We start from the raw sequence: 121,896 nt of genomic DNA, 5'->3' as shown, positions 1-121,896 counted from the left end.
ATCTCTCCTGGATCATTGCTGTAGTATCTATCGTGAATTGACCAAGCCCACGGGTTCACAACTGGGTTCAATTTTGCTGGAGATCTCAGGAATCTCCAGTAATGAGTGGTAGGTGAGCAAACCTTGCTACGAGGGATGTTGAGACAATGCAGGCAGGTCTCAGATGGAATTCTACTCTGTGGACCATCATTTATTAGCCAGTAGGTCCTCAATAGTTATATAACCTGCTCTGTGAGCTCAGTGAAGGCCCAAATTCCTGTCCTTTTGAGTGTTCCAACAAGCTTCCCTCTCTGAAGATTTAGTCCGAGGCAGAAGCAACAATATTTGAGGAATGAGATTTGAACAGCCTTCAATTTGGGATCAGGTGACTGTGTCCTCACTCAGTGGCTTGAACCTGAGACCAGAAGGACTCCTAAGACCTAGAGCCCACTGGAGCTCGCTAGATTCTCATGCTCTGTCCGTGCAAGGGTAGAGGCACATGGAGAGTACTTCACACATCTAGAACACTACTTGTTTGACCAATGGACAATTATTTTGGCCATTCATTTTGCTAATGAACAAATCCTCTGCTGCTGGAATGGCATTAATACCATTGAAGCACTGAGGGAGGTGGCTCTGGAGTGTGTGCTTCTGGTAAAGTCCCTGTCACCTCTAGGACAGCAGTTCTCAAAGTGGTCCCTGGGACCTTTTCTGAGGGTCTGTGAGTTCAGCACTATTATTATTTTCATAATAATACTGAGATATTATTTGCTTTTTTCACTGTCATTTTCTCACAAGTGTAGAGTGGAATTTTCCATAAGTTACATGTGTAGAATTGCAATAGGTTGAATGAAGAGGCAGATTTGAGAATCCAGCTATCTTCTATTAAGCCAGGCTTTAAAGACATTTGCAAACATATAAAACAACGCCACTCTTCTCACTAAATATTTTTTGTCTTCAAAAACAATTTTCATAAAAATATGTTAACTAAGCTAACATATATAGTGAGTTTATTGTTATTTTTAAATTATTTAATACTATTTTAAAAATACCTATGGGGTCATGTGCAATTTTAATTTCTAATGTGGTAAATATTAAAGATATAATCTCAGGGCCGGCCCGGTGGCATAGTGGTTAAGTTCATGGACTCTGCTTCAGCGGACCAGGGTTTAAACGTTTGGATCCGGGGCACAGACCTACGCACCGCTCATCAAGCCGTGCTGTGGCGGTGTCCCGTATACAAAATAGAGGAAGACGGGCACAGATGTTAGCCCAGGGCCAATCTTCCTCACCAAAAAGATATAATTTATTAACAAAATTTGAGCCCTCAATTTTTACAAGTGAAAAATAGTCCTGAGACCAAAATATTTGAGAATCATTCTATGGGTCAACAAACTTTTTCTGTTAAGGGCCAGATGGGAAATATTTCAGGCTTTGCAGGCCATACAGTCACTGTCTCTGCTACATCTACTCACCTCTGCTGTGAGAGCAGCCATATGAAACAAATGGGCACAGCTGTGTTCCAATAAAACTTAACTTATTGACACTGCAATTTGAATGTCATATAATTTTCAGGTGTCACAAAGTATTATTATTTTGATTTTTGTCAACCGTTTAAAAATGTAAAAACAACTGTTAGTTTGTGGGCTGTCCAAAAACAGGTGGTGGCCCGCTGTAATTTCCAACCCTGTTCTGGGGGGTTTGAACCAGTAACACACATATATACATCAGATTATTTAAACTTAAATGTTTAAAGACAATGTAACAGTTTTCTAATTGTTTCTGCACGTGGCGTCTACAGGCTATTTTCAACACAGCAGCCAGACTGATGGCCACGTCTTGTCACTCTCTGCTCTAAAGCCTCCAGCGACTTATCTCATTCAACGTAGAAGCCGAAGTCCCTACCATGGCCTGTGACAATTTATGTAATCTGCTGCCCGTCGCTCTGATGCAACTCCTACTCTTCTCTTCATTCTGCTCTAGCCTGTTCCTTGAAAAAGCCAAGCCTATTCCTTCCTCAGGGCCTTTGCACTTGCTGTTCCCTCTGTCTGGAATGTCCTTCCCCCAAATATCCACTTAGCTCACTCAAATGTTTCCTCAAATATTTCTTCTCAGTGAACCCTTTCCCTTTCTTTTAAATAAGTTTTATTGAGATATGATTCATATACTGTACAATTCACCCATTTGAAGTATACAAGTCAGTGGTTTTTAGTATATTTACAGAGTTGAGCAACCCTCTCCATGATCAATTATAGAAAATTTTTCATCACCCGAAAAAGAAACCCCATACCCGCTAGCAGTCACTCCTCATTTCTGCCTAACCTCCTCAACCCTCCCCACCGATCTACTTTCTGTCTCTATGTACTCGCTTATTCTGGACATTTCATGTAAATGGAATCAGACAATGTGCTCTTTTGTGGCTGCTTTCACTTAGCATAATGTTTTCAAGATTCATCCATGTTGTAGCATGTTCCAGAACTTTGTTCCTTTTTATGGTTGAATAATATTCCATTGTATGGATATACTGCAATTTATTTATCCATTCATCGATTAATGGACATTTGGAGTGTTTCACTTCTTGGCTATTAGCAATAATGCTGCTATGTACATTCATGTATAAGTTTTTGTGTGGACATGTGCTTTCATTTCTCTTGGGTATATATCTAGGAAGGAATTGCTGGGTCATATAGTAACTCTATATTTAACCTTTTGAAGAAATGCCTAACTTTTTTCCAAAGTGGCTGCACCATTTTACATTCCCACCAGCAGTGTATGAGGGTTCCAATTTCTCCATGTCCTCTCCAACACTTGCTATTATCTGTCTTTTTGATTACAGCGGTCCTAGAGTGGGTGAAGGGTATCTCATAGTGGTTTTGATTTGCATTTTCCTGAAGGCTGGTGTGAGTAAAGCCTTTCTTGACCATTCTATTTTAAATGGCAACCCCTCTTCCCTGCTTCATTTTTCTATAGCACTTATCACCCCCTGACATACCATGTATATTTCACTTGTTTGTTTGTCTATTGTCTGTCTCCTTTCCCAGGGGGTAAATTCCAGAAGGGCACATATTTTTGTCTGTTCTGTGCTGTGTTGTATTCTCAGTGCCTATAGAAGCTCTGTCCAATGGAAATACAATGTGAGACATGTATGTAATGTTAAAGTTTCTAGCAGCCACATTTAAAAAAGTAAAAAAAAAAAAAAGGAGAAGAAAAAACCAGGTGAAGTTAATTTTAATAATATTTTTATTTAACCAGATATATTCAAAACATTGTCATTTCATCAAGTAATCAATATAAAAAATTACGAAAGGTGATAGTTTATCTTCTTTTGTTCAGACTAAGTCTTCGGAATCCAGTGTACATTTTACATGTCGCACATCTCCATTTGAACTAGCCACCTTTTAAGTGCTCACTAGCCACACATGGCTAGTGGCTTCGGCACTGAACAACATAAGCCTAGAACATTCATTTGGTGACTGTATGAATGACTCCTTCTTAGAGACAGTTTGATTGGTGACTGCCCTTGGGACTTTCATAAACATATTTACGTGTGGTCTTGCCTGTGAGTGGAAAGCCTGGGCTTGGATTTCCAATCCTGACTTGCCCACTGTGACAATGTTCCTCTCTCAGCATCAGTTTCTTCAGCTGTGAAATAACCTTTATGGCCCCTCCCAAGCCGTCAGAATCAGAGAGGAAGATGGGGGTAGAACGGGGTAAAAATGGCACCCCAAATGCCCTAGATCTCCATAATTTTTAAGAGCAGGCTGCTTTCACTATCACTGAGAGGAACTCTTAATTACACAGAAAGATTGTTCTGGAAGACCTCTTGGACAGTCTCAGTGAGCTGGGGGTTTCTGTGGCTGTAGAGAGGCTCTGGGGTCATGATTTACACTAAAAGAACAAAGGAATCTATCTAAGAACCCCTCACCCCTCCCAAGTCCCATCGTCCCATCCTGGGAGACATGAACTGTCTCTCAGAACTATCTGTGTAGCTGACTGACTGGGCCTTCCTCAAAGTCTGGCCTCAAATGATCAAATATTCGTTTCTGTGTTTGAAGGATTGTTTGGAAGTCTGTGTAGGGAGGATTCTGGTTTAGTTCATTTCCCTGCATCTTTCTGATTAACACAGGAGAATGGGGGATTCAACAGGTCTTTTGCCAATATATTAGCTTTTACTTGCTAAAGCATTTTTTAGGGTGTTATAAGGTGTCACATTAATCAGAGAATCTTCCCTCTGTGGGGTGAGAATGGGGACTCAGGTTTGCCTAAGGATCTTTCTCTATTGCCCTGGTACCTTCACTGAGAGAGGACATTGTCCCTTTGAAAGTGGCCATGAGTTCCTCTGTCCACCCCAGGGACTGTGGGAATGGGCTTTCAAGAGTTCAGTTCGTTAACCTTGAAGCCCACAGGCTGGGCTTCTCTAGGAGGAGTGCTGGGCTGAGCTGGGAGTCAATATCTGCTTTCAGGGAAGCTTTATCACTGTTTATATAGCTTCTCTGAACTTGATCTGTGGACTTGGGTAGACAAAGCAAAACCAGGTCCCACTGTGTAAGCAAATGGGAGATAAGGCAGGTCAATTTGATTTGATCAACACTCCTGGGTTGCATTTCCAGGCCTTACTTCTGGGCTGGCTCCAGGAATACTATTCCCAAAATGGGCCTCAGGGGAACAAATCTTTTGCCCAGAGTTTATTAAGCAAGATAATGCACTTATGAGTAAAACACATAGTATGTCAGATGGCCCCCCATTACCTCCCCAGGACAGAGTTCAAGCTGCTTCCCATGACAGGCGTGTGAGCGTCTGGACCTTGCCTCTTCCTCCAGCCTCTTCCTTCCTGGCCCTTTGAGCTCTAGCCCTTGTATTTCTCCACATACCACGTGGATTATCATCCATCTCCAGGCCTTTGCTGATGTTGTCCCTTCTGCCTGGAGCTCCTTCTCCTTCCTTTCTTTCTGTCTGGAAAATTGGCCTCCCTTAAGTCTTGTCTGCTTGTGGCAATCTCTGTCTGCTTCAAACCCCGTGATCTTTGTCTCTTCTCCCCTAATTCCTGAGGTACCCCAGGCTTGGAGCACCCACAGACCCTAGAATCCATGTTACAGCACACATTACACTGGGTTAGGATCAACTGTTTGAATATTGGCCCTCTAGACCAGTGTTCTTAGTGGAATTCCTGCTCCCCAAGGAAGGCTTCAAACTGTATGGGGTGTTCGGTGGATGCAATGACAGCAGGGTGCTGCTTCCATTTAGTGGATGGAGTTGGGCATGCTCGATGTCCTGCAATGCTGGGACAATTTTGCCCTGCAGAGAATGTCCCATGTCCCATGCGACTTGGAGAAGTCCCACCAGATACTCCTGTAGGTAACATACCTGTTTGTGATGATCTGAGCTTGGAAACTAACTCTATTTTACACATAAACTCAGTATTTTTTTTTGGCATGGTTTTGACATATGCTGAATTTTCCAGGAATGCAACTACTATGTAAATCAAAGGAAGACTAAACTTTGCTTTGTTCAGAACTTTAACAAGGATTGATGACCATTTTGGAAGATCACATCAGTGATGGCAACTGGACTTATGATTGAGAAAGAAGAATTTACCCCCGACACCTGCTGGTGCGCTAAATGTTTGAGAATTTTGCTTGACCATGGTGAGTCCCCATACGGCACACGGGTATTCATCTGCATTTGTTGATGTTGCCATCACCGTGATCCATGGTATATAAAAATCTACTTTTTTAGCTCTTGTTTTCAAATACCAAAAATAAAGTGTTGCTTGAATAGTATCTTACCTGTCTTGAATCCAAACTTCTTTGTTATAAGTAGGTGCCAGCATGTGACCGCTTCGTTATGTCTTCTAGTGTATTAGGCTAGAGCATTTACAGATTGAAACATGTATTATTTTATTAGAATGCTCCTTTTATTTACCTTTTATATTAGCTATATTTTATTGATTTTGTTTTTTCATTACATGTATAAGTAGGTTATGTTATCCATGAGTTTCATTTCAGAATGGTAAAGAAGATATTCAAAACATTTGATATAAAAATGGGGCATCATATCTGGCAGTGTTGAGAGCCACACCAAGGTCCCAGAGGGCAGGCACTTCACCTCCCTTGTGTCACTGCTTCCTCCCCTGTGCCTAGCAATGGGCATGGAATATAGTAGATGTGCAGAGAATCTTTTTTGAATGAGTGATGAAGGAGTTGAGGCTGATCCCCTAGTTTAGGTTTGGGCAACCAACTAGGTAAGTGATGGGTCCTTTGCTGAGATGGGGAACATGGGAGAGAAGGCAGTTTAGGGGCGAGAAACTGAAAGTTTGGAGAGCCCTGGGACTTCCAAGTGGAGGTGCCAAGGGGCAGTGGCTCTGCAGCCTGGATTGCTCTCCAAATGCCACTGAAGTATCAATTCATCTGTTTGACCAGTAAACATTGCCGAGTGTCTCCGTGTGGGATGAACAGACCAGCAAGGGCTGCCTGGGAGAGGCTCACAGTTCTGGTGTGTGTCTCCTCCTGTGGCGATCTGTGTAGTTGCCCAGATCCTCAGAGGGTGGGGGCTCCTCCGAGGTTGGGGATGGGACTCCATCTCTAGACCCCACAGCTTCCACCCTGCCCTGCAATCAGCAATGAGTGCCGGAGGGACCCACACAGCAGAACCCGACTGTGGAAACAAGAGGATTCAGGGCAAACTCCTATGACCTGAAGTCATTGCAGTGGAGGAAGTAGGAGTAAGTTTGCCTGAAGCCCAGCTCCTTCCCACTAGGCTCTGCTGTGCCTCTTGCGGCAAGCCCCAGGTGGTCTCCTGTTTACTAGGAGGGAGGTATGACAAAGGGAGAAATCGCTGGATCAAAGACTTATCCAGACCTACTGCACACAGGCATCTTTTCACTCCTCCAGGAAAGGGAACAATTCCAGGCTTTCATGCCACATGGTGTGTGTTGTTTGTGTGCTTTAGGCAACATACTACTAGAAGGTCAATGTATGAGGATGTTTTGGAACACAGAATTTTTATTGCACAAGTAACATTTCAGGAGCAATAAAGGAAATCAAAGGAAAGCGGATGCTCTTAGCAGCATTATCCATAATAGCCAAAAGGTGGAAAAAACTGAAAGGTCCATCAGCCGATGAATGAATAAGTGTAATGCGGTATATCCACACAATGGAATATAACTTGGCAATAATGAGGAATGAAGTACTGATACAGGCTATGACATGGTATGAGATAATAGAAAATATATATTGGTCTCTGTCCTTGGTTCCTGACACAAGGCTCCTGAAACCCTTATAAATTCCAAAGTGATAAAAACACTAGGAGCATCTTTTGTTCTAATATTTGGTCTTTGATCCCAGTTCCTGATATAGAACTCCTGAAACCCTTGTAATTTCCTGGGTGGTAGGAGTCTCTTTTGTTCTAATGAGGTGATTTTGGGTGGGCTCCTGGATGGGGGATGGTCACTGGAAAGAATAAGCCATGATTACATCTTGGGGTTCTTAGCCCTGCCCGCCATTCTTTTGGGAAGGGAGAAGGGCTGGAATGGAGTTAATGATCAATCATGCCTATGGGATGAAGCCGCCATAAAAATCCCAAAAGTGTGGAGTTCAGAGAGCTTCCACATTGGTGAACACATCCACGTACCAGGAGGGTGACACACCCCAACTCCCCAGGGACAGAAGCTCCTGTGCTTGGGACCCTCCCAGACCTCGCCCTATGTATCTCTTCTCCTTGCTGTTCATCCGTATCCTTTATTATATACTTTAATAAACTGGTAAATGTAAGTAGGTGTTTCCCTGAGTTCTGTGAGCGCTCTAGCACATTAATCGAACCTGAGGAGGAGGTCGTGGGAACCTCAGATTTATAGCCGATTGGTCAGAAGCCCAGGTGACAACTTGGACTTGTGACTGTTGTCTTAACTGTGGGAGGGAACAGTCTAGTGAGACTAAACTTTTAACCTGTGGGATCTGATGCTATCTCCAGGTAGATAGTGTCAGAATTGAGTTAAATTGTAGGACACCCAGCTGGTGTCACAGAGACTTGCTCGGTGGGGAGAAACCTCCACGCATTTGGTGACCAGACATGTTGTGAGTGTGGCAGTAGTGTGAGAATAAAGGAGAGACACAGGATGAAAAGAACTGAGGTTTTTCCAACACACATAGATAAGTCTTGAAAACATTATTTAATTTTTAAGTGAAAGAAGCCAGTCACAAAAGAGCACAAATTGTATGATTCCATTTGTATGAAATGCCCTGTGTAGGCAAATATATAGAGACATAAAGTAGATTGGTGGGGGCCGGGGACTGGGGTGGGGAGTGGGGACAAGGAGTGGCTGAGGGAGCAAGCCATTTGGAAGAGCGTTCTAGGCTTTGGGAACAGCAAGGGTAAAGGCCCTGAGGTGGGAGGAAGTGTGGCCTGATCAAAGAACAGCAAGCAGGCTGGTGTACCTAGAAGAGAGTGATGAGGGGGACCATGGTAGGCGATGAGGAAAGAGGAGGGGTAGCAAGACCAGACTATTTAGGGCCTTAAGGGCCACTGTCAGAGCGTTGGCTTTTACTTGGAGAGAGCTAGGATGTCACTGGCTGTTTTGGGCAGAGGAGGGTGTATTTGTCTTATGCTTTAACAGGATCCCTAAGGTAGGAGATGGGTGGAAGGGGGCAAGAGTGGAAGCAGGGAGACCAGTTTGGAGGCTACTGCATTGGTTCAGGCAAGATACAACTCTGGTGTGCACCAGGGTGGGAGCAGTGGAAGTGAGGAGAAGTGTGCAATTCTGGATCTGTTTTGAAAAATAGAGCTGACCTTCAAGTCTTTTGGCCTGAGCAACTGGGAGATTGGAGTTGGATTTTACTGAGTGAAAGGAGACTGTGTGAGAGCGCAGGTTTCCTCCTAGTCTTTGCTCACATGTAGAAAGAAGTGACAGCAGAGCATAGAAGATATATTTTTTTATTTTGTGAGGCAAATCAGCCCTGAGCTAACATCCATGCCAATCCTCCTCTTTTTGCTGAGGAAGACTGGCCCTGAGCTAACATCTGTGCCCATCTTCCTCCACTTTATGTGAGACACCACCACAGCATGGCCTGACAAGCGGGGCATCAGTGCGCGCCCGGGATCCGAACCCGGGCCGCCAGCAGTGGAGCGCGCGCACTTAACCGCTATGCCACGGGGCCTGGCCGAAGATATTTTAAATTTTTGTATTTCTTTCGTACATTTACAAAGATACTAGAGTCTTCATAATGATCACTTTTAAGGGCTGTGTGGTTTTCCATTCAATTCATTTTCCCTAAATTACATAAGCATTTCCTTGGTTAATAATCTAAACTGCTTTTGTTTTAATTTAAAAAATTATAGAGGGCCAGCCCCTTGGCTTAGCAGTTAAGTGCGCATTCTCCGCTGCTGGCAGCCGGGTTCGGATCCCGGGCGTGCACCGATGCACCACTTCTCCCGCCATGCTGAGGCCGTGTCCCACATACGGCAACTGGAAGGATATGCAACTATGACATACAACTATCTACTGGGGCTTTGGGGGAAAAATAAATAAGTAAATAAAATTATAAAAAAAAAATTATAGATAATCCTAGAAAGAATATCTTTGTGCTGATGGCTTTGTCTTTGTGGATTTTTTCAAGAGATTAATTCCCAGGAATGGATTTACTAGAGCAAGAACACAGTAGCTCTTGAGACATGTTGCTAAACTGTTTTCCAAAAAGATTGTGGCAACTTATAAGGCCAGCCAAAACTTAGAGTGTGGCAATTTTACCATAAATTAGATAGTATAGGCCATTAGCATTTTATTAATACTTTCTAATAAAAGGGGTAAAAAAGTTTCTAATTTTTAAAATTTTTGCATGTACTTGATTATGGTTAAGGTTGGACATTTTTAAAGTTTCTTTATTTCTTTAAAGTTTCTTTATTTAAGTCTTTCTTTGGCTGTGAACTAGTTGTTCAGGTCCTTTGCCCATTTATTTACTAAAGACCTAATGTTTAGGAAAATACCAGGGAAACTCTGTTGAAATAAATTTGTGTTCCTTTTGTAAACAATAAAAAGAAGCATTTGGTATGTGAATAATTATATCCTATTTTGCTGAGTTATTAATTTAAAAATTGCCATCTTGATTAAAAAATTTTCTTAGAGTGAAGCACGCCTGGATTGGGTCCTGCTGTAGTCACAAATAAGGGCACACCTTCTAGAGCCTTCTCCTGAGTGGCAAAGTATTCCCATCATCTGGTCCAAACATACCTTGCTGACAGTATCTGTGGACAATACAAAGTGCAAGGGACAGGACAAAGGGGCTTGTCCAGAGGAGAGTGATGTGCATGTTGGAGGAACTCTGGAACATGTATGAGGAGTAGTGACGGCGCGTTCTGGAGCCTGAGGACTGACCCAGGGAACAAGTCCCAGCTGAGAGCAAGGTGGCTTTCCGTCTCTCTGACATCCCTCCAGTTGCTTGGGAGGCAGGGAGCACCTTATTGTGAGAGTTGGACTGGGAAACTTCTGAGGTCCCTTTCACTCTCCAGAACCTGAGCTTCTGAGGGTTAGACACTTTCCTGCCTGGAAGTCTTTGCTGGCACTGTTCGAGATGATACTGGACTGGGTGGGACCGGGGTCCTGGGTGAGACCTGGCCCTTAGTGTGGGTTCTTGACCTCGAGCATGAAGGAGTTCAAGAGTGGGTCAAGAGAGATTATGCAAGTTTATTAAAAGGCAAAAGCCAGGCTGATTAGAGAAAAGCTGAGGAAGGAAAGCAGGCCGGGCTGACCAGGTGGAAACTGACTGACCAGCCCCGAGTCGGGGTCTGGGGTACTGATTTATAGTGGTTGAAGTGGGCAGCTGGGAATTGGTCAATTTGAAATGGGGAGTCGGGCTGGCCACTGGGGACTGGCCAGTTTGAAGTAGGAGTCAGGTGGGCCTCTGGGGACCAGTCAGTTTGAAGTGGGGATGTTTAGGCGAGGGGCGGGGGATGCTTAGGGAGACGGAGGGGGATGCTGGCAGCCTGTGGAGTTCCTGGAACTTGTGGGTCGCAGGCCGATGGTTAATCCCAGATGCTGCGTGACAGCTGCATCCTGCTGCTGCTCAAGAGACAGTTTTGGTTCTGCTTTGTTCCCTGTCTCACCGTCTCATGGCCTCAACTCAGGCTGCTGACATTCACCTCTTCAAGGACGGATCCGAATGCCATCTCCATAGGGGGATCTTCTCTAGTCAACCTCCTCCCTCCAAACCGTTAGAGCACCTGTCACTATCTGAATCTCTTCCGCGTTTCTCCCTCACTGGACTTAAAGGGCAGGGCTGGAGCTTATTCATTTCTTTGTTCTCACAGTGCATCTGGTAGGGACTGTCCTTGGGAAGACTTTGTTGAACTGGATGGCCCCTCAGAGGAAACTTAGCCATTAGAAGAACTGCCTTAATAATTAGGAGGCTTCCTAGTACAATGCCAGCATCGTTGCTTACTAGCTGTATCTCAGTTTCCTCATAGAGTTATTGTGAAGATTAAATGGAGATTCGAGAAAGCCATTCTACTTTTGTTTTATAATCACCGAGCAGCAAGTACTCTTGATGTGCTAGTCTCTATTCCAGAAACAAAGACATAAGAGATGGTCTCTGGGCTTGAGGAAGATCTTCTCAAAGTACACAGCAGGAAAGAACATGATAAGGTTCCCAGGAGAGGTGGGAACCAAGTGCTAGGGAGCTCTGAGTAGGGACAAGGGAGATGTGAGTAGGTCTTGGGGGATTCCCAAAGGAACCAGCATCTGAGCTGAGTCTTGACAAGTGGCTGGAATTTCAACAGGTGGAAATGGGGCAAAAGGGCATTCAGGCAGAGGGAATGGCACAAGCATAGGGCGGGGAAAATATGGGAAGCATTTGGGGGCTGGCCAGCGTCCTACTTGGCTGGCACTCCAGGACTTTGGGGATGGAAGGAGTGACAGGAAATATGGCTGAAAAAAGAGAGTGGTGAGAGGTGAATGAAAGGGAGAGCCAGGAGATTTCAGAGCCAGGGTGGACCTGGTTAGAGCTGTGCCTGAAGGAGAGGACTGTGGGGAGGAAGGACTGGAAGGGGCAGGTCGGCAGGTGAGGAGGCTGTTGCAATAGGCTGGGCACGAGATGGTCAGGCCTGGCGGAGGGCAGGGGTGGTGGTGGGGAAGAAGGGGAACGGGACTGTGGAGAACACTTCAAGATGAGACTCCAGGGAGAAGTGGAGAAGGCCAAAGTGAAGGGGTTGATGAGATTCCTCTATCCTGACAAAGCCACAGACTTAGTTGCAGTTTATTATTTTATCTCACGAAAGCCTTTGGCATCGTTTTTCCACCTAATTCATCACCTTTCCGGGTGGATTAGTAGCTCCTCTCTGGATAGAACCCTTTCCAGGTTGGGTGGGGGAAGACTTGATCTAAACCACCCTAATTCTCCTGGCACCCAGCTAGGGGCCCGAGATCAGTAGGGCTTCAGGATTGTGGTTGATGAGGAGAGGACAAAGAGGAAGGTGAGTATGGGCGTTATTTCCTCAGGGAAGCCTGCTCTGGCCTCTCTGTTAGATTTGAATCAGGTCCTTGATTTTGCCTTCTTGTAGCTCCTTGCACTTTTGCTTCTTGACACTTATCACAGTTTTTTTTTTTTTTTGTGCTGAGGAAGACCGGCCCTGGGCTAATATCCGTGCCCATCTTCCTCCACTTTATATGGGATGCCGCCACAGCATGGCTTGACAAGCGGTGTGGCGGTGTGAGCACCCAGGATCCGAACCTGGGAATTCCGGCCAGCGAAGCAGAGGGCGCTCACTTAACCGCTGTGCCACCGGGCTGGCCCCTGTCGCAGTTTTAAATTACATATTTGTGCGAATAATGATTCCTGTCTTTCCTACTGGACTGTAAACTCCAGCACTTAGAACAGTGCCTGGTATCTAGTTGGCGCTCAAAAATATTTGTAGAGCTCTAAAGACAAAAAGCAGATCAGTGGCTGCCTGGGACCTGGAATGGGACCCGGGATTGAATGCAAATAGAGACAAGGAACATTTCCATATGTTCAAAAACTGGATTGTGGTGATTTGTGCAACTGTTTACATATACTAAAAATCATCGAACTTACAATGAGTGAATTTTATGGTATATAAATTATACCTCAATTAAGCTGTTAAAAAATAAAAATTCGTGGAATGAGTAAAATATCTATCTCCCTCCATGAGACTGTAAACTCCGTGAGAGAAGCTACATCCCCCAAATCTAGAAGAGTGACTGGCTCTGGCAGGCGCAGAACAAACTTCCTATCTAAGCAGTCAATCAATGAATGAAGGCAGAGAGGGAGGAGTCTTCCCGGAGATCCGGGCCAGGCAGCTTCCGGGTCGCCGCTCCACGCTCGGCTCCGTACGCCACCGCGAGACGAGCCCGGCCATAGGCCCGCGGGGAAGGCCGGGCATCCAGGGCTGGGGCAGGGAGCGAGCGCGGGGAATCCCCGAGGCGGGCCCGCGGGGGCGGGGCTTCCAGGGGGCGGGGTCAGGCGGGGGGCGGGCTCCGGGCGCCGGCTGCGCGGCTGCGCACTAGAGCCGCCGCTGTCGCCGCGGTGAGAGGAGGGGAAGCGATGGCTGGGCCCGCGTGGATCTCCAAGGTGAGCGCCGGGCAGGCCGGCGTGTGGCAGGCGGGCGGGCCGCGTGCTGGGCCGGGGCGGGCCCCGATGGGGAGGCGGCGGCGCGCCGCCGGCCGGGGACAGTTTGGTCGCCTGTCCTGGTCGCCGGTGCGCCTTGCCTGGTGGCCCGCGTGCGGTGTGTGGGCAGCCTGCTCCGGACAGTCGCGCCTGAGGGGGGGACGGCGTCAAGGTCAAGGCGGGGGGCACCGGGCCTGCTCCCGGCGAGACCGGGTGCCACCGCCCGCATCCGTCCGTCCGGGCCGGAGCCCAGGCCTCGCGCTGAGCCCAGAAGGTCACGGGAGCCACCGCCCCGGCTCCGCCATCCCTGCCGCTCCCCAGGCTGCGGCTCTGCTGCCGTGCTGTTCGCGCGGAGGGTCCCCCCGGCTCGGCCCGGGCCTCCCCCGGTGCCTGCTCGGGCCCTGGCCGGCTAACCTCACGGGCCGCGGCGCGGGCGTTGGGCTTGCGAGGTTCTACCGGATGAGGGAATCCCGAGGCGGTGCTCCTGGCACGTGCTCCCGGGTTGTGGAATCAGTTTCCCATCTTGGAGCTCTTCCCAGGCTGCTCTTGTAGCTGTTTCCCCTTCAGAGGACGCGAGGCACCTTACGCCTTGGAATTTCCATCTGCACCCTCGGAGAGGGAGACCAGCAGCGCCTTCCTTTCACCTTAATTGGTGAGAATCTTGCGATCTGAAGAGCTTTAGCTCTCCTTGACAGCTCGGATGCCGGAGCTGGAAGGGGTTTCAGATCATCTCTGCAGCTCCTTAGTTCCTCAGTGGAGCTAACCTGTGTCTGAAGACGTAGTTGCTCAAGGTCACACAGGAAGTCAGTGTCAGAACTGGGAGAGGAACCCAGGTGTCTTGGTTCCCAGTCCCATTCAGCCTGCTCTGGGGCCAAGATGACACCACACATTATAGGCACAGGGAAAAATAGGCCCTCAGGTCTCCTGTTGCTCTTAAAGAATGGCCCCTTAGAAATCTACCCTAAGCAATTAAATTTTTTTTCTATAAAATTTGATACTATTTTTCTTCTTTGTGTTGAGTTTAAAGAGAGGTCCAGATACACTGTTATTTAGTGAAAAGAGCTCTACACTGGAATTTAGGAGTCTCAAGTTTAAATCCTGGCAGTGCCACAGATTGGCTGTGTGACCCTGAGCAAATTACTTAACATCTCTGAGCCTTATATGCCCATCTGTAAAATAGCTATACTTGCCTCACGGAGTTGTTCAAGGATTGAATAAAATAATGTGAAAGCACCTAGTACCTGCAGAAGGAACACAAAAATCTGAAGCTTTCCTTGCTATCAATATATTTATCTTGCAGTCACCAAGCAGACACTGGTTCTTGGGCATCAATAACTGAGTTTTATTCAGTAACTGGGTTCTGCTTTGTTGCTCCCTTCAGACCTGGATTTGTGTGTGATGGTAACTGTTATGTCACATTTGTTCCTGAAGGTAAAGCAACTTCTGTGTCACTGTCTAAACAGAAATCAATCCTTTAATCACTGAGCTTACTGAACACCTAATTCATCTTTGGAAGGTACATTAAGCCTTCACAATGAGGGACCAAAGCAGCACTGTTGCTAATGAATCTGCTGGTAAATTTGCTTTGCCTTTAGTGTGGTCTACAAGAAAAAATCCACATAGTCAGTGTTCAGAAAGTGTTGGGTTGTGGAACCAGAAGACGAGGTTCTCCTTTGGCGTGGACTCCCTGTGAGACCTTTCGCAGTCATTTGACCTCGGTAGGGGCAGTTTCTCCCTTTAGGGACTGGAGCAGAAGGTGCCTCAGAAACTTGATGCCCCAGGATGTTGGGGATACTGAGCTGGATGTGGGTTTCAATCACAACAGTTCCTCTATTTTTTTTTTGAAAAAAGTTTTTAATGGAAAAAAGGGATCTGCAGCTTAAAATTTTTTTTTTCCTAAAAAGCTTTATTTAGAGAAAATAGTGGGTTTCTAAAGACCTTTCTGGCTCTAAAATGCTGTAATTGTAACGAGCCAATTCCCCATCAGCAAGCATTTATTGAGTGAGTACCGCCGCACACCCAACGCTGTTTTACGTGTTTTTCAGTTGGAGTATGAAGGTAAAAAGGGAAATGAGGAGCTATGGATTAAGATGGCTCAGAACCTGAACTCAGAAGTTCAGTCTGGGCCCTGTGAGCCTGGCTTTAGTCTTATCTGAAAAGGACCACTAATACCTATCTCTTCAGGTTTTATAGAAATAAAATAATGTAATATATATGTACAAGTATATTGTAAAGTAGATGACAGTGTATGCTTTAAAAAATATTATTTTACTTAAAGTTCTGGTCATTTTAATGACTTAGATGTAGTACTGCCTATTCTAAGATCACGTAGGAGAGATGACAAACGTGGAAATGACTGGTGTTAGAGAAAATCATTGCAAGTGTTAAAGCTGTTTGCTGGGGTGGGAACTTGTCAGATAGAGAGATGATTGAGGCTGGCCTGAGTTTTTCCAAAAAAATACTTATTGAGCACCTACTATGAGCCAGACACTATTCTAGGCATGGAGATACAACAGTGAGCAAAACATAAAAATCTTTGCACTTGTGGATTTACATTTTAAATCAGTTGTTGGCTGGGTCTTTTGTCACAAAGACATGGGCCTGTTTTGTGTTAATGTCTTTACCCTCTTTTTGGGGATGGGGAGAAGGACACATGCAAATTTTATAACGTTGCTTGTCACAGAGTAGCATTTTTTTTTTTAATTTTTAAAAATTATTAAGGTCACATTGGTTTATAACATTGTGTAAATTTCAGGTGTACGTTATTATATTTCAGCTTCTGTATAGACTGCATTGTGTTCACCACCAAAAGTCTAGTTTCTATCTGTCACCATACACATGTGACCCTTTACCCCTTTCACCGTCCCCACACTCCTTTCCCCTCTGGTAACCACAAATCTGTTCTCCTTCTCTATGTGTTTGTTTGTTTATCTTCCGCATATGAGTGAAATCATACAGTATTTGTCTTTCTCTGTCTGACTTATTTTGCTTAGCATAATACCCTCAAAGTCCATCCATGTTGTCATAAATGGCATGATTCCGTCTTTTATGGCTGAGTAGTATTCCGTTGTGTATATATACCACATCTTCTTTATCCATTCATCCATTGATGGGCACTTAGGTTGCTAACACATCTTGGCTATTGTGAATAATGCTGCGATGAACATAGGGGTGCATGTATCTTTTTGAATTGTTGATTTCAGGTTCTTTGGATAAATACCCAGAAATGGAATAGCTGGATCATATGGTAGTTCTTTTTTAATTTCTTGAGAAACCTCTGTACTGTTTTCCATAGTAGCTACACCAATTTGCATTCCTACCAGCAGTATATTAAGGTCCTCTCTTCTCCACATCCTCTCCAATACTTGTTATTTCTTGTCTTTTTAATAGTAGCCATTCTGATGGATGTGAGGTGGTATCTCATTGTAGTTCAGAGTAGCCTTTAAATGGCCTCTCTTCCAACCAACTGCTGGTGGATGAATCATGTTCTAGGATTAAGATTTTTGCCTGTGGTTTTGGCATAGAATGTTCTTTTGGGTCTTGCCCTATCTTTTATTTTCACTCTGGAGAGATGACTGTAGACGCCAGGTTAGAGAATATAGTTAATTCGTACCTTCTTGACTGATGGTTGGTGTCTTGTTAGTAGATGCCATTATTACAACAAAGGTTCAGGCCTTATAAGAACAGTCCCCAAAAAGGAAGACTAATACAGGATATAACAAATGTATCTTTGCTCATGTATCTAATATTAAAAAAAGTTACCTTTAAAATTTTTAATAAATTTTAATACTTTAGATCTATGTACCCAATTTCTTTGATTCTATTATGTTTCTTTTAATGTAATATGACTTTGTACCAGTTTTCAAAGTTATTTGTACCAGTTATTAAAGTTTAAAATAACCTTTTAAAATTTGTATTTCTGGGGGGCTGGCCCTGTGGCCTAGTGCTTAAGTTTGGCGCACTCTGCTTCGGTGGCCTAGGTTTGGTTCCCAGGTGTGGACCTACACCACTTGTCAGCAGCCATGCTGTGGCGGCAACCCACATACAAAATAGAGGAAGATTGGCACAGACGTTAGCTCAGGCCGAATCCTCCTCAAGCAAAAAGAGGAGGATTGGCAACAGATGTTAGTTCAGGGCCAATCTTCTTCAGAAAAAAAAAAATGTATTTCTGATGTGTAATAATATTAAGTGGAAAAAAATGTACAGTGGTATCATCTTAGGGTAGTGGGGTTACTAGGTGATTTTTATTTTCTCTTTTTGTATCTTTCCCCTGTCCCAGCGATTAACAATAATGACCACCGTACCTATATTATCAGAAGAAATAATTTGTTTAAAATCTTCATTCTGTATGATACAGATGTTAAAATGGCATTAAATAAACTTATCTAGATTTCATTTTGAAGTGTAATTTCTTGATATTCGTGGCAGAAGAATAGGTGTAATGTGTAATTGAAGGAGCACTGGACCAGGAGTCAGGAGACCTGGATTCTGGTCTCTGTGGTCACTCTTGAACTTAGGTAAATCCTTACTTTTTGGACCCAGTGTTACCACCTGTATAATGAGTGAGTAGGGGTCTGAGATTTATGAGGACCCTTTTGGCTCTAAAATTAGTGATAGTTTTCTTAGAGTATGTGTACCCCCAAATTGACCCAATGGTCAAGAACGTTGACATAAAACCTTCCAGATCATCTGAGAAAAATCCAGTGTTTGAGCTAAAAAGGTATAGTTTCATTCTACCTTCAACATCTTTTGACAACATATGTCCATAAAATCGACTAAAAAGTATATAGTACTTAAATTCTCAAAGCAAAGGTAAACTGAATATTTAGGTTTTCAAATCTGAGATAGCTTGCCACATTGAGCTAATATATGGGAAGAATATTCCTCAAAAGTTCCTGAATATGTCTGTGCAAAGTTGCAGCATTGTCAGCCATCAGAAATGGCTTCATCTCTACCTTTTACTGTATGTGGGTTAATTCTGTGCATGACATTTCTTTGTTGATATTAATGTAGGTCTCTCGGCTGCTGGGGGCCTTCCACAACCAAAAACAGGTGACCAGAGGTTTTGCTGGTGGTGTGAGTATAATTACGTCTTTTATTTTTTCCTTTTAGAAGTTTCTCAAGAAAGATGCTCTAACACATTTATTATATAGCATTTTATCTCCATTTATTTAAAAGTAGGGAAAATTGGCCATACTTCCATTGTGTATTTAAATTATTGGCTAACATGCATAAATCTATTAAGTCACTTGCACATTTAAAAGAATTATGTTACAGCTGGCTATGTAAGCCTGTCACATTAATATCTTGAAAGAGCCTTGTTAAAAATAGATAGAAATTACCCTTGGGCCTGTTACTTTATTTCACAATCTCATTTTGGTAAGACAGTTTTTTTTAAAAACTAGTACAAGTTGAGAGAAAATTGTTGAGAAGCTTCAAAATCTGCTTTGCATTTTTATTTTGTGAGCTTCCCTAAAAACAGTAGATTGGTTGCCAATTAGGAATGCCTCAAACATCTGTAAGATAAGCCCAGTAGGCTTACACTTTCCTCATGAAGTCTTTATAGACTATCATGTTAGTGGATCGTCTATTTCTCATTAAATCTGCTGCTTTTAGAATTCCCAGCATTAGAGTTCTGTGCTTTAAAAGCTGATACCACATTTTTAGAGCATTCTAAGACTGTGGGTCAGTGACTTCCTATACGTTTTTATTTTACCCCCTTCTTATGGAATCTGATTTGGATTTCATAATTCCTATACTCCCATATAACAGCTTATTCTATGAGGGATTTATAAGACCACAGAACATTTTTTTCCCATTTACTTTCTGTGCCATGGAAGGAAAGTAGATTTTTCTGGTGGCCTGATGGCATTTATTATTACATGTTGGGAGAACAGGAAGAAGAAGCCAAAGGGTTCTTTTGGCTCTGCTTATGCGAAAGATGCAGAATGTGTCTTGCGCTTCAAGCTCAAGGATAGCTAAGCTAGCATTTCAAATGCATTCTGAAAGCTAATGAGATTATCATTGCTTTCTGCTATTATTTAGCTTTCAGGCTATCCATTTTTAAAAAATATGGCCTGGTGGGGAGGGGGTTATACTTGAAAGAAATAAGAAAAGAAACTAATTTTGAAAAGGATTTCTTCAGTTGTACAGAAAAATTCAGAATTAATTAATTCAGCTGCTCAGGGATTATCCCTGGGAGGCAAAAGACCAGGGAAACCTGAATCAGTGATTTTAAAAAAATGTAGTGCAGGCAACTGGGACTGAAAAAGGCTGGGGACCATTGTCTGGCCAAGCATCTAGGTAGGGGAAAGTCCCCAAATAATGATATGTGTAGGTTCCGAATGAAGAGAGAAGGTCTGAATATTATCCTAACTCATTTAAATCCTCTCATCATTTCCCTTTACACATTTTTATTTCCATGTTTGAAATGCTGGCTTCATTTTGTTTGAAGCCTTTGAAATAAATCATTGATGTTACATTATAAATACACTTGTCATTCTAAGTGTAACTCAGACTTTGTGGGTATGATCACTTATGCTGTTCTTATTGGTTACAAATAAACTTTGCTGAACTTATTTAGATTACGTTTGTCATTAAGGAGGCAGTTTTATAGAGGAACTCAGAAAAATAGAGACCTTCTCTTGATGTGAAATCTGATTTTCTCTGAGTGCCAAAACAGACCTCAGTGGTATTCTGGAAATGTGTCTGAAAGTGTTTTGTAAGACTCAACAAGTTATGTGAGAAACTAAACTTTCCAGGGTTCCAATGGAGAAGAAACCACTTGCCTTCGTGAGAAACCCTCTAAATTTTAGTGAGAAAGTATTGTTGAAATTTTTTGTTCTCTTTGGTTTTACAGACTTGAATTCATTGGTCTCTTTCTAGCTTGTCTGAAAAGAAACATCAATTGGGATGTCTATGTGGTAGTTTATTTTTGTTTTATCTAAAGGGCATCACCTAAGTTCTTTTTGAAACCTCTGAACTCAGGTAAAGAGTAGAATTGTGGGGTCTCTTGATTCTTGCCTCCACTTTGACGAGCCCTTGGGAGGTAGGTCTGTTTTCCTAAAGGCATTTGGGTCTTCTTGAGACGCCCCCCCCCCCCCCATAAACTGGATTTCTTTGTCAATGTTTTCTTTTTAAAACCTTCAAAAATCAATTCTTACTATCTTCTTTGATGATCTCTTATATTCAGGTTCAGACAGTAACTTTAATTCCAGGAGATGGTATTGGCCCAGAAATTTCAGCTGCAGTTATGAAGATTTTTGATGCTGCCAAAGTAAGTGGGCTTAAAAAATAGCTTTAATAATAATTTGTAGAAAAGTTTTCTTAGCCAGTTGGAGTCTGTAAACTCTTAGGATGAATTATTCCCATTTGTATGAAGTTGGTAAGGTCTGTTGTTTGTCTTCACAGATTTTAACTTTAGCAGTGTTGTTTGTGGCTGTCATTGTTGATAGTTTAAGCTACTGCATTGGCGTCGGTTATGTATAAAGTAATCAAAGTAGTACTGCCATATTTGGGGATCTTTGAACCCTGCCTGGGTTTAAGGTCTTTAAGCCCTACCAAGTCGCTGGTCTACCTCATTCTGCCTTCCAGCCAAAAAGAAGAAATGAATTGATATTTCAAAAAATGATGTAAGAGATTTTGAAAAACTTTTTAAAAAAAAATTTCTGATGTGGTATTATCACCAAGTGTGAGGTATTATTATTCTAACAGCCAAGCCTTCAATGCAGGTAGATATTTTAAAATACTTTTGTTTTGGGAATTTAGGAAACTTGGACATTGTTTGACATGATGCTTTATGATTGCTGTTTATAGCTGCTGGGTGAAATAATGTGTAAAATTAAAATGGTGGTGGTTAGGGCCGGCCCCGTGGCTTAGCGGTTAAGTGCGTGCGCTCCGCTGCTGGCGGCCTGGGTTCGGATCCTGGGCCCGCACCGATGCACCACTTCTCCGGCCATGCTGAGGCCGCGTCCCACATACAGCAACTAGAAGGATGTACAGCTATGACATACAACTATCTACTGGGGCTTTGGGGGAAAATAAATAAATAAATAAAATCTTTAAAACAAACAAACAAACAAAAACAGTGGTGGTTATGATATCGACAGCTGTTAAGTCAAGGAATGTAATTTATTTAAACTATACAAACATTGTTTTTCTACATGAGCTTCTAATTACAACTCCTACAGAGGAAATGATGCTTATACAGTAGCAAATTCCCCAATTGAGCTGAAATATGATCGCTCACTCAGTTGTAAGCTCCTTGTGAACAGCACCATGTCTTACTCTGTTCCTGTTCCTAGTGCATGCTCAGTCAGTGTGCTGGCTGGCAGATGTGTGTGTACACATTGAAGGATGTGGGTGGAAAGAAAGGATGACACTGGTTTGTACCTTAAAACTGGTGCCTTCACAGGTTGTGTAATAGATCTTGTTTTTTGTGTTTTTTTTAACAGCTTTATTGAGTTATAATTCACATATCATACAATTCACCCATTTAAAGTATATAATTCAATTCAATGTTTTTTAGTATAGTCATAGAGTTGTGCAACCATCACCACAATCTAATTTTAGAACATTTTCACCACCCAAAAAGAAACCCCATACTCATTAGCAGTCACTCCTCATTCTTTCTCTCTCTTTCACCCTACCGCCTCCCATCACCAGTCCTAGGTAACTACTGATCTACTTTCTGCCTATAGATTTGCCTATTCTGGACATTTCATATAAATAGAATCTTCTAATATATGGTCTTGTATGATTGGCTTCTTTCACTTAGCATAATGTTTTCAAGGGTCATCCATGTATCAGTACTATGTAATGTTTCTGCGAACCGTACTTCTCCACTCCTTATGATATTCTAATTATAGCCACATTAAGAGTTGTTGTGAAAGAAAGAAGTGGAGTTGGCAGCTGGGAGTGATGACTGGGGCAAGGGTAATGTGGAGAAGCCCTCTGGGCATGCTAGAGAATGACATCTCTTCTTGCATGCCGGGCACTTTCTGGACCTTTATCTTATGTATTTTCACCAGTTGCATCCAAAGTGGAAGAAGTTTGTTTGTAATTGTGGTGTGAATGTCAGGATGTTTAAGTCCTTCCAGTTCACGGTGCTCTGTGGTGTGGCATCTAGGCGCCTATTCAGTGGGAGGAGCGGAATGTCACTGCCATTCAAGGACCAGGAGGAAAGTGGATGATCCCTCCAGAAGCCAAGGAGTCCATGGATAAGAACAAGATGGGCTTGAAAGGTAGCATTGAAATGGATATGATGGCTATTACTGATTTCTGCTACAGGTGCTATATTTTTGAAAGTTCATGCATTTAAGCTAAATAAGGCCTAACTATTAAAATAAAGCTATGCTTTTATGAAGGAACTTACTCATAGTAAGATGCTTTGTTTTTAATTTGGGGACATATTTTTCCCCAGTAAAAACATTAAAGTATTATTGGCCAATGTCAAATGAAATTATATATTTATCTTCACTTAGATTTATCTTTTGCATAATTTTTACATTTTTATTATTTTAATTAGTTCATGCTTAAGGTCATGATTCAAAATATACTAGCATGTGACCGATTTGAATTCAGCACAGGCTTTAAATCCGAACAGATCCAAGTTTGAATCTCATCTCTGCCACTTACTGGCTGGGAGGCTTGGGCTAATTTCTTACTCTTGGTTTTGTTGTTGTTGTTGTTGTTTTTTGAGGAAGATTAGCCTTGAGCTAACATCTGTTACCAATTCTCCTCTTTTTTTTTTTTTTGCTGAGGAGCATTGGCCCTGGACTAACGTCTGTGCCCATCTTCCTCGACGTTGTATGGGACACTGCCACAGCATGGCTTAGTAAGCGGTGTGTAGGTCTGTGCCTGGGGTTCTGAACCTGCGAACCCCAGGCCGCCGAAGTGGAACGTGCAAACTTAACCGCTACACCACCAGGCCAGCCCCTGTTGTTGTTTTTTTTCCTTTACTACTTTCAAATGACAGTAATAGAGTTGATACCTCATGGGGTGGTGGTGAGGATTAGATAATGTCAAGCACCTGATACAGTGCTTGGTCCTCGGTCGTTGGTGCTCAGTATTATCAGGGAATGGAGTTAATGTTCCAGAAAGCTTCCATGAGGAAATTTTCTTCCTCCATTTGAATCTGAGGGAGAGGGTAAAGTTAGAGGCAGAACACATTTTACAGGGTGGCCCAGGTGGGCTAGTAGGTGACACTGGGAGTGGGCACTGAGTGATTGCCTGAGGGTGACCAGCCATGGGTGGACTCATTCCCGATGAAGAGAACATCACACCTGGAAACACAGCGTCTGTCTGTGCTTTCAGAGGACTCTTGCTTGGTTTGTAAGCACACGTGTTAGACGTGACACAGCTACTTCACGTCCAAAGAAAGGATATTAAACAGAGCTCTGGTGGAAAAGTGAAAAAAAATTGAAATTTCAAATAAACATTATGTACTTGAGTTTATAAAGAAGAAGAAGAAAAAAGATTAGAATGTATCCTATTGTCATCTGGGTATTCTTCGTTGTTACAGGCCCGTTAAAGACCCCCATAGCAGCCGGTCACCCATCTATGAATTTATTGCTGCGTAAAACATTTGACCTTTATGCAAATGTGCGGCCATGTGTCTCAATCGAAGGCTATAAAACCCCTTACACCGATGTAAATATCGTCACCATTCGAGAGAACACAGAAGGAGAATACAGTGGGATTGAGCATGTGGTATGTTGATTTCAGATACTTTTTTATTTTTAGTTAGGTTGCTTTCTGTGCACTTGGGACAGTTGTTGAAATGCCCAGTTGAAAATATCTCCCAGAGACAGTTCACAGTTTCACAACACCTCTGTGAGGTGTTGGCGTTTGTCTTGGTCTTGGGTTGTTGGCTGACAGTGCTCAGATGGATGCCAGGAGGAGCAGGGCACGGTGGTTGGGAATATGCCCTCTGTTTGAATTTTGAATCCTCAACTTCCCAGCTATGCTCTCGGGCAGGTGACCATCTCTACACCTCAGTTTTCCTCATCTGTGCCGTGGGGCTTATAATACCTCCCTCCTAGGGCTGGAGTTAATACTATTAACCCGCTGACATGCCATGTGCATAATGCTAGCCGTGGTAGCTGGCATGGTGCGAGCATGTCGCAAATGCTGTTGTCTACACACCACCAGCTGTCTAGCATCGAGTTGTTGCCACACTCTTCCCAGTGAGGCAGGACGTCCTCTCTTTCAGATCGTGGATGGAGTTGTGCAGAGCATCAAGCTCATCACCGAGGAGGCGAGCAAGCGCATTGCTGAGTTTGCCTTTGAGTACGCCCGGAACAATCACCGGAGCAACGTCACAGCCGTGCACAAAGCCAACATCATGTGAGTCCCTGAGGGGCCAGCGCTCCATCTTGCTTTGTCGGGGGAGAGCAGTGACAGGGCTTTCCTTTCTTCTCTCCAGCTTGCTCACTGATTCCTAATATCTCTGAAAAATAACCTTGTAACCAATCAGGGGGTCAGGCATTTCTCTTTTGTAATCGCCTCTTGAATGTGCCTCACTGGGTGAATGGAGCAAATCTGGAGGGGGCAGGAATTCAGGTCCTGGAAGGTTAAGGAGGGATTGAGAATTTTTAGAGAAAGAAGCTGGAGATTCTGGATCCCCAGATGTTGTGTCCAGTTAGCTAAGACCACATAGGTGAAAGGGCAAGATCATTTATGTTTTAGAAGTGGAATAGTGGGAGTATTTCTGAAATGGCCACATGCTCAGGGGCTTAAAATAGTCAGTGCTAATAGTGCTAACACTATCTGATGTATTATTCTAGCAGTTTAAATTCTCCCATCCCTGGTCTATTAAAGGCCAACTCTGATTGTATAAAGAAATAAGTTTCCTAACCTAAGAAAAGTGTTGAGCATGTAAAATAGTAAAACCATTTAAATAACCGAATAAGTTAACCTTTTAAAGTAATTTTAACACTTTTCTTTTTTTTTTTAATTTTACTTATTTCTTTTTTCCCCCAAAACCCCAGTAGATAGTTGTATGTCATAGCTGCACATCCCTCTAGCTGCTGTATGTGGGACACAGCCTCAGCATGGCCAGAGAAGCATTGCGTCGGTGCGCGCCTGGTATCCGAATCTGGGCCGCCAGCAGCGGAGCGTGCGCACTTAACTGCCAATCCACGGGGCTGGCCCATAACACTTTCTTATTAACAGATTTTTCTTAATTCTTGCTGGACAACACTATAAAAATATAGTCTTCTTTATTATGATCAAACTATTTTATATTTTTACATTTTTGTGCTTTCAGAAGTATCCCAAAACATTTTCAATTTGCATTTTATTAACTGCCTACAAAATAATTTGACTGTAATTGAAATCAGACATCTTGGCTTCTGGAACTTAAATGTCTTGAACTTACTTAACTTCTCTGATTTGATTCTTTTCTTTCTGCAAGTCTTTGCTTTCAACAATTTTTATTTGATTAAATACAGGCGAATGTCAGATGGGCTTTTTCTGCAAAAATGCAGAGAAGTTGCAGAAAACTGTAAAGATATTAAATTTAATGAGATGTACCTTGATACAGTATGTTTGAATGTAAGTATATATTCATACTTACCTGCGACTTTTTGTGGTGTATAGTGTGTATGTGTGGTGTGCAGTTTTTGATTGCTAAACACACAAATGCATTCCTTGTAGATGGTCCAAGATCCGTCCCAATTTGATGTTCTTGTTATGCCAAATTTGTATGGAGACATCCTTAGGTGAGTCTAGCTCTACCCTTTTAGCCTGTATTTATTTATAAACATCCTAGGACAAATTGTGGCTTAAAAATTTCAATCAAGTATTATAAAATATAGCATTTGTTGTAAGATATGAGTTGAATTCTAACAATTCAGACGGTGATATCAACGATTACAAGTTGGCTGGGTTATTCTTTCATTTATTTGCGAAATCAGCTCAGCTGTTTGCTCCTTACTCATTAGTTCCCTCTTCCCATTTTCCAGATGTTTTATTGGTTGGTTGATTTCAATGTTTTCTTTTGTATAGCTAAGTAGGTGGGTGGTCATTTTTACAAATTTTTTTGTAGCTTTTGACATAATTTCAGACTTACAGAAAAGTTGCAAGAATGGTACAAAGAATTACTATGTACTCAGGACCCACATGCCCCAAATGTTAACATGTTACCACGCTTACTTTATTACTCCTTCTCTCTTTCTCTCTGTCCCTCCCATTCCCTCCTTCCTCCTCCTCCTCCTTCTTTTTCTTCTTCCTCTCTCTCCCCGCAAACACACAATGCTGGCCAAATGGTGATTTTCTAAGTGCATTATTCCTTCTACATTTATTAGTTGGCATTCTACTGTAAGGATAAGTTTTTTCTTTTCTCTTATTTGTTTGTCTACCTCTTTACGTATATCACTTTGGCTCATGGTCTCTATTTTATTCAATGCTTATATTCATCACTATCATCATTTATATCGATACTTAGGTTGTCCCGACTTGGCCAGTGGGAGTCCCTTTGAACTGTCTCCTGTGTCCTCTTGATTTAACCCATCATTAGCTTTCTGGCACAATAAGACGCTTTAGCCTAATCCTGTATTTTCCTAACTATAGTCCTGGAATCAGCCATTTCTCCAAGGTGCCCTGCTTCCTTTTAGTGGAGAATGCTATTGAAAAACTAAAGTCTAAATGCTAGGTAAGATGCTTTATTTTTCAAAATGTCCTTTGAAATACTTTTCTGCCCCCAGTGACCTGTGTGCAGGATTGATTGGAGGCCTTGGTGTGACACCAAGTGGCAATATTGGAGCTAATGGGGTCGCCATCTTCGAGTCGGTAAGGACCCTGGTGACACCTGAAGCAGAATGCAAGTCAGAATGGCATGAGAACCCAGGAGGGGTTATCTGCATAAATATATATATATGTATATATATTTTTTTGGTGGGTAAGATTGGCCCTGAGCTAACATCCGTTGCCAATCTTCCTTTTTTGCTGAAGAAGATTAGCAATAAGCTAACATCTGTGCCCGTCTTCCTCTATTTTGTATATGGAATGCCGCCACAGCATGGTTTGATAAGTGGTGTATAGGTCCACGCCTGGGACCTGAGCCTGCGAACCCTGGGCCACCGAAGCAAAGTGTACGAACTTAACCACTACGCCACCGGGCTGGCCCTTGCATATATTTTAACTCTTGAGTTTTTCTGGTTGTTGAAAGAAAATGATACTTTGTTTAGGTTTTTTATATAAGCTTGGTTTATTCATTCATTTCTCTATGATTTATTTTGTATCCTTATTCTTTATTATGTATCCTTCGTCAGTTAAAATATTTTACCAAAAGTTGATTGGAAAAGATTGTTGGTCTAGTTTTCTGCACTTTTTAAAAAAAATTACTTTAGCTCTTTATTTTTCTGAGGCTTTGTTTCTAAGACCTTTGTCTGATGAGTTGGGCACAGTAGCTATTCAGTAACTGTTTTCCATTGGTGAGGAAAGATGATTAAGATGCCAGCTTCCCCAAAAGAGGGCTGTTTGTTCTTGTCTCCGCCCTGATTGTGCTACTTTTCTCCATGAGTAGGTTCACGGGACTGCCCCGGACATTGCAGGCAAGGACATGGCCAATCCCACCGCCCTCCTGCTCAGTGCTGTGATGATGCTGCGCCATATGGGACTTTTTGACCACGCTGCAAGAATTGAGGCTGCATGTTTTGCTACAATTAAGGATGGAAAGGTATCAGTCATCTTGCCATGCTTGTGCTGAATAAGGTGCATTTCTTCCATGTATTTTAGCTTTGTGAAGGGAACAGGTGATAGTTCTCAAGAGGGCCGAAGGATTTGATGTTGAACAGGCATTCTTACTGTGGGCTCCCTGAGTGAACTCAGAGTTTGTGTGCATACGTGTGTGCATTTTCTGAAGGGAGGATCCATGTGTTTCATCAGAAGAGGGTTGAGGAGCACTGAGATAGAGACATCAGTGTGCAGTGGGAAGAGCTGTGGTTTGGGAGTCAGAGCCAGTTCCAGCCTAGTTAGCCTGTTGTTAGCCGTGTGATCCTGGCCACATCCGTGAACTCTAGGCGGCTTTTTCCTCCTCCCCACAAACATCTATTGTGTACACTATAAGGTATGAAGAATGTAATAAAATGAAGAATAAGCTAAGGTCTCAGGCCTCAGGGAGATCAGAACCTAGCAGTAGATAGAGGTGCAGATGTGTCTATAATACAGTGGTGTTATATGTTATACTCTGTGCTCTATAATACAGAAGTAATACAGAAGTTTAAAAAAGTAATAATAGTGGCTAATATTAATTGAATACTTACATGATTTTATGTTTTTTATGTGTATCATCTCAGAAAATTTTCTCTACTACTCTGTGAAGTGGGTATTGTAATTAATCCCATTTTATAGATGAGGGAAGTGAGGCACAGAGAGATTAAGTAATTTGTCCAAAGTCTGACAGCTTCTAAATGGCAAAGTTGGGTTCACACTCAGTCTGGTTCTTACTCAACAAGCTTCACTGTTTCCCTAAGCAGTTGTGGCCCACAGAAGGAGTGTGATGGATTATTCTGAAAATAGGAGGAGAATGGAGGGGGTCATGGCTTCACAAGGCTGAACCTTAAAGGTTGATTCCAAATCTGAGGTCTCTCTCTCTTTTTTTAATTGTGGTAAAATATACATAATATAACATTGACCATTTTAATAATTTTGGAGTGCACAGTCCAGTGGTGTTAAGTACTTTCACATTGTTGTGCAACCATCACCACCATCCGTCTTCAGATTTTTTCATTTTCCTAAACTGCAGCTCTGTTTCCATTAAACAGTAGCTCCCTATTTCTTGCCCTTCCCCCAGCACCTGGCACCCACCATTCTACTTTCTGTCTCCATGAATTTGACTACTCTAGGTACCTCATATAAGTGGAATCATATAATATTTGTCCTTTTGTGACTGGCTCATTTCATTCAGCATAATATTTTCAAGGTTGGCTATTTCTTTTTAAAAAATTCTATAATTTGAAATTACTTCTTATGGCCAAAATACAAGAAATCCAAGCTTGTTTTTAACAGCCTGATAGTCATATTGAAGGGCATATGACTTTGTGTTTTATTCTGATGGTACATTTGAGAATCTGCACTACAGAGCACAGCAGAAAGATGCCTAAATTACATAGTAGACCCTTTTAATTGTGTAGGATGCAGTGAGACAGGAGAATTAAATACATTGAGATCTGTTGGGGAGTAAAGAGAGGATAAGCTGGAGAAAACAGAGTGGCTGTATGGGAGAATTTCTTTCCTGAAGAGAGGAGTTTAAGAGTTAGTGATTTAGGGGGCCGGCTGCGTGGCTTAGCGGTTAAGTGGGCACACTCTGCTACTGGTGGCCTGGGTTCGGATCCAGGCGCGCACCGATGCACCGCTTGTCTGGCCATGCTGAGGCAGTGTCCCACATACAGCAACTAATAATGATGTGCAACTATGACATACAACTATCTACTGGGGCTTTGGGGAGAAAAAGAGAAAAAAAGGAGGAGGATTGGCAATAGATGTTAGCTCAGGGCCGGTCTTCCTCAGCAAAAAGAGGAGGATTGGCATGGATGTTAGCTCAGGGCTTATCTTCCTCACCAAAAAAAAAAAAAAAAAGAGTTAGTGATTTAAATATTGCTTTAGTATTTGTTTCCCAGCCTCCAAAAATAGGTGAAAATATGTCTTAAGTTTTTTTTTTTTTTTTTTTTTTTTAAAGATTTTATTTATTTATTTTTTCCCCCCAAAGCCCCAGTAGATAGTTGTATGTCATAGCTGCACATCCTTCTAGTTGCTGTATGTGGGACTCGGCCTCCGGATGGACGGAGAAGTGGTGCCTCGGTGCGCGCCCGGGATCCGAACCCGGGCCACCAGCATCGGAGCGCGGGCACTTAACCACCAAGCCACGGGGCCGGCCCTGTCTTAAGTTTTTTAAACTTTAAAAATTCCTTAAGGGATTTATAAAACCTCTTGTTTAGATTTGTGTTCATTTAAAAGTCCATAATCAGATGTTTCTTAGGTCTATTATATGGACAAAGGGACAGTTTTGGAAGCCTCCCTGCTTCCCTTTGTAGTGAGAACATCTTGTTCTCTTCAGAGGGTTTTGTGTACACTGTCTAATTGGATGTTCTGAGGCCTCCTGGGCTTGGTGGATGGTGGTGGGGTGGGGCCTCACTTGGAAATGAGGAACTAATTGAAAGACAGAGCAGCCAGGTGACTTGCTCAGCTGGTATCTCACAGAAGGCTTTAAATATGTTTTTTTTTTGCTTTTTCCTTTTTCCTTTTCTCAGAGCTTAACAAAAGATTTGGGAGGCAGTGCAAAATGCTCAGACTTCACAGAAGAAATCTGTCGCCGAGTAAAAGATTTAGATTAAGGCTCCTACAAATGGTGTTTGCATCAGTCACTCCTAATGGACACAACATAAACCTATATTAGAATACCTCCCATTATGTATGCATTTGTTTTGCTTGTTTCTTGACAGTACATTTTTAGATCTGGCCTTTTCTTAACAAAATATGTGCAAAGGATGCGGGTAATGTACCTACGCCTGCTTTAAAGGACTTTTTCAAGTGCTTGTTTTATTTATTAAATGTCTATCTTTCCAATTTTTGTAAACTCTAAGTGGACTGTATCATTTGCCATTGTTAACCATTTTACACTTCAGTTAAAACAGTTTTTCCTCAGCTGTAAATATCATGATACAGAATTAATAAGAGAAAACATCTAACTTTTTAAAGAAAAACCCTGTTTCCCTTGGTTTATGAAAAATATAATAGAAATAAAAGAGAATATTGACATAATAGCACAAGATGACTTTCTTATAAAACTAAACAGGCACAAGAGAAATTTCCTGGGAAAGTTCACATCAGAAATAGTGAATATGGTATATTTCTTAGTGATAGGGAAAATTAAGACAGATTTCTCGTTTATATGAATTACTATGAATAAAGACTTCAGATCTAAGAAATATACAATGAGAGATATAACTTTTGTTAATAAGATATAGGTAATATATTTGGTACAAAGACACAAAGGCATTGTGTATTCAACTATTTTGTTATCTTGAGATTTACTATTCTTTGTGAGAGCTTTTAATGAAGTGAAGGGGTGGTACTTCCTTTTCATTGGACACACTAAGCATCACAGCGTTTGAGCCCCTGGACTGACACTCTCGAGTGGGACGTGGGAGCTACCACTGTGTGCGAATACTCTTCTGCAACACGCATGTCACTGTCTGGAAATGGACCACACTCCAGCTGATACTGCTGAAAGGCCTGCCCACATTATAATTTTATATTTCAGTGGCTGCCTTTCCCCTTCCTCAAAGCACCAAATCACTGCCCTCCGCCTCAACACCACCAGTAAGAGATGAGATTGCAGAGACTGGAGCAGACTGAGCCTGAGTTGATTCATAAAATTGTGCCACACTGGGGCTTGGGCTCAGTTTTTGACCTTCAGGCGTCTCCCTTACCCCCTCCACTCCCTGCCCCCAGCATGATTTTTCTTAATCTTTGGACAGTAAGTCACTATTTTCATCAACGGTTAGCCTTGGCCCCATACAAAATGCAGCTCTTGCCCTCCCTTGCCCCTTGTGTTACATTGCAAACCTGTGGCTTTGCATAATGTACCCAGGTCACAAGGCGATTTCTTAACAGCAGATATCTCTGCCTGGGTCCTTTTCTAGGCTTGTAACCAGACTTACAATCTAATATGTATTTTATTTTGTTTAAGCTCCTGCTTCCTCTGTTTTATTGGATTGTGCTAATTGTCAGTGATTCTTGGGTTCCCACAAATAAAGAATTCCCAAACTGCTTGAGATGTATGCTTTCTCTACCTGTTTCCCGTTTAGATGCCTTCGTCATTTTGGCTCAGTTTGCTGCTAAGAATGGCTGCTTAAGGTATTCAGAGTGGAACGGGTGACGGCTAGTCAGAGGGACAGACTAGCACGAGTCGGCACTTTTACTAGAATGCTCCACTTGACCCCCTCCTGCACGTTTGCTTCTTCCAGGGCACTTGTGGTCACTCATATGTTAGATACCCACTACTCTGGACTGCTCTCCCCTGCTCAATTGACAGAAAAATTGGATACTTGTTGGCAGTTCTGTTAAAAAGTTTAATGTTCGAATTACACATTAAATACAATCAAATGGGCAGCAGCAGTTGTATTAGGCATCAGGTCAGTTGGCGTGTGTGTGGTGTGGCAGTGTCTGGTAATGGAACGATAGGGTCGGCAGCGTCCACCGAGATGCCAGAGTAAGGCCGTTAGGTACGTTATAATTGTTGGCTTTCCCCGCAGCACACACTAGTAATAGGAGCCATCTTCCCCTTCCTCCCTCCCCAACACACAGCCTGCCGCCGGCTAGCCTGTTACATGAGCTAGCAGCCTGTTAAATCTACCTGGAACTAAGGCCAAAAACTGTCAGCCCTTAGTTCTGAAAGGAGAGCCGATCTCACTTGTCACCTGAACAAAGAGCAATACTTAAACAGAATTAAACTATGCACACGTGAAGCTTCTCGGAATTGTCAGCTGTTGTTGGCATAAGACCTGGCAAATGTAGACATCACTGCTGTATCCTGACCCGGAGACCTAACAGACTTGCCAGAAGTCCGTGCGCCCAGACTGAAGAGGACCTGGAACTCAGGAAAACACTTCGGAAGACCTGCCACCTTCAGTAGAAACTGGAAGGACAGCCCCTGGTTACTTTTTTTGCTCTTGGTAAAAGGAATCGATGATATCTTTGTACTTCTCCAGAACTATGAGCCGTTTCAGTTTCATTGTGGGACCTACAAGAGAAATTGGAAGAAATGAGTGAGGCCTAGGCTCTGAGAAATCTGAGAAGGTGCATGGTAAAGATCCAGACCCAATGAGGCACATAACTCTGGAGACAAATGAGTAGCCAGCCTCTAAGATGGCCCTCGGTGATCCCTGCTCCTGGCAGTCACCCCCTGGTGTAGTCCCCTTGCACCTTATACCAGGGCTGGTCTCAGTGGTCAGTAGAACACAGAGGAAGTTATGGTATGTCGCTTATGAGAGTGGTTATGAAAGATTGTACTTTCAGATATAAAGTGGTGTAAAAGCCACGTCCACCTTATCCTTGACCTGCACCCATTTCTGATCCTCAGTGCATTTTCTATTCTGTCCCTTGAATGAAAAATGATTCAAGCAATCAAAAAAAAAAAAAAAAAAAGACTACAATTTCTGTCTTGATCTGTCTCTCGAATCATTCTTTCTGGGGCAAGCTGGCTGCTAAGTTGTGAGGGCACAAATGCAGGCAGCCTATGGAGAGGTCCACTGGTAAAGAACTGAGGTCTCTGGCCAATAGCCAGTGAGGAATTGAGGTCTGCCCACAACCACATGATTGAGCAAGGCAGTTGACCCTCCGAGCTCCGGAGGACTGCCGCCCAGCCAACATTTCGACTGTCACCTCTTGAGAGACCCTGAGCCAGAACCACCCAGCTAAGCTGTCCTGGATTCCTGATCCACAGAAACATTAAGATAATAAGTGTTTATGTTTTTAAGATGTTAAATTTTGGAGTAATTTGTTACATAGCAATAGATAACTAATACACAACTCATCTCTGCATTTCAGTGAAAGTTCAACCAATGTTGGGTATTATGCTTCGATTGCTTGTGATGGGCTAGGGGAAAGCCCTAGCTGGGGAGGCCCGCTGCCACGGTCTGCATGAGAGGTCTTCCCAAATTCACTTTTCTTGGCTGGGGTCCCCCCTCTGAAGGTTGAAAGGGCCCTCATTTGAGGTCCTGGGTAGTTTAAAGTCCTTTTTGTGCTAACTCACACTTGGCTGTGTGACTGGAGACTTCAAAATCAAATTCATTTATATAAACTGCTTAGAGAAGACATCTTCTGTCTGGTTGACCTTGCATTCAACTTCTTAGCACCAGACAGCCAGATAAGCTGAAAGGCCTCTGATTGCAGCTCAGCATTACTGTGGACAGCTGCATCTGGGTTCAGCCTTGATGGGTTGGAGGGAATCTCACTGAAGAAGCCATTTCTACTTCCCCCTGTGCCATGAACACCCCAAGATGCTACAGCCAAGAGCAACTTCGTCCATCCAACTGAGGCCATACCCGAGGCGTTTTCTGGTTCTGTGGACTGTTATCCAAGAAGGCTTCATCCTTTTACCTGAACTGACTTTTCAGAAGGTGGTCTCACCCCCTAGAGCCAGGTGACTCCAGCCCAGACACTAATAGGGCCTTGGTGTCTGCCTAGTGGTCACTTTGTGATTTCAGGGGAAAATGGTCCCATAGTCAAAGCAAAGTTAAATGCTGTATGTTCAAATTAATAAGTTCCAGCACATATCTTATACATTTAGCAGGCTCTACACAACCACAAGCCCATGCACTGAGCAATCAGTGTCCTCCCAGGGGAAGGAGGTGGGTATCCTCTAAAGTGCTGACAGTGACCTTCTGCTTGCCATGGCTGCTTCCTAACAGGCACTTCCCAGGCTCTGTCATGGCCTCTGCCCTCCCACACAGTGCCTGGAATAGCGAAAACAAAAAAACCTACCCAACTCTCCGCCTGAAATGGAGAAGTCCCTCTCGAGAATGGCCCACTTCTGGATGTAGTAGGGTCGGGCAGCTGCATTCTTGTTGACCCTCTGTATCCCCTCTTCAATGGCCTGATACACGGCCTCATCCTTCCTCCCCACGATCTCAGGTACAGTGGTAGCTTTGCTGCCCACTCTCCGGCAGAACTCCACAGCTTGTTCGCTCAGATTATCAGTTGGGTCAGAGGTGTCTGGGTCCAGAGTACACTGAAAAGCCAGAGACCAGATCAGGACCGAGCCTTACTCCACAAGACGTAAGTCCTGGTCTTGGAGGGGGTCTTACTGCTGATGTCAAGGATATGGATCACTGTGAGCTGTTTCAAAGAGTCGGTTCTAGAATGAGTAGGATGCTACCCTGACTGTGTTGAGCCCCGTGGGGTGGTGGAAGGAGCAGTGGTCTGAGAGAAGATGTCAACCAATGAAGTCATAACCTAAAGCAGGGACCATAACTCCTGCCCCATCTACCATCCTGGGAGACTGAGTATCTGCTGAGGAGAATGAGGGCTGCAGCACTTTGTAAAGTGGACTGTACTGGAACATGTTAAGGATCATCACAGCAGCATATTATTAATTGTACCATTGGGGACAGAAGGAATTTCCACGTGCTACAGCTTTCCCTTAGTGCAGGCAGCACTGACTAGTTACTCCAGAATAAAGTCGTGAGATCCAGATGTGTCCTGGCTAAACATGGCTTTTGCCTGGGCCCGACCCACAGACTACCCATTAGCTGCTCCTCCAGAGCCAGAACCCCCAGACACACCTTCAAGGTGAGCAGCATGGACAGGAACTTCCTCTGGTCTCCGATCAGCATGGCGTTGCTGATGATGGGCAGCTCTGTCTTCACGGCTTCCTCGATGGGCAGAGGAGGAACATTCTCCCCACCGGCTGTGATGATTAATTCTGGGGAAGCAAGGCCAGGCCCCCGGCACAGGCTTTAATACAAGTGCCCCGGCTGATCCAAGACCCAAGCCTTGGCCATGGCTGGGGAGGCCAGAGCAGCAGGGATCTTTGTTGGAGACTAGGGGAGGCTCAGAGATGCCCCATCTCTGGCAGTCAAGAAGCAAAGCCCTCACAAGCACCTCACACCTGCTGGGGGATGGTGGCAGTTCCCAGAGGACAAACGCTCACCCAGGGCTCCCACTCCCCTGCTCATTACCCAAGACTCTGCCTGCTCACTCTTCTCATCCACCTCCCCCTTCTGCCAGACCCAGTTCCTCAGTGGACCTCTCAACTCACCCCGAATAACCATGTCATTCCCCTCCCTGCCTTTCCTTAATAACCACCACCCATCACTTATGAGGCACTCTCCATGTGCCAGGCACTGTGCAAAATACTCACCGTATAGTAACTCATTTAATCCTCACATTAGGCCTATAAAGAAGCAGGCATTCTCCCCACTCTCACCACTCTTATTCAACATAGTACTGGAGATTTTGGCCAGAGCAATTAGGCAAGAGAAAGGAATAAAAGGGATCCAAATAGGCAACAAAGAAGTGAAACTCTCATTATTTGCAGACGACATGATTTTATATATAGAAAACCCTAAAGAATCCATCGGAAAACTACTCGAAATAATCAACAACCACGGCAAAGTTGCAGGGTACAAAATCAACTTACAAAAATCAGTTGCATTTCTATACTCTAATAATGAACTAACGGAAAGAGAACTCATGCTGGTGGCCCGGGTTCAGATCCCGGGCGCACACCGATGCACCACTTGTCAGGCCATGCTGTGGTGGCATCCCATATAAAGTGGAGGAAGATGGGCACAGACATTAGCCCAGGGCCAGTCTTCCTCAGCAAAAAGAAGAGGATTGGCATGGATGTTAGCTCAGGGCTGATCATCCTCACCAAAAAAAAAAAAACAAAACAAAACTCAAAAAGATAATCCCATTTACAATCACAACAAAAAGAATGAAATATCTAGGAATAAATTTAACCAAGGAGGTGAAAGACCTATACAATGAAAACTATGACATTATTGAAAGAAATCGATGATGACATAAAGAAATGGAAAAATATCCCATGCACACAGATTGGAAGAATAAACATAAAAATGTTTATATTGCCCATATTACCTAAAGCAATCTACAGATTCAATGCAATCCCAATCAGAACCCCAATGACATTCTTCACAGAAATAGAACAAAGAATACTAATATTCACATGGGGCAACAAAAGACCCTGAATAGATAAGACAATCCTGAGAAAAAAGAACAAAGCGGGAGGCATCACAACCCCTGACTTCAAAATATACTACAAAGCTATAGTAATCAAAACAGCATGGTACTGGCACAAAAACAGACACATAGATCAATGGAACAGAATTGAAATCCCAGAAATAAAACCACACATCTACGGACAGCTAATCTTCGACAAAGGAGCTAAGAACATACAGTGGAGAAAGGAAAGTCTCTTCAATGAATGGTGTTGGGAAAACTGGACAGCCACATGCAAAACAATGAAAGTAGACCATCTTCTTTCGCCACACACAAAAATTAACTCAAAATAGATCAAAGACCTGAAGGTGAGACCTGAAACTATAAAACTCATGGAAGAAAATATAGGCAGTACACTATTTGATATCAGTCATAAAGGGATCTTTTTGAATTCCGTCTACTCAGACAAGGGAAACAGAGGAAAAAATAAACAAGTGGGACTTCGTCAGATTAAAGAGTTTCTACAAGGCAAGTGAAACCAGGATGAAAATGAATAGACGACCCACCAGCTGGGAGAAAATAGTTGCAAATCATATATTCCACAAGGGGTTAATCTCCATAATATATAGAGAACTCACACAACTGAACAATAAAAAAACAAAAAACCTGATCAAAAAAGGGGCAGAGGATATGAACAGATACTTTCCCAAGGAAGATATACAGATGGCCAATAGGCACATGAAAAGGTGTTCAACATCACTAATCATCAGGGAAATGCAAATCAAAACCACACTAAGATATCACCTTATACCCATTAGAATGGTTATAATCATCAAGATAAAAAACAACAAATGTTGGAGAGGTTGTGGAGAAACGGAACCCTAATTCACTGCTGGTGGGAATGCAAACTGGTCCAGCCACTGTGGAAAATAGTATGGAGAGTCCTCAAAAAATTAAAAATAGAAATATGTTATGATCCAGCTATCCCACTACTGGGTATCTACCCAATGAACCTGAAATCAACAATCCAAAGAAGCTTATGCACCCCTATGTTCATTGCAGCATTATTCACTATAGTCAAGAAGTGGAAGCAACCCAAATGTCCCCCGACTGATGATTGGATCAAGAAGTTGTGGTATATGTGTATAATGGAATACTACTCAGCCATAAAAAAAGACAAAATCGTCCCATTTGCAACAACATGGATGGACCTGGAGGATATTGTGTTAAGCGAAATAAGCCAGAGAGAGAAAGACAAACACTGCATGATTTCACTCATATGTGGAAGACAAACTAATGGACAGACAGAGAGAACTGTTTGGTGGTTACCAGGAGCAAGCAGGTTGGGGGGTTGGGCACAAGGGGTGAAGGGAGGCATTTATACGGTGACTGAAAAACAATAATGTACAACTAAAATTTCACAATGTTATAAACTATTAAGACATCAATAAAAAAAAAGAAGCAGGCATTCTCATTTTACAGTTGAGGAAACTGAGGCACAGAGAGGTTAACTAACTTGTCCAAGGTCACGTGGCAGAGCTAAGATTTAAGTGCAGTGCATTTCCAGAGCCCCTGCTCTTACCCACCCTGCTCTGGTCCCTCTCACCCTGCTTACACCTTTCCAACTGAATGCCCCCTCCCCTTCTCTCCATCTGCCCCACAGACTGCCTATTCTTCAAGGACCAGCTCAGTGGCCTCCTTCAGGAAGCCCTCTCCAACTCTTCCAGTCCACACTAACTCCTTTCTCTGAGCTTTTCTCATAGTGTCTGTCCACTCATCCACTGGTTCATTCTTTTATTCAAATATTTTTTGTCTCTGTGTGCAAGGCCAGGGACCAGGAACGCAATGCACTGGTCTTCTGTTCTCTGAATGATGGCTTACTTCCAGGCTAGATGGTAATAAATGGGCATTTAAATACACCTTGACTCATTTTAGCTACTAGATTGTACTCCTGTTCCCTGAGTTCTATCTAATTCAACAAAGATAAGTTGGTCACATTTCTGTGCATAAGTCCTGTGGTGACATCAGGCACCGAATAGAACGAGACAGCCCCTGGCTGCAAGGAACTCACAGTGCGGTGGGGCAGTGGATATTAAGCATGAATTGGGGCTTGACAGGCAGAGGGTGCACATATGCAGAAGCACACACGCCTTTAGGAAGCTGCAGGTAATACAAGGAGGCAAAGGCTGGAGAGGGAGCAGAGTCAATCACAGAGGCCTCCAATGCCACTGAGGAGCTGGCCTGCGCAGGTGGGAATCACTGAATGGCTAGGAATCAAAGTTTTAGGACACTCTGGTGACTGTGGTGAAGAGTGGTTATTAAGGGGGCGAGATGGCCAGAGAGGAAACCATGACAAAAGTCCAGACGATCAGGGTTTGTTTAGGGCAGCAGGAGTGGGGCAGAGAGGAAAAGATAGACCCTGGCAATGTGCGGCAAGGCAGAATCCAGCCTCTCACACATACACTCATCATTGTTCCCTCGTTCTTGTTCTTTTATCACCCCCCAATACTTACCAGCATCAATTACTATTACTAAATCATAAAAACCCTTAGAAAAATAAGTATAGAAAGGAACTTCCTTAATCTGATAAAGAATATCTACAAAAAATCCACATGAAACATACTTAATGATAAAATATCGAGAGCTTTCCCCTGAGATCAGGAACAAAATAAGAATGAGCACTATCACCACTTCTATTCACCATTGTTCTGGAGGTCGTAACCATTGCAATAATGCAAGAAAAAAAAGTTCATATGGAATGGAAGGGAAGAAATAAAACTCATTATTTGAAGACGATCTGATTCTGTCCATTGAAAATTTGAAAGAAGGTACAAACTACTAGAATTCATATCTGAACTCATCAAGGTCTTTTGACACACGGCCAACATGCAAAAAGCAATCCTATTTCTATATACCAGCAACAAACAAATAGAAAGCAAAAAATTTTAAACGATGCTATTTACAAAAGCATCAAAAAAATACTTAGGAGTAAATCTAAGGAAAGATGTACAAAAATCTCTACATTGAAAACTACAAAAATTGTTGAGAGAAAGACCTAAGCAAATGGAGAGACATACCATGTTTTTTTTTTTTTTTAAACCATCTGTTTCTTCCTGGGACCCTGATTAATACAATATGAGTTGCAAATATTTTTACCTAGTGTCATTTGTCTTTGCTCCTAGTGATTTGACTACATAGAAGTTTGTTTGTTTGTTTTGTTTTTAATGTAGTAAAATTTCACTAGTTACTTTTTGTGGCTCTTGTATTTTGAGTCATAGTTAGAAAGAACTTCCTCATTCCAGTGTTATAAAGGATTTCTCTAATGTTTTCTTCTAGCGGTTATATGGTTTCAATTCTTTATATGTAAATATTTTATCCTTTTTATTGCTAATGTAAATGGACTAATTTCTTCTATTATATCTTCTAAACCCGTTATTTGTACAAATGGAAGCTACTGATTCTCTACAAAATTCTCTTGGTTTTTCTATATACGTGATTTTACTACACATAAATAATGATAGCTTTAACTCCTCCTTTCTAATTTTTACAACTCTAATTTCTTTCCTTATAATTATATTGGCTGGTACTTCAAATACTGTTAAATAATAGTGGTGATAGTGGGCATCATTGTCTTGTTCCTTACTTTAGAGGGACTGAGTCTATGTTTCTTATGACTGATGCTGACTTTTGGTTTAGGAGTGATACATTTTATTACGTTAAGGAAGTATTCATCCATTTCTATTTTTTTTTTTTTTTGGTGAGGAAGATTAGCCTGAGCTAACATCTGTTGCCAATCCTCCTCTTTTTGCTGAGGAAGATTGGCCCTGGGCTAACATCCGTGCCCATCTTCCTCTACTTTATGTGGGATGCCACCACAGCATTGCTTGATAAGTGGTGTGTAGGTCCGCACCTGGGATCCAAACCTGTGAACCCCGGGCCGCCGAATTGGAGCTAGCGAACTTTACCGCTATGCCACCAGGCCAGCCCCCATTTTTATTTTTATTGAGTGCTTTTTCCCATGAATGGATATTAATTTTTGTCAAAATTAATCTCTTGGCACCCCCATGCAGCACTACAGTTTGGGCAGGGATCACCCAGGACCTCTCTGCCTTATGCGAGAGTACCGGCCAGGACTCACTGGCCTGCACACCCCGAGACCCAAACACCAGGACGTCCTGTCCCTCCCAAGGCTCAGGCCAAGCGCACCCAGACTCTGCCCTGAAAGCCGACCCTCTGTGGCCAGCAGAACCCGGGCTCGATTGCACGCCGGCCTGCGTGATATCCAGAAAGTTGTTTACCCACTCACTGACCTTCAGTTTCCCGTGGGAAACTGGGGCGGGGGTGTGGGATGGGGATGGGAGTGGGGGATTCCCACATGGATGCTTCGACATTACATCCGCTTGCTCATTCAAAGTCAGCAAAGCACCCTTTCCATGGAGGAGGCCTCAACTTACTTTCCTGGGAGAGCCAAAATTCTTCATGGGAAATTTCTTTGAAGTCTCATGTTTTATTTTAAATATTATGTCCAATTTGTGTTCTACTCTACATCATATCCGTGTTTGCATATAAAAATACACAATATTTATGCCCTCGAATCTTCTGGAAATACTTGCCTTGTTTCTCTAGGGAGTTTGAATGCCAGCTCCACTATTTACTAGCTGGGTGACCTTGGGCAAGTTACTTAACCTCTCTGGGTGTCCTCATTAATAACTGGGGGTAATAATAGTATCTGCCCCACAGGAGACAATAGTAAGTAAAATCAGGTCAGTCAAAGTGCGGGGCACTTAGTAAGGGCTCAGTAGTAGTAGTGAGTATAAATAGTGGTGGCAGTCTCATTCCTCCCGCCCCCCACTGCAGCCTCGAACCCGCCGGCGCTCACCTTTGAGACGCCCGGTGATGTAGAGGAAGCCGTCGGCATCCAGGTGTCCGGCGTCGCCCGTGTGTAGCCAGCCATCGGCATCTATGGCCTCACACGTCTTGTCCTCCATGTTCAGGTAGCCCATGAAGATGGTGCGGCCCCACAGGCAGATCTCGCCGATGCCCTCTGCATCCTGGTTCAGCAGCTTCACTCGGCAGCCTGGCACCACCTTGCCGGAGCTGGGGGTGGAGGGGCCAGGAGGGTAGTCAGAGGGAGCCGGTTCCTCCAAGCCCTGGATCAGCTCCCACCCAGGGGCCCTGGGGTCCCCAATCTCTCAGTCTTCACTGATGGCTAGAAGATGTCCCCTCCCAGGATATTTGTGTTTTAATAGGGGATTTAGAGCTGAGAGGTAGGCCAGATTACAAGTTTGTAGGTGAATGAATGAATGAATGAATGAGTAAAATCCTAATGGGACAACTTCAAGCCATGTGACAACTTCAAGCACGGCCTTCAAGCAGGCCGTGAGGGGAGGTATTGAAGCACAACAGATGATCCTTCAACTCACTGCCCAGAACTGACTGCCCTCTTTGCCCAGTGGAGGGCTGGCCCCGTCCCCCCGGCTGCCACCTCAAATGGAGCCTGGGCCATCAGCGATGCTGGGACACTCTAACATACCCCACCGTACTGGAGGGAGGGAACAAAGGGAAATTCCTCCATGAGAACCCTGTTCAGGGGGGCCCTGGGCTATAAGACTGTTTTGAACTACAGACCCGTGTGACACTGTGGCAGAGACCACATCCTTGAGACTGAGGCCTGGCCAAGGGACTTGGCCCAAGATGGAACTGTTGGCACTTGGGGACCCCACAGTCCAGAGGCCCAGGCTCTGGGTCCCCATCAGCAGGGCGTCACTGAGGGGTGTCAGCAAGGGCGTGTGGACATGTGTATGTGCTGCGATCCGGGCCACACCTGTAGAGCCGGTAGTTGTAGGGGCTGGACATGAAGTGGGGGCCTGAGGTCTCACTGAGGCCATAGCCTGCATATAAGCGGATGTTGAGGCCCAGGAAGAAGCGCTGGGTCTCCGCGGTCATGGGGGCTGCTCCATAGAAGTTCTTCTGACACCTGGCAAAGCCCAGTGCCTGGCGGACCTTGGCTAGCACCAGGTAATCTGCCAGTCTGGTTGTGAAGGGCTTCAGATCGCTGGTAGGAGAGCAAGAATGGTCCACAGAAGAAAACACACACACACTTGCGTTAAAAGGGTGGGTAAGCAGTGGGTACACACTGGCCTGGCCATTCCAGTTATCCGTTCTGATTGGTTAGCGCCAAGGCCAAACCATTGCTAAATATTTTTAATCTTGGCCTTGCCTATGAACATGCATGCACACATTGTGCATGTAGTTGTGTGCAAATATGTTGAGCCAGGAAATCAGACAAGCAGATTCAGTTGTGTATAGGTGCACAGGCAATAACCCAGATGCACGAAAGTTTGCACACACAGGAATACACATGTGCAGAGACTTAAAGTATATATGCATGGACACGCATGTACAAACGTGTATGATCCCATTTGAAGCCCATGAATGGGTCATTCATGCATATTCACTTTTCATGTCTGTGTCAATGAAGCTGTAGGTGCACAGACACAGGTACATGTCTCATGAGACGTGATACACTTTCACAGACACAGTAGTAATGAAAAATATTTCTAAATTGGAACAGGCCAGATTTATGCCATTGACCCTCCCACAGCACTGTGTGGGAATTTAAAAAGCAATCAAAAGGCTGTGGGGGAGAGACTCGAGTGGTTAGCAGGTTCCATCACTGTGGCCCCTTCTCTAGCCACCGCTACTGAGGTCAAGAGACTGTGTCAGGAGCTGTACCCAGAGGTGAATGCCACCTTGGAAGGAGCATGTCAGTCCTCCCACTCAGAACCCAAAGATGGGGTGACTGTCTCCTATGGGATCTGGGAAGAGGACAGGGGCTCCAGCCAAGCCATTGACGGGGCCTCTGCACAGGGATCCCCAGAGCTGACAGGCCAGTGGGGCCAGGACAAGCCTGGCCTATCAGATCCTTAGTTGTATACTGGGATTATGACCCAGCCCCGCTGCCTCCCCAGGCGTCCAGTCCCCCAGCCCTCTCTACCTCCAAGGGCAGGTGAGGTTCTGCTCCAAGGTCACCGACATGGCCCACAGCAGCATCTTGCGCCAGATGAAGCCAGACTGAGCTGCCACCTCCTGGATCCGCTCCATGATCTTCTCCCACACCCGAGGCACCCCCATGTGGGATGTGGGCTCCACCTCCCGCAGCGTGTTCACCAGGCTCCCCTGTTCACCGCCAGAGAGAGACAGGTCTGCTGGTTCAGGGCCAGCGGGGGCCAGGAGGACCCTAGCACCAAAGTCAGCGTGCACATACCTCACAGGCATCCTGCAAACAGATGCTCATACATGTGCATACACACATCTTCACACAACTTGTGTCACATACTGTTGGCTGCGACTCAACAGCCACCCCCTCACTGCCCTTCTTTGCTAACAGAACTCTGATGTTGTTCAGGTATCAGGGTGGCCAGATGCTTTGGAAGTACCTCAGTCCCCTCCCAGTCTGGGGGCAGTGAGTCTTTATTAGTCTCACTCAGACATGATAATCCCATTCCCCTAAGCAGCGGTTGGTCTAGGATTGAACATGTGACACCATTCGGGCCAACGAGATGCAGGGTGCAGGGAAGTCTGCTGGGGGCTTCTGGGACACTTCTCCTCATGGTTAAAATAAGGATCCAAAGAATAAGTGTAGTTTATGAGATTGGATGCAGGGCAGTGCTGTGGCCATCTGTGACCATCTTGTGACCTTACTCTGAGGATGGCCTATCCTTGATGGCATGGTGGACCCTCCGATCTACTCTGACTCCACTTTCCTTTACATAATATCATCCGTTTCCCTTCTTGTTTGGTCATTTGAGTCAGGCTGTGCTAATTGTAGCTGAAAGAATTCTGACTGGTAAGTGCACAGGGAACCTATGCACTCATGAATGAACACACAGGGCCCACAGACACGAGTATTCACTTGGGTATGCCCTTACACACATACGCGGGCACCTACACAGGCAGAGAGGCAGACTGACCTTCAGAGCATCAGGCTCGGCAAAGCAGACCTGGGCCCCCCACTGGATGCCTGTCCACAAGTCATAGATCTGGGCAGCAATGTGGCTGAGGGGCAGGTAGCTGACCACCACCTCCTGTTGGACTTCCGCTGGCTGGATGTCACCGGCCTGGCTGCCGTACCGTGCTGTCCACGTGATCTGGAGGCCAGGCAGATGGGCGCTGGCAGTGTCTACCAGCCAGCCCTGGAAGTGCTCGCATCTGTGGCCACTCCGGGGGCTTGGGCTACTTCGTGAGGGATCCCCAGGGTGTTTGCTCTCCTGGACATCTCTGCAGGAAACCCCCAGGGACAGGCCTTCCTCCCCCCGCCCCCACTTCTCCATCTCCCTCTCCTTTGCTGGGCTCAGTCTGAACCACAGATTAATGGGCTGTCCTACTTATCCCAGCTCCCTGAGCTGAGTGGCCAGAAGAACCTCCCCAGGAGCTGTTAGAAAACACCCACAGCCCACCCCCACCCATCTGGGCATTTGTCCTACATTGTCTTGACTCAGCATCACGCCCTTGGGGTTCCCAGTGGTGCCCGATGTATAGACCAGCACGCAGCACTCGTTGGGCTGCTGGGCATTAATGATGGTGTCCAGGGCCTCCTCGGGCACCTCATTCCCCAGCTCCATGAATTCCTCCATCTGTGGCAGGTGGGAGAGAGTGGGCAGTCCAGGTCAGCTAGGCGGGCCTAGAGATGCCCCATCTGATACCCAGGGCCCCTCTACCCATACCGTGTACACGTTGGCCATCTTCCTTGGAGGAGGTTCTCGATATATCACTACTGCCTTCAGATGTGGCAGATTTTTCCAGATCTGTGTTGACAGGAAAAATAAATGGGGTTTCATCAAAAAAAGAGTCACCTCTTGAGAAGAGCCCCATCTCCAGGTGTTAGTCTACCTGGCAGTCACTTTGTGGCAAAGGTCCCTGGGTTCCCCAGCCCTGACATTTGACCCAGCAGGACACTTGCCACTTTTCATGCAGTTTTCCCATCATGAGAACTTTGAGCAGTAAAGGTGGGATAAGCAGGGGGCAGGAATGACTCTCTAGGAAAGGAAAACCAAGCCACCTGGGCCTGGCTGAACAAACTATGACCTAGCTCCATGACAGACAACTATGTAACTGTAGAAGACAGAGGTGGAGAGGGAAGGAAGGAGGGAGGGAGAGAGAGGGAGAGAGAGAGAACTCAGTCATCTTACTGAGTTGAGGTGACAGAGGCTAGAGTTCAGGAAAGCTGACGCGGCTGGAATTTGTGGGACAGAATACCAGAGAGGAGAGAACTATGTAGAGAGAGTTCTAGAAACCTCTTTAGGCATCCTCTTAAGTCTTTGGCTGAATACCAATCTGCACGTGCACAGGGTGAAACTCCGTGAAGCTGGAGGAAGAAGAGTGACTGGGGCTAGAAGACAAACAAGAGCGCAGATGGGGCCAGAATTCACGTTTCCATCAGCCAGAATGGAAGGACCTCATGAGGCATTAAGTAGAGACCCCAAAAGGGTCAGAGCTTAGTAGTGGGGTGAAATTAGCCTTAGAGTAAAGGCTATCTAAATCTACCCTGAAAAGGCTTAAACACAAGTCTCAAAATGAAGCTCAGAGAAAAGGAAAAAAAACTGGTCATGTAAGAAAAATTTAAAATACTAAGATGCATGAGGAAGCTATTCTGGTTTAAACCTGATTTGGCCTAAATTTGCTTTTAACCAGAGTAGCCTGACTTGCAGCCTGTCAAACGTACATTGCACATCTGCTTTAACTCACTACCCTAAAGTAAAAAACGTACTCTTTGAAGATAAAGATGACGCCTCCCTCCCTGTGATGCCAAAACCAGTATAAGTTTCCCTTCCTATAACACCAGTGTCATGTTGCTATGCTGTGTACATGCCAATCTGTATCAAAATGTCTCCTTGAAATCTTGAAAGAATGTACCCTTGTCATGCTTGAAGTATGTCTCTTTGTTCCGAGATGGTATATAACCGTGCGAAAAACCACCCCTTCTCTGCAGTGCTTGCTTTCTTTGTGAAGGCTGCTCTCCTGGGCTATAGTCCTCAGCTTGGCTCAATTAAAACTCTCTTCTGTTCTTTACTATAGATTGATTATTGATTATTTGCATTGACACTGAAGAAAAAAAAAGACCTATGGGAGAATACCAAGATGTCTAACATATATGTAATTGGAGGCCCAGGAAATATTTTTTAAAAATTGAAAACAAGTGTGAGAAATTTCCAAATTTGATTAAAACTATAAATCCACCAATTCAAGACTCTCAATGAACCCCCAGCAGGATACACACAAAGAAAAACCACACCAAGACACAACATAATCAAATTGTTGAAAACTAGTGATAAAGAAAAAAAGTCTTAAAAGCAGCCAGAGAACCAAGATATGCTCTGCGGAGAGGAACAAAGATAAGAAATCACAGACTTCTTGTCAGAAACTACTCAAAGTAGAAAATATTGGAATGTGATCTTTAAAAGGCTGAAAGAAAAAAAGAAACTCTGTCAACCCATAATTTTAAACCAAATAAAAATAGCTTTCAAAAAAATTAAGGCAGGGGCCGGCCCAGTAGCGTAGTGGTTAAGTTCACAGCTCCGCTTCAGTGGCCTGGGGTTCGCAGGTTTGGATCCCAGATGCAGACCAATGCACCACTTGTCAAGCCATCCTGTGGCGGCGTCCCGTATAAAGTAGAGGAAGATGGGCATGGATGTTAGCCCAGGGCCAGTCTTCCTTAGCAAAAAGAGGAGGATTGGCAACAGATGTTAGCTCAGGGCTAATCTTCCTCACAAAAACAAAACAAAACAAAACAAAAATTAAGGCAAAAATAAACATGTTTTCAGACAAAGAGAAGATGAGAGAATGTGTTCCCATCAGTCTTGTAATGTAAAAAATGTTAAAGAAAATTCTTCAGGCAGAAGGAAGATGATATCAGATGAAAACTTGGGTCTGTGTAAAGAAATGAAGAGTGCCAGAAATGGTAAATATGTGGGTAAATATAAAAGACATTTTTCTCTTCTTTAAAAATTTCTTTGAATAATAACTGTTTAAAACAATGTATTGTACGGTTTATAACCTGTATAGAAGTAAAATGGATGACAACAGCACAAAGGATGGGAGGAGAGGTGGAAGTATACTGTTGTAAGATTCCTACATTATTTGTAAAGTAGTATAATACTATATTATGATGTTACAATATTATTTGAGAGTAGACTGTGATAAGTTAAAGATGTGTATTGCAAATCCTAGAGCAAGAATTAACATAATAACAAAGAAGGGTGGCAAATAACCCAGTGGAAATAAAAATGGAATACCAAAAAACTAAACAGAATAAAAACAAAAAACTCAATCCAAAAGAAGTCAGGAAAGAGGGGAAAAGGAACAAAGAACAGATGGGACAAATAGGAAACAGCCGACTGGTAGATTTATGGACAGTTTTGTCAGATTGTATATAAAGGCAAGACCCAACTATATGCTGTCTAACAAGAAACTTGCTTTAAATACAAGGACACAGATAGGTTAAAAGTAAAACAATGCCAAAATATATACCATGCAAACATTAATCATAAGAAATCTGGAGTGGCTATATTAATTTGAGACAAAGGAGCTTTGGAACAAGAACTGCTACCAGGGATAAAGAGGGACATTTCTCAATGATAAAGGGATTAATGTATCAAGAGGACATAAGAATCTAAATAAGTATGTACATAATAGAGCTTCAAAATACATGAAGCAAAAATGGATAGAACTGAAAGGAGAAATAGATAAATCCACAATAATAACTAGAGATTCAACATGCCCTTTCTCAGTATTCGATAGAACAAGTAGACAGAAGATCAATAGGGGTATAAATAACTTAAACAGCATTATAACACGACCAACCAAGGTGACATTATTAACATTTATAGAGCATTCTACCCAACAAGTGCAGAATGTACATTCTTTCAAATATACATGGAACATTCACCAAATATACCATTATTCTGTCTACCACAGCTGCTCTGCACAAACAGGGTGCTTTGGGTAGCAAACAGCACCAGGTGATAAGAGAAAATTCTTCCTTTGGAAAAGAATCCTAGCTGACGAATTAGAAAACCAATGTTTTTCCATGGATCCTAAAATAATTCATTCAGGCAAAGATCGTCAATGGAGAAAGGTGGATGGGGAACTTCACAGGGGAGGAGCAGGTGGCCACCACCTGAATCCACTGACGAAACTCAGCATCATTACACAGGGTACCAGCTGACACCCTGTGCCTCTGGAGGCTGTGCAGCACAAAGTACACAGTGCCACCTACGGGGTGTTCTTGCCTACAAATGTTTAATTGGAACTGTATCAAGCCTTTGGATCTAACAGGAAGTACAGAGGTTAGAGGAACAAGTTGAACAACAGTGTGAGGAAGAAGTCAGACAAATCCAGAATGTGGGACATGGTTCAGAATGGCTGACCTAGTTTCTGCAGCATATTGACGGCAGAGGTTCTCACATTTGAACCCGTGTCAGAATCACCCGGAGGCGTGTTAAACAGTGTGCTGGCCCCACACCCTGGGTTTCTGATTCAGTAGGTCTGGGGTGGGGCCTGAGAATGTGCATTTCTAACAAGTTCCCAGGAGACGCTGATGCTGCTGATCCAGGACCATAGTGGCTTATGCCATGGGAAACGAAAGGTGCGGCTTTATTCTGAATTAAAAGACACTTAAGGGGCCAGCCTGGTGGCGCAGTGGTTAAGCGCGCACGCTCCGCTTTGGCGGCCCGGCATTCGCAGGTTTGTATCCCAGGTGCGCGTTGACGCACCACTTGTCAAGCCATGCTGTGGTGGTGTCCCATATAAAGTAGAGCAATAGGGGCACGGATGTTTGGCCCAGTGCCAATCTTCCTCAGCAAAAAGAGGAGGAATGGCAACGCATGTTAGCTTAGGGCTGATCTTCCTCACACACACACACACACACACACACACACACACACACAAGGCGCTTAAGAGGCACCGCCACAGGCAGCATGTGGGCCAGGTTTAGATCCTGATTCAAATAAAGCGACTGTAAAAAGACATCGTGAGTATTAGATGATACAAAAGAATTGTTTTACTTGTGTTAGATGTGATAAAGTGTGATTATTTAAGAAAAATTTCTTATACTTTAGAGATTCAAATTGAAATATTCGGGGGATGAAATGATATGTCGTCAGAGATTTGACTTCAAATACTTCAGCAAAAAGGGTGAATCAACAAAATGAGTGTGACAAAAAAAACATTGATGATGATTAAATCTGGATGATCAATACATGAAGGTCCACTAAACTCTTTTATTTTTGTTTTTTTGGAAACTTTCATAATACAAATTTTATTTTAAGTAATTTCCTAGGGTAGACATTTCCTAACTCTGGGGGTCAGTTTCTTCAGTTGTAAAATGGGGCTGGAGGAGGGCATTTGGAATAGATCAACGATCTATGCAGAGGTGGTCAGCTCCCTGAGGTACGTGGCAAAATCTATTGGAGGCCTTTTAAAAGCTCTACTGCCCTCCCCACCCTGGTATTCTGATATGAGAGCCATGTTGAGGAGTGGGTGACTTTCGTGGGTGAGGCTGAGAAGAGCTAACCGTTGTGGACTTGGCAGCTGAGGCCCCTGCCAGCTTAGCTCTCAAGGAAATCTTAAAGCAGCGAGGGCTCAGGCAAAGCTGGCCTAGGGGAACCTGGGTCAGCTCCGGGCTGGGGCTGGAGCCTCTGGGTCTACAAAGCCTCCACACCTGAGGAAAGCAGGGCCCCACTGAGTCCTAGGGCGCCTGGGCAGGCCAGTGACAGGACATCCCTGCTGGCTGGCCACTGTTCTCTAAATACACAGTCCTTTTCTGTTTAGTGAGGGGTCTGAGTGCTTGGGGTGGGGTGGGTGACAAAGGAAGCGCTGAGGACAGCTGGGGCTCACCTTGGTCTCTCAGAGCAATTCATTTTGGGCTGCATAATCCACACCCATATCTCCTCTCTCAGTTTCAAGCATTTATCCAAGTCAGACAGAATGGAGACATTTAGAATAAGAGATTCTGAAATCACAGGGTTCAAAAGGAGACAGAAAAAGACCCCACAAGGAGGAAGACAATCCCTGCGTTGATAAAGTGAGTTTGTTTGATAAACTCTTAATAGTAAAACGAAAGCAGGTGCAAAGCGCTTGGGGTTTTCAAAATAATCCTCAAATGGCATAAAAGAGGGAGCACTCACATGGATTGGAGCCAACCGTCAGTGGGGTCTGGAACCTGTGGGCAGGACCGACTACGTGCTTTGTGGGGCCAAGTGTAGAATGCAAATGTGGGGCCCTTGTTCAAAACTTATTAAGACTGGCAACAGCAGAGCATTAAACCAAGCACAGGGCCCTGCGTGATGCACAGGTCGCCCGTGAAGCCGGGCCTGCCTGCGGGGTATTGACCCTGGGGTCACTCAGCTGTCTCCCTACCCAGACTCAGTGCCCCTCCTGGGCACCCCACCCCCTCAAGGCGGAGGGTACGCTATGCCTCAGTGGCTGTATTAGGGTGTTCAGAGCAGGCCCCGGCACTTCGTAAGTGCTATATAAATGATGCCCCATGGAGATGCTGCTCCCTCAATTTCTCTCACAAATGGTTCTTATGGTTCCCTCATAAGAACCCAGAATAAAAAGGGACTGAGCTTCCGTCCCTCTACTGCCACTTGTGAGGGATGGGGGTACGCCCTACTTCACCTCTCTGGCCCTGTTTCCTCGCCTGTGAGGTGGGGACCCGTCTCTCAGGCCTGCAGTGATGTCTGCAGGCACTAGGTGGAGCCAGCACTCCATGAACAGCACCCCTGTTACTGTTACTACCGAGCTGCGGGGCCGCCTGTCTGACACCCTCCTTTGCTCCTTTGGGTCTGTTTCTTCGTGTGTGAAATGCAGAGAGGGTGGGCATTGGATGAGACTCCTTTCCCAGTCCCTCTGAGCTCCAAAAGCTCCCTAAGTTTTAAAAAGAGCCCCTTTCTTTCTTCTCCTGTGAGTCAAGACTTTAACAACATAATAATTTAAAAGCACTTATACGGTACTGCAACGGGTTGAATTCTGTCCCCCAAAAAGATATGTTGAAGTCCTAACCCTCAGTACCTTAGATTGTGACCTTATTCGGAAATAGGGTCTTTACAGAGGAAATCAAGTTTCAGTGAGGTCCTCAGGGTGGGCCCTAATCCAATATGACTGGTGTCCTTATAACCGGGATGTTTGGCCACAGAGAAATGCACAGAGGGAAGATGACATGAAGACACACAGGGAGAAAGCCATGTGAAGAGGAAGGTAGAGGTGGGAGTGTTGCATCTATAAGCCAAAGAATGCCAAGGACTGTCAGTAACCCACCAGAAGCCACCAGTTTGTGATACTTTGTCAGGGCAGCCTTAGCAAACTAATACAGGAGCCCACCAAGAGCCAGGTATGTGCCTAAGAATTACCTCTAACAGCTCCTGGGGTGGCTGCTGTCACCATCAGCATCCTCCACAAGGCCATGCAGGATTTGAGCTCGGGCAGTCCAGCCCCAGAATCTGTGTGTCTGACCACTGCCCTAGGCCACCTCTTGGCTTAGACCCTGTCAAGAGGTATTTGTGCTCTCGCCTGGGCAGCTCTGAGGTTTTCCCAGTGCTTCTCTTTATTTCGCTGTGAACCAGCCGTTCTTGGCCTGGGCTGCTCCCGGCCTCACTCAGGGAACTATCTTAAAACATACTCTGATTTGGGGATGCCTTCCAAGTGGTCCTGCCTCGGGGGTCTGAGCTGTGGCCTGGGCCTGCCCCAGTCGAGATGAGGGAAGGCACCTGCTCTGGCCCTTCTGGGGATCCACTTCCCACAGTCCTGGAAGGTTGGAGACCACTTCTCCCACCTTCAGGTACCGGGGGAGCTGAGGCTCAGGTGACATCCCCAGACCCAGAGCCAAGCCAACAAGTCAATCCCAGAGGCCTCCTCTGGGACACAGGGAGCGTCTCACAGGCTGCCGAGTGCAGCTGGGGCACAGAGGTGTCCCCAGGCCACCACATGCCAATGGGGTGCATGTGGGGACAGAGCCAGTCAATGACAGGTCTAAAATGAATCAGGAGGCATCATCAATGTCCTAGAAAAGACCCAGCTGGCTCAAGAGCTCCTGCTATGGCCCTCTTGTCTTTAGAAAACTCTGCAGCACTTGCTCTGGCTTGGCCCAACCCCCACCCTGTGGCTGCCCCCACCCGCACTCCCCACTGAGAGTCAGAGTTGAGTGCTCAAGGTGTCAGAGCCCTGAGCCACACTTGGTGCACACAACCCTTCCCCCGGCCGTGGACCCAGCACCCTCACTGGAGATCCTGTCCTGAAGGGAAGGCCCTGGGAGGAAGTAGGCTGGCTGGGAGTCCTAGCTCAAGGCCCTATCATCTACTTCTTGGGTGACTTAGGGCATGTCCCTGGGGCTTTCTGGGCCTCAGTCTTCTGACCTGGCAAATGGGTAGATAGCCATTGCCCTGCCTTTCTCTATATGTGCGTGTGTGTGGGGGCTGCTGTTGAGGATGAGGGAGGACACTGGAAAGGAGAGTGGAAAAGTCCTTTGTAAGCTAGAGGTCCACGAGGACACCCAGCCTCTGACCCCCATGCCTGCTGCCCCTTTCCCCCAAACCTTCAGGATCTTTTCCAGCTGCTTCTGCTCGTCGACCATGATGACGTTGGCACAGCAGTCATGGGCGATGTACTGGCAGGCCTCAGGGGAGCTAGTTGTGTAGATGCCGGTGACAATGCCACTGCAGGAGACCCGGGAGGATTCTCGTCTGGGCAGGTGCAGAGGGCCTCCCCCTCAGCCCAGTCCCCTGCCTGATCCGCCCACAGCCAGCCCCAGAAAGCTCCCAGACCTGGACAGGCAGGGCTCCCACACCAGCTTAGCACAGCCTTCGCAGGCAGAGAATGGGCCAAAGTAGGGTCTGAAGAGGGCCTCAGCGAAGAGGTGGGATGTTGGGGGCGGGGTTCTAAAAAGCGATAATGACCCTCTCTCCACTCTCTGCCCACCTCCAACCCACTGGAAACTCTGCCCCTACCCCAGCCACTCACCCTGCAAATACTGTGCCCACCGCCGAGAAGAACCACTCCGGGGAGTTGAAGCCGAGGATGGCCACGCTGTGGGCCCGCTCCAGGCCGAGCTCCAGGCCAAAGGCAGACAGGCAGGTCAGCCGGGCAGGGAAGGGGGCCTCTCATTCCCATCAAGCCCCCTTCCAGACCACAGGGGACCCTGCAGGCCCATCTCAGGGACCACCCTCCAGGGGTCCGCCCAGTCAGAGAATGCCCCAGGGGATCAGTCACTCAACAGCCCTCGCTGCCCCTCCCAGGGCCTTCCCAGGGAGTCTCTCTGCCCAGCACACCAGCCTTCCCAGCCCACCTTAAATGTGATCACAGGTGAAAAGCTCGTATCAAGTGCCTGCACGTGGTAAGGGCTCAGTCAATGTAAAACCAGGGCCCAGCACACACCGTTAGCACGATAAATGGTAGTGGTTTTTACAGTTGTCATTTCTAGGGGCTGGCCTGGGGTGGGTGTGGGGGTCAGGGAGGAGGCCTGTGAGGGCCCAGAGCTGGAAGGCAGGCCTGGGGAGGAGAAAGGCTGTGCCGTGAGGGGTCCCTCACCTTCAGGAAGCCCTTGGCAGCTTTGCGGGCAAGCAGGTAGTACTGGAAATAGGAGATGTACTCCCACGTGCCCTGGCGCTTGAAGCCCAGAGCGCTGAGGTCCCTGTACTTGTCCAGGGCATTGTAGAACATCTGATGCACGGTGTAGGGAGGCTGTGCGAAGCTGGGGTCCATGCGCAGGCGCACCCGCCCGTCAGCCCGAGTCGTCCACAGTGTCTCCTCTGCAGGGTAGGGGAGACCACAGCTTGGATCATGCCGGCCTGAGTTGTCCCTAGGGAACCCCTGGTCCTCCCCTGGGCAGAGCTGCCAGCCCCCTGGTCCCAAAGATGCCTTAGGCACTGGGCCATGGGGGCTGGTGGACAAGCCGGTGCCTGGGGTAGGCAGGAGGCCGCATGGAGGAGGAGGTCTGACGGCCTTGAAGGATGGGCAAGGCTTTAGGGATGCAACAAGGAAGAGGAGTGCGAATAGCTGGAGGAGAGATGGAGGCCTTGGGGACAATGAGGAGCCTAGACCTTTTGCTGCCTTCATAACAGCTGGAATTTGCCCCCTGAGGCTGGGCAGTGGGTAGTGGAGTTTGGGCTGCCTCAGAAGAGCAGGATTGGGGCTGGCCCAGTGGCTTAGTGGTTAAGTGCGCGTGTTCCGCTGCTGGCGGCCAGGGTTCGGATCCCGGGTGTGCACCGACGCACCGCTTGTCTGGCCATGCTGAGGCCGCGTCCCACATAGAGCAACTAGAAGGATGTGCAACTATGACATACAACTATCTACTGGGGCTTTGGGGAGGAAAAGGGGAAAAAAAAGGAGGAGGATTGGCAATAGATGTTAGCTCAGGGCCAGTCTTCCTCAGCAAAAAGAGGAGGATTGGCATGGATGTTAGCTCAGGGCTGATCTTCCTCACAAAAAAAAAAAAAAAAAGAAGAGCAGAGTTGTCAGATCTCAAGGTGCCCTCGGGTTTGCCACTGTTCCTCTGCCTCCTAAGAATGGGTTGGGGACAGACCCAACTGGACAGAAAGTCAAAGCATCAAGGATAGCAACACTCCCAAGGGGCTAGAGGAGACGGAAAACCAGCAAGCTCTGATCACCAGCCTGAAAAGTTTCCCTGTCCCAGGAGACAGTAAAGCAGTCTTTGCTCATTCCTGCCGAGTGTCAGGCCCCATGCTGAATCCCTCACACGGGGGTCTCATCTATCTTCGCAACTTGGGTCTGGTAGCCCCATTTTACAGATGGCACAGCTGCAGCTCAGAAAGATGCAATCATTCTCCCGAGGTCACATAGCAGGAAAGGTTTGCCTGATGCCACTGCTCACTCTTGAGACACTGTCCCGGGGCATCGCTCACCCTTTAAGCTTACTTTGTGTGTGTGGTAGGCAGGAACGGAGATTTACCATCTTAGTATGTGAGATTTTTGGCAAGCCATTTAACCTCTGAGTCTGTTTTCTCAGGGGAAAGGTGAGGATTCAGTTCTCAGAGATGATATGATGGTCAAAAAAATGGTGTATGTGCAAGAGTCTTGGCATATAGTTGGTGCTCAATAAATGCATACTTTTGTTCTTCCTCCTGGAGGAACTGGAGAATCCAAGTTCTCCAAATTCTTTGCAAAGGAGGCTTGGATGGGCTGTCCAGATCTTTTGTCCACGGGGCCTCCTTTCCCTGGGGCCAGGGTGGTCATTCTAAGAAGATGAGTGGAAGGGGGAGTGAGGGCTGACTAGGATGACTGGGGCTGCTCTGCCGCCTGCTGGCCGGACCCACACTGAGATGGAGAGGCCCCATCTCGTCGGATGTCCATCTTGAGGTGACAGCAACAGGGTGCCCTGTGTCTGGCCCTTCCCTGAGGCAGGCAGATGGACTGGATGACCTTGTCCTTCCCTGTCAACACTCTTAGGGTAAGTGTGGACCCCAAGGTTGACAGAAAGAGGTAAAGATCCTGGGGCTGGGACAAGAGAGATGGCCTTCCTCCCATGGGGGCCGGGAATGAGGAACGAGGGGTCATACTCAGGCCCTAACAGGAGAAGGGAATATGTGAGGCAGGGGCGTGGCAGCCTTTGGGAATGCAGGCTTGGGCAGAGAGAAGGTCACTCAGCACAGGCCCTGTGTATTGGCAGAGGTCAAGACCATGCTGGCTGCATCTACCACATCCCCTGCCACCTCCCCAGACTGAGGCCCCACCAACAGCCACTGCTAGAGCCCAGTGCCCTCAGGTAGAAGCATGAGCCAAGGGCCGCTGAGGGCCCCCCTCCAATCATTCCTCAGACTTCTCCAAGCCCTGTCCCTGTATCCTGGGACCCCAGCCTGGCAGACCCTAGTCATCAGCCTCTTCAGAGTCTCCAACCTCTGCACTTTGTGAAAGTCCATGTGCACGAGCAGACAGGGCAAAGATGACAGCCTATGCAGTCAGGTCAACCTGGGTTCAAATCCTGTTCTGCCACACCCCGCTGTGTGACCTGGCAAGTCACCCTCCTCCCAGCTCCATTTTAACCATCTTAAAGTGCGACGGGTTGGCAAGGATGTGGAGAGACTGCAGCCTGCATACGGTGTTGGTGGGAATGCAAAATGGCACAGCCACTTTGGAAAACAGTTTAGCAGTTTCCCAAAAAGTTAAACATAAATCTACTGTACGGCCCAGCAATTCCACTCTAAGGTATCTACCCAAGAGAAATGAAAATGCACATCCCAACACAGAGTTGCTCACGAATGCTCATGGCGGCATTATTTATCATAGCCAAAAAGTAGAAACAACCAAATATCCATCAAATGGGGAGTGAAAAACAAAATGTGGTATATCCATATGCTGGAATACTCTGCAGCTCTAAAAAGGAACCAAGTGCTGATACACGCTACAACATGGATGAAACTCAAAAACACGGTCGGTGAAAGAAGCCAGAAGCAAAGGACCACCTATTGTCTGATTCCATTTATAAGCAATGCCCAGAAAAGGCAAGAACGATAGAAAGCAGATTAGTGGTTGCCTGGGCCTGGGGTGGGAATGGAGAGTGCCCACAGATGGGCACTAAGGATCTTTATGGGGTGACGGAAATGTTCTAAAATTGCATTGTGGTGATGTATGTGCAACTATAAATTTGCTAAAAATCATTGAATCATACACTCAAAATGGGTACATTTGATGGCATATAAATTATACCTCAATAAACTGCTAAAAAAAAAAAAAAAAATGGGAGGACGGACGCTGACCTCCCAAACAGGTGTGAGGATTCCGTGAGACAGCCCAGCCAAGAGACACGGCTCAGCAGCTGGTAGCTCTCTTCCCTTCCCTGGCACAGGCTTCTGGTGCTCAGACCAGAAAAGGTGGGCTTTTCCTGTGGGTGCTTCTAGAGGCTCATGCTCCCCTGCATTTACCTGTTCACCTGGGTCGCCAAGAGAAGCAGAGATAAGTCTTACGATCTGTTGCTAAAGCTTCCCTCAGCCAAAAGTTTTCACTTTAACATTTACAATCTTCTTTTAAAATCACAAAACAATACACACTTGTTCTGAGAAATACAAGACAAGTTAGAAGGATATGATATAAAAAGTCACAGGCCCTCTTTCATTCTACCTTTTTAGGTAAATCTAGTGTGTCTGTGTCATGCTTATACAGATATACATACAAGGAGTTAAGTTTTATTTTGTTGGTGTTGCTGCTGTTGCTTTTTATCCAAGGGAAAAAACAAAGGATCCTGTTACTATTATATTAATCAAGGGTAGCAAACCCAAAATGCCCATAGGAGCCAGGTGGGTAACGTATCAGCATCATAATAAATAATGCATAATAATAAATAATAAATGAGTAAAGTGCCTCAGGGTTTGCCTGTGAAACACGGAGACACAGTCTTCATTTCTACAAAGAAATAGGTTCCCTCTCATTTTCCTTGGGGCACATGACTCTTCTAGTCCACCTTTTGTTCCTCTGCTTTTGCTAAGGACAAGGAACAGTGCAATATTTCCCTAAGGAAAACTACACTACAAGAACAATGATAACTGTGCTGACCCAGCCTCAGTGTCAGGGAGGCAACAGGGAGTAGGGGACGGTGAGGGCGGGAGAGCACATGCCTCCTATAAAGGGGGTGGCCACTCCTTAGCTCTAGGCTTTGGTGTGCACTAGGAATGGAGACCAAGAGTCACCTGAAAACTGGGTGTTTATGTATAATTACCTGATTTTTAAATGTTTGTAAGCAAATTTATAATCACTTGGCTTTTAAATGTTGGCTCACGCTTAAAAAAATTATGTGGACCAAATCAAACATAGCCATTAGCCAAACTATCCATCTTTAACTTTTGTGACATTAATATGTCTCTCTTATTGTGTGTGTGGCTGCATAAAACTCTGCTGTTTGACTGTATCATAATTTACTCAACCAGTTGCCCATTGAAAGACGTTCAGATGATTTCCAGCTTTCTGCTTTTGTCCTAGTCTTTCCAAAGGGTAGATTTCCAGAAGTGGGTTTACTGGATCAGAAGAAAAAAGCATTTAAAAATTTGATGGACATTTTGGACACAGTTCCTTCATCTAATTTCTTCTCTCCCAATTAGCTACATGGTTCTGACTTTTTCCAGCGTTCATCTTTTATCTCATGGTGCCTATGCTTTTATGTTAAGTCATCTCATATCCTTCTTCGAAGGAGGAAAGAGGGAATGGAAAAGAGAAGGACAGGCAGTTGGTCTGTGAGTTCAGTCTCCTCTCAGCCCAGCCGTTTTGTGACAGGGATGAGAGCCTGGCCCCTGGAGGACCCCACACCCTTTGGGAAGGGTGACGAGGCCCACTGGCCAGCAGCACAGCCCTGGTTGGGCCCTTTACATTCCCTCCACAGGCTCAGCTGGGCCAGCTGGACCTGTATGAGCCCCCAGACCAGCCAGAAGAGAAGACTCTGCTGGGAAAGGGGCCTGCCCGCTGCCTTGCCAGAGGCCCAATCATTCTCCTCCCCATGAAGGAATTGAAATGGTCACAGCTCCTGTTTACTGATGACACAAGCCCGCCTTGTGCCAAGTGGGCTGTATGCCATCTCATGTTATGCCCACAACCTTCTGCGTTACATCACAGCTAACCCTATAAGAGTGAAAAAGGCTAAGTAATGGCGGGCAGAGCTGCGATTCCAACCCACAGCCTGACTCCCAAATCCGCACTGTTCCAGTCGGCCACGCTGCCTCTCACAGTGGGGCTCTAGGCGGACTCCAGCACCCACAGCTCCTCTGGGAAAGGACCATCATGCCTCCAGCCCGAGTCCTATGCTGGGGCTCAGACTGAGTGAGCTTGGGCAGCTGTGACCTCCGGCCACTGCCTCTTCCCACATTCCAGTGGCTCTCAGAGCAACCTTTCTGAACTCAGATCTGCCCTGTTCAAAAGCCTCCCATGACTCCCACTGACCACAGGGTGATGTTCACATTGTGGCCTCTAAGGAAGGCCCTCCCCAACCTCCCCCAACCTCAATCCACACCCTTCCTTCCAGCCAACCTGACCTGTTCCTGGTTCCCTTCTTTCCCTACCTCTGTGTCTTCACCCAGGCTGTGACTCTGCCTAGAATGCCCTTCCCTCCATCACACATCCCACTCCCCTGCACTTCAAGCCCAAGTGCCACCCCCTCACAGAAGACTTTGGTGCCCAAGCCTCACCGCGGGTCGAGCCATGGTTGGGTCTGCCTCTCCCATGAGGCTGGAGGCTCTTGAAGGCAGGCCTGCCTCCTCCCTGGGTCCTGAGTGCAAAAGCCTGGCCTGGAGCAGAGGTCAGGGGGCCTTTGGGGAAGAATGAGTTAGCCTCTGTCCCATTCCAATCCCAGGAGGGCTGGACTGAATGACTGTGTGTTTAGGGGCCCCAGGACTTTGCCTCTCTCCCCTCCCCTTTGGTCCCCAAGATGGCTTGATGATGATACAGGACATGTTGTGGTCCAAGTATGGAGAGAGACTGGCCCACAGAGCAGGTGCCTGCCCAAGAAAGCCATGCCAGGCTAACCCCCCACTGCATGCCTGAGAGCCCCAGGGAGGGACTGGCGAGGCCCTGCCCTGCTCAGTATCCTTCTGGCCTGTGTCCACTACAGCTCGGTGGCCTCAGGCTCTGGTGCCAGCTGCCAAGCCCACCCTTGTGCTTGGGAGCTGAGAGAAGGGAGGAGAGACACATCCAGTATGGGTGCCTCATCCTCTCTCTCGTCTCCTGTCCAGGTATCCCCACCTCTGGTCCTTTGCTCACGCTGTTCCCTCTCCCAATTTCATCTCTGTCAGAGTGGGAGACTCTGGACTACGAGTTAGAAGACCTGGCTCCAGTTTTAGCTATCAGCAAGGTGGGCAGAGCAGTCAGAAGGGCTCCCGTGCTCACGAAGACTTGGCCTTGGACTTTGGCTTTGCTCCCCGGGCCACAAGAGACCAGAGCTCCACGCCCCGGACAGGGGCCATGAGATCACGGTGCAGGACACTGTCGGACAGGGGCCATGAGGTCACGGCGCAGGACACTGTCCGGTAGGAGCGCTCCTTGTGGGTGGTGACTGATACACTTTGAGCCTCTCTCTTGCAGAGTTTGAAGGCGACTTGCAGCGATCAGGACAGACACACTGAGATAACGGGGTGGTAGAAGGCGCAGCATAGTGCGGGGAGTGGAGAGAAGCAGGTGGCAGCAGCAGGGGCTGAGTTTAAGCGATGGCAGTTGTCACCAGGGTAGGGAACCATGGAGGTAGGTCTATTTCCATTCCCACTGGCCACTTTCTAAGCTTCTCTTCTTCCCTGCCTGTCCTCACGGTAACCCCCATTGACGGAAGCCTTCTGAACTCACCTACCAGCCTACCTTCCTACCTACCTGGGTTTCTCCTAAAATGAGAACAAGTGGAGCAGCAAAGATGTAACCAGATAAACAGACAACATCCTCTTGGCAAAAGTGCTGTGTAATGCGGGAGTGTGAACTGGTGCAACCTTCCCGGGGACAATTGAGCAATAGATATCAAAGGGCTTAAAAAAGGAGCAACCTTTGACCCAGCAATCACACTTTGAGGAAAGCAATCAGACACACAGAGCGAGAACACGGAGACAGATGACTTTACAGCTCTGCTTCTATTGGCAAAGTCACTGGAAACAACTCAATGTCCAATAGGTCACATTCATTAGGGTATAGCCAGATCAGGGATTCCTAGGCAGTCATTAAAGTATTTAAAGAAGGTTTAATGACACCAGGAAATGCTCACAGTATAACATCAAGTGAAAAAAGGAGCAAGTGAAAGTGCACATGAAATGCATAGACAGAACTGAAAAGATGTTCGTGAACAGAGTATTGTCAAAAGGCTTAGCACATTGTGGGTGCTCAGGAAATCTCTCTCCATCCTTTCTGACTAGACTCTGAGCTTCTGGTGCAAGCATTGGACTTGCAAGAAATGTTTGCCAAAAGAATAAACAAAACTAAGCACGTGCTGCCCATCACGGGTACAGACTGAGGCCCCAGCCAGAGGGGCATCCTTGAGAACTGGGAGCAGGGAATTCCCACGCATAGTGCGTCTGAGGGAGAGGGCCCCTTTACACATGAGGAAGCTGAGTCCCAGGGGGGCAGGGATGGCCAAGATCACAGCAAGTTAGGGGCAGAGTTGGGACAAGACCTGTTAGTCCCGGCAGCTGCATTGCGCCCAGTGGCTCCGGGCCTGGTCAGTGAATGAGGTGCAGGCTTGGGGGTCCACAGTCTGTTCCCCTGGGGATGGTGTTAAGTTTGGAGGAGAGTGGTGCCTGAGGGCCCTGACCTTCTACCACACGGCGGGCTGCTTAGAACCAAGCAGGAGGGAGGGATCATGAGCGGACCCAGGTCTGCTGTGGGCACCTCTCAGCCTGCTGCCCTGGGGGTGGTTCCCTGAGGGAGAGCAGAGACGTGAGAAATCAGGATGAGTTGCAAGCCTCTTCAAGTTGTCCCCAATCCCCACCTCAAAGCTCAACAGAGACACAGATCCATCCCACGCCTGACCAAGCCTGCTGCTGCAGGAACAGCCAAGAACACAGCCAGGACCCAGTCAAGGTCCCTGTCACCCAGTAAGGCACCCAAGATCCCAGCCAGACATGACTCCAAAAGGCAACCCATGATTAGATCTACGATTAGATCTATGGAGAACCCAGCCAGCAAGCGGCCTGCAGCCAACGCGTGCGCACGCGTGCACACACACACACACGGCCAAGAGAACGTCAGCTGAGCTCCGGGGGTGGCACACACACACACACACACACACACACACACACACACGGCCAAGAGAACGTCAGCTGAGCTCCGGGGGTGGGCTTTCCCAAGGCCCTGCTTGCACTTTCTGACGCCTCCTCCTCTCTCTCACATTGCTGCTCGTCTTGGCCTGACCCTGGCCTGTGTCTTATCAATCGCCCATTATGCCGGGGGTGGCTGGGCAGGCAGGGAGCTGTGTTCTCTGGGTCTCTGGAATAAAGGCATCTAAACAGCAGAGGAAGTCACTCTCAATTAGGGAAGGAGAAAAACACGAGAGCCGAGGCCCCGGAGTGTTTTCTGCAGTTTGTGGGAACGGCCTAGGAACGAAGCTGATTATGCAGATGGAGGACACACTGGTCCTGGGGCAAAGGTGGTTCTCAGGCCTGGGACAGGTCCCTTGCCAAGAACGCTCCTTCAGGCCACTGGACCCCGCAGCCCCTGCCGCAAAGACCAGCCTGAGACTAGCCCCACGAGGGTCCCTCTCTCCATAGAGGGACACTTTGCTGAGGGCCTCGGGTACTTGCTCAGCCCATGCCAGGCACTCGTGGGAAGTATGTAAGAGGATGATGCCTCAGGACACGATGAAAGATAAGGACAAGACCTGCTCGGGAACAGTTTGTCAAGACCTTGGCAAAGCGGTACAGAATGTAACTGCTAGAAGGCTGGTGATTGCAGCTCCACTGTGCCCGAGGCCTCCTGGCAGGCCAGGGAGGAGCCCCTGCTGCTATCGGCCACTCACCAGCCTTCTCGTCCAAGGGTCAGGAGGTCTGCGTTCTGGCCACTAAGCAGAGTAACCCTGGGCAGACACCTGCCCTCCCCAGGCCTTGGTTTCCCCATCTGAATTATGAATGAGCCCTGGAGGCGACAGCTGGGCAGCAGACACCCAAGCAGGAAGAATGTTCCAGGCAGGGGCTGCGTGGGTGCCTCGGCCCCTGTGGCCCCTGCCTGAGACCCAGCAATGCCTGTAGTCACTACCGGCCTTGATGGGGGTGCCGTCTGACCTCTGCATCCCACTGCTTGCACTTCCTTCCCAGCTGCCTGAGGCTGTTTCCATGTTATTTTGGGCATTTGCCCAGCCTCTGACCCCTCCCTTGCACATATACCTGGTCAGCACCCTGCGGACAGACCTGGGCAACTCTGGGCCTGGACGTAGCACCTAATACACACTTGTGACTTGACAGAATTGGACATTTTGATAAGGAAAATCTTTCTACAAGGGTCCCCAGAAGCTCCACTTTTTTTGGCCAGTGGGGCCAGGGTCACCACCTGTTCCCATTTCTCAGATGAGGAGCCACCTACTCCAATTTCCTCTGACCTCTGGGAAGACTTTCTTGCCTTCCCCTCCCCCTGCTCCCATCGAAGGCTGAAGTGACAGCGGGTCCTCTGCCTCCCACTGTTCTAGGGCCTCTCCCTACTCCCCAGCCTCAGGCTGTGAGCTCCCTGAGGACAAGAGTCATATCTGTCTCCTTTCTGGCTCCCCAGGTCATGGCTCCAGCTGAAACACCACCCATGCCCTTGAAACATTTGGGAAGGGTGGGAGTGAGGGACAGAAGGAGGCCCAGTGCATCTCTTGATGTGTCAACGGCCTCACGGGGCTGGAGACCAAGCTGGCCTGAGTGCTCAGCCTCCCAGCATCCTCAAAGCTCCCCAGTGGGTGTGCAGGTTTCCTAGCCCTGGCCAGCCCCTCCACCAGCCCCATCCCCAGCAGCTGCTCCTGCTGGATCCCCTCCCCTTCCCTGCGGTCTTGATGTTGCCCTGCTCTAGCTGGAGTTCATGCTTAACCTAGAAAGGGCTAGAAAGGAAAGTGTCTCCAGGGCTGGGCACAAGGCTGCCTTTGTGTGGAGGTCAGATCCGGCAGCTCTGTGGCCCAGCTCAGTGGGGCTCCTCCCTGGGGGTACAGCCATCTCGGCAGCTTGGAACCCAGCCTGGGGACCAGAGCTCGAGGACCCTCAAGCTTCTTGGGATCTCAAGGAGACCCAGGTGAACTGTGTTCCCTGAAGGTAAGACTGCAAGAGCTTCCCAGAGGGGCTGCCAGCTTGACAGTCACCTGGAGGGGAGGCAGGGGCTGGCCAGGCCTGGAGTGGACCGCACTGCTATCTTGGCTCCAGACAGGCAGTGTGGCCATTTAAGTGCTTACTAGCCATGTGACTCTGAGAAAAATCGCTGAACCTCTCTGAGCTTGGTTTCCTCTATCACATGGGCATGATAAAAGTACCTACCCCACTGCCGCTATGAAGAGAAATGAAAGAATACAAGTCAATCCCTTAGCACGGAGCCTAGCACATGGTGAATCTTCAATAAGTTTGCTCTTGCTATTAAGGGGGAAGCTGTGTGGGGAAGAAGGATTTAACACCTCTCATAATCCCCAAGTTTCTCCCTTCCCAACAGTCTTCAATAGAGATAGTTGCCTTTTCTCAATCTTATGGAAAGTGCTTTGTGAAAGGGCAGCTTCAAGACTCCCTCCCAGCTGCGGCCGCTCCAGTCTCCTCCCCCACATGGAGTCTGGAGCCCAGGCTCCAGGACCTGCCGGGGAGCCGTGGAGGCTGGCATGCGGTGGGCACTCGATGCCTGCTGAATCTGGATCTCACTGCGGCTGCATCCCATAGCCTGCCACTCCACCCCCAGGGACCCTGGGGGGCACATGAGAGGGGGCTGGGCAGAGCATGACCCCCACTCCAGGCCTGTGGGAGCCAATGAGGCCTGCTTGGCTCTGCTCTGGGCAGTCCCTGGGTCCCTTAGGGCATCTGTTGTGGGTGCCTGCTGAGAGCAATGGTGCCAAGAGCGCCTTTAGCCCTCCCAGACTGTCCCTTCCTTCTTATAACCAGCCCCAGATGCTGAACTCCCAAGGGCAGACCTCTCAGCTCAGGCCCAGGCCCAGGCCCAGGCCCAGGGCAGGCTTGAGGATCTGAGGCCAGCTAGAGGTCCTCCTCATCCAGGAAGCCCACCTTGATCACCCAGTTCCCAGGTAGCAGGCCTTCCTTCCTCAGCCTATCTGTGCCTTCACACAGGGCCTGTCTGCCCTCAGACTAGGAGGTCTTTGAGGGCAGGAAATGCGGCTTGTCCATCTCAGTATCCCCAGCAACCTGGCTCTCACATGAGATGGAGGGTCCTGGCGCACGCCCAGCCTGGCTGTCCCCACCAGCTTCCCAAAGTCCTGATAAACCAGAATGGCCTTGCTGCCTCTCCTGTGCTTGCCTATCCGTCCCCCCTCCCCTTTAAATCCAATGCTCCCGTTGCCCCCCGCCGGGCCTGCCTGCTCAGACGGCCCCTCTCCAGCCCCCTCTGATGGGACCCTCTCTGGGATTCCCTACTCATTTGTTGAAAACGTGTCTATTCTGTGTGCCCCACCGCTGTGGAGCAGCCAGATTGAACAACTGAAGCCCTCAGGGCTGGGGACTACTCATTCCTCTGAGCTTTCCCCCCACTGGCTCCCTTCCTGCCCCTCGAATAGCAAGCACATCAGTGCCATTGTCCACGTCAGGACCTCCTGAGCTCCAGAGCTTGGCTGTGCACAAGCCCCTGATGCTGATAGCAGCTCTGGGAGCACTGCAGAGAAGGAATTACCCAGTGTCAGGAGACGGAGCCTGAGCAAGCTGACGGGACCTGCCCGAGGTGACGCAGCAGCATAACAGGCCAGTGAGGTGCCCTGGCTCCTGGGAGGAGAACGTGGGAGACTGCCTGGGCCAAGCCGGCTGCCTTCCTGGTCTCTCTGGTGCCTTTCAAACCTTCTCCTCTGAAACCAGTCGGTCCTCTCCTTGGCCTGGGCCCTTTCTCTCTGAGGAGGGGCCTGAGAGGCAGCATTCACTCCTGGAAAGTGCACCCCCACCCCTCAGGCCAGATCCCTGCAAAGGCCACCCTGAGACACTCAGCCTGGAAGAGGAGCAGCTGGTCTGATGGCAGTGGCAAGCCCTGCTGGGGTGAGGGGATTGGCATTTGGTCTCCAAGGAGCCAGGCGGCCTGGGGAACGGGGCACCCAGAGCCCAGGCCAGGAGTCTCCCCTCATTACTCCTCTTTATGCCTCAGTTTCCTCACTGACTATGGGCGTGGTGACCTCTGCCCTGCCTTCCACCCTCTAGCCCACGACAAGGCTTTTGACAGGGTAGAGAAGTCCTGGCTCTGTCCCTGTCCTCACACCAGGCCTGCCCTCTGACCAGGAAAGCCAGGTCAGAAGAAACTCTGAGAGAAGGGGCCCCAGAACAAAGGCCCTGGGCCTCCTCCTCTGCCCCCGTCCCTGGTCTTGGCCTCATCACTGCCGCCTTCAGGGAACCTTGGAACTGGCTTCCTCTAGCCCCTTCCCGCCAAGCTAGTCTCACTTCAAACACTACCACTCGCTCCCCCAAATCCATAACCCCTGTCTAACATGAGGAAGGCACCAGGCATACCCAAACTGAGGGATATCATGCAAAATCGCGACCAGCTCAGACACCACCACCCGACAGTCAGCTTGCCATCCCCCCCGACACAGCTCCCACACAAGCACCCAAGCAAGTGTCTTGAGGTCCCACGAGAGCCCAGCAGCCTGGCTGCTCTGAGGAGCCTGCAGCTGGGAAAATCCACAACCGAGCAGGGCAGCACCTCGGGGGAAGCTTGCATCCCCAAGAGGTGACAGAGGCCAGCACGAGATGGCAACAATGTACCGTCCCAAGGACAGTGCAGAACTCAGGAGGCGGTGACCCTCTGTGCCAGGCACCTATTGTTCACGTTTGTTTTAACTTCTGTTGTTGCTACAATATTGTTGTACAGCCAATAAAAATGAATAAAAGCTCTGTTATTATTATAGTTTTGATGACTCTTCAGGGGAAATGATAAGTCAGCCTCCCTTAAGGTGCAATTATCTGAGGGTGACAGTCATTAAAAGAGCATGTGGGCTTCCAAGCCTCCGAAACAGACTCTGCCAGCCTCCACCCAGCGGCCTGCTCCTTGCCCCAGTTAACCAGGCTGGAGACTCCAAGGCCCTGGTTACCTGGGCCTCCTCCCATCCTCCAGCAATCCCGAGCTGAACTCCCAGGTACCCACAGCCTGGCCTGTGATGAGGCCCCAGCTGTCTCCCCATCTCTGGCCTCTCTCCTTCCCAACCTCCTTGAAAAAGAAATGTTGCCCCCACTACCTCCCGCCATGCTTGGCCCTGATGGTGGCGATGGTGGCCATGAGGGAAGGGGCATGGTGGGGTCCCTGGGGGCATGGAGATCAGCAGGACTTTTGTCTGCTCTGTCTCCTAAAATTCCATCCTGTGGCCCCCCCAGCTCGCCTCTGCCTGGACTCAGTCTCCCCTCAGCCCCCTCCAGCACACCCAGGACAGCTCAGTTCTCCACTCCCATCCTGCCCCACTCCGCCCTGCCCAGCAGCCCCCCAGTGGCTCACCTGGAGACTCCACCTGGGCATCCTTCGCCTTCACTGGGGATGAGAGCTGGGGAGCACGGTTGAGGGACTCTTCGGAGAGCGTCTGCACATTAGTCAGGGAGCTGGCGGCAGAGGGGAGAAAACAATTGTTAGAATGCGGAGGGCTAGCCTGGGTTCCCGGACACTGGCTCAGCACACATCTTGGCACCTCCGGGGGTGACACTGGCATCTCTGCCTCCCAGTGGGGGTCAGGGGACAAAACCTCAGTAGTTGCAGGGGCCAACCTCACCCCCACTGCCACCCCAACCTCTCCGTGCAGGTTCTCAGGACTCAGTAGAAAGAAAAATCAGGTCCCGCTCTGCTCTAATTTGCTGTGTGACTCCGGGCAAGTGCATGTCTCTCTCTGGGCTGAGTGGCCCCATCTGGGCAAGGAAAGGCTTGGGGTCCAGTGCTGGAGGATTCTGAGCACTGCTCCATGGAATGCAGGCTTTCCAGGTTGGGAGGAGTGTCACCCCCCACTCTGCACACCCACCAGTTCTCAGGCATTGAGAACAGTCAGAGGGGAGCTGAGGACCTGCCTGGGCTTTCATGGGTCCTGAGCAAGCCCCCAAATGAGGCCCTCTCCTCCTCAGTGGTGCCTGTGGGTGTGCCCTATGTCTGTTCGCCCACAGAGGAACAGCATGGGACCAGGGAGACCTGGGGCTCATGCCATCTGCCTTCACCCCTGCCCCAGATCCCCCTTGCCTCCCAGGCTTGGTGGCTGTGGACAATGGGTCTCTTCTTCCAGCCAACACAGCCCAAGGGGTTACTGGGCCTCTGTTTTCAACTCAGCCTCACTGCTCCTCAGCACCATTCCTCCTCAGGGTTCAACTGGCCTGACCTCAACCTCCTGGCTGGATGAGTTCAGTACACACCTCAGGATTGAGCAAGCCGGCAACATTATACAACTCCAGGGACACATTTCACAGTCATCAGCTATGTAAACAGATCCTCCTGGAGTTGTGTAGTGTGGAACCTATGCAGCTGGTAATGGCAGCCCTGAGGGCAGGACCCTGGCTCCAGGAAGTCCTGTCTATCTGTCAGGGTGGGGCTAGTCCTCTCCCTGTCCAGTTCCCAGGCAGCTGGGACAGTTACCTGCTTCTCACATTCCGCCTTACGTCTTGCTGGTACTGCAGGTTCAAACTAAGTTTGCGAACACACCCAGGCCCACCTGGCAGCAGTCTGCTTAAGAACCTGAGATAAGTTTTAAAGCAAAAGACATCAGGAGGTTAGGAAGGGAGGGGATGGGGGGAAGAGGGATGAATGGGGGGCCAAGCTGGTCCCCTTCTTGGAAACTTTGTGAGCAAGGCCTGGGCCACGGGGCTGGAGTGGCCCCTCTCTTGCTATGGTGACCTTCTCCAGGGAGGCTGCTGGAAGGACTGAAAAGATGACAGAGCATGCTTCTGAGGTGAGGCCTCCTGTGCCAGGCAGAGGGAAACAGAGGGTTCCGAATGCTGTGGAACTTGTCCTGCTGACTTCGGGTCATCGGTGACTGTCACTACTATCTTGGGTTGTCCAGTAGAAACTACCTCCACTTTGGGACAAAGAAGACTGTAATGTTACCAAACGGTCCCTGAGCTCTGGGCTCAGATGGTTACAGGGTGAATGAGGGGGACACAAAACTAGGCTGAGGGCCCTATACTGTGAGCGTCCAGGGAAAGACTGTGAGCTTGGTGGAATGTCCATGCTCTCTCTTGGCTCGTGTCCTCAAAAGACAGGGCCGGCCACAGGGCAAACCCGGTGCTTGAACCACCAGCTGGGCAGCCACCCCCAAACTGCCAAGGCCATCACTGGCTGTAATCTCCCACCATCTTAACTCCTTCCTCACAAACAAGTCTGTTCTTAAATCCTCACCATCAAAAGGCACAGGCAGCTAATAAAATTTGTGTAAACTGGTTCTGGTTTTAGAATAGCTAAACAAAAACTAAATGAAAAGACAGCCACGTAAGGAAGCCGAGGGCAAGGCATACTCATCATAAGTAGAAGCTTCTGTTCACGGGACCCCCCTTCTTCTGGTGGCGGCCTTTTCCCAACCGTCTGGCAGCCCATTGCAGTAGCAAGTCTCTTGTGGCTCAGACACTGTTGTTGTCCCCTCCCCTGTTCTGTCCTTTCCCTCCCTCAATGACAGGGTGGACCTGGCCTCTGCTTGTACTTGGTGTGACAGGAACACCTCACTTACCCTTGAGGACGGCCCACGGAGGGTCTTATTCAACCCTCCATGCCCTGTGCCTGAAGAATATTGGATGCCTGATTAAGAGAATGTCAAAACCTGATTGTCCAAAGGAGTCAAATGTGCCTTTTCTCTTGCTAGAACCTTCAAGATTTAGTCTCTTTAAGGGGATGTCACCCTTGCTTATCACCTGAAACAGAATTTGCCAAACCTCCCTGTCACTTTTTCCTGCTCACTCAGGATCATAACTAGTAACAGACTTTACTGGCCTGGCTCCTAACACAGAAGTGAGCCACACGGCATCACGTCTAGGGCCGTCTGCCCCTTCCCAACGCGGCCGCTGCCTCGCACGTCATTGGTGGTGGTGGTCGTGGTTTTTGGTTTTTAATCCTCGCCTGTGTTACTGGTGGGCACTTCTTGCCACAGGCAGTGTGCTGGCCTCCAGCAATTCATCTCCCTCCGACTTAGCAGGTTCTCTTTGTAGCAGGCTAGGAAATCAGACAACTAAACTAGACAGCCAAGCTTGTTAGAATTGTCACTTATCAGAGAAGATGGCTTCCAAAGTGGAATTTATGCTTTCCTCAAAGAAAAGCCCCAGAGATTTGGGGAGCAATCCCTACTGTTTGGACTCCTGAAAAGCATTGTGGGCCCTCCTGATTCTTGCTGTTACTCCGGAAGGCACAAGTGGCCAGTAAATGACCCCAATAGGTGAGGTGCGACCACTGTCGTCGTGAGCACAATGAGCCTGTCAAAGGTGGCGAACACAGTATTCCTGTCATTCTGGAAAATTAGACTCTTCCTGGAGTGTAGTACTCCAGAAGTTGGCTACAGTCCCAGGGACAGAAGTTCTAAAAGGGAGAACGGCCCGAGGAGGCTGACTTGCCTCTATCTACTTTTCTCATTCCTAGGAGGGAGAGCAAGCTCTCAAAAGGACCACCTTGATGAGGACAGGAGTCTGTTCTCCCCTCAGCTCATGCACACACCATAAGCACTTTGCCTTTACTCTCCTTTCACAGAAACACAAACGTCTTGAGCACCTGCCCAGTAGCACGAGGAGCAGGCAAACACTCGAAGGGCATGTGTGAGCAAATATATTGTGAGACTTGTGGGGGAGGCAGAGGAGTCTGGGAAAGCCCGCACTCTCCCTTTTTCTTAACCAGCTCTGGTTGATTGCTCTCTCTTTTCTCCTCCTACCTTGCTGGAGGAGCTGACAGGGAACCATTTGAAGACAGAGCCTGCCAAGCCTCCTACAGCTCCTTCTTCAGGAAGCCCTCCTGGCTTATCCCCAACACTGTCTCACCCTCGTGGCCCTTGGACACTCAAGTTTGGGCTTTGAAGGTCACACGTGGCTTGGGAAGTTCTTTTAGAGCAGAGGTCACATCTGATTCAACTCTGGCCCTGAGTACGCGCTGAGGCACACAGTTGGAGCTCAGTAAATGTTGGTTGGATCTTATCCTTCTCAAGTTGTCACTATGTGTGTGACACATAAGTTGAGGGGAGCCCTCATTTTCCATGTGAATCCCTCCTGGGTGGGGATCCATCTCTTATTTATTTCTGTTGCCCTTTCTTCCCATTCAGCCCTCAGCAGCCAGGCCACTGCTCTGTATGCAGTAGGTGCTCAATAAATACTTTCTTGAAACAACATAGAATTGAGGTTCTCCAGAGTTGGCCTGCTTGGGTTCAACCTACTTGACTAGCTGTTTGACCATGGGCAAGTCACTGTACCTCTCTGAGCCTTAGTTTTCTGCCTAAATCCTGTGGCTATTGCGAGGATCAGATGTTACAAGTAAAGTGCTTAGAACGTAGTCAGCTCTCGTCATCATTACTGGTGGACTTTCACGGGTCCTGTGGGCAGTAGGTAGAGGAAAATTCTTTGGTGAGATTAGGAGGGTGACTGAGTCTAGGGGTCCAGGTGCCGCGCCAAGCCCGGGTACTCTCCCTGGGAGGCAGCGTGGGGGCCTGGAGGTGGGAGGAGGGTGGGATCCTTGTTCTTACACGGTCCTCAGGATGGAGCTGGCAGACCTGAGCAGGAGCACCTCTGGCATGGTCCCCGTGGTGCGGCCGCACCCCGCGAGCTCACCCGGGAGAGAGCGAGAACCTCAGAGAACGTGTCCCAGCATCCCCCGGGAGAGCCGCATCAGCCCCAGGGAGGCCCAGCTCCACCAAATCGCCCTGCAACAGAGACACAGTGTGAGTCACAGCCCGAGGCCTGGCTGGGCGAGAGGGCAGTTGCCCTCCTTCCTGGGCATGACTCACCGGCTCCCGGGGCTAGGCACCTGACTGTCATTTACTGCCTTCTAAGCCCACACTCTCTGATCGATCACATTGAGAACAATGCAGCCTTGCATCAGGAGGCTGCCTTCGGACTCGGGTCTATTTCCCAGGGCCAATCCTTAGCAGGACGGGCAAATAAATCAGACTCCCAGGACACTTCCTTTGCAAAGGATCCTGACCATCACTGGCTGCCCTCCCTGTTATTCTTTCTAGTTCTCTCCTCTCTCTACTCAGGGGCAGTGGAAGTGGGAAACTGTCTCCCAGAAGGCTGGAGAGTGTCTTCAATGGAGGACGTTGCCCAGGTGCTTCCCCAAGTCCTAAAAACCCCAAGCAGGGAGAAGAGCAGTGCCTCCTCCAAGTCCCACAGTCCTGGCCACCCAGGCCAGTCCCTCTGCACACACTGGAGTCCTCAACTGCACAGCCTCTTCTTCCCTGCCGCGTCAACACTGGCCTCTCCATTGTCCTGCGCGGCGGGCCCCAGACCCCTTCCTTCTCTTTAGTCTGTGTGGCCTGTCTCACCTCAAAGATCAAGCCCGCTGGCAGCTCCTCACCATTCTCGACTCCCAATTCCCGGCCCAAAGACCCCCCCAGAGGACTCACAGCAGAGGGAGAGCCCAGGACAGTGGCTGCTGCAGGGTGCTCACCTTCCTCCTTCCTGCGGCTGGCAGGCGCGGGCTCAGCATCCCCTGTGCTCCCTCAGCCAAGGCATCGTGAGTATGGGAGCCAGCCCTGTCAGTGCCCTGGCTTCCAGGTGATGAGGCAGTGAGGCTGGGTGTGAGTGGGGACCCACCCCAGCCTGCCCTGCGGCTGCACATGAGGTGTGGCTCCAGGTACCTCTGACCCATTTGGCACAGGCCCCAGCTGCCCACCTGTGAGTCTTACGTAAGAAAGGCGGGAGGCGGGAGAGGCACCTGCCAGTAAAGGAAGGAGAGGAAGTTTGTTGGCTGTTGTCCCTGGCAGAGGCACAGAAAGACACTGCTCCTGCCACTGGGCCCTCCACCTGGAGCCAGCCCTGGGGCTGGGTGGGAAGCTTGACCTTTTTTTTTTGCTTTCTTTTACTTTTCTTTACTAAATACACGTAACGTGCCAAGTGCTTTACGTGTCTTGGCTCTTGGCATCCTCTCAACAGCCCTGTAACTTATTAATAGTCCCCTTTTCCAGATGAGACAACAGAGGCCCAGAGAGCTGTAGACTTGTTCCGTGTCACATGCCCAGCAAGAGGCAGAGTCGGCACCTGAGAACCAGGGCTCCACGACCAGCTCTGAAGCTAGGACACCACGTACACTAGATTTGCCCATTGTTTGCATCATAAAACTCAGCCAACCACTCCCTCTCACCCTTGCCTCTGGATAGCCTCTATCCCATGGTAACAAATGTCTCTGCAACTTGCCCTTCGCCCTCTAATGCCCCCTCCGCTTCCTCCCTCACTTTAGAGACTCACAGGTTTGTGGCGTTGGATAAGATGAAAAAATGGAGGCAGCCTCACTGGGTGTTAGGGGGAAATTCTAAGCCCTAATTTGAAGGCCAAGGCGCAGGGCAAAGCAGCAGGGATGGGGTCAGAGCTTGTTCCAAGGCCTTCAACCCAGTCAGATGGCAGACAATTTCTAGATTGCTACACTAAGCTGGTAGGTCGATGCCAGTGCACCAGCTTCAAGAAAATTCTGCCCTTCATCAAATTCTAGCTCCTTAAAGGCCTCTTTTCCCAGTAATCCTTGCCCACTGCCACCTTGGGATGCCTTGACAATTCAGGTCTGGATTGCTGGTCCTGAGCCTCCCAAGGGTTATGAGCACCTTTGAGAACTTGCTGGAAGCCCTCCCCTCACCCCCCATCAATGCACCCAGACGCTCTCTTGCTGTTTCGGGGCTTCTAGGGGGCTTTGGAAGCCCACACCGTATTAACAAGCAGCCACAGTGAAGCTCAGAAAGGAAAGCAGATCCCACCTCTGTCCTGAAGAGGACGTGGATTGCTCCCTGCTCCTCTTCCCACTCTCCTGGTGAGGACAGAGCAGTGATGTTAATGATAGGAGTTGGCACTGGGGGTTGATGTGGGTGAGGGTGGTGGTGGAAATATCCTCACTTCGAGGCCTAGCAGGAACTCCACTCCCAGATCTCTCAGTGCCTAGTGGGAGGCTTGATGATCACTCTGGATGTAGAGTTTCCAAATTGATGAGGAGGCCAGGCAAATGGGCTTATTCCAGGATCAGGAAGCTTGCAAAATGTGTAATCTTCCTTCCCATCTCCTTCCAAAGCCGTAAGCTGGCCTGCCCTGGCAGAAGCCTCTTACTGTTTTTCAGACCCCTCCTCCTCCAGGAAGTCTTCTGGGAGGGGCCCGCAGCTCTCTTGCTTCTTCCTGGGGCAGCCCTGACTGAGCCCCTCCCAGAGTACTTAGGATTTAAAGGCTGGGTGTTGCTTTTTTAAACATAATTATCTACCATGAAATAAAAATCTTAATTGAGTCCATATTCCCAGAGTCAGAAATGATCTCTCTCTGGCCCTTGACTGACAGCTCCATGAGGATCTTCCTTCCTACCACGATTATTGACTTAGCATCACCTCTGTGCAGACATTGCAGGGGGCAAGGGGACAGGGTGAGCAAAGTGAGCCTGGTCCCTGCCTCGAAGGCTTAGAGATGATGGGCTTGACCATCAATAAACAAAAATGCATTCAAGGTCACTGTGGGGTCACCAGACCTAGGTTGGGGTAGTGGGTACAACAAAATTAAAGGGAGAAAGTTGGCAAGGGGTAAAGGTTTGATTATTTCATGTGAGGCAGAGGGCAAGCGTCCTAGGCAATGGCATGGTGTGGAAGGCTGGCGCAGAAAGGAAGGGATCCAAGGCCCCTGTGACAGACCTGGGCTGTGGACCTCCTCCAGCCTTGGTCTCCCAGCTCACAGGGGTCCCTGGCCACAGCAGAGATCTTCTGGGGACCCACAGTCTCTGGGAACGGTAAGGACAGGGCAGGGCTGTCTAAGACATTTCCCCCGATATCCACCAGAAGGAATGTATTTGGAGCAGGCACCCTGGGACTCTTGACTGTGACCGAGCCCCCAGTCCAAGGCCCCAACAGGAGTGGGCTTGATGAGAGGCCTCAGCTCCGAAGGCTCGTCCCAGCTTCACTTTGGCTCCTGCTGTGGTGGGTGGGGGCAGTCCAGCCAGCCAGCTCACTTCTCACCCAATTGGCAGCGCCCGGAGTGTCCAACCCTGTCAAGCCAAATCACACAGCCTGCATAGAAATAAATGCTTCAATCGTCAAGTTGCACTACAAAGCCCGGAAAGAGTCGGCAGGCGGGCTGGTCATGCCCAAGACAGAGTTCTCTGGGCTCCAGGACAACTGGATTCCAGCCCAGGCTCTGCCACAGTTGGGTGATCTTGGGCAGGTCTCTGGTCTTCTCTGGGACTCAGTTTCCTTGGACACATCCCAGACAAAGGGCCTTCCAATTTTCTGTCTGTGACTGGTGATTTGAGTGCCTGGGCTGGAATTCTGCTTCACCAGGCAAGGAGAAGGCTACAAGGCTGGGTGTTGCCAGGCTCCCAGGCCTCAGGGGGCAGGGTGAAAACAGGAATAATCATAGTAATAGCTAGTAGCTAACGTGTATGCAGCACTTACTGTGTGCCAGGGAATGTTCCCTGCACCTTACACATATATCAACACACTCAATCCTCACAACAGCCCAGTGAGGTAGTTCCTATCACTAGCTCCACTTTACAGATGAGAAAATTGAGGTACAGAGAGATTATATAACTTGTCCAGGGTCTTTTGGTTAGCAGAGTCAGGATATAAATTCAGGCAGGTGAGTTTCGGAGTTTATGCTCTTAACCAACAGGCTGCACCCAATGGTCTCAGGCCTACTGGGTGACTGAGGTGGGCGGGGCAGGGGAAAAAAGAGGGGAGATGTAGAAAAGTGGGCATCCCACGGTCCTCTAAACCCCTGCTTCCAGTCTTTCATCATCAGACCCTTTTAGTATACCCCTCCTCCAACTAATGTTTTGAAAATATCGCGTATAAGCAAGGTGCATGTATTAAATCATAATTAAACCATTTTCTTATGTTGTATTGATGACAGACACAGGTAACTGCCAAATGGCACTTTTTATCATCATTGGGAGGGCAGAGCTGAAATGACTCCTAGAAAATTGCCATCTCCCATCACTTGTTGTTTTATTTGAAGTACCACAAATGTGGCTTTGGGCACACTCCTTCTCCTGTTAGGGTTTCTGCTACCCCATCTGTAAAATGAAGGCGTGGATGGGATGGTCTCTAAGTCCCGGCTCTCATGATAGGTGGTTTTCCGTGTTTCTTCTAGGGAGATGAGAAAAAGGAAGAATACTGCCTATTCTTCAGGCTCAGGACCAGTTCTCAGCTAGAGGAATTCATGGTGTATGGGAGGAGACAAAGCTGTCGGTCAGACTTCCACAAATAGGGGCATCACGCCCCTGCAATGTGAGGATGCTGGCTCCCAGACTTGGTCCCTGCCCTGGAGGAGCCCACAGTCTAAAGAGGAAAGTGAAGGAGAGAGGCACCTACATGGTCTGTGCACATGAGAGGCATCTGTGAACATGGCAGGCAAGGGGGTCATGCAGTGGGAGCCCAGAGGAGCAGGAGATTGGTCTTTCAGGGGAACATCATTTCACTTTCTTAAAAGTGAGAACTAGTGTTTACTGAGCCCTTGGTATGTGCCAGGCACTGTTCCAATTGCTTTACATGTATTAACTCATATAATTATCTCAACAATCCTACAAAGTAGGCACTGAATAATAATCCCCATTTTGTGAGGAAATGGAAGCACAGAAAGTAACTTACTGAAGATTATACAGCTAGAAATTAAAATAGCTGGGATTCAAATCCAGGCAATCTGACTCCAGATTTTATGTTCTTAACCACTATATGCACTGCCTAAAGTCAGATGAGGATCCTGACGCCTCTCCACACACCTCAGCAATGTGGAACATTTGGCTCATAAAGGTAGAGCCCTGTGGCTGAGATACTAGTTGAAAGCACGTCTTTTTAAATTCTTATACTCAACATACTCCTGACATATCATCACACTATCCAACATAGAACAAAAAATGACTGCACATCTGAAAAAGAGAGAAATGTGAGTGAAAATCAGGAAAAAAGGCTGCCAATAGAAGCAAACTCAGATATGACATAGATGTTGGAATAAGCGTACAAGGACTTTAAAACAGCTACTAACACATGCTTGATAATTTAAAGAAAAAATAAACATAATTGATGAACAGATGGAGAATCTCAACAGAAAAATAGAAAGTACAAGAAAAGCAGAATCTCAGAAATGAAAAATTCACCAGATGAGCTCAACAGCATATTGGAAACTATCAAAAAAAGTTCATGAACTTGAAGACAGAATAATAGAAATTATTCAATCCAAAGAGTAGAGAGAAAAGATATTTTTTAATTGAACAGAACAAAACATTGTTGAAAGAAACTAATGAAGATCTAAACAGATGGAAAGGCATCTCAAGTTCAAGACACTTAATATTGTTAAGATGGCAATACTTCTCAAATTGATCTACAGGTCAACACAATCTCTGTCAAAATCTCAGCTGGATTTTTTGCATAAATTAACAAGCTGGTCTAAAATTCATACAAAAATTCAAACGACGCAGAATAGCCAAAACAATCTGGAAAAAGAACGAAGTTGGAAGATTCACATTTCTTGATTTCAAAACGTAATACAAACCTAGGGTAATCAAGACAATATGGTACTGGCATAAGGATAGACATATGGAAGAATGGAATAGAACATAGAATCCAGAAATCAACCTTCACATTTATAGTCAATTGATTTTCAACAAAGTTTCCAAGAAATTCAATGGGGAAAGATAGTCTTTTCAACAAATGGTGTTGGGACAACTGAATATCCACATGCAAAAGAAGAAAGTTGGACCACTTCCTCACACCGTACACAAAAAATTAACTCAAAATGTATCAAAGACCTAAATATAAGAGCTAAAACTGTAAAAATATTAAAAGAAAATATAAGAGTAAATCTCTGTGGCCTTGAGTTAGGCAAAGCCTTCTTAGTTATGACACCAAAAGCACAATCAACACAAGAAAAACAGATAAACAAATTTGACTACATCAAAATTAAACCTTTTTGTGCTTCAAAGAACACCATCAAGAAAGTAAAAAGATAACCCACAGAATGAGAGAAAATATTTGCAAATCATATACCTGATAAGAGAATTGTAGCAGAATATATAAAGAACCCTTACAATTCAATAATAAAAAGAGAAATAACCTGATTAAAACTGAGCAAAGGATTCAAAGAGACATTCCTCCGAAGAAGATATATAAATGGACAACAAGCACATTAAAAGATGCTCAACATCATTAGCTATCAGGAAATGCAAGTCAAAATCACAAAGAGAGGGCCAGCCCCGTGGCTTAGCGGTTAAGTGCACGCGCTCCGCTGCTGGCGGCCCGGGTTCGGATCCCGGGCGCGCACTGACGCACTGCTTCTCCAGCCATGCTGAGGCCACGTCCCACATACAGCAACTAGAAGGATGTGCAGCTATGACATACAACTATCTACTGGGGCTTTGGGGGAAAAAATAAATAAAATTATTAACAAAAAAACATCACAAAGAGACAACAGTTCACACCCACTAGGATGGCTGTACATAAAAGACAGATACTAACAGTGTTGTTGAGGATGTGGAGCAATTGGAACTCTCATACACTCCCGGTGGTAATGCAGCTGCTTTGGAAAACAGTTTGGTGGTTCCTCAAACAGTTATGCATAGAGTTATCATATGACCCAGTAATTCCACTCCTACATATCTACCCAAGAGAAATTAAGACATGTCCACACAAAAACTTGAACATAAATGTTCATAGCAGCATTATTCATAATAACCAAAAAGTGAAAACAACCCAAATGTCCATCAACTGATGAATGGGGAAACAAAATGTGGCATATCCATTCACTGGAATATTATTTGGCCATGAAAGGAATGAAATACTGATACATGATACAACATGGGTGAATCTTGAAAACATTATATTAAGTGAAAGAAGTTATTCACAATAGATGATATATTAGTCTATTTAAGTAAAATGTCCAGAATAAGCACATCTACAGAGATGAAAAAGTAGATTAGTGGTTGCCTAGTGCTGGGGGCTTGAGGGGAAATGGGAAGTGACTGCTAATGGGTTTAGGGTTTCTTTTGGCGACAATTAAAATGCTCTAAAATCGATGGTGGCAATGGCTGCACAACTCTGTGAATATACTAAAAACCATTGAATTTTTCACTTTAAATGGGTGAATTGTACAGTCTGTAAATTATATCTCAATAAAGCTGTTATATTAAAAAAAATGAACAGAACCTCAGTGACCTGTGAGACGCTATCAAGTGGTCTAACATACACTTAATTGGAGTCTCTGAGAAGGGGAAAGAGAGAATGTGGCAGAAAAAATATTAAAAAAAATAATGTCTAGGGGCCGGCCCCATGGGGTAGCAGTTAAGTGTGCGCGCTCTGCAGCTGGCGGCGCAGGTTTGGATCCCAGGTGCGCACCGACACACCACTTGTCAGGCCATGCTGTGGTGGCGTCCCATATACAGTGGAGGAAGATGGGCACAGATGTTAGCCCAGGGCCAGTCTTCCTCAGCAAAAAAAAAAAAAAAAAAAAAAAGAGGAGGATTGGCATGGATGTTAGCTCAGGGCTGATCTTCCTCACAAAATAAAATTAATAATAATAACATCTAATTTTTTTTTTCAAATTTGGTCAAAAACAACAACCTAAAAATTACAGATGAAAACCTAGAAATTATAGATGAAGATCAGTGAACCTAAGCTGCATTGAAACAAAAGAAACCCACAGTTAAATTTATCATAGTGAAACTGCTGAATATCAAAGATATGGATAACGTTTTAAAAGCAACCAAGGCAGAAGTGGAGGAGAAAACATATTACATAAAAGGAAACAACGATAGAAATGGTGGCTAACTTTTCGTAAGAAACAAAGGAGACCAAAAGACAATGTAATATATTTTAAAGTGCTAAAATAAATAAATGATCACCCTAGAATTCTCTTTCCAGTGAAAATATCTTTCAAAACAAAGGTGAAATAATGACATTTTTCATTTAAATGAAAGATGAGAGGATTTTTCACCAGTACACTTCTGTGATGGCGTGAAACCATGCCTGCAAATTCTTTAACATTCCTCCCATCAATAAGTTGAGTCTAATTCTCCTCTCCTTGAATATGAGATGGCCTTAATGACTGGCTTCTAATAAATACAGTGTAGTAGAAGTGACATTATGTGATTTCCAAGGCTAGATCATAAAAGATGATACAGTTTTCACCAATCTCTCAGGACTCATGCTTTTTGGATCCCTGACCCTCTGTGTCAGAAGTCTGGCTACCTTGAAGCCACCATGAAGGAGATCATGTGAAGAAGCCACATAGAAATAAAGGGAGACACTGAGGAGCCCCAGCTGTTCCAAATCCCAGTTTATTGAGTCTTCCCACCTTAGGCACCAGATATATGAGTAAAGAAGACTTTGAGATGGCCACAGACCCAGCCACCAGCCGCCACGTCAAAAGGACATTCAAGCAGATTATAGAGAGGTCCACTGGCAAAACTAAGGTCTCTGGCCAACAGCCAGTGTGGTAAGTTGAAAAATGTCCCCCCAAAATATCCATCACCTAACCTCTGGAATTTTTGAATATTACCTTATATGCTCCCTCCCCCTGCCCAAAAAGGATTTTGCAGGTGTGATTAAATTAAGGATCTTGAAACAGGGAAACTACTCTGGATTATCTAAGTGGGCCCTAAATGCAACCACATGTATCCTTACAAGAGGGAGGCAGAGGGAGATTTGACACACACGCAGAAGAGGAGAAGACAACGTGACCACAGAGGAAGAGATTGGAATGATGCAACCACGAGCCAAGGGTGGATGCTGGTAGCCATCAGAAGATGGAAGGGCCAAGGAATGGATTCTCCCCTAGAGTCTCTGGAGACTCTGCTGACAGCTCTGCTGACATCTTGATTTTAGCTGATTTCAGACTTCCGGCCTCCAGAACGGTGAAAGAATACATTTCTGCTGTCTTAAGCCACGAAGCTTGTGGTAATTTGTTACAGTGGCAGTAGGAAACTAACACAGCCAGTGAGGAGCAGAGGGCTGCCAACAACCTTATAAGTGAGGTCGAAAGCAGGGCCTCCAATTCCAGATGACTGCCACCCTGGCTGACTTCTAGAGTACAGTCTCATGAGACCCTGAGCCAGAGCCACTCAGCTAAGTTGCTCCTGAATTACTGACCCATAGAAACCATGAGAGATAATAAATGATGTTGTTGATTTGAGACATCACATTTCTGAGTAATTTGTTAAGCAGCAAGAGATAACTAGAACGCTTTCACTATAAGAAATGCTATAGGAATTCACTCAGGCTGACGGAAATTGTACCAGATGGAAACATGAATCTACAGGAAGGAATAAAGATCACTAGAAATGCTAAAAATATTAGCAACAAGGCAAGGATGTCCACTCTTACTACCTCTGTTCAACATTATATTGGAGGTCTTAGCCAGTGCAATAAGGCAAGAGGAATTAAAAGGCAAAATGATTGGAAAGGAAGAAGTAAAACTATCTTTATTAATAGATAACAAAATTGTCTATATTAAAAAATCCTAGAGGATCTAAAACAAAAGTACTGGAACTAATAAGCGAATTTAGTAAGATCACAGGATACAAGGTCAATATTTTAAAAAATCAGTTGTATTTCTATATACCAACAACAAATGATTAGAAAATTAAATTTAAAATACAATTTACATAGCAACAAAACCCGTATAATTCTTAGAAAAAAATTTAAGAAAAAATGTGCATGACATCTACACTGGAAACTACACAACATAATTGAGAGAAATCAAAGAATTCAGTAAGTAGAAATACATACCATGTATGTGGATCAGAAGATTCTCCCCACTTTGAAATATAGAGTCAGTTCATTCACAATCAAAATTTTAACAGTCTTTTCCATAGAAACTGACAAGATGATTCCAAATTTTGCATGGAAATACAAAGGAGCTAGTGTATTGGTAATCTATTGTTACATAACAAGTATCCCAAGATGTAGAGACTTAAAAAAACAAGCATTTATCATCTCACATTTTCTCTGGATTAAGAATCTAGGTGTGGCTTAGCTGAGTGCCTCTGATTCAAAGCCTCTCATGAGGATACAATCAAACTGTGAGCCAGGGATGCAGTCTCATCTGAAGGTTCAAGTGGGGGAGGATCTGCTTCTAAGCTCATTCATGTGGTTGTTGGCAGGATTCAGTTCCTTGCAGGCTGTTGGACTGAAGGCCTTGATTCCCCACTGGCTGTTGGCCAGAGGTCTTCCTCAAGTCCTTGCCACATAGCCCCCTCCCTCAGAGCAAGCAAGGAGGAAAATGAAGGACAGCAATCAGAACGAAAGCATGGTCTTTTGTAACCAAATCTCTGAAGTGAAGTCCCGTCACTTTGCCATGTTCTACTTGTTAGAAGTGAGTTATTAAGTCAGCCTGCATTCTAGGGTATGGGATTACACAAGAATCCAGAGGGCAGGAATCACGGAGGAGCATCTTAGAGGCTGCCTGCCACACCTAGGATAGCCAAAACAATCTTGAAAATAAAAAAAGAACCAAGTTAGAGACCAGCACCACCTGATTTCAAGACTTAATATAAAGCTGTAGGAATGAAGATAGTACAGTATTGACATAAAGATAGGAAAATAGCTCAGTGGAAGAAAATCCAGAAACAGGCCCATATATATATGGTCAACTGACATTTTTACAGAGAAGCCAGGGCAATTTAATACTGAAAAAAATTATTCTCAACAAATGGCACTTAAATAACTGGATAAATATGTGGAAAAAAGAAGATATTAATTTGAGATGAATCATAGACCTAAACGTAAAAGCTAAAACTATAAAGCTTCTAGTAGAACACGTAGAAAATTATCTTTATGACCTTGGTATAGGCAAAGATTTCTTAAAGAGAACACAATAGCACTAACCATAAAAAAAAAATTTAGATAAATTGGATTTTATCAAATAAAAAATGTTTGTCATCAAAAGACACCATTAGGAAAATGAAGATAAGCCACAAACTGGGAGAAAACATTTGCAATACATATATTTAATGAGGAACTGATATCCAGAATATATGAAGAATCTCTACAGGGCCAGCCCCGGGGTGTAGTGGTTAAGTTAGGTGTGCTATGCTTCGGCAGCCCATGTTCTCGAGTTTGGTTCCTGGGCATAGACCTACACCACTCGTCAGCCATGCTGTGGTGGTGATCCACATACAAAATAGAGGAAGACTGGCACACATGTTAGCTCAGTGCTAATCTTCCTCAAGCAAAAAAGGAGGAATATTGGTGACAGATGTTAGCTCAGTGTGAATCTTCCTCAGCAAAAAAAAAAAAAACAAACCTACAAATCAATAATAAAAGGATTAAGCACCCAATTACAAAACAGGCTAAAGATTTGAATAGACACTTCATAAAAGAAAAGATATAGAAATGGCCAATAAGCACATGAAAATATGCTCAACATCATTATCAGGGAAATTAGAATTAAAGCCCTTATGAGATACCACAATTTCCCCACCAGAATGGCTAAAATTAGAAAGATTTAGAAAAATTAGAAAATACCCAGTGTTGAGAAAGACGTGGAGCAACAGAAACTGCTCGTGGGGACAGTACAACCACGGGGGGAACTACTGGCTGCTTCTTTAAACACCTGCCTATCTTTTGATCCAGCAACTGTATTCCTAGAGATTTATCCAAAGAAAATGAGTACATATGTCCACAAAAAACTTATACAAAAGTCCTGCCACAATGTGTAACAGCTTTATTCATAAAATCCCCAAACTGGAAACAACACAAGTGGCCTCAACAGGAGAATGAATAAACAAATTGTGGGAGAGACACACAAGGGAATTCTACTCAACAGCACAAAAGAATGAATCCCTGAAACACTTAACAATGTGGATGAATCTCACAAACATAACATGAGTGGAAGGAGCTAGACACAAAAAAACAGATACTGTATGATTCCATTTTATGATGTTCAAAGATAGTCAGAACAGTGGCTATTCAAAACTGGTTGATTAGGGAAGAGTAGGGGTGAGACTTGACTGGAAGGCAGCACAGAGAACATTCTGGGTGATGAAAACGGTTCTATATTTCTACTGGGTTGTTGATTACATGGGTGTATACTTTTTGTCAAAAGTCATCAGATTATACTCATGTCTGTACATTTCACCACATGAAAGTTTCGCTTCCATTAATAAAAAACACACAACCTGTTAAATTCTGCAAATATAAATTCTTATTTTACAGCTTCTTGGGACTAGAGTCTGAACTACGGCCTAAATGTCCTTCACGTGGTCATGACCTTTACAGTTTCCAAAGCACCTTCCCAGCCCTGACCTCACGTGTTCCTCACAGGCTCCCCTGCAAGGAACCGGGGCTGCCTGGGGAGGAGGGACTAAAGCCAGGACGCAGAGGTCACTCATAGGACCCACTGTGAAATAGGACTCTCTCCTGCCTCCTCTGTCTCTAGATGAAACTGTGTCTTTTGCAGGGACAAAGAGATAAGAAGTGAGGTCCTCAGTCCTGGAGGTATTCAGGTGAGTGTAGGTTGATCATACGTGAATGTTGTAACAAAGTGGGTTAGACTCAGTGACCCAAAAAAACTCCACTGGCCTGAGAGTCTGCCATTCAGGGGCTTGCCTGGGGACAGAGTAAGGCAGCTTTGGGCCCGGCATCCTAACTCCAGGCCAGCTTGGGTTCTGCTCTCCCCAGCTAACGACTCTGCAACCCGTACAAGGACCCAGGGCTGGCCTGGGCTGACCTGCATCCTGAAGGCATCCAGATCTGCATTCAGATGTCTGGGACCAGGGTTAGGGTTATTTGCCCCAGGGACTCTGACTTCCCAGATGTGCCCTGCCCTTTGTCCTGGAACTCTTGACACCAGTATCTTGCCTTCCTGTGGCACTTACTCCCAAGTCCTTTGCCCTATGCTCACTAGCCTTTTAGTTTCTCAAACACTACAAGCTCCTTCCCACCTCAGGGCCTTTGCACACACTACATCCTTTTCCTAGCAATCTCTTCTCCTAACCACCTCCTACTCATCTTTCAGGTCTCAGCTTAAATGTTACTTTCCCAAGGAAGCCTTCCCTGACTCCAAGACTAAGTCAGACCTCTGTTACATTTTGTCCATAATTTTTTAAAAAATTACCAACATTTTAAAGGCATTTTTTATTGTGATAAAATATATATAACATAAAATTTGCCATATTAACCATTTTTAAGTATACAATTCTGTGGCATTGATCAAACTCCCTCCTTTTTTTTTCTTAATTCCTTCACGGTACCTATCACAATTATAGTTTACCAGGTAATTGTAGAATTATTTGTTTGTCTGTCTTTGCCGCAAGTACATAAACTCCTTAAGTCAAGGACTTGTCCTGTTTTCTATCATATCCCTCAGTGCTTAGCACAGTGTCTGACATATTCAACAGTAAATAATTTTGAATAGATGAATGTATACTTATGAAAACAGAGAAAAACAATAAAGATACCAAAAAATGAAAAAAACAACAACTTGCAACAACCAAGTTTCATATAATGAGGAAGTGGGGGGTGGGGGGAGGAAGTTGGGAAGACCTAGAAGGCTCTAGATATTCCATATTCTTAAGAATGCCTGTATCCTTTCAGTAGCATTTGCATTATAATTGTTTGTTCCTCCTAGGCTTGCACACTCCAGAGATGGGGAGCTCACTCCCCGTCATCCTTGGAAAGCTTTATCAGTGAGAACAGCCTTCTCCCCTGGGCTTGCAGCAGCCTCCTGCGCCTGCCCCACACCCCTGGCTCTGAGGGGGCTCCTCTCTGCACCAGCCTTTGGGCAGGCAGTGCTGGGAGAGGCAGCTGGGAGCCCAGGTGAGTGTGGTCAGTTCAGAGCTCACCATCCTTCCCTGGGCCAGACTTGAGCCTGCAGGCTCCTGTCTCCCGGCCCCCGCCTCCAGCCCACCCCCCTTCCAGCCTGTATTCACCGCTGCCGGATTTCCCTCCCCAAAACTAGGCTCTCCTGCTGCTGCTGCTGCTGCTTCCGTGCCTCCTGGGGCTCCTCTCTGCCTCCTCCTCTGTCCTGGCCACTCCTAGTCTGGCCATACTATTCAGACCCAGGAGTTAGCCTGCCTCCAACCTGACTGGTCTGCCACCTGTAACCCCTCCACCACCACAGCTTCATCCCCACGGTACCCCTGCCTGTCACCCGGGCATCCACAACCTTTCAAACCCCAGATGAACTGCCCCCTTCTCTGGTCCCTTCAAAGCCCTTCCTCCAGCCTGGACTTCTTCAGGCTTAGGGAGCCTGGTGTCTCTACCGGACAGATAGTTTAACAGGGGCTCTGGCAGTACTCGACGGGGATGGCTGCCTCTAATGGATGGCATGGTCTGAGGCTGCAGCCTCAAAGGGCACAGAGCACAAGCTGCCAGATCAGTGCCAGACGGGTCCCAGCTCCGGCCCAGCAGTTTCCGCCTCTCCTGGCCCCGGCCTGGCTCCTTCCCCCCAGACACTGCCCGTACCACTCGGCTCCAGCCCTCAACCGGTGTGGCACAAAGGGACTTCACGTGGGTCAGGCTGGTGTGCAACGCTACTCTAGCTCTTGGTCTCCACCTCCCCCACCTCCAGCCTCCCTCTCTGCAACAGTGGGAAGGGGAGGGGGAAGGGGAGGGCGTCTCAGGCTCTTGGAGAATTGCAGGCCCACCCTCCCCCAGGAGCAGTGGCCTGCCTGTGCCTACCAGGCCAGGCCAAATGGGCAAGCCTGAGATGGAGCCCTTTGCTGCTGGAGGGGCAGAGAAATGGCCAGGGGCTGCTACAGCAGTAACCGTCTCTGACTTTAGAACAACACTGAACAAGGGTTCAAAGTCCTGTCCTCACAGCTACTCTGCAAGGCTGAGAGAGCAGGCATTATCCTCCCCATTTGACAGATGGGGAAACTGAGGCTTAGAGAGGGTGTCTTGCCCAGGGTCAGAGCAGGTCCGGAGTAGGCTGGATGGGAACCCAAGGCCTGAGCTCCCCAGCCTGCTGCTAAGAAAGCCGCTGGGTGTTGCTGGGAGGGTTACTGTGCCTGTGGGAGTGGCAGCCCTTGTGCTTTTGGAAGGTTTCGTCCACACCAGCTGAGAGAATCTGCCAAACGTTTCTGCAAGGTCGATAGGAGTCAAGCGTTTTGTCCTCATTTGCATAGAGGGTGATATTGAGGCTCAGAGAAGCTAAATGACTTACCCAAAGTCACCAAGCAAGAAAGCAGAGGGGCTGGCCCTCCAGCTCTGGGTTTTCAGCCGTCTCTTCCCCCACGGGCACCTCACCTTACCCTCCCCTGCGCTAGGCTGGGGTTCAGCCCCTGTTTGGCCCCTCCCTTTCATGGTATCTGCAGAGCAGGCCCAGGCGTCTGTGAGCCCAGGTGCTCAGCCTCCTGCAGAGTGGCCAGGCCCTGGCTGGGCACACAGGACCTTCTGCCCCCCCTTATCACATGGGCCTGCGGCACTGGGCTCCTGACCCCCACCTTGGCCCTTCATTCTGGGGGCAGGGAATCTTGAGAACTGGCTCACCTTGTTTCTTGTTTTCAAGGGCTGAGTTTCTGAAGCATGCCTACAAGGGCCTCGTGGGGCGGAGTGCCTCGACGCCCTGCTCCCTGAGCCCTTGGACCCCAGGGAGGAGGGGATGTGGCAGGCCAGCCGGTGCCCAGGGCAGATCCAGCATCTACCCCTGGGAGTCCGGGCTAGCCTACCTCAAGGGGCCTATCCCCCCTCTGCATCTGGCCCCACTTCTCAGAGGGCCGGGGCCAGGGCCAGTGCGGGCACTGGTGAATGTCTGACGAATCAAATCCACTTCTTCTGAATCACAGGTTAGTGGGATATATGCAGCGGCAGGGTTTTCGGAAACTTCAACCAGTGCACTCATGTATGGACAAGGAAGCTGCAGCCCAGAGAGGGGCAGGGGCCTGCCAAGGTCACACAGAAGCTGGAGCTAGACGCTCTGGCTGTCCCCCGTCCTTGTCTGTCACTGACTCCACACGCCAAAGGCCCCCTTGAGGAGACGGAGAAACATCCTTTTTTTTTCCTCTTGATGAGGAAGATTGGCCTGGAGCTAACATCTGTGCCAATCTTCCTCTATTTTGTATGTGGGTTGCTGCCGCACCGTGGCTGCCTACGAGTGGTGCAGGTCTGCGCCTCGGATCCGAACCTGTGAACCCGCAAACTCGGGCCACCGAAGCAGAGCATGCTGACCTTAACCACTACACCACTGGGCCGGCCCCCAGAGAAACATTCTTATTGACTGAAAAACTCTTCCTCCATCTAACTGCAGCCCCCTACTCCTGTCCCTGGGATGTGACTCATTCCGCGGTGAGCCCTCTTGGCCACACGGGGAGGTAGAGGCTAAGTAACAGCTCCAAACGACACACGTCCCAGTTCAGTGCCTATTCCATTTAGAGATCATCCAGACCCTTCCCTTCACTTCCCAGATGGAGAAACTGAGGCTCAGAGAGGGAGGCAGCTTGCCCAGCTTCACACAGCAGAGTCAAGTCCAGACCTTGGCCCACAGGCTCAGCGGACAGAGACCCAACCGCCAACTTACCTGGTTCCCAAGTTTTCTTGGGTGGTCCCCGAGTTCGCGTCCCACCGACTCTCCCGTGGGGCCTCTCTGCTGCCCGGCATGCTGGGGTCCTCGCGTGGGCAGCCGCGTCCAGCTCCAGGACGGCGTAGCATCTGCCACAGGCATCTGCCGCAGAGAGCTCAGTCTCGCACTGTGCAAGAGGTTGGCCTTGAGTGGGCAGTGGGGGCGGGCATGGGCGGGGGGAGGCGGCGACTGGAGTGGACCACAGAGGCCCATTTCCTCTCTATTTTTAGAAGCTCAAAACACTCCTCAGCGGTGAAGTTGTTCAGGATTGAAACTTGCCTTTTCTTCGTAGTTTTGTTTCACTCAAGACGAGGAGAATTTCAATGAAGCCAGTGTTCTTTTTGATGCAAATCTGCTCCGGTTCTCCCAGGAAGTTTGGCCAATGGGCTCAGGGCTTCTGGGCCCCCAGAAAACCTCTTCACTGGCTTTAAAAGGCCACACGGGAGCACAAGGGGTTCTCAGCACCAATCTGGACCCAGATCCTGCGGTGGCTGCTAACCCCGACGGCCCACACTCTGCAACCCCGCCTCGCCGTCAGCTGGCCGAGCCTTGGGAAGGGATTTCACCCACGCAGCCCACCTCCCCCAGGCCCAGCGCTGGAGGCTGGAGACGCGAGGAGGACCCGTGGCTCCTGCCCTTAAGGAGTCCTAGTCTGGGGGAAGGAAAGAGACATTTCCCACACTGAGGACTGTTCTATAGTTGACAGAAGCCTTTGCACTGAAGCAGACATGGTAGGGGGGACCTAGGAAAGCTGACCCTCCAGGGGCACCTAGATATAAGCATGGATCTATCCCTCAGCTGAAGGAAAGAAGAGTGTTACAGTGGGTTTTCAGGCATCTATAAACAGCTGTGGGAAATGCTTGTAGGGCAGGGAGAACAGAGGGCTTTCTCTGAATACCAGAAACCTCCCCTCTAAGACTGACTGTATTCGTTCCCTAGAGCTGCCGGAACAAAGTACCACAAATTGGGTGGCTTAAAACAATAGAAATTTATTCTCTCACAGTTCTGGAGGCCAGAAGTCTGAACCCAAGGCGTCATCAGGGCCATGCTCCCTCTGAAGGCACGAGGGAAGAGTCTTTCTTTGTCTCTTCTAGCTTCTAGTGGTTGCCGGCAATCCTTGCTGTTCCTTGGCTTGTAGATGCGTCACTTCAATTTCTGCCTCGTCATCACATGGCTCTCTTCCCTTTTTGGGTCTACGTCCCTGTTTTCTCTTCTTATAAAGATACCATTCATTGGACTAGAGCCCACCTTGATCCATTATGATATCATCTTAACTAATTACGTCTGTAAAGAACCAGTTTCCAAATAAGGTCAATTTGGGTGGATAGGAGTTTGGGGGAAACGTGATTCAACCCAGTATAAATTGTATACAAGAGGCATTGGTGGAGAGTCCTATAAGATGTTCCCACAAGGGCTCAGTGGGTCCAGCTGGGTCACAGGCAATGCTGTCTTAACTGTTGAAGGCAGGTGGCTGAAAAAGAGCTGGCTGTCTCCAAGCAATTCAGGGCCTGGACCTCAGGCCCCAGGATGCTGCCTCCCCAGTACTGTTGAAGGTACACTGGACAGGAGGCTGAGGTCTGGCTTTGAGGCCTGAATCTTCCACTGACCTCCCTGCCCCCGTGACCTTGGGCAGATTCCTGCCCATCTCTGGGCCTCGGTTTAACTGTTTGGGTCATGGGGGTGATGACTTGGAGGCTGGCCAAAGTGGCTGCCAGCACCAACTGGACATGAGAAGGTGATGGGGAGAGCTGTGCCCAGGGGCCCATTGGATGTGCCATGCAGGATGTCATTGTAGGTGATAGGTCAGTGACCCCCCACCCAAGGGGAAACTGAATCAGAAAAAAGAGATGTCGAATTCTTGGCTTTTATGTTCAAAAGCCTTGGTTAAGGTGAAAGCCTGGAAAGGTTTGGAAAGATGTGTAATGAGGCACAGCAAGTTGTGTGTCGTGGTCGCCCTCCCCACCCCCATCCCTCAGACTCTTATGGAAGCAAGATCCTGGGGAGGGGCTTGGAGAGGAGCTCCCTTGGGCACATTTCCTGAGCAGTGTGGAGGGAAGAGGGTAGTGGGGGCCCTAGGACATCCAAGAAACTGACAAGGCCCTAGAGTGCCCCGTGCAGGCCACAGAGAAGGAGATGGTTCCAGGGCACCAGGGGCAAGAGGGCCTGGGCAGCCCCCCTCCTCAGAGCAGGCAGTGAACCAAGGGTCCACATGAAGAGAGGGCAGAGTCAGTGGGCTGGCAACAGAGGCTGATGGGAATACAGACACTTGGCAGTCCCTGCCTGGAGGGTTGACCCCACCTGAGGACGAGGACCAAAGGTACATCTCATATAGAAGGTTGATGCTGGGACAAGGTGCTGAAGGAGGGACAGGAAGTGGCTGAGTCTGATTTAGTTGAGCTTTAAAAATGGTTACCTAATTTCATTTGGAAAAGTAACTATAACCACGTGCTGGTTCTGCCTTTGTCCCCCACATTCCCTCTCCACTGGCTCTGTCCCGCGGAGCCGACCTGCGCGAGCACCATGCGGGCTCCGGCCCTCTGGTTGAGTTAGACCAATGCTCGCTGGAGCAGAACAGAGGGAGATAGAGGAAAGGTTGGGAATTGCATTCCTCTTGCTGCCTCCCTGCTGGCTCCACCTTTGTCAGCAGCTGTAGCCTTGTCCTTACAGCCACAGCTCCATCCAGCAGCCCCTCCCAGGTGGCTTGGGGAAGGACTGTCCCTCCCAGCTCCGTTGGGCCACAGGAGTGGTCTAGCTCCATGCCATCGCTTTGCCATCCCTTGTGGCTCCCTTAACCCTGTCCTCACATCTCTGCCTGTCCCTTTATTAAACTCTTCCATCGTCCCATCTCTTTCCTGCTGGGACTCCGACTGATACAGCAGGACATGTAAAATGTACGAAAGGGGCTGATTGTTCAATGGGGACAGGGTTTCCTTCCAGGGTGATGAAATGTATTGCAAGTAAATAGAGCTGGTGGTTGCACATTGTGACTGTACTAAATGCCACTGAACTGTGCACTTTAATATGGTTAATTTTGTATTATGTGAATTTCACCTCAAAAACATTTTTTTAAGGCCCAGAGGGCTTCACAGTGAAGAGTAAAATTTCCTCCCATTCTTCCTCCTTCCCTCACCCATTGCTCTCCCAGGGGCAGCACTGTGAAGTTTCTTTTGCATCATTCTAGAGATGCTCTGGACAGATACAAACGGTAACACACGGTATACACAAGTTGGTACCTTGCTTCTTACACTTGACAATATTCCCTGGAGAACTTTTCATACTGTTGTATTGAGAGCTTCTCAGTTCCTTTCTGGGGATGTACAGCATTCCACAGAAGGGCTGGTCGGCTGCATTCAACCAGTCCAGTACGATGCACATTTAGGTTGTGTTCATTCTTTCGCTGTTATAGACAATGCTGCAACCAACAACCACATCCCTGTACTTGAGCTAGTCTTGTTTGAGGATAAATTCCTAGAACTGGGACTTCTGGAACTTGACTAAGTTTAAACTTGAAAATGATAGAGTTTTGTGGGAAATTGACTGATGAAATTGTTCTGCTATTAGGAGGAAGAGGGGAGAGAAGTGAAGAAAAAAAATTTCATCGAGTTACACAAAAATGAAGCTGCACTTTTGCCCACCTGAGTTTGTGGACTGGGGAAGTCGGTACCTGCTGTGTGGGGGGCAGGGTGAAGCGGGAGGGGTTGCCGGCTGGGAACAGGGTGTCTCCAGGACTCTCTGGGGCCAGTGCCACGTGGGAAGGCAGAGCCCAGCCCACGGTAACGTTCTCCAAAGAGACAGGCCATGGATGGGACAGGTGTTCTTACCTGGAGTCGGACCCCCCTGAAGTCAAAGGCAACTTGTGTGTATGTGTGTGTGTTTGCATTTTCCTAGGGAGAGGGCTCCTAGCTCTGTGAAGATCCTCGGGGAGGTCCCTACCTGACAGTGAGGAACCACAGGAAGTGGAAACCCCCAAGCCTTGGAGTTACACAGCCCTGGGTTCAACTCCTGCCTCTTCTGCTTATCAACTGGGTGACCCTGGGCAAACGACTCCACCCTTCTGAGCGTGAGCGTCATTGTAGCAGGGGTGGGTTAGTGATCATTGCTTCTTGGAGCCGTGGCTAGGGGTGACAGGAGATTTTCACTTATTGAGGTATACGGGGTAGCTATTCTGGTTCAAAACTCACTTACGGCCTATCAAACATACATTCTACGTCTGCTTTAACCGTTAGAGTAAAGAATGCATTAAACATTATTTCAAAGTAAAAGAATGCACTCTTTTAAGATAAGAGTGCATACTTCCCCTCCCACGCCCGCCAGTATCAGTACCGCCCCCCTCCCCAGGCCTGTATCAGTAGTCCTGGAGATAAGTTCCCTCTCCCACATCAGGGGCATGTTGACCTGCTAATTTGCAACTGAATACCTCTTTGAAACTGATGAATATGTATCCTGGGCATGTTTCATGTATGTTCTTTGTTCTAAGAACGTGTACTGAAAACCATGCTTCTCCAGAACGCTTTCTTCCTTTGTGGAAAAGTGCTTCCTGAATTATGGTCCTCACTCTGACTCAAGTAAAAGTCACCTTACCCTCCTTATCTATGGAATGGTTCCTGGTTATTTGCCTCGACAGGAATGAACTGGGAGACGAGGCAGACGCCCAGTACAGAGCTGGTCGCCAGTAAGAGCTTCCTTGTGGCACCGCTGTGTCTCCTGGTAATAACCTGGTCTTCTGCATACTTCTCTGCCTCCTTCCCTCCGTTGGTGCCCTGTGGGGGCCAAGTTTCCTCTGCTGGTCCACTCTAAAGCAGAGACAAAAGATTCCAAGAAGCTGCTGACCTAGAACCAGATAACGCAAATGCGCACGCAGAGCCAGTTCTTCCCCTGCCAGGGATTAGATAAAGCTGAGCTGGCTGGGCAGAGGAGAGAAAAGGTAGAAAGAGGAGTCCTGGACATGGGAGGGGACCGGAAGGGACACAGAGAACAGCGTATGCTGAGGGTGGAGCCCCCGCCCTCCATCAGCTGTGGGCGAACGGCCTTCCCAGTCTCGGACCTGAGTGAGCTGCCTTGAGCAGAGTGGGGTCTTGGACCCCTTGCATAGGGCTGAGGCCATGAAGGCCTTGTTATAACTGAAGTCCGAGAGCACATTGCTCCTCTGCCGGAATAGTCCAAAAGCTTCCCTTCTCAGAACAAAGGCTGAAGCTTGTGGAGGCAAAATAACCAAGAACCATTCTATAGATAAGAGAAATAAGGTGAGTTCGCTTGAGCCAGAATGAGGATCATAACCCAGGGAGGCCTTGGAAAGTGTTCTAGAGAAGCACGGTTTTCAGTAAATCTTATATCTTTTTAGAATAAAGAACACACATTAAACACACCCAGGATACATTTTCATCAAAATTTCAAAGAGGTATTCAGTTGCAAATTAGCAGGTCAGCATGACCCTGATGTTGGGAAAGGGACTAATCTGGGCGTTACCAATAGGGTGTTCCAATAGGGTGTAGGAGGGGAAGTATGGATTCTTATCCTAAGAGAGTGCATTCTTTACTTTAATGGTTAAGCAGATGTACAATGTATGTTTGATAGGCCATAAGTCAGGCTTTTTAGTTCAAGCCAATCAGTTTTGAACCCGAATAGTTACCCCATATACCTCAATATGGGAGAATCTCTTGTCAAGTCCTTACATTGGGCCACAAGGCCCCTTATGATCCAGTCTCCACCATCTCTCTGACCTCACCTTCTACATCTCCCTGTCCCCTACCCATCACACTGGCCTTCTTGCTGTTCTTCCTGCCTCAGGGCCTTTGTATGGGCTGTTCCTTCCTACTGGAACACACTATCCCATGTATGGCTGACTGTCTCCTTCACCTTCCTCAGTGTTTACTCATATCTCTTCTCAGCGAGGCGTTCCCTGACCCTCCCATCTATACCCACACCCCAACAGCACTCCCTACCCACTTTCTGTTTATGTTCCTCTGCCCTTACCATCATCTGACTCTCGTGTACTGTGTGTTTTACCATCTGTCCACCAGAATGCCTGCTTCTAGAAGGCAGGGATTTCTGTCTCTTCAGTTCCTTCTCTACCTACAGTATCCAGAACAGTGCCAGGCACAGAACAGGTGCTCAAGAAACACTCATCAAATGAATGACCTGTGACCCATTGGTGTGCTCATGGTACAGCCATGGACCTCAGCCACTGGGGTATAATAAACTGGTCCTTTTGGAAACAGTTCCTGGGTGTCTCCAGGCAAAGAGAGGGATTCCATGTAACAGGTGATCTGACTGAGACGATGATTCAACCTAAAGATATGCCCTCTGGTTAATAAGGAAAAAAAGGTGATTAGGAATACCAAGGAAAAGAACTTGCAAAAATAAACCATGGTACAAGTATGAATGTGGCATGATTGTCATGGGGTTCAGGGCAGACTACTCCAAGATGTGCCACTCGGGTATGTGGATTATTTTGAGCTGAAGACAATAAAGGCTCAGAAGACTCAGACAGAAATTTTGACCTTCCCCCCCACTAACTGCCTAAAAGGATTTAAGAACTGCCTGTCCTTAGTTATCACCATAGATAACTGAGTATCATAGATTGGGAGGGTCCTTGCTAAGCCCATTCTTATCAAAGTTTTATTTACCAAACATTTACATTTGTAAGGGAAATCTCCATTTGTAAAGGTATCTCCCTGTCTGTACTGGGAAGAAGGGGTGATGACCTCATCTCTAGAAACTTATCAATGGGGAAGGGGAAGCTGCATCATAACCTTACTGTGCTTTTCTGGTAATCTCCCATAACTGACTCCCCCTACCCCCAACATCCTCCTTTGTCTTTGCTTAAATCTAGTTAAGAAGAGAACCTCTGCCATCTTGTCAAGTTACCCAGTGGGTCTCTCCCATGTATACATGTTAGAAAGCTCTGTTTAATTTTCTCCTGCTATTGGGTCTCATGTCAATTTAATTTGTAGCCCAGCCAGAAAGGACCAAGAGTGGGCTAGAGGATAGTCTTCCTCCCCGTCAGTTTGGCGACTTGGACCGCATAAAAATTTCACTGGCTGGAGGCTCTTCGCTCCTAGACTACTGCTGCTGAGAGTTCCTGGACCCCTGACAAGAGCTGGCATGAGGTAAAAAGTTCTTACCATGTCAGTCTCCCAGATCTCTGCCTGCAGGGTCCAGTGGAAATGCAAGTGGTGAGTTTTTTTCCTTTTCTAAATTTAGGTTAGCAAGAGAAAACATTGGTGAAGCTAGCTTCTCAGACTCAGTGACTCTAGGAAATTTGGTTGAGTACTCATTGGTTGTAGATCCTTCTCCTCCCAGAAATAGTCACTATTGCTCCTTGTTTCTGTCTTTTTTGGCATTTGTCATAAGACACAGGCATCTCTATAAGGCTGTTGTCTGAGAATATGCAAACGAAGTGAAAAGCTAAGGGCATCTTGGAAGCCCAAAAGGCCGCAAATTTGGTGGGTGTGAGTCGAGCAGTTAAGAGCCATTAGGGCACTTGCCAGCACAAGAAGTCTCCTGTGAAAAGAAAAGTTGGTCATGGAATGGGGTAGATGACACAGGTCCCCTGCCAAGTTCAAGAAAATGTCCGTGCAACAATGAGGTACTCTGTAAAGCACACACCATCCTCAACCCCATGGCATCTCCCTGCTAGGTATTTTTCTGGGTCCAAGAGACCCAAGGCTTAGCTAAAGCTGTTAATGTGCATATCAGGTGAGGTTTTTTCCTTTTGTCTGTTCTACGTCTTGAGGGCTTGGCTTTGTGACCTTTCTGGTCTGTGCCATCCAGAGGATGTACATACCGGCAGGCGTCTTCGCGGCCAGATGCTGCCTTTGTCCGGCTGTGTTTGCTCTCAGGGGTTTGTCATAAGGGGTCCCATTTGCTTTCATAAGGGGCCTTTGTCGTCTCAACCTTCATTGCTTGTTGTGTTTTCTTCTTTGGGGGAGTGAATTCTCTGGATCTCTTTTGGGGACACCACTTGCATCCATCGTTAAAGCTTTGGTATGAGATGCTGTTAAGATCCTACTCATCAATGTGGCCAGATGACGGATTGTTTAAATTGGGAAAACTTCTAAATCTGGGGAAAAAAATTTTGTGAGAGCTCTCATCATAATTGTTTTATTGATACCTATGAAAAGGCCACATTAGAAAAAGAAAAAACAATGACTAGGCTTAAGACTCTGACTCAGGTTACAACTAAATTGAGAAAATGTAAAAGTGTAAGTGTTGTTAAGATTATAAAGGTTGGAACGTTTGAATTAATTTTATACAAAGAGGTTATATCAACTTTGCCTGAGTATGTTTTAAAATGTCTGACTGGGAATGCTTCCCCTGTCCAAAATTATAAGACCAAGATCTATTGATAAAGTCCTAATGAAAACTATGATTAGAGGTATAAGAGTTGATGGAATTCAGATGAAATTTTGCAGAAAAATTGATATATTTATGGGGTTTATGTGACGTATCTTTTTTTTGCCTGATTATATTATAAATTGTATTGTGGGGATAAACATTGTGACTCACTGGAGAATGTTTCCCCTGCCTGATTGTAAAACAGCATATAAATCTGTCCTTCAGACAGTGGTAATTAAATTTACAAAAGGGGGAGTCAATACGGTTGCCTGAGCCCATACTGTATGAGATAAAAACTAGAGGCTAATATCAGGACAATAAAATCTCCTCCACCAAGGTAAATTGGTCTAGGATTAAATTGTACACTTAGAAAGGTGCAGACTTTTAAAGGTGTGATACATTGTCCTGAAAGTTTTAGCACATACAAATCTTTTGACTCACCACATAAGTTAAAATTTTCCCTGATATATATATATATAAAAAACCAACTGGAAAAAAAATGTAGCTGGAAGGGTGGATCAACTTCTTTGTCATTCAAACTGTAATCCAGTTCTTTGGGGACCTGGAACACCCGTCTTTGTCTTGCAAATCTCTGCAAGGCCTGAGGTACGACTCAAGAAAGCAGTTCAAAGTTCATTTGCCAATCCCATATCCTCCCCTCTGAACTCCGAATTCTGAACTCCGGAGACTTGCGCAAGTGCTTAACAAAAGGAATATCTAGCCCATCCCAGATTCCTAAGACTGAAAGAAAGAAAGAAAAAATGGGAAAAGAAGCTGTTGCAGATGCAAACTGCTAAAATTTTTAACAGAGGCTACAAAACCTTTGTTGCATCTGTCTGTTGTTTGTGTGTGTGTTTCTATGTATGTTACGTTTGTGTGATATTTTACCTCTGGATGGTATAGTCAAAACCATTGATACCGAGCAGTGGGCTCACTCTGCTCACTGCAATCTTAGCCAATTAATCACAATGAGTTAGAGATCAAGAAACGAAGTTTAATTAGATTAACCAGCAAATCGGAAGACAGGTGACTAATGTCTCAAAGACCCATCTTCAAAGATCACAGAATCTTGAGACAGTTACATAGGGAAGATGGGCAGGAAGAAAGGGGGTCCAGGGATGCTGGTCTCCAGGTGTGACAGGCTCCAGGTGTTCCATTCTTCTGTCAGCTGTGATGAATACGTTGTAGGTGTGTTTCCCGCCTGTGGTCAGCCTGTTCTTGGAGAGAAACTCATAGAACAAAGTTTTTAATTTATCAAGCTACTGGGGAGTGCATACGTAAGTGGAGGCCATAAATCAGGAGAGCATGTGAACTTTTTGGAGTACGTGCAGCACAGTGAGTAGTCACATGGAGGAGGGGCTGGGCCATTTAGTGTAACAAGATGACCTCACTTATGCTCACTTACACTATGAGCTCTGTTTAACTGGCTTAAAGAAAGTGCTTATATGTCGTTCAAGTTAACATGATATGAAATAATCTTTGGTAAATGAAAGCTGGTTTAATTTTGTTGGTTTGATTGAAATAGGCACATCCTCAGAGTTGCCAGTATTTGGATATGATGCCAATGTGCAGCCTGGGTTTGCTAGTCAAATAAGCTCATGTTATCCCTGTTACAAATTCGTCAGCAAAATAATAGCTTTAAATGATAGCTGACTTTGTCTAATGTCTCGTGAAGTTTTCGTGGGTAATCGAAACATAATTGTTGGGAACAAATGATTTAGATAGATGAAAATGAGTAGGAGTTTTTGGGTACAATAATTATGTTTTATGATCTGCATACTTGAAAGAACAGCTTCCAAAGTTTTTTTTGGTAACCTAAAACTTTGGAGTTTTGCTAAATTAAATTAAATGATAAAAAAATCATTGAGTATTTAGAGCATTTTCAAATAAGATAGGATGTTAGATATTAATTACTAAATATAAGTTTATCGACTTTTGGCTTCTTATTACAGAAAAACTAAAAGGTATTTTGGGTCTGTTGGTAAACATGTTTTGTGTTTTATTAAAAGATTGTACTATAACATGTTTCAAGAATTATGAAAAGTGTTTATAAATTTGCCAAGCTACAGAATGCTAATGTAAAAGAAAGTTTATAATTGCTTACTTCTTAGTTTTTACTTAAAAATTAAGATTTCTAAGGGTTAAAAATTCTAATATATGATTAAGTCTACTAGAAATTAATAAGGAATACATGTTTGTATTCAAGGAAAGTAAGAATATATGTTTTTAGTAAAGAAGGTATGAAAAATGGAAATATTTTTGTTTAAGAAAGGTAAATTTGTCCTACAGTACTAGAAGGGAAGAAAGGAAGGCATGGAGCAAATTCTAAATGTAAAAAGTAAGTGACAGAAAGTTTGTGAAAGTAAAACCCTGAGGAGTTTTAGGCTTGGTCAAGTTGGCTAAGATTAAACTAAATCCAATTAAGTAAATGAATTTTAATGTCAAAAGTAAGCTGGTTCAAAATTAAACTTTGGTCTTCTTTCTCTTAAAAGGATAATTTTTCTTGAACTTTTCGTCTGAGGGGCTATAAAAGGTTTTTCTTTACCTTTGAGTAAGTCTGCCTAAAAGACAGAAAAATCTATGTTTTGTTAAAATAATTTCCTATGTTCAAAAGGACGGAGGTCTCTCTATTAAGGTTTTTTTGACTATTTTAACTCTCTACTTGCCCTTGACTGTTTCTATTGTCACTTTGATTGAATGGATAACTGAGCATTGTTTCACAGTGAGTGTTGTTTCCTGTTTGATCAAGTGTTTTAAAACCTTTTGATATTTTTTTTTATAATTTTTATTTATTTATTTTTTTCCCCCAAATCCCCAGTAGATAGTTGTATGTCATAGTTGCACATCCTTCTAGTTGCTGTATGTGGGACTCGGCCTCAGCATGGCGGGAGAAGTGGTGCGTTGGTGTGCGCCTGGGATCCGAACCCGTGCCGCCAGCAGCGGAGCGCGCGCACTTAACCGCTAAGCCACGGGGCCGACCCCTTTTGATGTTTTTCACAAGCTTCCCCCCTCACACAAAAAAATTATTCAAATCCTGAATGAAGTCTTTCTTTTGACCTGGAAGAAGAAGAAAAAATTTTTTTTCCCTTGAGAATTTTCAGAGGGGCCTTGGAACTTCTCAAAGAAATTTGCTCTCTTCCTACAAGGAGAAAGATACTAAACTTACTAGGCTTATTTGGTATGTTAAATTACATGAGAAGCGTTGTCAAATAAGTGATGATAAACCTTCTTAGGTGGTATTATGTAGGTAAATGTTATTGATCAAAGTGTCTTAAAAATTATACAACATTCCTAGAATTCTGATCTTTCCTGGTTATCAGTAATAATTCTAGTTATTATCTTATAGTGTTGTATGTCACAGAAATTAACCAAATTTCTTTTCAATTGCCACTTTGGGGTCTTGTTGTTTACAGACAGTTATTGTTTTATTCTGCTTTTGCAAATGTTTTCATCTTCAGAGAGATTCAGAGAGGACTCTGGTGCTTACTCTAGAATACAAGTTTCTGAAAAACTTTCAGGTTATAAAACTGAACTGGGTAAGAAATTACAAAACTCTAATGGAGAAACTAATGGCCTCATAAAACTGCTAACAGAAGATTAAGATCAAGAATCAATTATACAGGGGTCCGGCCCCGTGGCTTAGCTGTTAAGTGCGTGCACTCCGCTGCTGGCGACCCAGGTTCGGATCCCGGGCGCGCACTGATGCACCGCTTCTCCGGCCATGCTGAGGCCACGTCCCACATACAGCAACTGGAAGGATGTGCAGCTATGACATACAGCTATCTACTGGGGCTTTGGGGGGAAAATAAATAAATAAAATCTTTAAAAAAAAAACAGAAAAGAATCAATTATACAGGACTGAATGAACTGATGAGGATGATTATGATTTTTATGACTTTTGTTTGAAATATTGCTGATTTTTAAAAACGATTTGTTTTTTCAGATTTAAAGAGAACTCTTTTCTCTTAAGCTAACTATGACTTATAGCAATTTGGTAAACTATACCTTTGTAAGCAGGATTGAAATATTTATCTTTTTCTCTCTACCTGATCCGTCTAGAATGTGGAAACTCTTAGTAAGTGAATATTCTTATTTCATGGCAATATAGTTATTTGCATAAGTTCAATAAGAATCTGTTCTCTTTATAACAGGACACAATTGGAAACATTGGTTATATTACCAAGGCTTTGACTGGAATATCATATTTTGAGAAAAACATACAGACTCAAATATGACAAGACAGCTTTTGAGAGACAAAGATTGGACTTTATGGAATAAAGCCAAGTGAAAATATTGGCCTGGTGCCTTATGTACAGTGTTCCAAGCAACGCTTACTGGGTATGTAAGGAATGTCACTTATCTGACAGGTGAAAGGAACCTCAATATTTTGGGGGACCTCAAGAAGAGAGGAATACACCCAAATCTGTAAGTATTGCAGGCAAAGTCTGATGACAAAATCCTTGGATTGGCTTTCCTGGCCTCAAGAGGCCTTTGAAGTTCAATCCGAGATTCCTTATAAAAAATTCCAGCAAAGCAGATTTAAAAGAGCCTATATGATCAATTGCTATTCTTGCTGTACTTATATAAATAATTGGGCCAAATTTATTGAAACTAGGCTTATTTTACAAACTAGTTGGTCTTAATTTAGCTACCTTTGGTAAAAATGAGGGTGATTTTAGAGAGAAAAATTATTTCTGTGGAAACTCTAGTACACATTTGTGGATATTAGATCCTAGTTCTGTTAATTGTCTTTGAGGTTTTTTGTTTTCTACCTATAAAGTGGACAGGATCCTGAATTCTTCTGGTTTCGCGAGATATCTGGCTACCAATCTCTGAACTAACGTTTTCAATTTTCCCCTCATTTTTATTTGGAATCATTGAGAACTGAACCTATGCTTTTTACTGAAGCCTTGCAAACTGAAGCTAGAGGACTTTATATAAACTTAAGAGAGATTCTTGTCTGTTGCTATGTAATCCACTCAAAAGTAAGCTACAAAAGATGCTTCGACACTGACATCTAGAAATCTTAACTGGCTGTCCTCTGAGCTCAAAAACTGGTTTATAATTTGCTCTAACCATTAATCTTGTTTTTCTTTTGTTTCCTTAGAAATGCTTCTTATTAAATACCTGATTGCTTGCTTCCACCATATAGGCCTAACTTTGGGAGCCCACTTGCATCTCTGCCTTCTAAAATGAACTTAACTGGGGGCCAGCCCCATGGCTTAGCAGTTAAGTGTGCACGCTCTGCTACTGGTGGCCGGGGTTCAGATCCTGGGCACGCACCAAGGCACTGCTTGTCAGGCCATGCTGAGGCGGTGTCCCACATACAGCAACTAGAAGGACATGCAACTATGACATACAACTATCTAGTGTGGCTTTGGGGAGAAAAAGGGGAAAAAAAGGAGGAGGATTGGCAATAGATGTTAGCTCAGGGCTGATCTTCCTCACACACACACACAAAAAAACCCCCAAAAATAAAATAAAAAAAAAAATAAAATGAACTTAACTAGACTGATCTATTATCAGGACTAAGAAATGTGTGAGATGGGACAATCTACCACTCAGCTTCTGGACTATGAAACTTCTTTAAGTTTCAAAAGGACTGTGAAACTTCCAGGGAAGTTTCAGAGGAGGGAACTGATGGGATTCAGGGCAGGCTGCCCCCAGATGTGCCACTCTGGTATGTGGATTATTTTGAGCTGAAGACAAAGGCTCAGATGACTCAGGAAGAAACTTTGACCTCCCCCCCACTTAACTGCCTAAAAGAATTTAAGATAGAAGGCCTGTCCCCAGGACAGGCCATCACCATAGATAACTCTGGGTATCATAGATTGGGAGGGTCCTTGCTAAGCCCATTCTTATCGGTTTTGTTTACTGAATATTTACATTTGTAAGGGAAATCTCCATTTGTAAAGGTATCTCCCTGTCTGTACTGGGAAGAAGGGGTGATGACCTCATCTCTAGAAACTTATCAATGGGGAAGGTGAGGCTGCATCATAACCTTACTGTGCTTTTCTGGTAATCTCCCATAACTGACTTCCCCCACCTCCAACATCCTCCTTTGTCTTTACCTAAATCTATTTAAGGAGAGAACCTCTGCTATCTTGTCAAGTTACCCAGTAGGTCTCTCCTATGTATACATGTTATAAAGCTTTGTTTGATTTTCTCCTACTATTCAGTCTCATGTCAATTTAATTTGTAGCCCAGCCAGAAAGGACCCAGAGTGGCTAGAGGATAGTCTTCCTCCCCTTCAATTGTAAACAATCAATTGGAAGAAAATGGAGTCTCCATGTCCTTGATGCTAGGCACGTTGTTTCTTGCATAGCCCAGGGTCTGTGGCACTGGCCTATGGAGAAGGCAGTGAAAGGGAGGAAGACTACCCTCTACCCACTCTGGGTCCTTCTGGCTGGGCTACAAATTAAAGTGACATGAGATAGAATAACAGGAGAAAATCAAACAGAGCTTTATAACATGTATACATGGGAGAGACCTGGAAAAACTGGGTTTCTCAACAAAATGGGGGAGATTGTCCTCTTAAATAGATTCAGGTAAAGACAAAAGAGGATGTTGTGGGTAGGGGGAGTCAGCTATGGGAGATTACCAGAAAAGCACAGTAAATAAGAGTAAGGTTATTATATGAAGATTTAAGGCCTCGCTTTCCTAGTTGACAAATTTATAGAGATGAGGTCATCCACCCCCCTTCCAGTACAGAAAGGGAGATATCTTTACAAATGGAGATTTCCCTTACAAAGGTAAATGTTTGGTAAACAAAACTGATAAGAATGGGTTTAGCAAGGACCCTCCCAGTCTATCAATACCCAGATTTATCTATGGTGATGGTTTATCCTGAGGACAGGCCTCTTACCTTAAATTCTTTTAGGTAGCTTGGGGGTAAGTCAAATGTCCTTCATGATTCTTCTGAGCCTTTATTGCCTTCAGCTCAAAATAATCCGCACAACAGAGTGGCACACCTTGGGGCCGCTTGCCCTGAACCCCATCAGCAACATCACCTCAGAGGGCCGCTTGCCTTGGCTGTGGATGATACGTGCTGTCATAGCAAAGCAGTTGCTGTTCTCACTGGTTTTCAGCTTTGAAAATCAAGACCAGTTTTCCAATCAATCTCCTAACTACCTTCATGATTTTGCTATATCTGCATACCTCTGGAATTGTATATCATTTTGTTACCGAACCAAGTGGGCCCGCCTCCTCGTGAGTTAAATAAGACTCTACACCAGTGGAAGTTGTCTCACAAAGTAAAGTGTATTTGCAGCAAATAGGGGGCCATGAGGAATCATTTCCAAAGTCATGGTGTCCCTGAACAAAGGGAAGGAGGAACTTTGGTTAGGGAATGAATATTCAAAAGGGAGAGGCGGGTACACTGCAGATTATGGTTATGATGCTTAATCTCCTCTTGAAGAGATCTTTGCATTAAAAATAAGGCAAGGTCATGGGCATAGCTCTTGTAGGGAGGCTGGTTAGCTTCAGGGTGGCTACTGGTTGTCTCCTTAACATAACAACAGTTAAATGCTTCCAAACCCACCCTTGAGTTCCCCAGGGCACTAGTCAGTGACAATTTCCTGTCTTTCTTCACCTTGACTCACTTTTGAAATTTAAAATTTGACTCTAGCTTCATTCCAAGCAGTTAGATTTGTGAAATCACAAATCGAAGGATTCATTATATACATATACACACACATATATTTCCTAATGCATATTAAAATTAATATGAAACTATCTTTTAAATGTTTATCCACGTACCACCTATAATATTTGATCACAGGACGTTTTTGGAATCTGCTATAGGAAAAGCTGGGCAATTTTAATTTTGTTTTCATTCAAGAATGTGTTATTCGTCTTAACAATGCCAAAATTAAAAAGAATGGCTGACAGGAGACAGGAGGTAAGTGGGAGTAGGGGTCGCTCAGATCCTCGTCTTGCACTGAGGGCTCTCAGATCCTGTGAAAAGTGGATGGAACAAGAAGTAGAGGCATGTACACATGCTGTTTAAAGGTACAGAAGCAAATGAGAAAACCGAAAGTTCAAGGACGAAGGTCACGTGTTGGCAGGAGGCAGGGAGGGGAGCTGGGTGTAACGAGGTCAATCCTAGCACATACGTGTTCATCTGTAGTTCATAAGTCAAGACCTAGAGAGATAAGCATGTGCTTTAAACCCAGGCAACCCTCTCAAAGAGGTGTTAAGAACAGAAATGGTTAAAAAAGTTACCTCTGGGGCTTGGGCAGGGGGAGCGTTGCTGTGTGTGTTCAGCATCAGCTCTTTGGGGCTACTCTTTTGTTACCACATGTATGTATTAGAGGATGCTTTTTTTTGGAATTTTTGAAATGCTGCACCCTGGGGCTCCAGTTTGAGGCCTCTTGGTCCAGGTGCAGGGCTTGGGAGGGGCAGGAGAACTACTGGCCTCTGCTGGCCCCTGCTGGCCGCAACGCCTCCCACCTGCCATGTTTTCCAAGAAGCACAGATCTTGCCATCACCACCTCCACCCCCAGAAACTGCCTTCCTTCATCTGCCCCCTGGACACCTCTGTCAGCCACCACAGCGTGCCCTGGACATGGGGTCCCAGGGCCCAGGTATGAGACCCCTCTGCACCCGCGGGTGCTGAGGCCCGGGGCTGCATCCGTGTCCTCTTGGGTCCCTTTCTATACTGAATGGGAAGGCTTTGGGTCCCAGGATAAGAGCTGAGGTGCCTCCAGGGATTTCTGAGGCTCACACTCCTCTCAGGGGCTCGTTCTCAGAGACTTAGGCCACCAGAGCGGAGCTTTCCTGTGAACCGGGGCCAAAGAATGTGGGCGTGTAAAGGATTCTAAGGAGTGGGGACTGGGCTGGGAGTTGGTGACGGGACCGCTTAGGACCAAGCCCTTTAGGGGAGGCAATTACGGCAGAAGAGAAGGAAGGGCGCAAACCCCGAGGCCCGCCCAGCCTCTGCAGAGGAGCCACCTTCCTCCCTCACCTGGAGAGACCTGGATCGAGGGCCGCGTGACCAGCCTTCTCAGGATCTGGATGGTACAGGACAGAGGCTGAGCACACTGGTTTTTGGATTAGCTACGTGCCCCAGACCAAGTCACCTCACCTCTCTGAGTCTGTTTCCTCATCTGTAGAATGGGGCCTACTGGTTGCCAGGGGCAGAAACCCTAACTGAAATCGGCTTAGGCAAAAAGGAAAAGAAAATGACTCACACAATCCAAGACAGGTTAACAGGTCAATACGGGAGGGCGAGGGGTGCAGACAGAGACTGGATCTGGTCTGCCACCTGCAGGACTCACACCTCCCACGCCCTCGTCCATGCTCCTTCCCTGTCTGGCCTTCCTCACTCTGCACTGGCTCCCTCCTGTGGAGACACAGGAGATGGGAACGAGACAGCAGGAAGTTCCCTCCCTTCTCCCTCAGCGGGATGGTCCAAAGTGCAGGGCACAGGGGCTGTCGAGATGTCCTCTGCGAGGAGCAAAGAGCTCTGCTCTTGGGGAACGGTGGACTGCTCAGAAACGCTCTCAACCTGGTATTTGCGCTCCTCCATTTTCTGCCTTATCTCCTTTTCCCCCTCACTTTTATGCCCCAGGATGCACTCCGAACAAAGCCTTAGGACATAAGCTCTGCCATGGGCTCTGTTTCTTAGGGAAACCTAGGATAAGATAGCTGCTTACAAGTAGTGTGACCTTGAATACCCTACTTAACCTCTCTGTGCTTCAATGTTCTCATCTGTTAAACGGAGTCATAATAATTCCTAGCTCACAGGGTTATAGTGAGTTAAATACACAGAAAGCACTTAGAGCAGTGTGGAAGCTTTCAATGAGTTAGTGTTTATAATTTTTGTTGCCCTGGGGCCTGAGAAAGCTCTCTAAATTGGGACAGTGGCAGATCATCATGGGAAGAATGGAGGTTTGGACGACTTTCCCCAGGGCTCTCGTCAGCGACAGAGCCTCGGGGCTGAGGATGCTTGTTGCTGCCCAGGCTGCACCCTCCTCGGGCTGGCTGTCCCTGAAGTTGGGGAGTGGGCTGAGGCTGGGGAAGGAGCACTGGACTGAGAGTCAGCACGACTTGGTTTCAGCCTGCATGACCCCGGGTGCGGCCTTCGCTTCTCAGAGCCTCAGTTTCCTCACCTGTAAAGTGACTACGTTGACATGCACACCTGTCTCTCAGGGGCCTCACCTGGGCAAGGGCCAAGGGCGCTGCAAAAGTTTAATCATTCAAAAGCCCTGCGAGCACTTACCTCGGGTAAAGTCAGTGAATGTCAGATCTAATGGGCCTGGAGACCACTTCCTCCAGCCCTCTGCCTCTGTTGCACAGAGGAGGAAACAGGCCCCAAGAGAGGAAATAGCCTGGCCGATGTGAGGGAAAGGGCTTGTGGCTTTGGGCAGGGACAGAGAGGTGAACTGGGGGGAGGGGTACACAAGTCTCTCTCTCCCAGCCTAGGAGCTGGCCGGGGAATACCTTCCTCTGGCACAGACCCCCAGCATCAAGGATCCCAGGGTGGGGGTCTGCTCTGAGTCTGGGGACCTCTCCAACTTCTGCCTGGGCCCTTGCGTCTGTGACATCCCCAGGGGATGGCTGGGAATGGGGAGTGAGGACAACCAGCAAGGGCCCCAGAGTCCTGACGAGTGGCCCAGGCAACCAGAAGCTAGGGCCAAGGCAGGCTGGGGCAGGTCAACGCTGCTCATCCTGGGGGCTGAACATTCAAGCATGGAGAATCTGCTCCCTGCTCAAACCCCATGTCCTACTTAATGACAACCCTCTAAGGCCAGGCTGTGGGGGGCAAAGGGGGAGCATCTTTAGCAGAGCCGGGCTGGGGCCCTCTCAGTTTCTAGCCGACCCTTTCCTCTGCCAGCCCCGGCTCCTTGATGTCCAGAGGGCACTAGCTGGGAAGAAATGAAGTGCCCAGATAAGCTCACACTCAGGTGTGAGTGGCTGCTTCCTGGCCTAACGGTGTTAGGAGCCTGGCCTTCCAAAACACGGGAGGAGAGGAGGTTACACTGGTGCCACATGTGCCCAGAGCCGTGCCAGGCATCCACATCCCAGGTTCACGTGTGCCTCAGGACAGCCCTACCAGGAGGCGTTATAACTCCATCGTACAGATAGGGACTCTCTGAGAGGGCTGGGACACGCTGAGGTCCCACAGCCAGCCATTACAGACGTGGGACCAGAACCCAGCTTGTCTGACCTCCGACCCAGGCCTCCGTCTCCAGGGCCGAGGGCCTCCAAGCTGTGGGTGGGAGCTCAGAGGAGGCCTCTGCAGCCGTAGGATGAGGGGGTGTGGAGACTGCACTGACCTGGGGAATGGAGTCTTCCCTGCTCGTTCTCAGGAGCTCAGCAGAACTCACAGTGCAGGGCACAGTCACAGCTGAATGAATTGGCACTCGTTTCTGTAATGTTGCCCAAGAGACAAAACTATTTTTCTTTTCCCAAACCAGAATCTGGTCACCCCAATAGACCATCCTTGCCTGGCAGGACTTGAGGAGCTCCATTCTTTATGGAGGTCTCCCTGGGACAGAACCCAGACAGAACTTGAAACCTCCCCTCCAAGAAGGCCTGGAGGAAAGAGCCCCTGACCCTGGCTGATTGGGAACGGCTGGGGTCTGCCTTGATCAGCGTTTTTTGAGGACCCCTGCATCACAGAAGAGCCATCTCATCCCCAGGGACCTTTTCAGCATCTATAACTGACTTCTCTTAGGGCTTTACCACCGTTCCGAATCACATTCACACTGCAGGGCCTGAGGCTGAAGAAGGTGATGTAAAGGGGCAGAGCGGTGGGGAGCCCAGGTAGAGAGGCCGGACATCCCCCTGCCTCTCCTCACTCCATGCTTCTCATACACCTCCTCTGGGAAGCCTTCCCAGATACCTCTACATTTTCCAAGTTTCTTTGCTATATTTTAGGGAGAATTCCTCCTTGCCACTGACAGCTAAACTGCCACTTCTGCTCAGCCAGGGGCCATGGGAGCCTGCTTTTCCTGCTGGTTCCAAGGATCTGATCATACATTCAGCTAGATAGATGATTGCAAATAAATGTAGCTGTGTGTTCATTCCTCCATCCCTCGCAGATCAGCGAGCCCATGTTACTGTGCCGGGTGCACCCTTTGGGGGCACGAGGGTAACACTGGTCTACGTATAAGGAGTTACAGTCCAGCTAAGAGGGGAGTCTTGGACACCAGTAACAGTGGAAACAGGACCGTGTTTTAAATCAAACTTTTATTGTGTACCAGGCTCTGTGCTAGAGCATTTTATGCACATGTTCTCATTTAATCCTCACACAACCATATAAAACCACCATTCTTCTTATTTTTCATTTTGATTATCATTATTATTGTTTTGTAGATGAGATCTTTTAGACTAAGATACATAGACGTTAACTTGCAGGAGGTCACACAAGCAGCAGATGACAGAGCCAGGCTGTGAGCCCGAGCAACGCCGCCTCTCAGAGCCGTCATCTGTGTGTGCAACTCAGGAGAGGAGGCCGCTCTCATCTGGGGGTCAGGGGTGGCTTCCTGGTGAAGGTGACTTTAGTGGGGCCTCGAAGGAGGGATTGGATCGGAGGCACTGAATTTTGAGGGAGGAGAATTCTAGGAACAAAGATGTGGGAGGTAGAAGAGTGCCAGGCGTGTAGAGTGACTGAGGAGAAGCATGTGGGCCGGGAGAGGTGGGTGTGGGTGTGGACTGACTGGAAGGAAATGCAGGTTCATAGGTTCAAGGCCCTGGCTGCCGGGCCAAGGGTTTGGAGCTTGTGGTAGGCAGACTCATGGACCCTGAAGATGTGATGCCCATGTCCTAATGCCCAAAACCTGCGATTATGTTAACTTAGACGTCAACAGGGACTTTGCAGGTGAGATTAAGTTAAGGGTTTTGAGATAGGAAGATTATCTAGGACTATTCAACTGAGCCCAACGTAATCACAAGGCTCCTTATAAGAGGGAGGCAGGAGGGTCAGCCTGGGAGAAGGGGGTCTTACGGTGGATGCAAAGTCAGAGAGAGAGAGATTTGAAGATGCTATGCTGCTGGCTTTGAAGATGGTGGAGGAGGCCATGAGCCAAGGAATGCAGGCAGCTTCTAGAAGCCAGAAAAGGCAAAGAAATGAATTTCCCCTAGAGCCGCCAAAAGGAATGCAGCCCTGCCAACACCTTGATTTTAGCCCAGTGAAACCCATTTTGTATTTCTATTTATTATTTTTTATTATTTTTTATTTTGTTCTATTATTTTTATGGAAGTATAATTGATATACATTATATTAGTTTCAGGTGTACAATGTAACAATTTGATATTTTTATATATTGCAAAATGATCACCACAGTAAGTCTAGTTAACATCTGCCACCATACATAGGTACAGAATATTTTTTTTCTTATGAGAACTTTTAAGATCTCTTTTAGCAACTTTCAAATATGCAATACAACTATAGTCACCATGCTGTATATTACATCCCCATGGCTTGTTTATTTTATAACTAGGAATTTGTACCTTTTGACTCTCTTTTCCCATTTTCCCATCTCCAACCCCCACCTCTGGCAACCACCAATCTGTTCTTTGTATCTATGAGCTTGGTTTTTTGCTTTTTTTTTTTTTAGATTCAACATATAAGTGAGATCATACGGTATTTCTCTTTCTCTGTCTGACTTATTTCACTTAGCACAATACCCTCAACGTCCATCTACGTTGTCGCAAATGGCAAGATTTCATTCTTTTTTATGGCTGAATAGTATTCCATTGTATATGTATGTGTGTGTATATATATACATATATATACATATATACATATATCTTATCAAATTAGTGTTTTTGTTTTCTTTGGATAAATACCCAGAAGTGGAATTGCTGGATCATATAGTAGTTCTATTTTTAATTTTTTAGGAACCTCCGTACTGTTTTCCATAGTGGCTGCACCAATTTACATTCTCACTAACAGTGCACGAGAGTTCTCTTTTCTCCACATCCTCACCAACACTTGTTATTTCTTGTCTTTTTGATAATAGCCATTCTAACATTTTGAGGTGATATCTCGTTGTGGTTTTGATTTGCATTTCCCTGATGATTAGTAACGTTGAGCACATTTTCGTGAACCTGTTGGCCATTTGTTTGTCTTCTTTGGAAAAATGTCTATTCAGATCCTCTGCCCATTTTTCAATTAGATAGTCTGGTTTTTTGCTATTGAGTTGCATAAGTTCCTAATATATTTTGGATATTAACTCCTTATCAGATAGGTGATTGGCAAATATTTTCAGCCATTTGGTAGGTTGCCTTTTCATTTTGTTGATGGTTTCCTTTGCAAAAGCTTTTTAGTTTGATGTAGTCCCACTTGTTTGTTTTCGCTTTTGTTGCCTTTCTTTTGGTGTCAAATCCATAAAATCATTGCCAAGACCGACGTCAAGGAGCTTACTGCCTATGTTTTCTTCTAGGAGTTTTATGGTTTCAGGTCTTACATTCAAGTCTTTAATCCATTTTGTGTTAATTTTTGCGTATGGTATAAGCTAGTGGTCCAGTTTCACTCTTTTGCATGTGGCTGTCCAGTTTTCCCAGCACCATTTATTGAAGAGACTGTCTTTTCCCCATTGTATATTCTTGCCTCCTTTGTGGTAAATTAATTGACCACATATGCATGGGTTTATTTCCGGGTTCTCTATTCTGTTCCATTGATCTATGTGTCTGTTTTTATGCCAGTACTATACTGTTTTGATTACTATAGCTTTGTAATGTCACTTTGGATTTCTGGCCTCCAGAACTGGATGAGAATAAATGTATGTAGTTTTAAGCCACTAACTTTGTGGCAGTTTGTCACAGCAGCCCCAGAAATGAATAGAGGGCTCTAGGCTGAGCACAGTGTGGGGCACTGGGGCTTTCAGCTACATTGTCTCATTGGCATTTTAGAAAGCTGGATTCAATCCCACAAATATTTACTGAGCACCTTCCATGTACCAGGCACCTTGCTGAACCATGGGGAGGTAGTGGCAAAAGAGAGAAACACAGCCCTTGCCCTGGGTGGAGCTATGGTGTCACTAGAGGTCACTCCAGCCCCCACATTGGGTTAGAGGCCAGTGCAAGATGAACAGATTATCACTAACTGGCAGCCTGAACAGAACCAGTTCCCACCTGGCAGCTGCAGGGCCTTTGCTTAACTGAAAAGGCAGTTATCTGTACATCTCAGCAGATGTGCCATAGCCAGCTGGGGCAGCCACTTGGCTGCAGCAAGTCTGTGCTGGCTGCTGCCCATGGCCCTTTCTCTGCTGTGCAGCCTGAGGGGTCATGGGCAACAAGGAGGGGGGTGACCCACAGTGGATTTCTCAAGGCACCAAGTAGGAGTCTCCACTGGTGGGGGGAGTGTGCCAAGGGAAGGCAAGAGGGTTGAGGAAGTGCCACCCCCAACTCACCAGCAATTCCACCCCTAGAGGTATATCCAGCAGACGTGTAAACATACATGCGCCAAAAGACATCAACTAAAATGCTCACGGCAGCCCCAAACTGGAAACAAGCCACACACCCAGCAACAGTAGAGTGATGGCTAAAGTGTGACATATTCACACGATGGAACACTAGACAGCAATGTGGATGAATGAACTATTGTTAAACCCAGCAACACCGATAATTCTCACCAACTTCGTATTGAGCAAAAGAAGCCCGACACAAAAGAATACCTGCTACATGTTTCCATTTATGTCACATGACTTTATTTATGTAACGGTCATAAAGAGGCAAAACGAACCCACATGTGAGAAGTCAGATTAGGGGTTCCCCTGGGGGGGGTAGGAGTGCACAGAGATTGGGAAGAGGCACAGGGTGCTTCTGGAGTGCTGGTAACGTTCTAATTCCGGACAGGGGTAACACAGGAGTGTTCACTTTGTGATAATTCATTGAGCTGTATACTCATGATGTATTTTCTATGTGTGCATTATATGGCAGTGAGAAGTTTATGTTAAAAGTTATGAATGAGCACACTGCAGTGATTGGGATATTTTGGTGGTGATGTGATGTCGAGGATATTGGCTGGGACTTAGAAAGCCCAGGTTCTAGCCTTAACCTGCCTGGACTAAGACCCATTTTTTGGTCCCAGTTTCCTCATCCAAAAATTGGGAAGGCATTTATGTGGATTCTATGATTTTTGCAGAAACTTAGCAAATTGCTTGAACTATAGCTAATATGACTCCTCATATATTAAAAAAAAAAAAGGAAGAATCCAAGGCTTTGTGGGAACTGGAGATGTTTTCCTGTTTCCTCGTTAGAGTGGTCATGCAAAGATTTGGCTCCATTTCCAGCGGCTCAGTTATCAGACCTTGGCTGCAGAGGCAGGTGTGTGGTGGACTGGAAAGAACACGGTGGGCTTTGGGATCATTCAGTCTGGGTTAGAGTTCTGGCAGGGTCCCCATCTTAGTAGGGTGTGAACTTGGGCAAGCTCCTTCACCTCTCTGAGTCTCCGTTTCCTCACTGGTAAATAAAGACAATTATACCCACTCTGCTGGGCAGGTATGAAGATTAATTGAAAAGTGCCCGGCCATTGGTAGGCACAACTGCTTTCCCTATACCTCGTGAGGTCCCTAAGTTAGGTAGGTCTGCTGCTGGGACCAGGCCAAAGAATACATCTGATCATTCTGACAATTTGCTGATCCAAACTAAACAAAGGAAGTAGAGATGGCCAGGGAGCCCTTGGAGAGCAGAGCCCTCCTTAGAGGGGGTGCAGAGACTGTGTCATGAGGGCCTCTCCTTACCCAGGGGGACTCAGGCCTGCCCATGAGACCCTGGGTGGCTGGGGCTTGGGGAGGGATCAGGGGAGAGGGAGGGACACGAGCTAGTGTCCTGGGGGCCTGTCTTCACTCCCTGGGTGGCCCTCCCAGGGCCTTATGGATGTGTTAACAGCAGGTACAGGAGGTCCAACTTTCATACTGTGCTCAGCTCTGGGCCCCACTCTGTGAGGGCCTGTTGACAAACAGGACTCTGAGGAGGGGTCCTGAGGAATGGGGAAGGATCTTGACACAAGAGGGACAGCTGGAGAAACTGCTGGGGTGGGGGCTGTGTAGCTCAGAGAAGACTCTAGGGACCTAGGGTCACTGCTTTTGCTAATCCAGTGGGCTTTCTGAATTTACTGACCTTCTGTGTGGAGACTAGTGTTTCCTCAACCCTGACTCTCTCAGAGAATCCAAACCTGCTTATTCTTAATGACATTTTTTCTAATTATATACACACACACATGCATATATACATGTATGTTCATGCAAAAATAATTGAAACACATAGAAAGGCAAACTCAGAAAATAAAAACCCATAATTTCATCACCTGGAGATAGCTATTGTTGGTATTTTTGTGTATGTCCTTCAGATTTAGATACATAACGACCAAATATATTTTTTCAGTCAGACTTTTTGGTGGTAGGCGACAGAAACTGGCTCTGGCTATCTATATTAGGTAAGGTATAGTTAGTTGCTGTGTTAGGAAAATTCCAAAATTACAATAGCTTTACACAGTGCAGATTTATTTCTTGTTCACGTACAGCCCCAAACAGCTGTTCCTAATGCATGTAGGGGTGTGGTGGGAAGCACTGTTGAAGGTGGTTCCACCATTCAGCACATGGCTTCCTAGGTCACCAGTCAACATGCAGCCAGCAGACAGAAGAAGAGAGAGTGGAGGATTATGCAGGAGGATTTAGTGGCCTGGCGTGGTGTCCACACTGTCCCTTCGCTTTCCATTAGCCAGAATTCAGTCACATGGCCAAACCTAATGGGAGGCTACTGGAGGACTAGTAGAATTGATGGGAGGCTGGGGCACTGGCCTTGAGATGGAGTGGTCCTCAAGGTGCTCAAGGGAGCCAAGAAGCAGGAAGCAATAAACATGGCAGCTGCCTTGTAGCCAGGCAGGCCGGCCACCACCACTCCACCCTCACCACAGCTGCCACGAGTTCTTCCTCGGCTCCTAGGCTCACTCTCTTGGGACCCAGCATCCTAGAAGAGAGCGTCTGATTGATGAAGCTCAAGCCATGCCCTCATCCCTGGCTTCCCTAGGGCCAGAAGAGCTAGATCTGGCCCTGTAACCCCAGCATGGGGAGGCAGGCTTTTCTTTCTGCTGGGGTGGCTCCACTCCCTCACCAGGGGGAGACAGTTCTCTGAAGGACTATTGGGAAAGAGGATTGGTGTAGATGGTCAACACCACAATCCTTTACACTATGTATTTCACTGCACTGTGTTACCAGGCTGAGACCCTGTCCTTTGTGTCAGTCCTACTCCACCTGCCTCCTCCCCCCACCCCAGTGGCCATAGCCATTCCAGGGTTTCTACGGCAGTAGAGGGAAGTCAGAGCAGACATGGTAAATGGAATTTCCCAGACACTGCAGGGAAAGAAGACATGTGGAGTCCAAGATGGCTCAAAGCAGCAAAGTCTCACCAACGTTTCTATGCGGCAAGCTCCTAAATACACGAGGACAACTTCCCCAGTCCTCCTCCATCACCAAAACAACCCACAGCCCATAAAAAGCAGCAAGAGGGATAGAAAAGAAAAAGCCTAGAATGTAAATTTCACCTCCCATTCCCTAATTTGGAGGTGTTATGTCTTTAGGGGACCTCACTCCATGATTTCCTGGGTCCTTGACACACCCTAATTGGTATTTGAGACAATAAGCACATAAAAAGATGCTCAGCATGGTTGGTTCTCATGGAAATGCATATTAAAACCATGAGATATGAGTACACATTCACCAGTAAGGAATAAAATTAAAAAGACTGATAAAACCTAGTGTTGACAAGGATACAGAGCAACTGGAAGTCATACACATTGCTGGTGGGAGTATACAATGGTACAACCATGATGGAAAATTGTTTAGCAGTTAAACATACACCTGTTCTATGACCCAGTAAGTCCACTCCCGGGCATTCACTGATGAGAAATAAAACCATATATTCACAGAAAGGTTTGTATAGCAGCTTTATTTATGACAGACTAAAATAGGAAACAGCAAATGTCCATCATCAGGAGAATGGATAAACAAATTGTGGTCTATTCATACAACAGAATACTTCTCATCAATACAAATGAACTACTGATACACACAGGGCCATGGATAAATCTCAAAAACATATGATGAGTGATGTCAGCAACATGGCAGAGGAGCTGTTCCCCTTGACTCTCCCCCTTCGAACTACAATTAAATGGCAATTCATTGATCAATGGAGGATACCCACATAGCACATCAGGACGCCTGAGAGACCCGTGCAGCTATACATCTGAAGGTGGATGGACTACCCCCAGGGAGGTGGTGGAGATACGTGAGCACTCTCCAGCCCCCCAGGATCCCTATACACTCATGCAACTGCTCTCCTGGCTGGAGCACCCATAGCACCGCTGTGGCCCCGACGATGGGATTGCACCTTGGTGTGACTGCTGGAACAGGTGATGGCAGCCCTGAGCCCGCGTGTGATCACTCTCCCATCTGGTGGGAGAGCCCACAGAGCTTCCATGGTCCCCAGGGAGTGGCTCAGGCTCAGACCCAGTGAGGAGGCCCTGCCCACCAAGCGCAATAGCTGGTGCAACCTAGGAAGAGAAGGCAGTAGATTTGTGTGCCCAGGCAAATGAGCTCCTGGATGCTGTGAATGCCCATAGTATCCCTGTGGCCCCAATTGGGGGGGGGGGAGTGTGTCTTGGCAGGACTGTGGGAGTAGGTGGTGACAGCCCTGAGCCCCCACATGATTGCTTTCCCATTCGGTGGGAGAGCCCACAGGGCCACTGCGGTCCCAAAGAGTGGCCCAGGCTCGCACAGGCACAGCTGACGGGGATTGCAGAGGACTCAGAATACACAGCTCCTGCCCCGTCCCCACCCCCAGTGGTGGCAGGTGGAACCTGCAACCAGATGCTATCACTATGTGACGGCACAAATCCACCCCATCAAATAGTATGAAGAAATATATTAATACTCCAGAACAGAAGGAAAAAGACAAACACCCAGAAATCAATCCTGAAGGCACAGAAATCTACAATCTAAATAACAAAGGTTGCAAAATAGCTATCATTAAAAAACTCAACAAATTACAAGAGAACTCAGAAAGACAGTTCAATGAAATCAGGAACAAAATTAATGAACAGAGGGAATTCTTCACAAAAGAGATTGAAACTATAAAGAAAAACCAAACAGAAATGTTGGAGATGAAAATACACAGTGAATGAGATAAAGAAAAATCCGAAGTTCTTAAATAACAGAGTTGATATTATGGAGGATAGAGTTAGCAATCTAGAGGATAGGAATACAGAAATGTTTCAGATGGAGGAGGAGAGAGAACTAAGACTAAAAAGAAATGAATAAATTCTCTGAGAAATATCCGACTCAATTAGGAAATGCAACATAAGGATTACAGGTATTCTAGAGGGAGAAGAAAGGGGGAAAGAAGCAGAGAGCTTGTTCAAAGAAATAATAGCTGAGAACTGCCAAAACCTGGGGAAGGAGTTGGAAATACAAGTAAAAGAAGCTAATAGAACTCCTAACTACATCAAAGTAAAAAGACCTTCTCCAAGGCATATGTTAGTAAAACTGGCAAAAATCAATGACAAAGAAAAAATATTAAGGGCAGCAAGGCAGAAGAAGATAACCTACAAAGGAACCCCTATCAGGCTTTCAGTGGATTTCCCAGCAGAAAACTTACAGGCTAGGAGAGAGTGGAATGATATTCAAAATTCTGAAAGACAGGGGCTGGCCCGGTGGTGTAGCAGTTAAGTGCATACACTCCGCTGCAGCAGCCTGGGGTTCGGATCCCGGGCTTGCACTGACACACTGCTTGTCAAGCCATGCTGTCACGGCATCCCATATAAAGTGGAGGAAGATGGGCACAGATGTTAGCCCACAGCCAGTCTTCCTCAGCAAAAAGAAGAGGACTGGCAGATGTTAGCTCAGGGCTGATCTTCCTCACACACACACAAAAAATTCTGAAAGACAAAAATTTTCAGCCCAGAATACTATATCCAGTGAAAATATCCTTCAGATATGATGGAGAAATAAAAACTTTCCCAGATAAACAAAGGCTGAGGGAGTTCATTGCCACAAGACTCCCCCCTGCAAGATATGATCAAGAAGGACCTCATAATCAAAAAGAAAAAGAAAGGGTTTACAAAGCCTTGAGCAAGGAGATAAATAGGCAGACAAAATCAGAAAATTGAAACTCTCTATCAGAACAGATGAGCAAACAATTATAACTTTAAAGATAAAGGGAAGGAAAACATAAAAAATAACTATAATCACTTCATTTTGACCACAAACTCACAACACAAAATGGAATAAGTTGTGACAACAACAGCTTAGAAGGGGAAGAGGAAAGTGATGGAATCTGCTTAGAATAAGGGAATAAGAGGCTATCAGAAAATGGATTATCTCATCCATGAAATCTTTTATAAAAAGCTCACAGTAACCACTAAACAAATAATCAGAACAGAGACACAAATGGTAATTAAAGGGAAAACTGAGAAAACCATCATAGAGAGCCACCAAACTGAACCGGCATTCTGAAATACATGGGATGAGAAACAAGGGAAATACAGAACAACTGGAAAACAAGCGATAAAATGGCAACATTAAGCCTTCGCATATCAATAATCACTCTAAATGTAAATGGATTGAATTTCCCAATCAAAAGACACAGAGTGGCTAAAAAACAAGACCCAACAATTTTCTGCCTCCAGGAAACACATCTCAGCTCTAAAGACAAACAGAGGCTTAGAGGGATGGGCAGGAGATGATACTCCAAGCTAAGGGCAAACAAAAAAAACAGGTGTTGCCATACTTAGACAAAGTAGACTTCAAGATAAAAAAGACAATGAGACAATGAGGGGCAGTATATAATGATAAAAGGGACACTCCACCAAGAGGACATAACACTTATAAATATATATGCACCTAACACAGGAGCACAAAAGTACATACAGCAACTATTTATTGACCTAAAAGCAGACATTAACAGCAACACAATAATAGTAGGGGACCTTGACACTCCACTTTCATCAATGGATAGATCAACCAGACAGAAAGTCAACAAGGTAATAATGGAACTAAATGAAAAACTAGACCACATGGACTTAATAGATATATAGAGAACACTCCATCAAAAATCAGCAGAATACACGTTCTTCTCAAGTGCACGTGGAACATTCTTAAAGATAGACCATATGTTGGGAAACAAGGCAAGCATCAATAAATTTAAGAAGATTGAAATCATATCAAGCATTTTTTGCAACCATAATGCTATGAAACTAGATATCAACTACAAGGAAAAAGCTGGTAAAGTGACAAACGTGGAGACTAAACAACATGCTACTGAACAACCAATAAATCATTGAAGAAATTAAAAGAGAAATCAAAAAATATCTGGAGACAAATGAAAATGAAAATACACCATACTAACTCATATGGGATGCAGCAAAAGCAGTGCTAAGAGGGAAATTCATAGCAATATAGGCCCACCTCAACAAACAAGAAAAATCTCAAATAAGCAATCTTAAACTACACCTAACAGAACTAGAAAAAGAAGAACAAACAAAGCCCAAAGTCAGGAAAAGGAGGGAAATAATAAAAATTAGAGCAGAAATAAATGAAATCGAAACCAAAAAAACAGTAGAAAGGATCTGAAACTAAGAGCTGGTTCTTTGAGAAGATAAACAAAATTGACAAACCCTTAGCCAGACTCACTAAGAAAAAAAGAGAGAAGGCTCAAATAGATAAAATCGGAAATGAAAGAGGAGAAATTATGACAGATACCACAGAAATACAAAGGATTATAAGAGAATACTATGAAAAACTATATGCCAACAAATTGGACAATCTAGAAGAAATAGATAAATTCTTAGACTCATACAACCTCCCAAAACTGAACCAAAAAGAAATAGAGAATCTGAATAGACCAATCACAAGTAAAGAGATTGAAACAGTAATCAAAAACCTCTCAAAAAATAAAAGTCCAGGACCAGATGGCTTCTCTGGAAAATTCTACCAAACATTCAAAGAAGATTTAGTATCTAACCTTCTCAAACTATTCCAAAAAACTGAAGAAGATGGAACACTTCTTAATGCATTTTACAAAGCCAACATCACCCTGATCCCAAAGCCAGACAAGGACAAAACCAAGAAGGAAAACTACAGGCCAATACTGCTGATGAACATAGATGCAAAAATCCTCAACAAAATATTGGCAAACCAAATACAGCAATACATCAAAAGGATCATACACCATGATCGAGTGGGATTTATAATAGGGACACAGGGATGGTTCAACATCCACAAATCAATCAATGTGATACACCACATTAACAAAATGAGGAATAAAAACCACATGATCATCTCAATAGACGTTGAGAAAGCATATGACAAGATCTAACATCCATTTATGATAAAAACTCTCAACAAAATGCGTATAGAAGGAAAGTACCTCAACATAATAAAGGCTATATGTGACAAACCCACAGCCAACATCATCCTCAACAGGGAAAAACTGAAAGCCATCCCTCTGAGAACAGGCACCAGACAAGTGTGCCCACTCTTGCCATTTTTATTTAACATAGTACTGGAGGTTTTGGCCAGAGCAATTAGGCAAGAAAAAGAAATAAAAGGTATCCAAATTGGCAAGGAAAAAATGAAACTCTCGCTGTTTGCAGATGACATGATTTTATATATAGAAAACCCTACGGGCCAGCCTGGTGGCATAGCGGTTAAGTGCGTGCGCTCTGCTGCTGGCGGCCCGGTTTCAGATCCCGGGTGCGCACTGATGCACCGCTTGTCAGGCCATGCTGTGGTGGCGTCCCATATAAAGTAGAGGAAGATGGGCACAGATGTTAGCCCAGAGCCAGTCTTCCTCAGCAAAAAGAGGAGGATTGGCATGGATGTTAGCTCAGGGCTGATCTTCCTCATTAAAAAAAAAAAAAGACAAGTCACCAACTGGGAGAAAATATTTGCAAATCATATATCTGACAAGGGATTAATCTCCAAAATAGATAAAGAACACATACAACTCAACAACAACAACAAAACCCAAACAACCTCATCAAAAAATGGGCAGAGGATATGAACAGA

At 46.3% G+C, this 121,896-nt stretch overlaps 2 protein-coding genes across 5 annotated transcripts; one reads left to right on the top strand and one right to left on the bottom strand.

Annotated features, from left to right (window-relative positions):
- Window positions 1–13,493: 13,493 nt before the first annotated feature.
- IDH3A (isocitrate dehydrogenase (NAD(+)) 3 catalytic subunit alpha) lies at window positions 13,494–32,363 on the top strand. Its single transcript, XM_004421872.3, has 11 exons — window positions 13,494–13,553; window positions 18,603–18,665; window positions 20,782–20,865; window positions 22,717–22,831; window positions 24,112–24,299; window positions 24,802–24,935; window positions 26,042–26,144; window positions 26,247–26,311; window positions 27,296–27,380; window positions 28,117–28,269; window positions 30,842–32,363. Exons 1-11 carry the CDS (start codon window positions 13,527–13,529, stop codon window positions 30,923–30,925), a joined length of 1,101 nt encoding a protein of 366 aa, XP_004421929.1. The 5' UTR covers window positions 13,494–13,526; the 3' UTR covers window positions 30,926–32,363.
- A 285-nt stretch (window positions 32,364–32,648) lies between these two features.
- On the bottom strand, window positions 32,649–89,684 carry ACSBG1 (acyl-CoA synthetase bubblegum family member 1). 4 transcript variants are annotated; one of them, XM_087428771.1, is made up of 17 exons: window positions 74,782–78,278; window positions 73,485–73,751; window positions 72,562–72,738; window positions 69,492–69,590; window positions 68,379–68,479; window positions 54,861–55,081; window positions 54,294–54,382; window positions 53,869–53,989; window positions 46,004–46,084; window positions 45,764–45,913; window positions 45,251–45,427; window positions 44,275–44,456; window positions 43,102–43,332; window positions 42,157–42,374; window positions 35,879–36,018; window positions 35,079–35,325; window positions 32,649–33,336 (listed from the first exon to the last, which is right to left on the bottom strand). In XM_087428771.1, the coding sequence occupies exons 3-17, from the start codon at window positions 72,609–72,611 to the stop codon at window positions 33,251–33,253; spliced, it is 2,193 nt and encodes a 730-aa protein (XP_087284897.1). In that variant the 5' UTR covers window positions 72,612–72,738; window positions 73,485–73,751; window positions 74,782–78,278; the 3' UTR covers window positions 32,649–33,250. The 4 variants fall into 4 exon arrangements, with proteins under 4 accessions (XP_087284897.1, XP_087284899.1, XP_087284896.1 ...); XM_087428773.1 differs by lacking the exon at window positions 73,485–73,751; XM_087428770.1 differs by lacking the exons at window positions 72,562–72,738; window positions 73,485–73,751; window positions 74,782–78,278 and adding an exon at window positions 89,501–89,684.
- Between the last annotated feature and the right edge of the window lie 32,212 nt (window positions 89,685–121,896).

Source organism: Ceratotherium simum, chromosome 3 (genome assembly GCF_057802395.1).
Source record: "Ceratotherium simum simum isolate JZ-2026a chromosome 3, ASM5780239v1, whole genome shotgun sequence".
Taxonomy (NCBI): Eukaryota; Metazoa; Chordata; class Mammalia; order Perissodactyla; family Rhinocerotidae; genus Ceratotherium; species Ceratotherium simum.
This window is presented reverse-complemented; position numbering and strand designations above follow the sequence as displayed.

Coding starts and splice junctions, on each gene's coding strand:
- IDH3A (XM_004421872.3), top strand. CDS start 13,527: ATGGCTGGGCCCGCGTGGATCTCCAAG. Junction 13,554..18,602: donor GGCCCGCGTGGATCTCCAAG/GTGAGCGCCGGG, acceptor ATATTAATGTAG/GTCTCTCGGCTGCTGGGGGC. Junction 22,832..24,111: donor GAACAAGATGGGCTTGAAAG/GTAGCATTGAAA, acceptor TCGTTGTTACAG/GCCCGTTAAAGACCCCCATA.
- ACSBG1 (XM_087428770.1), bottom strand. CDS start 89,631: ATGCTACGCCGTCCTGGAGCTGGACGCGGCTGCCCACGCGAGGACCCC. Junction 46,085..53,868: donor AGCTGGAAAAGATCCTGAAG/GTTTGGGGGAAA, acceptor CTGTCAACACAG/ATCTGGAAAAATCTGCCACA. Junction 43,333..44,274: donor AACCTCACCTGCCCTTGGAG/GTAGAGAGGGCT, acceptor CTCTCCTACCAG/CGATCTGAAGCCCTTCACAA.